Source organism: Brachyistius frenatus, unplaced genomic scaffold, assembly GCF_029030835.1.
Source record: "Brachyistius frenatus isolate BFR_SWC_R1_liver_20210118 unplaced genomic scaffold, ASM2903083v1 Contig_125, whole genome shotgun sequence".
Taxonomy (NCBI): Eukaryota; Metazoa; Chordata; class Actinopteri; family Embiotocidae; genus Brachyistius; species Brachyistius frenatus.
This window is the reverse complement of record NW_027210724.1, coordinates 1,046,800-1,171,542: the sequence shown is the minus strand read 5'-3', so window position 1 is coordinate 1,171,542 and position 124,743 is coordinate 1,046,800. Positions and strand designations below refer to the sequence as shown.

General features: G+C 41.0%; 6 protein-coding genes across 15 annotated transcripts; 1 reads left to right on the top strand and 5 right to left on the bottom strand.

The window, feature by feature from the left end:
• The first annotated feature begins 19,830 nt into the window (after positions 1-19,830).
• Positions 19,831-36,647, top strand: cplx2a (complexin 2a). The gene is made up of 4 exons (XM_069714035.1): positions 19,831-20,061; positions 21,508-21,592; positions 31,977-32,155; positions 34,916-36,647. The coding sequence occupies exons 2-4, from the start codon at positions 21,562-21,564 to the stop codon at positions 35,105-35,107; spliced, it is 402 nt and encodes a 133-aa protein (XP_069570136.1). The 5' UTR covers positions 19,831-20,061; positions 21,508-21,561; the 3' UTR covers positions 35,108-36,647.
• Positions 36,648-37,647: 1,000 nt separating this feature from the next.
• tmod1 (tropomodulin 1) lies at positions 37,648-59,791 on the bottom strand. Of its 7 annotated transcripts, XM_069714050.1 has the most exons (11): positions 59,493-59,791; positions 55,674-55,747; positions 55,170-55,306; positions 50,966-51,122; positions 48,284-48,400; positions 46,564-46,653; positions 44,657-44,793; positions 43,959-44,066; positions 43,449-43,592; positions 42,716-42,860; positions 37,648-41,725 (listed from the first exon to the last, which is right to left on the bottom strand). In XM_069714050.1, exons 3-11 carry the CDS (start codon positions 55,290-55,292, stop codon positions 41,622-41,624), a joined length of 1,125 nt encoding a protein of 374 aa, XP_069570151.1. In that variant the 5' UTR covers positions 55,293-55,306; positions 55,674-55,747; positions 59,493-59,791; the 3' UTR covers positions 37,648-41,621. The 7 variants fall into 7 exon arrangements, with proteins under 7 accessions (XP_069570151.1, XP_069570152.1, XP_069570149.1 ...); XM_069714051.1 differs by lacking the exon at positions 55,674-55,747; XM_069714048.1 differs by lacking the exons at positions 55,674-55,747; positions 59,493-59,791 and having other exon boundaries at positions 37,648-40,214; positions 41,586-41,725; positions 55,170-55,667.
• Positions 59,792-61,498: 1,707 nt separating this feature from the next.
• Positions 61,499-73,295, bottom strand: LOC138630016 (tudor domain-containing protein 7A-like). Its single transcript, XM_069714094.1, has 21 exons — positions 73,092-73,295; positions 72,471-72,615; positions 72,109-72,217; positions 71,816-71,908; positions 71,357-71,454; positions 70,548-70,588; positions 70,073-70,243; positions 68,970-69,764; positions 67,949-68,139; positions 67,225-67,417; positions 66,930-67,041; positions 66,537-66,748; positions 66,034-66,168; positions 65,552-65,635; positions 65,275-65,409; positions 64,875-64,985; positions 64,268-64,430; positions 63,886-64,043; positions 63,445-63,638; positions 62,489-62,649; positions 61,499-61,979 (listed from the first exon to the last, which is right to left on the bottom strand). The coding sequence occupies exons 1-21, from the start codon at positions 73,293-73,295 to the stop codon at positions 61,747-61,749; spliced, it is 3,738 nt and encodes a 1,245-aa protein (XP_069570195.1). The 3' UTR covers positions 61,499-61,746.
• A 2,558-nt stretch (positions 73,296-75,853) lies between these two features.
• On the bottom strand, positions 75,854-83,279 carry stra6l (STRA6-like). Its single transcript, XM_069714038.1, has 18 exons — positions 83,157-83,279; positions 82,746-82,818; positions 82,034-82,134; positions 81,665-81,795; positions 81,453-81,573; positions 81,230-81,275; positions 80,924-81,049; positions 80,495-80,568; positions 79,933-80,041; positions 79,637-79,790; positions 79,428-79,503; positions 78,941-79,022; positions 78,371-78,419; positions 77,919-78,036; positions 77,715-77,834; positions 77,117-77,280; positions 76,330-76,473; positions 75,854-76,220 (listed from the first exon to the last, which is right to left on the bottom strand). The coding sequence occupies exons 1-18, from the start codon at positions 83,180-83,182 to the stop codon at positions 75,979-75,981; spliced, it is 1,956 nt and encodes a 651-aa protein (XP_069570139.1). The 5' UTR covers positions 83,183-83,279; the 3' UTR covers positions 75,854-75,978.
• A 479-nt stretch (positions 83,280-83,758) lies between these two features.
• On the bottom strand, positions 83,759-85,639 carry spink4 (serine peptidase inhibitor, Kazal type 4). Its single transcript, XM_069714080.1, has 4 exons — positions 85,548-85,639; positions 84,914-84,945; positions 84,581-84,693; positions 83,759-83,949 (listed from the first exon to the last, which is right to left on the bottom strand). Exons 1-4 carry the CDS (start codon positions 85,597-85,599, stop codon positions 83,904-83,906), a joined length of 243 nt encoding a protein of 80 aa, XP_069570181.1. The 5' UTR covers positions 85,600-85,639; the 3' UTR covers positions 83,759-83,903.
• Positions 85,640-86,017: 378 nt separating this feature from the next.
• On the bottom strand, positions 86,018-123,300 carry LOC138629990 (phospholipid-transporting ATPase ABCA1-like). Of its 4 annotated transcripts, none has more exons than XM_069714055.1 (49): positions 123,084-123,300; positions 119,054-119,165; positions 117,953-118,046; positions 116,549-116,690; positions 116,197-116,315; positions 111,571-111,692; positions 109,199-109,390; positions 108,071-108,160; positions 102,838-103,081; positions 102,614-102,753; positions 102,411-102,527; positions 101,205-101,399; positions 99,544-99,752; positions 99,271-99,447; positions 98,965-99,187; positions 98,515-98,736; positions 98,075-98,279; positions 97,882-97,995; positions 97,567-97,741; positions 97,326-97,457; positions 97,099-97,238; positions 96,842-96,979; positions 96,471-96,700; positions 96,185-96,257; positions 95,782-95,984; positions 95,615-95,666; positions 95,416-95,529; positions 94,957-95,105; positions 94,648-94,772; positions 94,034-94,132; positions 93,718-93,907; positions 93,496-93,590; positions 93,348-93,380; positions 93,123-93,228; positions 92,844-92,918; positions 92,188-92,357; positions 91,878-92,055; positions 91,615-91,730; positions 91,375-91,519; positions 91,136-91,259; positions 90,894-91,023; positions 90,557-90,740; positions 90,317-90,423; positions 90,011-90,152; positions 89,761-89,895; positions 89,540-89,643; positions 89,356-89,448; positions 88,789-89,032; positions 86,018-88,685 (listed from the first exon to the last, which is right to left on the bottom strand). In XM_069714055.1, the coding sequence occupies exons 2-49, from the start codon at positions 119,117-119,119 to the stop codon at positions 88,542-88,544; spliced, it is 6,816 nt and encodes a 2,271-aa protein (XP_069570156.1). In that variant the 5' UTR covers positions 119,120-119,165; positions 123,084-123,300; the 3' UTR covers positions 86,018-88,541. The 4 variants fall into 4 exon arrangements, with proteins under 4 accessions (XP_069570156.1, XP_069570160.1, XP_069570159.1 ...); XM_069714059.1 differs by having other exon boundaries at positions 95,425-95,529; XM_069714058.1 differs by having other exon boundaries at positions 123,088-123,300.
• Positions 123,301-124,743: the final 1,443 nt, after the last annotated feature.

The window sequence follows — 124,743 nt, the reverse complement described above, 5'->3', positions numbered from 1 at the left end:
TGTCTTTAAAAACAAAAGTCCTAGTAACTGGCCAAAAATGCTTTTGAGTTCTCTTAACTTGAAGAACATCTACTCATTGCTCCTTTCCCCACATATTTAGTTTCTGACCTCCGCTTTAAATGAACCTTTTAAGGCTTTGAGACAACAAACAAGTGACCACTTTTTGGAAGCTAACGGGGAACCAAATAATAATAAATAAATTAAAAAAAAAAAAAAAAGCATTATAAAAAAACATGGACTTCACAGTCTTCCAATTTAAGACCAAATGGCAGGTGGAAATGAAGGTATGTCTAATTCCTACCAATGCCATACTGCCACCTAATGTCCTTCATAAGAAAGCAAACAGGTTTAGGTCATTTCTGTGACTCGGTGTCTCGAGAGTGTGGTTGAACATCTCAAGTGTTCAGATGTGATAATTGGGATTGTATCTTTTTTTATTATTATTTTTTTATGTCAGATGATAATTCATCTCCATTGCTGTGCCTGTAACCACGCCTCAGTCATTTTTAGTTGCTTGCAAACACAAAGCCATTCAAGATGATTTTTTTTTGTCGACGTCTGAACCACATCGGTTATTTGGAATTTTAAATTAAAGTTTTTGGACTCGCACATTTAAAAAAATAAAATAAAAAGTCACTTTGGTGTTTTGGCTCTTTCGCTGTTTGCGCTAACACTAACGGTCTCGCTTCAGCTGCAAAGTTATGCTAGTATCCGTTAGCTTTGTTGACGAGGGAGCAAGAGATGATATGAGACCGCAAACTACGTCTGAATGAACGCAGCGTTTCAACGACGAGTCTCTACGACAAGTTGCGTAAAATATATATATATATATATATATATATATATCACCCTCGCATACCGACCGGACGTTTTGCAGTGGCCTAAAGTTAGCTCACGATAGCCGGTGGAGAAAAGAGAAACCTTAAAAGTTCGCCGAAGTTATCTGCGTGTTTCTGGCTTATCTTTTTTTTTTTTTTTTTTTTTTTTTTTTTTTTTTTAAATACGTCGCGTCGGAATCACGCGTTAAAAGAATTACCTTGAATTCTCCAGAGACGATGTCTTCATCTCACGCTGAAAACCATCGACGGTAAACACTCGGTTCTTTTCTCTTCTGCTTTGGGTTTTCTGCGGTTACCAGCCAACCTTACGGGACATCTGTTTACCCACACGAGGGGGGGTGAACGCACGCACGCAACGCGCGCACGCAACGCACACAAGCGCGTACGAATTGGACCGCTGAGAAAGATGCCGGATGTGCGCCATTTGGACCTTCAAAATAAGAGCGCGGGAGTCATTTAGAGCAGAGGTCTTCAGGTTACTGCAAGGGGGTCCGTGAAATTTTTGGTTGATGAGACAATTTTTCTTTCTTTTAAAAAAAAAAAAAAATTCAAAATTTAAATGTCATTCAATACACATTAACATGAATCCGACATATTGTAGTGAATGGATAAATGGAGGCAGAAGATGTGATCTTTCAGTCAGAAATGCACACATTCAGCGACACACAAGGAGCTCTCTCAAGCTGGGCACCGGTTCACTCACAGCGTGAGACGAGCCTGGACCTTCTTTATTAAACTCCTCCAGTTTAATATAAAACACACTTTTATATAATATATATATATATATATATATATATATATATATATATATATAGTAGGGGGTCCCTGCTCCATCTCTCTATCAGTTTGGGGGTCCTTGGCCTGGAAAATTTTGAAGACCCCTGATTTAGAGCATTTTTCTATTTGTATAATATTTAGAAATGTCAGAATTTCACTCATAATAATGTAATAGTGTTTTTATGCTATACTCTAATCTATAATCTACATAACAGTCTCTGATATGATGTGTTGAATTTAAACTACAAATAGCTGAGGGAAAAAAAATCGAATAGAATCCTTCTTTGTTTATATAATTATGTATTACAAGTTTGACAGTTTGTCAAGCTGTTATTGTCTTGTACCTTAAACGGAAGCACTATTGGTTTATTTTGGTCAACTTTATGCCGCTGCAGGCCGCTGCCGAGCTACGTCAGGAAACCTGGCAACAACGTTGAATACAACGGGAATGCGCATGTGTGTAGACGTTACGTATGTGGTACACGTTGAGGCGTAGTCAAATGTCTGACCTGCTCAGGACCGATTTATGGGCTTTATCTTTTGAGGGAAATCGTGCTAAATTCGATCTTGTACATTTTGAGGTTTTTTTTATTTATTTTTTTTTATAGCGTGCAGCACTCGACGGGTTGTGACAACAAACAGCCCAGTTTGCAGATTACACTGACTTGACCTTGAGGATGAGCTATTAAAAACGTCCATTCCTCCTTTACGCACGAGCAGACGCTGCCATCGAGAAACACAGATTAAATGAAGGTTTTAAAACCTGTGTTTCACAGCAGTGTAACCCGCACAGCAGAGATGGAAGCTGCAGCGTTTGGTCTCAGATGCAGCCCCCCATAACGGCTGCTGCTATTTTATAACTGTGCTGCATTGCAGGGCTACTTTCCCCACAGCCTTGGCTGGGGTTGCATAAGAACTGACAGCATCATGGTGCTTTGAAGGCATCCTGAGAGGCAGCTGGGAGGAGGCAACCGGGGTAGGATTAGCCAAATTAAAAGTTAGGAAAGAATGCAAAAGAAAGAACGTTTTTAGAGGATTTGAGCGCTGAGATGGAGAGTGAAGTCAAGAAAGAGAGGAGGAAAGAGCAGACTAGATTGAGGAGCATACTGTGTGTGTGTGTGTGTGTGTGTGTGTGTGTGTGTGTGTGTGTGTGTGTGTGTGTGTGTGTGTGTGTGTGTGTGTGTGTGTGTGTGTGTGTGTGTGTGTGTGGAGGCTGAGGAAGGATGGGGTAAAAGGGGTGGATGAGTCACAGTGAAGGGGAGTATGTGTGTGTCTGTCTGTGTGTGTGACGCAGTAGGACGTGCACAGAGACAGAAATGCATTTACTTTATCTCTCCCTCGGCTCCCTCCCCCTCCCACTCAGCCCGGAGATTCCACCAAAAACACTGCCATTCAGGACGTTACAATATGTTTGTGTGTGTGTGCGCCTAAATCTGGGTGGATGCTCAGTGTGTGCAGTGCAGTGGTGTTTGACGCTAGGTTTAGAACAATAACGCTGTGCAGAGGACTGATTGCTGTCTCTGCTGACACGTTCGTTTACAGTAAGCTGCACCTCCTGACAGCTAACATGACACAGATACTTTTGTTCAGCCAAATTCTTTTTTTCTTCCAAGACAAACTGACATGAACTCTCAGAGCCGCATGCTGTCTTACAGCTTTTATTTATTCTTGTATGGGGTCTTTTTTGCCCACAAAAATGTGAGTATGACATGAAAAGTTTCTATCAATCTATTTTATCTTTATTAAGATATCTCTGAAATGTCTATATAAGGGCTCGAGATGATTTATTTATTATTTCCACTTATCTTATGATATGGGACACCATCATGGCAACATTTTTGTGCGCACACATGACCAAAGAATAATACAAAATAAAAGTAATTATATATAAAGCTCTCCATATAGAAAACCTCTCACCTTACTGTAAAAAGATTGTTATATTTCTATTGTTCACATGTTACAAATGTGATATGTGAGGACAAATGTGTCATTACTTGATTAATACCTTTACAAATGTGACCAGTTATTCATGTAACTTTATGGTAGTCATGGCCGGTATGTATACGATTTGTTTACTACTTTCTTCTATAATATGAATGATTCATTTCCCTTAATTACCCTGCATGGACATACACATTTTTTATCTTCATTGTTACTTGATGCAAAAGTATCCTTTGAAAGGTGCTCTGAAGAAATGTGAAACTGAGAAAAGTTCATGTACATGAATAAAGGTCTAACTTACAACAATCAGTTTCACAGCAGCTGTGGAAGGACAGTTAAGGAACTGAGACATTTTCATGCGTGACAACAGAACAAACTATCCAACGAGCTTGCCTGTACTGAATGAGTCTGCCCAGTCACAGTGTCTGACTTACTATCGCAGGTTTGGGAGTCGATGAGTTAAAATGCAGAAATAACGTGCAAGAAATGCTAAAAATGATACATGAGATGCTCTATTAATCTATGATATAAAATCGATGGATTCAACATGATTTAGTTTAATATCAGTGTTAATATCAATGTGTTTGTATATTTTTAGTAATTTTTCACAGCCATTCAACATTTAATAATATCGGCTGTAAGAGTGATAGGGCGAGGACAAGAGGGAGGTTTGTGTGACTTAACGTGACACGCAGAACTTGTGACTGTGTTATGTGGATTTATTTTTGTGCGTAATCAGGATGGAAGCTACAATTCAGGGCATAGTGCATTTTCTACAGGTCACTGTTTTAGTGCCTTTTCTGTTGAATGCGGGAGGAACAAAAGTCAACTGATATAAATGTATGCTCTTCGTCTGATCATGAATGTGCTTCCTCACAAGATTTATGGAGAAAAGGGAACAGCATAGCAATGAGTACGGACAGTCATGTTATTATTTCTGAGTACTACAACAGCAGCCCTCCCTTTTGTCTATTTGTTCCCATCATGTGATGCAGGACATCCACAAGGCATCTCTTTCTTCCTCATTCTCAGTTCCAACCTCTTCCTTTCAAACAGGCACACATGCAAGTGTTGCTGCAGGACTGAGAATCCCCCAGTTGAAGTTTTTTGTTTGTGTTAAAAACCAGGTGGGCTGCAGAGAGCAGCTTATCACAGCAGGTGTGTGAGATAACAACCTGGAGAGAGTGCAGGATTTTCCTTGGCCGAAGGAACGGCTAGACAACAACACCAAACCGAAACAACAGATAAACGAAGCCCATCCAGATGCACATATTATCAGTTGTTCCTGCTCAGCATCCCATTATCAGCTTTCTTTTGTCTTTACACTGCTGCAAAAAGAAGAAGAGGCTCACTGAAAGGACCTGCCAATACAGGGAAACACGGACATTCACAGGCAATTTGACTTCTTCGACAGCATCTCAGGAGGCGCAATCATGTTGCACTGGCTGCAGTGGTGGATGATGTTAGTGAAGAGTGGAGCTGGATTTTGTCAGTACCTTCTTTTTCTGCTGATCCACCATAACATCAAGAACACTAATTCATTAGCACATTTAGAGATCAAATGGGCCAAAATATAAAGTTACAAATGTTGCCAACTCAGGATCAGACTTTTTTTTTTTTTTTAATAGATGTGATAGCAGCTCAACACTGAGACCATGGCAGAGCAGCAATGACTGCCTTTTAAAAACATTTTTTTATCAGATCCCCTCAATTCATATTAGAGAAGAAACTTTAAAGATGTGGGATAGAAGGAAATATTACACATAAGAACATGGTCTTTTTTTTTTCTCCCTGTAAACTGCTAAGACATTTTGAGCAATTTGGTATTTGGGTGTTGAGCAACATCAGCAATTTTGCTAGTTTGAAAAAATATTATACAACATGATTTGTATCTGCCTATTTTGGGGGAATTCCCTCAGTCCATATGAATGAACTGCTTTCAGCATATCTTGCAAAAACCTACTGTAATCACATGCACTTCCTCATACTGTCCACAGTGGGGCAGCGCTCTAGCCGGAGCGCTGCTCTCATTGCCATCATCATGACTGCACTGCGAGCCAAGGTTTCTTTCAAGGGCACACATCATATCTGCAAAGTCACATGTAGAGCAGGGAGAGGCTGTGCGGGCGTTTTCGGCTGGAGCAAACACAATTCAGAGGGAGAGAAAATGCTGGAGATTAGTCGAGATATATATTGTTATCTCTAAAACAATAATTCATAACTTTAAATAAGAGTATAAATGAATTAAAAGCACAGAAGTGTAGCAGCTAAAGGGTGTTTATTAACATGATCGAAGAAAGAGGACTGATGCATGTTTTGCAATAAATATGGATTTCAATCAGAGCAATGACAAGATTGCCATCGTGCTGTTCATGATTAAAATCTATGTGCTTTCATGAATAATGACACATAGTTGGTTGTTATTTCGAAAGGCAGAAGTAGCTTTGTAAGAAAGGCAGGAGATCCATCATAACGCTCCCCTGTGCAGCCTTACCTTTTTATAGTCATCAAATATGCATGGTCCCTCTGAGTGTACATACTGTATAATGTATTCACAGATCTCCACTGCACTGGAAAGCTCTCCATCAGCAGTTTCCTGTGTGTGTGTGTGTGTGTGTGTGTGTGTGTGTGTGTGTGTGTGTGTGTGTGTGTGTGTGTGTGTGTGTGTGTGCTTGTCTGTGTCCAGGACAAGACAGAAAACAATCAATAAACACAGATTCATGGACAAAGGCTTCTGAAACAAGGGACTTATGAGATGCAGTAAGAGGGTTTGGGTGGCATGCTCTGTATTTGATGACAGCAGTTTATAATTTTCACAAAAATATGAAATTATATTTCCAACATGGATGATGCTAAATGCTAACATGCTTCCTGGTAACCTAATTAGCCAGTATTACTGCAAATCATTCAAAAAAAACAACAACAAAGCTTTCTCTTGAATTAAGTGGTGAAAACTGTTGACGTTACTGGTCTGAATTCGAAGTATGATTTAAGTATGTTTTATGCAACTACATTCAACCATCCTTCCACAGCTTTAACCTTTCTTCATGTTTCACCTTTTAGATCTTTTAAGATGTCCCTTTAAGAAGTGTTGTCACTGTCAGTGCACCCAAGATTACAAAGTGTTATACTGACAGCAGGCAGTCACACTTCTAAGCAAACGTGTTACTGTGAACAAAAAGAGTAGAAATGATTCCGTTTTGGTGTTTCGGAAAATTATCAGATGCCAGGATAAAAACGTTGAACATGTCTTTTCATCGTGTTTCTATCTTTCTTTGTGTGTAATTGAACATATGGGAGACGTGCACACACACACATGGAAACACCCATTCTCCTTGGACATGAGCCATGGGGTCGTTACTGCAGGACTGCCCTGTCAGCGCAGTCTTTATGACCAAAGGTATAGATGGAGAATGCGTGTGTGTGTGTGTGTGTGAAGGATTCAGGTGACTGACACATAAAATAAAAGCAGTAGGATGACTGCAGCTCATAAAGCTACTAACTGTGACCCATGGAGTATTGATCACTGCACCGAGGGCTACTTTAATCAGTGCCACAACCTCATGCACACGCACACGCACTGACACACACATCATCACCTGCAGCCATTTCCTCTGTTGCTGATGCAGTGTCCTTTAGTGTGGCTGATGTTGACCCTGCAGCTTAACTGGTTAATAAAGTAAGGGACCGACGGCTGAATGGTTAGATAGATATTTTTTTCGTCATATTTTGTAGTATTTTGTTTGGGAAATTGTTGTGCAAAAATATTTTACATATCATTATTATGACTCTGAGGAACACGTGCACTAATGTGGCGAATTTACCCTGCCAAGTTGGACAACAGTGGGCTTTCTAATTTAAGGAATACTGCTTGAAGCCAAACCCTGCCAGCTATTAATTAGGACGACTTCACAGAACAGCCAACAAACACATGCACACACACTACAAACGCACACAGTCCTCTCTCTCTGTTCTGAGCTCCTTCTCACTTGTTGGCTCTCTTTGATGCTCCCATACTCCTCAGAGTGCACAACCTTATTTATATACACATAGATGCACACACACACACACATAAGTAGGGACCCTTAAAGATCATATCTAATACATCACTCTCCCTGCTGCCTCTTCTTGTTTTCTTTTCTCACCTGAATTTGAAGTGCGTTCAGCTCCGCAGTCGGTCCAGCATTTCTACTCCCCCGTCAGTTCAAACAGCACCAGGTTGGACACTTCATGTGCAGTGCTTTTAACACGGGTACAGAAGGTTTGTGTTTTAAAACCCTGTCAGATTTGCCTCCATTGTAGAGCCATGAAAAGATTAGGTTTTGGCTTGAAAACGTGAAAGTCATATCACCTTATTCTGCCGGAAATAACAGAAGACCCCACCCTCCACAGTTCTCCTGGAAACAAAACAAAATTGCTAAACTACCAAGGAGGTCTTAACTCTACACTTGACCTCTTCTTTTTTGGGGGATATTAGGTCTGCTGTCCATCATTCCTGCTGCACTCTGAGGCCCTAAGAGACACTAAAGGAGGGAGAGGAGGAAGTGAGGGACAATAGAGAACAGACAAGCTGGATTCAACCTTTTATCTGTGCAATATTTTGCGTGAATGATTGGAGAGTGGAACGGCTGACTGCAACAGACTTCTCTCATTCACCTTAAAGGAAATTCTGTGCAGACGGGGGCGACCTGTCAGATGTGCTCTGCAGCAAACTGCCTCCAATGCAGTTCGTCTCCTCGGGCAAACATGACACTTTTTGTCCTGATTCAGGTTCTCTATTTTCTTTTTTTTCTCCTTCAGGGGCGGCTGAGAGGACACAGTCACTTTATGACAATAAGCCAAACATTCACAGCAACCTGGGATCGAAGTTAAACTCATTGCACTTTGACCACATCGTCATTTAAATTTGTGACAGATCAGCAGTTTCTGTTTGAGCTGGATTTGCTAACGGGCCAAACGATCGATTATTGTGAACCATGTACTCATCTATTTTTCACCTTGTCCCTCCATTTTAAAGTTACATCCAGGAATAATAAGAGCATCTACCAACTGCCGACACTGTGACCGTGACCGACTTCTTACAGTGTGATTTTCAGATGAGTCTAGAGTACAAGTTTACCCTAATTCTGTCACAGTAGCTCTTTTTGACCCCATGAGGGTTACTACAGCATGCCGGACCCATTTGCTTAACACTGTCAGTGCTAAAGATGTTGTTTTACTCAGAAACGGAATCGTATATCTACTCGGCCCGAATCTCTGCTCTTTCTGTCCCCTGCACTACCTGTATGCTCTTATTTGGTTGTGTGGTGGGTGTAAATCCACCTCCCTCTGCTCTGTCACTTTCCTCTCTTCCCTGCATTGCTCCGTGACAGTTCTACTGCACTAGCTTTCTAGGGCACGATGCGCTCCACTCTGGATGCTTTCCAAGTGTTTTTGTAGAGGAGAGTGGGGGGCCCAGCCTCCTGCAGTATTTTATTCCTATTACAGACAGGTGCAGGGGATGATACAGAGGAAGAGTGAAGGCTAAGAGACAGATTTGCACTGCTCCCGCTCTGCAGCTAAAAGATGTGGCGAGAGTGCAGGTAAATACTAGAGTCCAATGACTGGGCCACCAGGGCACAGTGCAGACACAAACAGGTTCTGAGTCTGGATTTTGAGAGGTCCAGTCCCGGTCATGTTATTTCATCGAGAGACGCCACAGTGTCGCTGTGCTGTGACTCAATCTCTAAGCTGCACCTCTCCTCTACTTTTGTCCCGCTTGTCAAGGACAAGTGAGGAAATCCAGGTCGGCATATACGCCAGCCTTACAGTTTTGTACCTGTTTACGTCTGTCTTTATCTTTTCAACACAAGCAACTGTCATCCCCTCGCACTGGAGGGCTTCCAGTTGTCACACTGAGCTGCTTCCTTCACCACTCCTTTGCCCTGCTGTTGGACCTCAGGGAGTGAATGATCTTTTGACACCACAATATGGCAAGGACCAAAAATGGTCATTTTCACATAAACATAAAGGGTCTGTTTCTATGCTGCAGTGTGGATTATATAACATACAGACTCTGGATAAGACACTTTAAGAATACATAAACTGAATCAAAATACTGAGATCATGGCATATTTTAAACTTTTGACTTTCCTCAGTTAATATTTCAGCATAGATAATCCAGTTGACAAAATGAGATATGTTATCAAAAATGTATGAGCAGCTGGGAGCGACCGGCAGAGGTGGGATGGAGATAAACACATTCATTTAAGTAGTGTAGGCCTAGTTTAGTACAGTTTAAGGATGCTTGTACTTCACTTTTCTACTAATTGGTACCTTAAACCCCACTGGATTTCAGAGGGAAATATTGTTTATTATTACACAAAAACATACCCAAAAATACAGTGAAATAATTATTTTAAATACATATATAACAAAAAATATAAATATAGATGTAATGGAAATATTACACCAGTGGTCACAATCCCTTTTGGTTTGTGATTATGAGATGTTTGCAAGACAATATTTCCACTAAACTCTAAACTGTTTCAAACAAATTCAAGAAAAAAAACATTTGAGAACGGTCAGAAAGAGGTCGAATTTTTTTTTTTTTTTTTAACCCAAAGCACTTAAGATGTTTAGTGATACATATTTTATAGATGAGGTGCTGCCAAGCTGATCCTGCAATATTATTCAGATTGATCATTTTGCTCCAGATTAAGGTCATTCCTTCACAGATTTATGACGGTCTCACAGTATGTAAAAGTAAAGAGTAGAACCAAAACTGGCTAAAGATTGGTTTGGACCATGATCTTTCGGTTTCTTTTTTACTTTTTTGTGAGGAGGATTTGTGGGTAATCATGTCCAATATAATTTTGCATCACTGCCCTGCACTCCTTTTTTTAGTTTACACTTTGCTCTTCCTTAGTTTGTTTATTACGGAGCTATTTGTAAGTAAAAGTCAAATCTTTTCCTGGTAACACATCAGGTAAAGACAAAACCTCGACTTCACAAACTGCAGTTTTGTTCTGGGGCACCAGTGATGCATGTGAATGTGCAGATATATGGAGGTAAAAGGAAAGAAAGTATAGGAATCATATTTTTAAAATAAAAATAGATAACTGCAGTGATGACTCGGATTGCTTTGAGCAGAAAGAATCTGGACCAATGAAGATATTGCATGAAAAGAGGGAATTAAACATTTGTCATCAATGATTCACTTGAACTCTGCTGAAGTTATCTCCACCACTGTCTCATTTAGGTGTACTGTATACCTACGCACAGCTAACTCTCCAGTGGACCCTAATATCGGCATGACCTGTGATTGTGAGATGTGTGACATCCAGAGATGCCTCTTAAGTCACCTTGGTGTTCAGTTATTCTGTCAATTATTCAGTTCATAAGGGCAGAAGCATCATACGAGGCCGTCAGTCACTCATCCAGCGTTTCGGTCAGTGTCTGTTCACTGCATGAAGCTGTGATGCCTTTACGCATTGCAGCAGTACACACCTTCAGAGGTTGATGGACACACACACACGCACGCACACACACACACACACACACACACACACACACACACACACACACACACACACACACACACACACACACACACACACACACACACACACACACACACACACACACACACACACACACACACACACACACATGCCCACACGATTACATGCAACCCCTCCACCTCCTTCCCCTCCTTCTTTCCCTCCCTCTGCCTCGTCCTCTCCCTGCCTTCAGCGTCTCTGGGGACCTCGGAGTGCAGCAGGAATGATGGACAGCAGACTAATATCCAAAGAAAACCACTCCTCCCCACTGACTTCACAGAATAGCCTGACAGAGGCCACTATGCCCTTCACATGGAGGAATACGGCCACGGCATCGAGGAAACGTTGGCAGTTATACAGCCGGAAAAGCACGAGCACCAAGAAAGGAGGGTATGCTCAGATGCCATTAATATTATAATCACTTCTTTAAAATATGAATACATTTGCATTTACATTTGCATCGGAGACAGAGATTTGTGTCACACAGTTATCACCTCACAATGAACTGATTCAATGAGGTGTTCCAGTTTGACTAATTCACACAATATATCATCTTAATTCACACTTTCAGATTATGAATCATAAAATCTGCCTCGGATTTTTTTTTTTTGGGGAGCAAAATGAATCACTGAGGCGCTTTATCACTGTGCAGATCATTATAGCTACCTTTAACAACACAGCAGGAGAAGTATGAATCCTTTGTGTTATTTTGGGACAGTAACTATGTAGAAACTTGCTTGTGTCTGCAAAGGGATAATGTGGGAGCAGGGATGTCATAAAGGTTATACTGTAGGAGGCGCCTCCAATTACACGTGTATGGTTGAATAAGACTCACAATATGCCTGCAAGGATTTCAGAATTTCTTCAACCCTTTCCTTTACAGCCCTTAATTTTCACTGTGGTTCACACATAAACAAAACAATTCAATTTCTAAATAGACTGAACTGTATTAAAAAATAGTGGGATTTATCTTATCTGGTTACTTTAACTCCGTCCGCTTCATTTCAAGGACGTCTCTGAATTTTCAGTTTCTTGCCAAGCAAAGAAGCAAAGATCAATAGCAGCCCAGCTTGCCGCTGTGTTCTCCCAGTCAGCTGGTATTATGCTATTTGGAGAACTACAATTGCCTACTATTAAAATAGTATCACAAAAAAAGCAAATAATCTGTGTGCAAAACACAACAAATATACATGAGAATTGTGCAGGAGACTTCAAACATCAGGTGGAAGACTCACATTCAATGCTGTGGTGGTAAGAAGCAAAGGTCTGTAAGTGATGAGTGGACAGACAGTCAGGTTTGATGTCATCAGCCTGTGGAGAAGGGGACACTTGGTTTGACTCCCACCTGGGTTACACTCGTCTATTTGTGTATGACTGATATTCTGTTTGCTAACATGTTTCTGTTCTCTCCCTCGTAGCTTTTGCCTGAAAAGGCTGATGGCTGTGACAACATTGTTCCTCATTACTGTAACGTGTAATTGCATGTATAAGTCAGTCTCGCTCTGTCCACTCTGTGTCTCTATTCTTCCCCTCCTATAGACTCCACAGTGGGATGCTGCTGCAGTATTTGCACCTGATCCACATGCAAAAACCCTCTGCTGCCTGTTCACACCAAACTGTTGTGCACAATTTCTACTCTGCCAAGGGTACATCTTATACTGATACTGTGTGCCATTTATCCATTACCTTTGATACAGTTTTCTGCTTCAGTAACCTTATGAGCACACTGTTTACCAACCAAGCTGTTCTGCAGTTAATACTTCGAATGCCGGCTCCATTATTGATCTTTTATGTATCATGTTATCTTGTATTTGTATATGCCGCATGCATAATAATATGTTTTATCTCGATGCCTGCCAGAATTCATCTGCTTGCCTCTGATTCTCTCTTCTCACCCCTCTCCCTCCTCCTTTCTCTTTCTCTAACCGGCCGGCCCAAAGCAGATGGGTGCCCCTTATGAGCTGAGCCGTGTTCTGCTCAAGGTTTCCTCCTGTTCGAAGGGAGTTTTTTTCTTTCCTTCCAACTGTCACCTTAGTACTTTAGCTTCAGGGCAATGATTCCCAAACTGTGGTATGTGTAACACAAGGCTTTGAAAACTGCATTCCAAAAACCTGTCATTTAACTCAATGATATAAATAGAAAACAGTTATTACATACATCACATTATAATGATGTAAAAGTTATTCATTAATCATGAACATTTTTTAGAAATAAAATCTGCTTGTGTTTAGCCATGTGGGATGGTGTGATGTCACCTCTGACAGAGCCTCACACTAATGTTAGCTTGACACAGCTCAGTTCAGTTGATTCAACTGTTCATTATAGAAAGCTGATTGAGGGCAATTTGGAATAAATTCTAAAATAGAGTCTATTGAAAAGTGGCAGTACTGGACCTGACAGGTGAGACGAACCTTTCAATGCTAAAGGTTTGTCAGAGTCGTCATTTGGCGCCACGTCTCTCGAGATGCAAATGTATTATTTCATATGGAAACATTAGCATTATGTTGTTGTTATTTAGCCACTCAGCATTATTGCATAGTTGAATCTGTGATTTTTTTTTTTTTTAGGGGTGGTCCATTGGTGCTCTTGTGGGATGAGGTTCTGTAATGTCTCTTGAGAGAATTTTAATTGTTAATGGCACTATATAGTATGAATAAAATTGAACTGAATTGTGAGGATGTGATCTAAATAATTAGTGTGTAGCTGCAGCATTTGAGCGTAAACTAATGTACAGTAATCACAGCCGTTGAAGAAGATCAGTGTTGACTGCTGACAGCAGTTGAATCAGCAGTTGTTTATTATTTTTCAAACAAGAGAATAAATTATCTTGCACTGACACACTTGACAAAAAACTGTTTAAAGTATGTTTTCTTTCATGTGGAGGACCAAAGCCAGCACATCACTACAAACAAGCTTTGCTGAAAACATTCAGTGCTTAGCATACAGTATTACTGATTTACAGTTACTGCTGTGTAATGCAGAGCATATCCTCTTACACATACAGTTACTTGACAACTTGTAAACATGCAGATATCTGTTCACAGAAACTCAGATTTCATGACAGCGAGCTTGCATACAGAGAGTATGTAGAATAATTGCATGGATCATTTATTAGTGGAAATATTTCATCTCTTTTGTTATGAACTGTTTGAACGACACCTTTAACACTTATAGTTTATTCTAAGTGAGTATTTACACAAGGTAAGTTTACTCTGACTGGGCTCCTATTCTAACAGCCTCAGTGTTAACACAGTTAATGATATCCCCTCTGCCACCATCCCAAAACATTGAATAAATGTCTCAACGTGTTAGTCAGGTTAATGATTGTACAATTAAGATGTTTGCTTTTAGCTGCCACTGCATTTATTCTAAATATGTTTTTTTCTCTCTGGGATTTTACTGTAATTCAGACAACAACCATCGCATTTAAGTGAGTGTGTCCCTATAGCATTCAGCTGACTTTCTGCTGGCTTGCATATTGTATTACAATAAATGCGATTTCAAACTGAGTCTGTATGTCCTATCGCATGCCTCTGCTGTTGATACTTCATGAATCAGAGGAGGTACAGGAGCTATGGGACAGCTGGCAAAAACGGGCCATCCTTCATGTACAGAGCAGGCTGTCACCCTCTGTTTATGGAAAATAAAAATAAAAAGACGAATATTAGCTATAGTATTATCACTGGCACACAGGTGTACCTACAGTTCAAACAAACCTACAAATGGATCTAATGTTATTCTACTAATGGCAGGTAACTGAATGAATGCCCTCAAACGAATGCTGAACGGATGAGAATACTATTCACAGAGGACCTATTGATGCAGACATCTAAATCGCTGCCTTTTCCCCACATCCTGCCTCAAGAAATGGCGCAGCGGCACTAAGCTGCTGCCCTGTGACATAATCCTGCTTTAATTTGACTGTAGCTGTGCCGAAAGGCAGAAGTTCACCATCCAATGCTGTGTTCCACTTCAGTGTCAGCGTTGCATGTCCTGGGGGGACTAACAGCTTGGGCTTGAGCAGCTGCAGGTAAGTAAAATGAGCACACTGTTTGGGGGGTCGAACACACGGGTGTTTTGAGAGAAGAATAGTTGATTATTAAATATACTCATACCTATTTTTTTCCTTTGTTTTTGCTTGGTTAAGAGCCAAATACCATTCAAATTAATGACATTCCCATTAGTTAATTAGCAAATGTTAGGATGCTAACAATAGAGTAGCTTAAAGCAGAGACAGACACGTGGCCGCTGCCATTTGTTGCAGTTGCAGCCGCCATATTGGTACGGAGAAGCTGCGCCTCATAACGCATTCATGCAGATTTTCCATCAGGATAAATGGACACATGTATTACATTGTAAAATGGCTTCTATTTACCTGGTAATAAATAAAGACGGAGAAGTAATTTGAGGATTATTATATGAGGATTTTCATCCAGAAATGTCTGTTAAGTCACTATCTATCAGAAAAACAATGGTGATTGAGAATGTCACCCACTGATGTGTTTACACAAACTGAAAGAGCTGGATGACAACGGTCACGCTCTTCAACTCACTTGTATATTAAGCAGTGTACAGTTCTTTCCAGTCTCCGCTTGCATTATAACTAAACAGTTGTTTTGCCAAACAAACAAGAAAAGATCGATGACTGGAGATGGCGTCACACAGGCGACACCATAGGTCCAAAAAAACACAGCTGCAGTTACCGCTTTACGCCATAGATATATATAAAACAATAACATTAAGTGTTACGCACCCCGTTTTGAATAAATTTGGTGATAGCAAGACAGCAGCCACTCGCCCTTCTGTATTATTTTTATAGTGCTGCTGCTCTTTTGGCTCAAAGTTTCAAAATGGGATATTTTTCATCTTTTGTGGTAGTTTTTCTTAACATTGGAATAGACGCATTTACTTAATATCCAAATAGCTTGAGGAGTCCCAGAGAAGCAGCACTGCAGCAGTTCTTTCATGCGAGAGCTTCAGTGCCATGTTAATTTTTGAATGTGATGCATTCCCAATGGAGCGCTGCCATACATAGCCTGGTATGAAATTCTAATGTGGTTTGCAAAAGTTATTCATTGTTATTGTTTGTGTGTTTCATAGCTTGCTTCAGTGCATTTAAAGTGTTCTTTGTCCCGGAGCGCAGCGATAGATTGATATCTTGTTTTAATTTGATAACATGGTTGAGGCGACTGGACACAGGCCACATATTGACATGTAGTAACACAACTCTGTAGATGTTGTGAGGGTAACAACGACTCAACAAACAATGACATACACAGATCACATTACAGAGAGGAAAACAGAGAGACAGCAGGGTACCAGGTACCTCTTGGCTGTTTTCACATTGAGCTTTTAAAAGTGCAAAGTGTCACGGTGTAAAATGATGTTAAAATATCAATAGTTTACAGTAATTCAGAATAACATTCTTCAAAAGCTGATTTTAACAGTCACTGATTTATGTGCATTGCTTGGGATGTGGTAGCCTATCTTTTTACAGCTTCTTTCAGTTTTGTGCATCTGCTTTCTGCAGGAAATAACTAAGACAACATCCCAGTATTACAGTATAAAGCTGTGAAGATACACACTAGGACATCGGTCAAGAGTAAAACGTGTGACCCAGAAACCAAGAGAACATAAATCAAGCCCTCATAATATGAAAAGAGAACGTGCTGTAGAGATGGTGGACAGTCAGAGGACAAAAACGAAGTATCTCTGTGTGAGCATGTGTGCTGCTGTTGTTTCAAAGTATTTTTAGGCTATAAACAGTGTGATGGATGCTTGTGTGAGAGTGTGCTGACTGGACACAGCCTCCTGTGTCTTGATTAATTGATGTGAGATCCAGCAGTTGGAGCTCCCCTCGGCGCTCGGTGTGCTTTCTGCCCGTCTCCCTCACCATGTGTGTAAAGGGGAGCGATGCTGCTCTGAGGGACAAAAGCACGGAAGGTATGAGCACTTACAAGGGCAGAAAAAGCTTATTTTAGAACTAAAAGTCTGACACAAGGTTAGGTTGAAGTGAAAAATACATATTTGTCCTTTATATGGGTTCTCACAGGGCCGAATGGGGAACAGTTGAGCAGGTTGAGGTAAGAGTCAGGTGGCTGGGACTGGTGAGCAAACCACTGAGAGCAACTTCTGAATGGAGAATGGCATTGTGTGAATTTATGGGTCTGGCCGCACTCCAAAGGGAATCTTTTCCAGTCGTTGCATCCTAATGGGCATAGACCTCGGGTTAATTCGGAAACTACTGGAGCAGCCTTTAGCCAATCAGCATTAACAATCATATAGCCACTCCCACTGTTTGCTGATTGGTCCGTCCTACAGAGTCGCTGAGCAAACCTTTAAACTGACAGTGTTTCCAGACTATAATCACAGAGAAGACGGAAGCTGTAAGCAGTAGTTAGGCAGAGTCAGAGGTGAAAATACCATGAGCTCTAGAGAATTGAAAGCTGGGCAGATCCAGGCTTGTGATAGCTCTATCTTTCTGTTTGTCCTGCTGGATGAATAAAATCGAGATTGGTCAAAAATAAATTGATGCATCTTTAAGTAATGCTTTAAAACTTGGTTGTGGTAGTTTTGACCACCATTTCAGTTGGTCCTGATCACATTTTACTCATCAAATGTTTGGCTTAGATCTGTAGGTCAAGCGACAAGCAATTTGATGATTCAACAAACTGTGAACAAAATGTGATTACATTATTGCGTTAGCTTTTTGAACCGATGTTATCGTTATGGTACCTGCCCACTCAATTTCTGTCACATTCTATATACATCCAGCAATTCACTGACAATAATAATATGACTTGAAGGAGCAATAAAACATGGAAGTAAAGACAACGGCTGATTTATGGGAAGGAATGAGGAAAATCGAATACTGGCTTCTGTTGATGGCTGTTACATCACATTATGTGCAGCTGCAGTGTCTCTTTCATCCTGCCAAGAAAATATTTTTATGGGAATGTTGAGACAGCTGACATCACAGCACACTGGTCTGCCAGTTGAGGATTAAATGGAAAGGTTTCAAAATGTCTTAAAGACTCGGTTTTACCTGCCAGAAACCTGAGCAGTTTCTTCTCAAGCCTCTTAATATGATAGCTATTTTAAAACTATCATTGCTGCTTCTCATTGTAGAAAAGGGATTTACAACGTAAGATTGAGTAAAATAAAAGCACAGAATTTACATTTTAGGAGCAAACAAAGAAAAACAAAGCACAACCTGTTATCTACTCTGCAAAGTGTTTTCCATTCAGTTGTAAAGCAACATTAATCCATATTTTTACATTAGAATATGAATATCAGAACTCTTTGGAAAAGAACCAACAGATCATTTTCACCCGTCTCTGCACTTCAGCTCTACAGAGCGTTGTATCCTCTTTCAGTTCATTGTTTTTGGTTCAGCCTCAACACTCTCGTCAACCTTGTGTCCAAATGCAGGAAGCTGTTTTAAGCAAAATAGTCCTGACAAACACATCAGATGTAACGTATTGTGGCCGTTGGTGTTTTTGCTGATGCTGACGTTGCACTCTTCACTAGGACAGTGCTAACGTTAGCCGGCTGCTCCCGGCCTGTGGTATTCGTGCAACCTTTAAACAGAAGTCACAAGCTCGTGGTTACGGTGTGGGAATTGGTGCACGTTGTGTGTTTGGCGTTCAAGTGGTTAAGTCGTGAGAACACCGCTGCTGGGCAACAGCAACGTGGACGACGTCTGTAAGCCACTGAGGCTAACAATTTAAGGCTGTCGGGAACATCCACTTATTTCCTGAGAGGTAATCCTGTAAAAACTGAAAAACTCTATAGCTAAAGTTATGATCTATATTAACTGAACATCCAACGAAAAAATAACTTCCATAGCCTCCGCCATTACGTGACAACTTGTGAACTCGAGGTCTGGGGTCGTGAGTGGGGCGTTCAAACGCAGTCTTCTAGGGAACAGGATGAACACGGCCCCGTCTGAGTTGCGACTGGTTGCGTGGAATATAGGTTTCAAAGTGTTGCCGCGGCGTTGTCTGACTCTTTGTGCCCTTTTGGATGCAGAATATTATTTTAAGGCCACCGACAGGAAAAAGCGGGCAGGTGAGAACAGGAACAGGTGAGCGTCACAAAGAGCCCCCTGGGTAATGTAGTTTATTTAGGGCCATTATGAATCATTCACATAACCTGATATGGAGGGGGCAGAAAACATGAGAAGTGCTGTGAGCAAGAAAAAGTCACGGTACACCAATGAGTAAAATGTAGATGTGCCAGTATGGTGAGTTCAGGCACGCTTTAGGCACGAGTTTTAATCATGTGGGCTAAATGTTTTGGGAATAGTGTTGTTCTTTCAATTTAGGACTGAAAGTTTTTATGCATTTGTTTATAATGTGTTTGTGTGACCTGTCTATTTTCTGTGTAGCAATCTTTACTCCATAACGTTTAGAAGAACCAGAAAACCAACCTTGAGTCAATGCATGGTGAGTAAAAACTACTCAGTTAGAAACAGAGGCAAAATATAGCAATGACAGCAATGTGCCATATTTCTTACAAGCTCTTTTCTTAAGATTACAACTTAGTGTGTGTGTGTGTGTGTGTGTGTGTGTGTGGGGGGGGGGGGGTAATTAAGGAACCTTCATAGTAGCCTACTTTTTAATGTTTCATTATGTTGAAATCTGGAAACTAAATAGAGCCGTCACTTGGGCTGTATTGCATTCATGTGCACCCCCTCCCATCCCCTCTCTCCCTCCGCATGTTCTCCCTTCGTCCTGCAGGACTAGACTCTCTCCCTCCGCCGCTGCAACCTGACTCTGACACAACCGGCGTATGTCTGCGATCTGAGAACCGCGCAGAGACGCAGAGGAAGCCACAATCCTCCCTGTAAGACGCACAACTTGTCTTTTCTCGCTTCCCGCTGAAGCCGAAGAAGACGGGTGGTTTTAACGCTGCGACGGGGCTGTTTTAGAAGAAGGATTTTGGAGGAGGATCCAAACAAGGTAAACCATGTCCGAACAACCGCAGATGTAGGTGTAGCTGTACTGGACGGGACAGGATGGGGAATAGGCTCATGCACCGGGTAAACGATGCTACCATTTAAAAATACAGCCATCCGCAAGTTAAGGCTTATTAAAATGGGAGCATGATTGGCGTAGAAATGTAATAGGCGATGCATTCCGTACAATGTGCTGTAATTGAGCCGAAATGGTGCACCGCACCGGGAACACGGAGTTGATATATACTCTGTAGGTTCATGTGAGGAGAAACTGTTCGGTGCTGCTGCGGATGATGATGATGAAGAGGGAAACCAGGAAATGATTTAAAGACGCTCGGCTGGTGCAGATTCGACTTTGGGCAAAAATGAAAATGACCCGGGAGGACAAAAGAGAGATATGACAGAGTTTGCAGGAGGAGGATTTTTTTTTTTTTTTTTTTTGCAAGCCTGCACTGCAATGTCAGGGGGGATGCTGTAAATGCAGCAGTACTGCATGTGAAAAAAAAAAAAAAAGAAAGTACAGAAATGTCACTGTAAACTCAAGATCAAATCCCAGAGAAATATCATAAATACTATAATGATATAGATATTTTCAAATGATTGTAAATTAGCTTAAGGCTATAAACTCAGTTTTGAGCTTCTCAGACACAAAGTCCCAACAACAATATCAAAGAAACATGAATATTTCCATCAAGGTTATTATAGATTTACTGTTGATTAGTCCTGAATTGATGGAAATCCCAAATTCAGGCATTGAAATACCATGATACCTCATAAAAATTCACAAATGAGAACAAGATGTACTATAACATAAAAAATAAAAATAAAAAAACTCTCTAAAGCTCTTGTAGACTGTGGGAGGTGATGCTAAGGCCCATGTACTGACACAAACCAAGCCTCCACTTGCTCATCGTTGACCCTGTCTTTGTTCGCCTCCTTTTTTTTTTTTTTTTTTTTTCTTCTGGGAGTTATCTCCATGACACTTCGCAGGCAGTCAGGCAGTGTCAGCATGAATCCACACAAGATGGAGAGTGGTTGTAAATCGAGGGCGCAGGTGCCTCCGCCAAAGTCAGGACACTGGGTTGTACGAGAGGGTAAAGACATCTTAACCCAGTTTAGTCGTCCTTCTCTTACTCCCAGAGTTAAACACATTTTGGGTCTGTTTATGTAAATGTGTGGCACTCGGGAAATCTAATTTAAAGGAACTAATGCATATTAAGATATCGTGATTACAGCAAATATCGAAGGGTGAGTTTTTTTGTAGTAGTTTTGGAGGTCCTTTGCCCAACAAGGAACTCCGTCTGGACGTTGTTTCTTGTTCGCATCGAGCCTCAACATCCTCCCCCATCCCATCAAACTCTTGTGTATGAAACCCCGGAGTGAAGCTGCATGTCCTAGAACAGTGGGATTCATGCAGTCACAGCTTGTGTATTCTGTCCCCTGGCTGCAGGTCTGTCCCTGATAACGTGACCACTGAAGGAAGAGAACACAGAACTGCCTCATCATGAATTTTGTAATGAAAGCTGCGATGGGAGGTGAGTAGTGTGCCTGGCACGAGGTTGATTTAACAGCACTGCAGTGTAAAGGCTTTAAAGGGATGTTCGGCAGCAGTAGCAGCGTTACACTGGCCGGCTAGATATGTGGACACTGGGCTGCGATAATCCATCCTGCACCAAATCACTGACTTCAGCTCCCCCATTCGCTCTTTCTTTCTCTCTCTCTCTGCAGGCATCTTTTAAAATCCTTTCAGAGCACAACATAACTTATTTAGAAATGGCATCCTGTTGGCCAACTCTTTGACTACCCCCGAGGGTTATAACCTGACACGAACAAGATTAGAAAAACCTGTTATACTTTTTCTTTCTACATTTCTGCTTTTGTTGAAATAGTTTCTTTGTGACCAGTGTATCACGTCTCTGTAAATGAGGTAAGGACTGCCGCAGATGAAATGGGACGGTAGCAGCAGCAAGCAGTGGCAGCAGAAGGTCTAGTCATATACGAATAATGTACCCGCCGAATGAAAACCTGGCATCTCCAAACTGTCAGCTTCTCGGGACACAGCCGCAGCCTTAAGGTAGCTCGATCTCAATACGCGAGTTATGAGGTTTTAACACGACTAAAGTAACGGAGCAGGCTGCTTTTCAAGCCAACCATTGGCACATTTTGAGGCAAGAGAGATAGAGAAAGGCTGTTATGCCAAGAACTATGACTGACTTTTTTTTTTTTTCATATGACTTTTGTCCTTTAAAGCCTTCAGGTATTATCCTTTAGAATATTATCTTAGCTATTATTTGCCCCCTAATTAGTTCTCATTATGGCTCTGTAATCCATCCTCCTCGTCAGCTATAGCTTCGAGGCGAAAGGCAGGAAACTGGCACCGGTTAGTAATGCAGCCGCTACTCATATACTGGTCAGTCGTGCGTGATGTTGAGTTGTTGTCCAGGTTACAGAGGTGATAGGTAGTTACAGTTGGGATGTTGTAAAGTTGAAGCTGAGCCCCGGCTCCTCATTGGGATGCAGAGGATGCAAGCGTTGCCTTGTTCTGCATTGCTCCTGTGCCTGCGCTATGAATTCTTAAATCAACTGCACTGCATCGAAGCCCGGTTACACTCCATTTAAGTCGGGCTGCACTCCGCCTGCAGACTTCGGGAATGGATTTGACAGTGTGGGTGTTTGTGTGTACGTTGCCTATGCAGGAGAGATGTTTTATAGATATTGTAAAGGGCAGCGATGTGTGTACGTGATCTATACCTGGAGACAAGATAAATTATGGAGGCTGCACAGGTCCATGTTGGGGTATAGATTTTTTTTATGTGTAAGAGAGAACGACAAGAGAGCAAAGATGCTAGAAAGACGACGTTTTATAATTAACTGGGATGTGTGTCTAATAATCAACATTGATGCTTTTTGAGGGTGATCATTTTGCTGTCACTGGCTTTGTCTCATTGTTACGGGAATCCTGTGGACCATGTTTACTGACTGGGACACAGTGACCTCTTTCCACAAAAATGTCTGCAAAAATACTGACAGTGCAGATCTGTAAAGCTCCCTGTGGGGGAGGGATAACCAGATAATGAAACAAACCAATTAGACAGACAATCAATCAGCCAAGCTATCAATGTGACGCTCGGCGCCTGTCAGTCAATACATCAATATTAGTGAAATATTCTTTAACTATTTACGATCGTTGGGCTGCGTGTGGTCTAGTGGTGTAAGCAACGGACCGTGTAATCATAATGTCCCTGGTTTCATTCCTACTGACCTTTGTTGTGTGACATTCTCCTGTCCCCCTTTTCCCCATTTCCTCTCAGGCTTCACGCTCAACTATACAAATAAAGCAAAAAAAACCCAAAAGATTAACATATGTTCTGCTTTTCTTTTTGTTTTACATATTTTCATTTTGGGCTGGCAGTGATGGTCATTATGCTAGTCCAGCACTTTGGTCCAGATTGAAGTCTAGTGGATGGATTGCATTAACATTGTGTGCAGGAATGAATGGTTTCCAGAGGAGGATTTCTATAGAGTTTGGCAAAGCCCTGACATTTCCTCTAGCGCTACCAAAAGGTTGACATTTCTGTTGAGAAAAATATATTGCATGTTGAATGGATTTAGCTGGCTACTGAACTTTTAATGACTACTTAATTTCCATGTCTACATCTGTTTTTGAGCTATATCGGCACCTGTTGAGTGTGTAGAATAAATGGAGAGACTGGTACCTTTTTGAGAGATTAAAAATACAATAAATCAAGTTGCATTTGTTCCATTGTTATTCTGAAACTATCAGAGGTCAGATCTTACAGCTTGTTGTTACACTCCTCGTTTCCACCCTGTGATTAGTTTTCTCTTGCATGGATGTAAATTTGCTATCCTGTCACCGAGTGTTTTGCAGAGTATGTTAGGCAATGAGTGTATGGATGAAAGTCTTCGTGAAAAAGAGGATGCTGCCAGTGCATTAAGTAATCCTCCAAGGCTTCTTTGGTTACAGATACTTGAAAGAAAACAGAGCGATATTTGACTGTGATGATTCAGCAGGACTAAAATCCGTAGCTTGGATAGTGCTGGGCTGAGTGGTGATCTGGTGCAATAGCCACAGTCGAAACTGCAGGTCACGTGATGCCCAGACCGACATTTTACCCACACAGCCATTGCAAAACCATAACAAAAGACCTTCGGTGAAAAAAAAAAGCAAGTATTAGCTGCATTGCCACATGATTTTAGTGCAGTTCATGTATGCAGGCCAGAGAAAGTTTTTAATATAAGTACATACTCTATGTGGAGGCCTTGAAAGAACATACTCAGCGTCCCTACCTGGGTGCTGTTAACTATGCTACACAATTAAATTTCTTCCTTTGAACTGAATTGAAGAACGTTTCGTACCAAATGCCAGTATTGGATTTAAGTACAACTCGGAGTGCAAAATGGATGTGTGGGTAGAAGAGCTGCTTGTTTCTCCTTTCACCGCCACTTAAAATATGTACACATAAGCTTTTCAATAGGAAAGAGCAATATAATATCAACTGACCTCCATGTAGCTCAACACAGTCCTCCCTCGAGGGTTCAAAGTAGGAGGAAGGAATTGTGTGTGTATAACTATGCTGTGGATCCAAGTCAAACCCACCAATATAAACTATTGTCTCCTAAATCAGCAATGGGACGCCCATTACGTCCAATTCAACTTGTAGACAAAAGTTTTTGACTCGCGACTGAGGAGGTCTGATTAACAGTCAAAAAATGTTTTGATACAATAAAGAGGCTGGTTTCATATGTAAAATTCTCAAGTCTGGAACCAAAACCAACTAAACTGTAAGAGAGAATTTGTTTAAAATCCACCTCATTATTCTCAGTTCATTTCTACATAAAAGAAATTATGGGCCTCACCCTCCTCATTAACAATTCAACTGTCACCTTGAACCAAAAGCGCAGTAATCAATATATATATATATTGGCCGTTGTAATAAATCCTATCCATCCAGCATTAACAGAGATCTAGACTGATTACTGCTGATGCAACAACTTTCATGAAAACACAAAACTAATATTGAACAACGTTAACTTATGTATAATGTATCGGGCTCCCTGGACAACATTTTATGAGTCCACAGGATCCTAAAAATGTTCAGCTTGGTCAGAGATGATTAAGTTAAGCTCCATTCCACAATTTGAAATCAGGATGAATCAATGCACCTTTATTGTAATTTGGGAGCCCTGGAAGCAACTCACACATTTTTTCTGCAAACCAAAAATTAATGATCCACCGTGGTTTCCTTGTCAACTGATTTCTGTTGCTCCTGACTGGTTCATTGCTGACTCAGCACTTCACGACTCTTAAAAAGTTGAAGTTAGTTTGACGGAATAAGGGTCTGTTAAGTGAGCTCATCATTTAGTCTCAAGGTGTGGAGATCATTCAAACTCAGGCCTCAGGCAGCAGTCACAGCATAACCGTATCAGCAGAAAAGTTAGTCTGCAACTCAACAGCAACATTTAATAACCAAATTAACATAAATGTAACTTTAATATAATGCTTCATTAACAAATGCGTGGTTTGCCAAAGTGAAAACCAATTAGTAGGTGTTCTGCTACTAGGGATGGGTATTTCGAGCAAATATACAATTGATATACAATCAACTCCTATTCGAAGTAACGTAACAACGGGTTTTTGTCTTGTATTCAGCTTCTACAGAAGTGATTTAACACACTTGTCCTCTGACAACCTTTAACCTGTTATGTAATCATTGTTTAGTTCTATATTTTAACATCACATACATTTGATTGTATGTCAACATATGGGCTTAACAAAGTGTCAGCAAGTACATCGCCAGTGTTTCAGTGTGACGAAGCAGTGTTATTTGAGGTGAAGTGAAAGCAGAAGACATCTTGAGATGTTCTTCCCTCACCCCATCACCTCAGTGCAGATAATCACATTTAGCAGTACTCTAAAATGATTGGCCGAGGGAACCAGGTCTTCACCGATGGATTGGTCTAAAGGGCTGCTGCAGACACGCACGCACGCATGGTTGCACACACACACACACACACACACACACACACAACTTGTGTGTTACTCCAGCAAATCAAATTTAATTCTCCAAATGGACCTTGAGCTCCTGCCAGAGAGCAAAGTGTGTGACTACATGTGTCTGATGTCCAGATTCTACACATAATGCATTCAACCATCTACTGTAAGTCACGAACAGTGAGATAGAGACAAAGAAAAGGAAATTCAGATAAAAGATGGTCTATTTGTATCCGAGCCTGGTATTGACTACCTTTTTTCTGAACGTTTTTTTAAATAAAGAAAAGTGTTGTAACTTTTGGTATCTGCTAAACACATCCTTCGATTAAACGACTCATTATTTTTACTTTCTTTTCTGGATACAAGTAAAAAAAAATGAATCTCTGTGTCATAACATTTTTTAATTACCTTTTTTTTTTTAATGGAAATCTTTGAACAGATCTTTATCACAGCAGACATTTTGACTTACAATAAGGAAAACAAAACACTGATAGTTTTCTTGAAACAAATGATTAATTGTCCCATTTTATAAGGTTGGATTATTTTGAGGTCATTAAAAAGGTGGTTGCTGCACAATTAAAATGATAAAGGTACAATGTTATAAATCTCATCTAAATGGTCAGTCATAAAAATATTAATGTGCATTTATTAATATTACAAAGATAGCATATACATAAAAACATGAATTTCTGTGCAAATATTTACAGCCCGATGAGCCTATTCTCACTCTTAGATGCAGGATTTATATTATTGATGATATGCTACTATGTTAAAACTGTTTTATAGCCTTCAGAGTGAATTAGAATTCTAATTCTAGCATAAATCTTTCAAATCAACTGGTGAAAATTACATGCACATAAACAACGTATTACTATGTATTTTAGGCGGGGGGTTAAGAGTGGTGTAATGTGGTTTGCATTGCGCTGTGAAATAAAGCTGTTCTATTTTAAGCCCTGCTCGATACGCTGTGTAAAGCTGCTCCACCTGAGGGAAATTTCAGTTTGCTCAAAGCACAACTGCCACCAATTAGCAATAATATTTATTTAAAAAGTCCTTTACTACAAATTTCCCCCCCGACACATATTTGTGAAATTATATAAGCCATATTGAGACAATGGTTTCTGTCCTGAAGGCCCAACCTAAATCTTTACAGTATCCTCATGTGCGTAGGATTTAGAGGAGGATTTGCTTGAGAACTTTGAGTGGGAAAAGAGAGATAAGCACTGTTTTATCTGATGCTGTCAAAAGTTCGAGCTCTGGGAGAGTTGGCTAAGGTTAGTCATCTTTCCCAGTTTCCCTCAAGACTTTGGATTTAACAAAGATTTAACGGGCAACTTTCAGAAGGAACAGATTAGAGAAATGACACCTTATATCTGACAGCGCAGTATTGAAGGAAATAGTATTATAATTCAAAAGACAAAGCTGCCATAAGAAAATGTCTTAAAAGGTTGAATTTGGCTGTGAATTTGATTTTGGATGGGGTCTGTATCTGGAATTTCTACAGGTTGTCTTTGATATAGTCTTGTAGTGTCTAAACCTAAACCGCAGTACATTTTATTTTCTTTAAACTGGCTTTCATTTTTCTTTACCGACACTGACTCATCTACTGTAATGTGGATTAAACAACAATAAAAGGAGGCAAAAGTCCAACCTATCAGCTATGCTTTAGAAGCTTTTATTATCTTACGTAATTCCTAACAACCATATAGATAAAGTGTAAGGACACCTAAATCAAAAGCTTGACGCAGCTTATGTGATGACTGCAAGCTTAATAGAATCACTGTGGTTTAAAGAGGACATTGCTGTATCGCTAGCAAATGGCTCACAAAGCAACAGCCGGTATCATATCTCCATATAACTCAGAGCTTTGTCTCCCAGGATCCTCTTTACATTTGAAAAAAAGATGATCTGAATGTGCTAATAAGATTTTATGAAACCAGCCCGAGTTTGTTTTGGTTTGACTTATTGTAGTTAAAATAGGCCCCGAAGGGGCTTAGCTTATTGTGAGTCATTGCTCTACTTAAAGGATTCAATAGCAGTTATTTACATGGATTGTATTGGACATATTCAGGTTCTGGGCTGATCCTGAATCCTGCTAGCGGTATTTCAGATAAGCTCTTACGTTGGCTCTGAGAAGTGTGGATACATCTGGATTATACAACAGATCGGAGCCTGATCAATTTGTCGGTTGGCTGACTTTATTTGCCGATATAGGTCTATCACAGCTAACTGTATATTATATCAGCTTATGTGTCCGATCTAAAAATATACATGTTTTTACAAAACATTATGCAAAAACCAAAGATGCGTGGTGTAAATTTGAAATTGTTGTATTTGTGTTTTTATAGTTTAAAGTTATTTCTAATTATCATTAAACTGTAAAATACCCGGCTTTCATTACATATCTTTGTCAGAAATTGATCAGAAAATATGGTATTGGCATGGGCTCCGAAAACCAAGCATCAGTCGGGCTCTGCCGTAAATGAATGTTAACATTAAGTTCAATTTTGACTTTTAAAGTATATGCAAGCTCATCGTTTTGCTGACTTAATCACTGGTCAAAGCAGAAGCGTCTATCACTGAGTAGTAAACCATTTCTCAGTTTAATAAGAAAAACCTTGACGCAACCTGTCTCCTCGTGATGCAATTAATACTTAGTGGTAACGGCACAGTAGGTATGTATGGATGAGTTATTAAATTTGTATGTAAGCAGTCCAGAGGATCACTTGAACTGGGAAATAAGCTTCATATATGTAAATGTTACCACTGATGTAAAGTAATGTGAAGCCACACATTATGAATGTTTACGTATATTTGAGCAGATAAGAGTGTCGTGCATTCAAATACACACAAAAAGAAATCGCTCAACCTTGAAAGAACTCATGGTTGCAAGCCCCGAGCTGAAACTAAGTAATTATTAATGTCCATATGTGCATATATATGGACAGTTACATTTCTCCCTCTCTGCTTCACTAAAGTTCTCTCTCTCACATACTATCTCATACTTGTGAGAGGCAAAGATAGTCTGGTCATGGTTTGGCATATATTGCCGTGTCAGCTTCACCGTGCTGCTCGTCCAATGCTGATGCAGCAATACCTCAGCTTGCATTGGATTTCTTTCTTCCTGTCTGATCTGTCTCCATTAAATCCAAGTGGCTCATTAATGCAGCTGATTCTGACTCTTTTTTTTTTTTTTTTTTTTTAAATGTAGGTGATGCTGAGGTGGAATTTTAACCTCCTTGCAGTGGTGTGCACTGCAGTTCATAGACAGCACCTGTGCTGATTACTGCAGGCGGCCATCTTTGTGACTTCAGCCATTGGACCAATTCACATTGGTCTGTGTATTACAAATCCTGGATGTACAGCTCTTACAGTTTGGAAAATACTACTTATTTGCGTTCTTGCTGAGACTAAATGAAATAAATAACCCGTTATGTCTTTATTGACCTACTGCTAGCAACGGGTTAGCTTAGTTAAGCATAAAAACTAGAAGGGTAAAACAGCTGGTTTTCCAAAAATTTGAAAATTCACTTTGTAGAAATGCCCCGAAAAGAAAAAAAAAAGAAGAAGCTTGCAACGAAGGTTTCCAGACCATAATCATAGTGAAGACTGAAGCCGTCAGCGATAGGTGGGCAGAGCCAGGCTGACTGAGCTCACCTGATTCAGATTAAACAGATGTTGTTCTCTGCTCGCCTTTCAACACTCTCATGGGAATTATGTAATCAGACTGAATGCAGCTGTTAAAAAAAAGTATTTGAGTTGTTCAACTGTATTTCTCCTGCGCTCACCCATCTCCATATTTTCTTCTCTTCTTCCTTTAATGCCTCTCTGCTTTTTGATCCAGTTTGTTTTTATTACGCTGATGATTCAAAGTACAAGCAGCACCGGGGGCAGCTGCACACTGAAAGAGTGCTCTGCCTTTCCCTTTTAGTTGCTTGTTTTCTCTCCTCACATGCTTCTTGCGTGCCTCTCATCTCCCTCCCCCCCTTCGTCCTCCTATCTCCACACTCCCTTTCATTTCCCTTTTTTTTCCCCCCTCTAGTTTTACGCAGTCCCCCCACCCCCTCCCCCCCATCTTTTGAGCAGTCCCTCTCTCTCCATCCCACAGAAACTGCTGGGTAATCCAACTAACTGGAACAGCTCATCTAATTGGACTGAATAGTTTCTGACAGATTCGCTGCCTCTCTTCCCGCTTTTCATATTTTCCTAAATATATCTTGTTTTTGTCAAAATATTCCGAATTAGACTCAATATATCCTCTATTCCTAATTCTTCTTTCATTTTTTTTTTTTTTTGCCATCTTCACTGCTCATCTACTCCAACCCAAATGTTTTAGACCACTGGCGTTTCTCTTCATCTTTTTTATGATGATTCTTGTTGACAGATTTCCTGCTTTTCTCCTCATTTTGTTTGCGACACTCAGCATTTTTCTGCCTTGGCATCATGACGCATTACTTTACACGATGCTTAATATCTAGAGGCGCCGTTAACGGATTTATGTAAGACATATTCCAGGGATCTTGCTTTTTGACATGCAAAACTCATATTTGTACTATTTACTCTCTAACACATCTTTTTCTTGTGTCATCCTGATTAAAGAGCAAGTCTCTACTCGTCAGCCTTTCTTTCCGGGCTGAAACAACACCTCTCAATGTAAGAGATGTGTTGTGCAAAGAGTACACGTTGCTATATTCGCCATTTAAAATCTTACATCAGTTTGACAAACAAACTCCGCCGGATCCATAATCCCTACTCATGATAAACACTCTGTGGGTCCCCAAATATGTGTTTGGTAACTATCGAGGCTGTAGGACACCAATATCAGATGTTCAGTGTTGTTACTGACAGTTTGAGGGTGTTAATGACTTCAGAGGGAGGTATGGGCATGTCAGTTATTCGGAGAACCTTCCGCACTGACGAACTTCTAAAGCTCTCACCTTTGCTCTGCACATCTAACGTCAAACTTACTTCATCTGGGGACAAAGCGAGCCATTGATTGTTGATCTGTTGATGGACCATCTGCTCTCAAATGACTGTTAATAGCTGTGTTAGCTTTACCTGGCAGATTTTGTACTGCACCTCTCTTACTTTAGTTTTTTTTTTTCACAGAACATTTCCACGGATGTAGTCGTCTTTGCATGTTTGTGCTGTTTGTACAGAAGCATTTAATCGGCACACACGACACAGTAACGTGTTCATCTTCTTTTCTGTTGGAAAAAAAATATTTAGGATGAACTACCGCCACCTTCTGGCTATAGTAATGCATTAGTATCGCGTGCCAGTAAAGTGAAGAGGATTGTCATATAAACAGTTCTGCTTTTTAAAGTAAACTATGACCCCTCGATATTGAGAAAGAATTAGCATTTTATAAATCAATCACAAGTGATGCTTTTTTTTAAGGTCAATTAAAGTTCTTTTAGGACAAACAACTTTGAAATAATAAATATATGAATTCTTAATTATATCCCTGATGTTGTGAAGAGGTATTTGAAATCACATTAAAAACGTCACATTGGGAGATTAAATTTGCAGTAATTATTTTTTTTACAGTGAAATCAATCGGTTCAAATGCAGGTCTGTGAGAGACAATGAAACGTTGCATTAGAATGAAAATGGACAAAGTTATTGCGCTTGACATATTACAATATTGGATTTTGGCACAATATCTTCTTTTATTCATGAAACTCTTTTCTCAGGCTTTACCTGAGGTTTGTAAATTCTTCTGTCTCTATTTCAGTCCCAGAAATCAATTTAGCTGCTTGTCATGTGTCTGACTCAGCTGGTTTCTCTCACTGCGTCTCAGACTAATTTGATAGTTTGACATCTCCATCCCGAAGGCCTGCTAGAGCCGTCAGTGTCTCCTGTCTTTCTCATTCTTTCTCCCCCTTTTTTTTTCTCTCTTGCAGGAGGCCCTCCTGATGTGGGCAAAATGCTGGGTGGGGAGGAGAAGGAGGAGGACCCCGACGCAGCGAAGAAAGAGGAGGAGCGACAGGAGGCGCTGAGGCAGCAGGAGGAGGAGAGGAAGGACAAATATGCCAAGATGGAGGCTGAGAGGGAAAGCATGAGGCAAGGCATCAGGGATAAGGTACGATGATAATGACGGACAGCGCACTGTCAAATTAACCTACTGACTGAGTGAAACATGTATTCACCCAACACGAAGAGCTACCGTCAGTAAGTCAGTCCGTCTCTCATTGTGAGGAAAACAGCCACCAAACCAAAGAAAAACAGGCAAAACATCTACGGATCATTTTCCAACAATGAATGCGACTAAACCTGAAAACCTGTCAGGAAAAAGTAAAAATCGCAATATCTCCTACAAGTTCTTGGTGTCAAATCTTGCCTTGTTCATGTGAGAGGTTTTGACGGTTTTTTGATGCCGTTGTTCACACAGCTTCTAAAGGCTTCACATCCTGGCTACAAGAGAGCTTCTTTTTTTGTTTTGGTATTTGAAGACCTGTCATTGAAATGGACTATTATGACACTATTTTCCTTGCTTTTGTGTTATTTTTAACTTTTTCTTACTGCACAAAATAGATCAGTGGCGGATCTGAGAAGGAGCTGCACAGAACTGAGAGATGCTGAAAGATCACGAAAAGGATGAGCTGTGATCAATAGAATAAATTAGAATTTTTAGATCGAAATGGGGGAGGGGGGGGTGTCAGAGACAGGTTTGAGTTAGAACTAAAACTGCAAGACAAAATGAAGACTGAGACTTTTATGTGTTATGGGTTTATACTAATTTTGCAGGCTTGCGCATTGTATTGACTTCTGCATATTGAATCAACATTAGGCTTATTTGTATCTTACTGTCAGCTGCGGGGTTTGAAACAGTTCGTCGTCAGACCGAGTTTGCCGCGAGTTTCCTTCTCCACACACGTCAGTCCGTAGAGCTGCTGCGGTTGCGATGTCTGCAGTGCAAACCACTTCACTGCAGCGACGGCGTGTAAAAGACGGGCTCTCTGTGGGTGGGGCAGGTCTGAGGGGAACGCAGTGAATCAGCGGGATGAAAAGCGGCACTCCTCCTCCGGCTCCTCACCTCCTCTCTCGCTCCGAAGAGAAACAGAGAGCGGAGGAACGACTCGCAAAGTGCTCGTTACCGAAAGGTTTCTGTCAGCTTCCTCCACAGCTTCATCCCGTTGCGCCACATAGTGTAAAAAAAAAAAAAAAAATGTCCGTATCAGTGGTGAAGGCTGTAACGACGCATGTCATACCGCAGGAAAGATGACGGAGCAGATCGAGTCATGTGCAAAACCGTTTCATCCGGTTGTCGAAGAAGTGGCATGAAGGACGTTAAAATCGTCAACCAGAAATATTATTTTGAAAATATGATGAAAATATTTGAATAACAAAGCATGTTAGTGTACAGACATTTTATGACTCCTATGATGCCCGCAGTCTCACATCAAGTCTAAAAAAATGTTGCTTGACAACACATTGTGGGGAGTGATGATTTCATACTTCCGCTTTTTGCAATAGATATTTGTATTTATTGTTTTGTTTTTTTCTTTAGATGAACTGTTATAATGTGCGAACACTGAAAAGCAGCAACGAAGAGATCTACTCCGTTTTTTTGAACATTTCAAAACTTTTGCTTTGATAAAATACAAAGAAATATATTGACGGACACACGGAGAAGCACGAGGTCAAGAAAAAGATGAGCAGTGTTGTAAAACAGGAAGAAATCTCCACAGGATTTGTCAAATAAATTCAATGTTCAGTAGGATATCTGAGTGCAGAAGAACTCCACAACAAGCTAGAAAACATCAGAGAAAGAGGACAGGTGTGTATGGATGTCTTGCTATCCAGTGATTTTGGTATCGTGGCCTCAATGATAGACTCAGAATCAGGAAGCAACCATCACAAAAAAAAAAAAAAAAATGGCTATAATGTATTCAAAACATAAATTATTCTTTGTTTTAGCTATTAGAAATTTGGAAAAACGTGCAGCTGTATTATTTTCTTGCCATTCATGTGGCAGTGAGGTGGCAATGAAGGACTAAAATGTACAAGTGCTATGGGCATTGGAAGTATTCAGATAGTGTTCAATCATACAAAGTTACTCAACTAGTATATACAATGAAAAAGCCTCTGTAGTCTTTGGGGCCATACAGCTTGGACACCAGTCCGACTGGTTAAGAGCGTTGAGAGCGTGCACGTTCAAGACCTCTGCAGGCGGAGCTGTCTGACTTCCTGTTGACGTCCTGCAACCGTGAAAGGGATAGAGATTTTAGCCGAACAGATTTCTTCAAATGTTGTTGAGAGGAGTGGATCACGTTGATTCATGTCTGGCGGTTTGTAAGAATTAGAACATGTATTTGCTGCTTCACAGTCTTTCGATTGGCCATGATTATGTATAGGAAAAATACTTTTTGTGACTATGGATGTATTGAAGAGAACTGGATATTCAATCAAATGAAAGTTGCTCAGTGTTGCATACTGGAAAAGCCCTTCAAGCTTCTTTCGTGAAATACCCAGATGGTCTCCACACTTCCGCAAACTTTGGGGTAGTTTCCAGTTGAGCCTGCAGAGAGCATGCGCGACCTAGTCTGCTAATTCACTGTTGTCTCCCCACACATGTAGACGTAAATATGTCTATGACCGCACATAAGAATGAGCCTAAATAAAATAATCCCAAATATTATTGATCCAAATTAATCAAATTCTAATACTTAAAAACAGCCATTTTGGGAGGTTTCTACCACTCAGTAAAATGAATATACCGTTTTACAGAACGTACAACGTAAATCTAAATAGTTTGAAGTGTTTTCTCACCTGCTCCATCTTTACGTCCTTAAAATGTCTTTTTTTTTTGTGTGTGTGTGTGTGTGTGTTTGACCTCCAGTACGGCTTGAAAAAACGCGAAGTGGCCGAGGCGGAGGCAGCGGCCGCGGCCGAAGAGGTCGCCGAGGGCAGCTTGACCCGACCCAAGAAGGCCGTGCCGGCCGGCTGCGGTGACGATGAGGAGGAGGAGAGCATCATGGACCAGGTGATGAAGTACCTGCCGGGTCCGCTGCAAGACATGCTGAAGAAGTAGGTCAGAGAGCAAGCGAGCAAACGCTAACATTAACTAGGTTAGTTCATGGGCTGCAGTTACAAGGTTTTCCTCTTTCACCCACGTGTCAGTGCGTAAAATGAAGTATAAATTAGGTGTTTTATTCCGGTGGGATAAATTTCAAGTTGGATGGCGGGTAAATTAATTAAAAGTGAAGCTACGGTGACTGCAGCCGGTAGACTAAACTAGGCCGGCCAGGTGGATGTTAGTTTGACTGAACGTTAGTTCTGTTGATCTCCTGAAGCGAACAGCAGCGGAGGCGCTAAAACACAAACATTAGATGGTTTCTCCTTCTAGTGGGAGAGTTTTAAACTCCTTTTTTTTTTTTTTTTTTCTTCTCCTCTGCCACAGCTGCAGAGCTCTCTCGCAGCACCGAAAAATAATACCAATGTCCACCACCACATTCACTCAATTTGTACATATATAAATGAATACAGAAGAAGCCTAGAGGTGGGCAAACAATCATAAGTATTATATAAAAATATTATTCTGTGTGTCTGTCTCCAAAACAAACAAAAAAAAAAGGTGATAACTTGATAAGCCATATTTTAAAAAGGAAATTTAAAGACTACTGTTGTGTGCTCCTAAAGCTTCTGTTTTGTGTTCAAATATGTCTGAAATTTATGTCAAACCTTTTGCACACGTTACACATTCTCTGTAAAAAAAAAAAAACCTATTGTGTATCTCCCCAACACGTGCCCACAATGCCCAACATCAGAGTGTGACTCACTCATGTAGTATAGTGTTTAAAAACGTTTCTATACTCCCCCGCTCCCTCCCTCCACTCCCCGTCCCCCCTCAGTCAGTGCGTCTCCTCCTGATGTCTTGCATGCCATTTGTCTGGACAAGTTTGTTGTGTGAATATGTAACCCCTTTTATCCTCTTCTTTATCATGCAAAAAATATTAAGGCAATAACTCCTAAGTTTGACTGTGTTTTCACTACCGTGTCGATATAGCCGTTAATATTATCAGTAATAATAATAAAGAAAAAAAGATGTGTATGCATTCAGGAAATTTTATTTACAGGTTTGCAGGGTTTTTGTTTTTTTTGTTGTTTCATTGTTTTAATGAAGAATGACTGCGTAGCTGTTCACGCAACAGCCAAAACCTTAAGCTTTCAGCCATAAATCCAGAACTTACAGTATATTAATAATATCAGGATAGAGAGGGGAAGAATATGGCACGAATAAAGAAAACTTGTATTTTTTAACAAGCAGTATTAACTGGAGAGTGGACTACAAGTCTGGATTTTGCATAATGCAAAGATTTGTGCGAAAGGGACCACCTTCCATGAATACACACACATAATAAAGTAAATACTGCAGTTTGTCGACAGATTTGGTTCCACGGAAAATAACCAGGGGTGTAAAAAGAAGATGTGAAGTGATGCTTCATATAGTTGTTGGTTTTCAGAAAGAGCCATTGAGGGTGACGCAGAATGCCATGAGCAATAAAGGATTATCTTGTATGTTTCTGCCTGAGATTCAATAAAAACTTAAAACCTTGTTCACAGACATAAAACATTTGTTATCGTCTTTTCTTTGTGACGCAGCAATTTTTTTTTAAATTTTTTTTTAACAGCCAACAAGCCTCCTCCTTTAATGTCTTGTCTTGCCTTGACATTTTTTGGGAGAAATTCTTCACCATGGAGAATACAATTTATAATTTAGGACATATAAACAAAATTACTCTTCCACTGTTCAGAAAAGGTAAAAAATTGGCTGAAAAAAGAAGAATACAAGTAAATGCTGCAAATCCTTGACATGCAACTGGTATTAAGAAACCTTCACAACATCCTGCTTTATTTATGAGACAACAGCAAGGAGCTGTAAACGGTAATGGATTGGTTAAAACAGGTATTGGATTACTGGAAAGCCTCAGACTTACATCATATTTGTTACGAAACTGTCATACAAGGTTGGACAAAGTAACTGAAAAAAAAAAAGTGTAATCCCTAACTGAATAAAATATAAGGCCACCGCAGCAAATATTTACATTTCAAAGAGAATTTGCTGTTACTGTATTATCACAAGGCAGGTAAGGACCTGAGACCGCCGTGAAACGATTGCACATTTTTCCTACGAACTCCTTAAAAGACAAACCACCACATTTAACAGCAAATTGAAACAAAAATATATCTGTCCACTACTTAAAATTATTTTAGGGAGAATGTTTATTCCTCTTGTTCAAACACCAACTGAGTCACACGTTTGGTATCTCTGCATATTTTCACAGTATTGAGCTCACACAATCTTTTTCAGAATATTGTGAGTGGGGAAGATCGGTACTTTGATTGCTGCATTTATGCAGTTTTATGAGTTATCTAATGTGTAACCAGCGATACTGTTAGTCTGAAAAGGGTCAAATACTGTCAGGAGGGACAGACGGTCCCAACAGAACTGAAATGGCTTGGTGCAATTCTTCGATTTTGCCACGTGGTGTCACTGTAGTTTTTAACTAGAGGTATGCTGCGCTCTGCGTGTCAGGGTAAAACATCCAATCAAATGCAATGACAGCCGAAGTGCAAATTTTGAAAAGGTTATTTTCAAGCTTTATTTAATTCATAAACAAAACAAAAAAAATTCAACCAAAAAATGTGACCTATCTAATAAAACACGGAGTCAAGCACTACATTATCAGAAAACACCAGACAGGACACACAAAGACTGCCGGAGAAGAAGAGGAGTCCTCTTTTACCTTTACAATTCAGTTACAAATGTTTACATCCATGATCAATTATTTCATATTTGGTGAACAACGCCCACTGCAGAGACGAGGCTGGGACAAAGCAGTGGTATGAAATAACATGATGACACTTGAACATGTTGTCAAACAGACCATTTCCTGTGACTTTTACTGGAGCTTCAACTTCCTGGTTCGGTAACAGCTAATGCTTCTTTGTCCTCATTGTGCTTTTGATTTTAAAGTAAGTGCTGCCACATATACAGCAGCATGTAGTCAGTAACAACGACAGTTAAATGTTTTACCCTGGACGATAAGAACATTTCCACCGTGAGCGCCTTAAGGATGAATCCAGGATCAAAGTGTGTAATATTTAAAATGTTCAGTGGTTAAGTTAAGATCCGTCACAGTTCAACCTGAAACATTTTGAATCTGTAAATAGTCGTTTTTTTTTTATATCAACAAAGTGGACGTGTAAAATCTGACGGCTGAGAAAACATTAGAGGTTTCCTGTTTTTAACATCTAATACTCATTACTAAAATACTGCAAACCTGGATTGAGGCGTTAATGTGAAGCCTGTCATAAACAATAAGTCGGCAGTAACAACCATTTCATATTACAGCACACATTTTAGCTCCAGTAAATACAAATAAACACAAACAATCAACAAACCAGACCTGGTTGAAAGTGCAACACAAATCCATTCAAATACTCGCAGGTTGTTTGGGGTATTAGCTTGCATAGCTGACTGCATTAACAGTGCAGTGTTTGTGGGATATTTTACAATGGATTTAAAAAAAAAAAAAAAAAGCTCGCAGTTAGAGACTGCTTATTTAATTCTGGATAATATCACAGTGTAATTCAAGACAGCAATATTTTAACACTATCCAGCACAGTCAATCCAAGTTATTTGAATGGCTCCTGACTCTCTCCCAGGTCTGTCTCAAATAAATATAATCTGTCTTTAGTGGAAAATCTCACACTGGCCAGGCTTAGAAATCTGTCTGTCAATTAATGAAGAGATACTGTTTAGACTAGGGATCTTCAACCAGTAGCTACCTGTAGCTGGCAAGCTACTGGATAAATACGTGTTGAGTATCAGTTATTCATATAAAGAAGCTGATTCAGCTGATTTGGGTGGAGCTCAGCTATGTGAATAAATGCTACTAAACATGAGTAGCTCGCAGACACTTTCATTTTGTCCAAGTAGCTCTCAGAGAAAAAAAATGTCAGAGGTCCCTGGTTTAGACTGTATCGGTGAAAGTGTCATGAGCAACTGGGAAGTAGGAAAATTCGACCTTCGGCTGGGAAAAGAACTGTGAAAATCCCATAAGGAAGGGGGGAGGTTTCTGAGAGCTAGAAGTAAGTTTGACATCCCTTGACGTCAAATGACAGTGTTTGTGTTAAAAGGAAAAAAACATGTTTGCTTCAAAAACAAGGCAAAATAGCCAGACATTGTTGGCCTAGCCTCCCTTGTTTGTTAGCTGTGTTAAACAGTGGTACATTAAAAATGTAGAAATGTAATGCACAAATAATATTGACCTCCTGAGTTCAGATTCATCCCTGTGTTGGTTTAAATGAATGACAAGGTTGTTTGTCACTTTTGTGTATTCTTACAGCAGAAACAGAACGCACTTTCTGGCGGCTGCCATGCTGCCTGTTTGTGAACTTTCCCAATCCTCAGCTGCCTGGAAGCACGATAAAATCTGATTAGTACAATTGGGTCAAAGTCTGATATTATGGTATTTCTTCTAAAAGTCTGTCGAATTTGAATGGGACTTTGGCTCGGTATGTGGACCTTGGGAGCAACACCGAGACTTCTGGAAACAACAGCAATGACACACAACTCATTTACAGCACATTATTATTAATAATAATTAGAATTCATTCATCTCAGCAGAAACAGGGATTGCTAAATTTGCCCATCACCTTTCAGATGGGTCTACATTCAAAACCAGACCTGCAGCCCCTTTATTAGGGAATCAAGACACTTGATGAGATATTAAAGGACTCAAAATGACAAAGGAGGCATATTCTGGTCAGTTTGTACAAAGAGTTGGAGGTTATTGTTGTCCAAACCAAGAATCTGTGTCAGAATGCAAACTTCAGAGCACAAAATAATGGCGCTAATCTCTTTTTGCATGCACTGAAGGCTGCCGTGATTGATCCGGTTGGATCCTTTAATATCTGCTAAACAAACAGTCTGTAAGATAAAAAAAAAAAAAAAAAAGTTCAGATGTTGTCTCTGAAACCCAGTCAACTGAACCTGATGTGGTGGAAAGCCTTCGGTGGGTGTGAGGCTGAAAGGGGGTCGTAGCTGGTAGGAGTTGAAGGTATCCCTGATTTCTACACATTCGTCCGACACTTTGGGAAGATGGGTCCTCCCTCAAGCCTTCTCTTTCTTACTGCAGATGGAGAGAAACATGCAGAGCCATGGCAATAAGAGAGAGAAAGAGAAATAAGGTAATTAAAATCATCATCCTAACGTAACGCACAGCAAAGCTACTCTGCCCTATTTCATTTACATGAAGCAGGAAGAAAAACAGCTGAAAGGAGGAAATAGCTCATAGAAAACAAGACAGGAAGATCAAAGCGACATTACTTTTTCTAAAAATATGCAGCTGCAAAACAGTTTTAACAAGACAAAGCACAAGACAAACGGCAGCGATTTACAAGGGAGCTGGATCAATCCAAAAGGGGCCTTGAAACAAAATAATCAGTAATTAGTTTGTGGAAATTTGATTACACACCATAAAACAATAAAAGGACTTAAACTCGATGTTTAGCTTTGAAGTTAAATATGAGCAAATCTACAAGAAACACAACACAGGTACTAATGCGACTGCCTTGAGTGTCTTCATTTTAGTTTATATTGCAATATCCTAGGACAGACTGTAATATATTAACCCCCCAAAAAAGCCCACAAAAAAAGCCACAAACTAATTGCCAAAAAGCAAACCCTGAGTCATTACGGCTACAGAGGGTCCGCGGCCTGCTCTGCCCTGGAGATGATCCAGCCTTGGAGCCCTGAAGAGCAGCGTTTAGAAGAGTAGAAGAGAGGCTGAGCAGCGGGAGCCAGGTTCCTCCAGGCAATGCAGGGATGGTAAAACACAACGGATCAGGAGAGGAGAGAGATCCAAAGAGTAAAACTGCCAAAGATAATGGAGCCAAAGAACAGAAAAATGCAGCACGTGTTTGCTGCAGGAGAGGATCGCAGAAAACAACAGATTTCTTCAGCTTCACAGGAAAGCCAAAAGAAGGTGAAACAGCGAGAAACTGCTACAGCGAACAAGAGTTGTAGTTTTATCGAGCTTAGAGACAGAAAAGAAAGAGACTAGATGCTGTTTTCGAGAGAGTGAGGGCATCAGTTTTACGTTTGAACTCGTATATCTCGATAGGAGCGGAGTTCAAACCTGAGCTTCCCTCTTATCTGCATGTCTATTTTGGGAACTTCTTTCTCTCTGCAACAACGTCAATAAGATTTCAGTCATGTTGAATGAAGGAATAAAGGCAGACAATTCTACTGAATGGACCCGTTTTCAGATCTTCCAGAGTTCAATAGTTCTCAAGCTTTTCTGAAAATACAGTGTGGACTGAAGAGTGGCCTCTGAAAGCCAGAGATGAGTAGTAGATAAGAAGAAGGAAAGTGACAGCAGGTGCAGTGGAGAAGCAACAGAAACTCCCAGAAAGAGTTTGACAGGAGGTGGCAGTGACTCCGCTGGTCTGGAAAAGAAGCGGGAGATGTTGGCGGCAGAAAGGCGAAGCTGAACGCTCACACTGTGCTGTGTTTGGTTTCCAGTTGTTGTTTTTTTTTACTTAGTCTTGGACTTGAATTTTTTCCCGAAGGCCCTCTGTAGCTCAGGGACAGAAAGAGTGAGGGTGAAGGAGCCGTCTGACTCTGACCGCACGACCCGGGCTTAAATGACGAGGCAGGGAGAAATAAATGATTACAAGTTATAGTTACAGTTATCAATACAAGTTACATACACTTTACATCGAGTGGTTTGGGACACAATAAAAGCAGATTAATAAAAAAAAAAAAAGATTAGAAACAACAGAAGAAAGAACAACTTAACTTTTTATGAGCGTTGCGGACGTATTAAAAGTTTTTTTGTTTAGTCTCGTAGCTGCAGGGTGGATTAACAGCAAACACTAAACAAAATGGAGCTAAAGTCACCTCTGAAATGTACCTATGTAACAAGAAAAAGAAACACTAGACGAGGCACTAATATAACTCCTAACTTTACAAAAACAACAGGAGAAAATAGATTACAAACAAAACTGCAAGGTGGAGGACCTTTTTGGGATCAATATGTGCACGGCGTGAAAAATGAAACCTTTTATTTATTTTTTTAAAGTTAAAAAATGAGCTCAGCAAATGCAAGAGTTACCTTATTAATGAATCATTGGTGCATGTTCACATCAAGAAACATTTCCTTCACTCGTTTCATGATGTTCTCTCTCATGAACACAGTCTTTTCTTAGTGCTGATGTCATAGCTCAGGAAGGTAGTGTTTTGATTGGCTGAGGCTTTCTGGCCGTACTACCGAGTTACCGGCCGATGATATCACTCTGGTTGATCTGTTAGACTCTGATTGAAGTAGAACTCAAGGAGATAAAGTGAAGATAAAGTGTCGGCACAGACGCATGTAACAACCAACACTGCCAAGTGCAATACCACTGAAAGACTGTGCAAGAGTTACATAACTAACTCCAACATGAGGTGAATTTGCCATCGAATACTGTGCGTGCTTGAGGTCCAACCCAAAGGCTTTGTGTGTGTGTGTGTGTGTGTGTGTGTGTGTGTGTGTGTGTGTGTGTGTGTGTGTGTGTGTGTGTGTGTGTGTGTGTGTGTGTGTGTGTGTGTGTGTGTGTGTGTGTGTGTGTGTGTGCGCGTCAAACCCACCCAGGTCATTGTTGTTCATCATGGCGTTGGAGCCTCGGAGGCGCGGGCCCTGCTGTGTGAAATGATATCCAAACTTCAGCAACGTGGTGTTTTTCTCCAGCATGCTGGCTATCTCCATCTCCACCTTGTTGCCTAACGGCTGGCTCTGGAGATAGAGGCGAGAGAGGGATGGGATAGAGGAGGAGAGATGAGGAAGAGAGGCATTAAAAGCAGTGGATGAAGGGTATTTGTCGCAGGATAAGGGGAATAAAAACTACAGAAAGACAAGCGGAAGGAGTAAACAAAGGGACCGCAATCCTTTCCGGTGTCTCCACAGACAATCCTCACTCACACTTCTGTCAATCAGTGGAGCCAAATGGCAAAAAAAAAAACCACAAGAGGTGAAAAATAATGAAGGACAAATGTGAATGAGTCAGCAGTGAGTGTACAACAGAGTGACACATCACAATGAAATTTAGGAGCATCAGACTGAAGTGGCAGTGGTGGCTTGATTACACTACCTGGCACACACACTTCTTAAGTGTGCACAAATCTGCATGTACTTTTTGGAATCGTGTGTGTGTGTGTGTGTGTGTGTGTGTGTGTGTGTGTGTGTGTGTGTGTGTGTGTGTGTGTGTGTGTGTGTGTGTGTGTGTGTGTGTGTGTGTGTGTGTGTGTGTGTGTGTGTGTGTGTGTGTGTGTGTGTGTGTGTGTGTGTGTGTGTGTGTGTGTGTGTGTGTGTGTGTGTGTGTACCTGATTGTCTATCTTGAGCTCCAGCAGGGTGGTGTTCTGCTGCAGTGACTCTATGAGGGCCAGGATGCCCGTCCCTGTTATAAAGTTGGACTCAACGTTGAGACTCTTCAGCGTCGTGTTCACCTTCAACATCCCTGCGAGGGCCTGAGGACACACACACACACACACACACACACACACACACACACACACACACACACACACACACACACACACACACACACACACACACACACACACACACACACACACACACACACACACACACACACACACACAGCTCTAAACCTGCTACTCCCTGTCTAATTAGGCATACAACACCATGAAGTCTGTTTGTAGGACTGCTGTGTGTATGTTCAGGGTCTTTCTAGACATTTGAAAAGTGGGATGGAGGTGTTTTGCAACGAGTTATTGAAGTAAAAAAAAAAGACCACAGAACATAAAAAAAATTGGTTTTGCATTAAAATAAGGAGATACTGAGGTTAAATGTTGAACAAGCGTCACACTTACAAATGCTACAGGGTCGCTGCTCCTGGTTCCGACGATACTGAACCTCTCAACCACGGTGTTTGTCAACAGAGCCTCAGCGTACGCCTTTAGAGTTGGGATGGGGATATTCTGGGTACAGAAAAACACGAAATTACATCTTGGTAAATGTTTTGTGTTTTGATTCAATTTTAAAAGCAATTCTAAGTTGTTTAAAATTCCAGGTTTTTTTCACTTAAGAAAGTTCTGTCTGTAGTTTCAGCCGCTCCACTCCACAAACATCCTGCAGATTAATTTCTTTTCTGAAATGTCTGCCGTGTGTTTTATTTAGCATTTGTATTTTATGAGAACATTTCCTTCTTTCTTGAAGTGAGTACCAGAAAAGATCTATGAAAATGATTAATAGAGAAACACATTCTTCATGTTTATGTGTAGAACTTGACTGTGTTTCAGTTAAAGTAAGATGATCAAATTCAAAATACAATAAAAATCGACCCATACTGGATTTTTGGGATCCATGCCAACACTCATTTTAAGTAAGAAAATTGCAATATCTATATATGGACTGAAATTTGTCTATCAAACACTTGTGACAAAGATATGTAATGACAGCAGGATATTTTACAGTTGAACGTTAAACTTTTGTTGTTTGTTGTTGTTACTGATTTATGATGATAAAATATTAAACTCGTATTCACTTTTTATGCTCAAACATCACGCACTCTCACCCGGATGTTATTGAGGTTGACCTCCACCAGGTCAGGGTCATTCCTCTTCATTCTCGACAGAGTTTCCTCTACGTCAGTGGAGTTGGGCTCCTCGTCGGGGACGGGCTTATACTGGGTGCACTGGATCACACCTGGGGTGCAACACAAGTATACAGTGAGACATCACCAGACTGCTGGGGGATGAAGCCGCTCTGCTCTGAGTAGAATCTGAGTAGATCTTACGGCAGGAACAACACATTAAAGTGAGCGTGCGGTCTTTTCACCACTTGACACATGTCCTGATTAAGAGTCTCAGAGTTGTCTGCTAGTAAATCCCCTCAACCGAACAGTAATGTAATGTAAACAGAATTATCTGGATAAATGATTGCCTGAGAGTCTGTTAACACATCTGCCTGTGTGTGTGTTTTGATGCCAAACAAAGCACAGCATTCTTTACTGTGGAAGTCCATTGGTTTCCCACAGTCGGATCAGGCTACAGCAGATATTGCTTGTGGTTTTGGGGCTCTCTGCTGGTTCACATATGTCATTTCCCTGTACTTCTACTTTTTAATGCTAAATTAAACAAACCATCTCAGTTGCTTCACGAGAATGATATCGATCTGGTCAAAAAAAGTGAATAATTGTATTTTAGGAAATGTAAAACTATTCTATCAATACAGGTAATCAATAACAGTGATGATGGTGATGGTGAAGATGGTGAATTTTGTATAGAGTGCATTACAGGCATTATAAATGGTAAAATGTCTGTACTTATATAGTGATTTATCACCTTCTCAACAGTTTACCTCCACTTCCCCCACTCACATACACATTCACACGCGCGCACACACACACACACATTCACACACCTATGAAGACAGAGCTGCCATGCAAGGTGCTCGCCTGCCATCAGGAGCAACTTGGGATGCAGTGTCTTGCCCAAGGACAACACAGGACAGAGCCTTCAACCTTATGATTAGTGGGCAACCCGCTCTGCCATCTGGGCCACAACAGAATCTGATTATTTTGTGCACCAGGGAAAAATGCGTAAACAGAACAGGATACTTTTTTCAAACATGATTTTCAGATTTGTAGATTTCCTTTGTCTTCATGTGTCCAATGCTCAAACATGAAAAACAAAAAAAGTCTGGTTTTCCAAGCATTTTTTTTAATGCACCACCATGTGTATCAATACTGAAAACAAAGTGACTTTATGGCCATTTGTGTTTATGAGTTTGTCATATTTGGAAGTCAGATGCACAGTCTCTGACTCTGTTTAGAGCTGGAGGAGAATCTAAAGGATGAGCCACAATGCAACATAAACGATGGCTCATTAATGTGTGTGTGTGTGTGTGTGTGTGTGTGTGTGTGTGTGTGTGTGTGTGTGTGTGTGTGTGTGTGTGTGTGTGTGTGTGTGTGTAAGAGAGAGAGGGAGAGAGAGTTAGAAAGAGAGAGAGAGAGAGAGATGAGGGATAAAAGCAATATCAGAATACAATAATTTACAGTGTCTTATAAGAGTAAACAGACGTCACTGGAATCCTGGAGGAGCTGCAGGAATATGAACTGTATGAGCATCTGTTTATACTTGTATCCTGTCATTTACTTAGTTTTGAAGTGTGTAACTATAATTGTGCAACCGAAGATCGAGCCGATCGCCTTTCGGTAAAATAAACTTTCATTCTGCCAACATGAGATCATTTCACTTGATTCCAGTCCCACTCGCTCCCTTCAGCATTTTTCCTGAACGAGGTGATATTTTCTCGACACTAGTTAAGTGATCTGCTTTATTTTAGGTTACCTTTACTTTTTTTCTCTTTTTTTTTTAAATGTGAAGACGGGTCCTGCAACTTGGCAGATTTCCCCAAATAAAGACTCGGTAGAATGCGTTTTGCTACACGTGTGTAAGTGTGTGTTTTACATACTGTTGAGGCCTTGCTTGTTGACTATGGTGCTGCTGGCCAGGGCTTCATAGTACTGCTGGTTACTCATCAGGGTGTGCATGCCCAGGATGGCTGGAAGGAGGAATGAAAAAATGAAGAGAATGAACTTCAGAAAGGAAAAAAAAAAAAAAAGAGAGAAAGACGGAGAGCGACTCTGAGATCTGATGATTGTCTGGTTGCAGTCAAACAGCGGACATCATGCTAATATTGACAACACAAAAACACCTGCAGCATCACAAGCAAGTTAAGCCTTACACTGTCAGTTTTAACAACCAAACATTGGTTCCTGTACGGTTTCAGCTCCGGTAGTTTAATTGGTAACATGCACTGGCTTTGATTTCTGCATCTACAGCTGAGCTTCTGTTTAAGTTGGTTGACTGCAAATCAATGTAATTCTCCACTTTACCATCATAACTATGAAAGGTGTCAAGATATTAGCCTGTGAGGCAACACAAGGAGGATCATACTCGGGCAGCAGTGAATCTGAAATGTGGCTCTGAGCATTACACTGAGGACACTGAATAAAAGAAGCAATTTATAGAGGATGATTGCTTTGTTTGTTTGTCAGAGAGAATCGGACTGTGTTTGTTCAGTGACTCAACACAAGCTTCTCTGAGTAGAAGGGGGGGAGTTACTTAAAGCAACTCCAAGGATTTCTAGATATTTGTCATTTTCAATTCATGTTCCAGGCAGCAGTGCTGTTAAATATATTTTTCCCTCAAAGCAATGCAATGACGTCCTCAGAATTACATTCTTTCAACTCAACAGAAGAACTACACTAACTCAAGTGAGCTACCAGCACAAGTTTCTGGAGATTCAAACCTTATTTTGCATATGCTGAAGGTACTAAATGGAAATTTACACAGGAAAAGTACATTTTTTTCAAGTTAAGCCATTTGTATGTTATTTGGAAGATTGAGACAACATGAAAAATAGTTCAAACAAAAGTCAGCAAATGACGAAGGTTAATGACCTGTTTGTTCCTTGGATCCATTTTCAACACTTCAATTAAAAATGTACATTTAAAAAAAAAAAAAAAAAATCCTATGGCAATGCATAGAAAATTTGGAAACAGTAGTTTGACGAAGCAGAACTCAAGAACCAAATAAACTTAGCAAACGGCACAATTTTTTTGTCAAACAGATGCAAAGTTTGTATGTGCAATGATTATACTGTATCTGCTACAGTAACTATGCGTTACCTGTTGTGCGATGCATTAATAGCAACGGGCATGTGAACCCTGCGTGGGTTCGTCTAAATGCTTGCTAAAAAAAAAAAAAATTACAACATGAACACGACAGAGGGACAAAGAAGTGCTCCATGCAAACCCAGTGCAGTCTGAAGATACCCTGGTTGGTGCTCAGCTAATGGATAAGAGAGATCCAGCAGGGATGGAGGTGAAGAAAATGGAGGTACTGATGGAGAGATGAAGGGGGAGGGTGGAGGGAAGATGGAAGGAGCGCTAGAGGAAACGAGGAGAGTTAGACTGAGGAAAAGTAGACGAAGAAGAGCGAGTTAAGGCCACGATGATGTGCTTACACTGATTAGTGAGAGTGGCGAGCATGACAAATAATTAGACACCTACTTGTTCACGAATTCAACAGTAAAAATCAGGACTATGAAGATCAGACAGTGACTTGTGAATGTGTTATTCATTGGAATAAAACCAAATAGTCTTCTGCATATACTGTAGTATTGTTACCTGCAATATCACAGAGCTCTGCATCAGTAGCACTAGACAGGGCTTCTTCTAGCTCCGGCTCCAGGGTCACACTCTCCAGGATGGGGTCCACCCTCTTTTTAGGCACCCAGGCTTTCCCTACAATACAAGCGGTAGATTTCAAACAAGAAAATACACAGTAAGTACAACAAGTGCGAGGGCATCTATCACTAGCCGTACGTCATAGCAATTTGCATAAACCGTAATGTATATTCTGCAGACAGATGGAAAGGTTCCCCTCCACACCCATACAAAGTCTTTGTACTAATCAGGTGTAATGGTGCGTTCACGAGCGACTGGGAAGTGGGAAAGTTCAGACCTCCAATTTGGAAAATACACCTGAACCTATTGGTTGTTTTTTTTAGCTATGACAAGTATGTTTGTTGTCACTTGACGTAGCAGTGTTTGTGGTGAAAGAAAGAAACGTATTTCCTGCAATAGAAAAAAAAAAAAGCCAGACTTGGTTAGCTTAGCCTACCTGGTTTGCTAACTGTGTTAAATGTTAAACACAACATCAAAACGTGTACAAATGTGTGCCTGTGTTGGTCTATGTGGATGATGACGAGGTTGTTTGTCACTTTTCTGTGTTCTGTATCTATATCCTCTGGGGGCGGCCATGCTGCCTGTTTTTGAACACTCAGCTAAGAAGTGTGACGTTCCCAAATGGGAACTTTCCCATTTTCCTGCAGCCTGAATGCACCATCAGTTGTCCTTCTCATACAGGTAAATCAAAATGGTGATCAAGCCTTCGCAGTCCAGTGCATCCTTATAATGAGACAGAAATACATATATCATATAATGATGACGTGCAAACACTTTATTCTGAAGTACTTGAGACATTTAGGGTATCTATAGCCTCTACTTGTTTTGTTTTTTTATACTTTACTGAGTATAATACATTTTTTTAGAAATGTTTTTCATGTAATAAATAAGTCTGTCATCATTAACAAATAATCTCTTGGCTATGTAAGGAGGCAATTTATTCAGTGCCAATCGATGGCTGTTCTTCTTCACAAGGTGTGTATTATTGAGCAGAAAAATTAAACTGGTAATTGCCATTATTTGTATGACGAGCAAAGTTTTGTGATCGTGACGGCCCCCGTGACAAATTCCATAGACTTGTAAACACCATTTGAAACCATAACATTAACAAGGCCTCCGCTCTATTTACTTGTCCCAGAAAGTCATGTGACAGCATGACAGCGAGCATAACGTCAGGTGAAACAGAGACTTGAATTCTGATGTGAAATTGTTTTACCAGGTGCAACCTCATAATTACAATACTAATAAACACAACATCAGTGCTGCACAGACACAAAATCATGGCAGATAAATTACTGTCATGGCCGTTCAACAGGCAGACAAACAATATTTCCTCACTCAGTATAAATTGTGGAAACAATGACGACCTTTTAACTCAGTAAATACAGTATATACAGTATTATGAGATCAAAATATCGATCTAAGGCATCTCTGAGATTTGAGAGGTCAGAGGTCAGTCCAGTTGCTCTGTTACATAACCGCTGATCCGTCTGAGGTGTGGACCCCCCCTCATGTCCCACCCGACTCCGTGTCTGACAGACTGTAAAGACCCAGAGATTTGTGTCTTCACCGACAGCTCTGTTATGTCTGCATTTGGTTGGTCTGCTCCTCGAGTCCCAGACTTTTCTGGACCTCCAGATTCCACCCAGAGTCCAGAGCAGCTTTTTTTTTTTAAAGTCACCTGTGTCCTCACTTTGTAAAACACTATTGAGGACACCGGCAGAGTTGTGGCGTGTGGAGGGGGGGATTTGTCCCTGTAGGAGTGGTTTCCCCACCTGCGGTTTTACAACTGGATACGACACTAATGTAAAAATATGACGGAAGTGACAGCAGGGAGACCTTCTCGAGTTTCACAGAGATGTGTGGTATGTCTCACCATCCATCACACACGTTTGTGTCAACACCAGACCGCTGCTGGAGGGCTGACAGGCCGATGAGGTGCAGGCTTGTGGAACTGAGGTCTCTGAGATCTTGTTTAAGTTAACGTACACTTACACTTGTAACTTTAGGCTGTTTCTCCCCTTTACAGACTTTTGCCCACTATACTTCAAAATGAGTTATTCCAGAAGATTTTCAGTTCAAGTTACCTTGAGTTATAAGTTATTTGTAGCATCGAGTGAAACTAAATAGCATTTGAGTCCACTGCTGTTATATATCTTTTTTTTTTCCTCCACCCTAAGAAAATAAACTTTTTTTTTCTTTTTTTTTTTTATCATCAGCTAGGTTTGTTATGGGGCTGCAGCGAACGTTTATTCTCATTTTCATTAAATCTGCTTATTATTTCTTCAGTTTATTAATTAATTGTCATGAAAAAAAAAAAACTGAAAAATGTCTGTTATAATTTCCAAGGTCTAAGGTGACGTCTTCATATGTCTCCTTTTGTCTGATCAATGAGTCCAAAGACATAATTTTATTAAAAAACTTGACAATGTACAGCCTCACATTCTCATATCTGAGAAGCTAAAAACCTTCTTTTTTTTGTCTTAAAAACAATTATGTACATTTTCTGATGATAAACTAGTTGAGTGGCTCTTCTGTATATTATTAATAACCTTACTGTTTCTAAACAATGTGCAGACTTTGCACTTGATAGAGACACTGTGATAAAACCCAGGTTGGTACCTCTCTTCTCTCCGGTGAAGGGCACCAGGTCTTCTTTGTCGGGATGCTCTTTGGCCTGTTTCTCCAGATGTGCCAGCAGGTTGTCTCTCTGAAACGTTCCCGTCGGTGACTTCTTGGTCTGGTCCTTCTGCCGCATCCCAGCAGGCAACAGTGCATTCTAGAAAAGGATGGGGATTTACATGGATTAAAATGATGGCGCAATATAATGGAGAAACAACATATAATCTTGAATCTAAAGGTATCGCCACTCCGTGTGTGCGATGATGTCACAGGTGTTGTGCAATGAAATGTTTCCACTTTCTGCTGGAGTTGCTCTGCACTTGCCCACTTTCAGTCCAGAATGAAATAGCTCAATATTATTTCCCTGAAGGTTCATTTAAAGTGACCCCCTACATAGAGGGTGACAATGTAAAGGGGGGGAGGGGGTTTCTTAGCGAAATGTCCTCACAGCTCTTGAATGAATTACCGTAGAATTTGGAACAATTACTTTTGAGATGCGGTGGTCCAAACTAAAATAGTGGACATGGTAAACATTACCAGAAAACTTTCAGCATGTTAGCATTCAGCTCACAGCTGTTGTGCCTTAATACAGCCTCAAAGAAGCGCTAGCACAGCTATACACTGCTTTTCTTGTTCAAACTTCTCTTGTAGGGAAATCTTTTAATACATTACAGCATAAAGAACAGTGAAGAACAAAAAAAAAAAAAAAAAACTCCTGAATAAATCATCTTTTTTTCTCCTGTGATAAAACTGCCTGAGGAGTCTGATTTCACGGCTGGATATGCCACTTAGCATGACAGTGATAGATCAGAGCTTAGGTTTCTCCTGTTATTAATGATGGCGGGAAGACAGATTTGAAGAGAAACCCTTGTTTTTTCACTCTCACGGGACGGACAGTAAGAATACTGGTGACTCAATGTGGCTAAAGGAATACTTGACATCGTGTGAGGGTTTGGCAGGAGGGGTTCAGCCATAACTTTACCAACACCATTACTGGTATTAAAAGGAAAGTGAGATACTTGTAGAGATGGTGGTACAGTATTTAGCTCCGGTTACTGAGACTCCCTCATCAGTCCTTAACTCTGATGAGTCCAACACAGGACCAGGAAATTTCCCAGACCATTACTGTAGTGTCACACCCAAGTTATTTTCAACCCACAGCAACATTTAAAACCAGCCCGGCTCTCAGAGGTGCTACTTTTAGCTCCATATCTTATCTGTCCTGTCAGCAATCACAGGCCTCTCTCTGTTCGTTCGTCCGCCTTCTGTCTCATTGCTTTAATTGAAATCTTCCAAAGAATCATATTGGTAGTTGCAGCAAACAGTTCTTAAAAACACGGCAAACAGTTTGCGCAGTCGGACCACGCTGACGCGAATAAAATAAGCCAGCAGTATGTCACACCATCACCGCTAAGCTTTTTATGACACACAGTTATATCAGCTGCAGATTACAATCCTCAATTCCAGCATTTTACATTTAACAGTATGAGAGTCTGTCTGTCGTCCTCTCAGCGGCCACAGAGGTGATCTATGAGACAGTAACATGCACAAGTACACGTCTTTCTGAGGAGTGGACTGGAAGGAGATCATTTTTTAGGTGAGTGAGCAAAATGTGACAAAATGATCTTTTAAACCATGAAATAAGAGTTGTTGTTTTTTTACATCAGGTTTATAAGGAAAAATAAATGTTAGTTAGCGGTCACTTAATTACACATCCAGCTGATGCAGAGCAACATTAGCACTGATATGAACTCATGATGAACACCTGATGAACATCCAAGAATATTTTCTTCCTTTTTGCTTTGTATTTGTTCTCCACCAACATCTCTTCAGCAGCTCAGTGCTTAGTTAACTCATTGCAAGTCACAAACTTAGGTTGGTTTTTTTTTTTAGCCTTCCAGTGCTGGACAGCCCGTGTGCTGTGAGTTTAACAGTGAATGTAGCTTTGTAACTTTTTTTCAGATTTAGCTCTCCTCCAAAACACTGTTGATGAGTCAAATTTATTGAATTCCCCCTTAAACTATGTGGGTGAGTGAAAAATATCAAAATTTTCACTTGATGGTGAACTGATTTGATTTGAGAAATGTTGCCAGTTATCTAAAGTAGCCTACTTGTGATTACAATTAAAGGTCCCATAGTTGACACTTTTCTAGTGTTTTATTTAGAAACTTAAGAATATATTTAGTGTTGTTTTAAGTAGCAAAAAAATTCATATAGTTTTATTCGCTTCAGTTTCTCTGGAGCTTTGCCAAAAACAGGCTCTTTTGTTTATGTGCCTTTAAGGCACATTGGTATCCATGACACCCTCTTCTGATTGGCTGACTGTGACAGCCATATGACATGACCATGAGTTTGTGACATCACAACTTTACAGAAACCCAAACAGCACAGATACTGAATGCAGGCTGTGTGCATGTATCTGTAAACTGAGCATTTTGACTCCTTCGTGGTATTTACTTATCACCTAAACCGGCTTTAAAATAAAAAAAATAAATGTAATTTATACAATATAGGACCTTTAACAAGTAGATTAAATCTGGATTTTTGACCTCTAATCTAAAACTGTACCAAGTCTCTGCGCTCAAGTAACAACCACGAGAGTGAGCCCCGGTGTCTTAGAAGAAGTAAACAGAGTGAACCAGGCCAAGTTGAAGTGTGTGAGGCGATGTACTGAAGCACGAAATGTTCCTGTGACGATTGTCGATAACTTTATCTTTCTACAATCAAAGTCCAGCTGGCAGATGTGTTTTTCTTTGGTTTACTGGAACTGCTGATGGAAGCCTCTCTAGGCATGTTACACTATGTTTCAAGTTAAATGGGCACTTTACTGGTGTGTGTGTGTGTGTGTGTGTGTCACGTGACCCTCATAAACAGGCACAGACAAGGTAAGCACGCACGCACGCACTGCCTCCCACAGCTACTTCTGTTAACGTCATGAGGTCCCTGCAGTCACACTGCTGGCATCACACACACACACACACACACACACACACACACACACACACACACACACACACACACACACACACACACACACACACACACACACACACACACACACACACACACAGAGTCCTCTTCATTATACCCTTCCAGTCATCCCTTTGGCATCGAGGGAAGACTCTGGTCTCTTTATGAGCAGTCAGACATTCATCTGAAAGCTATTAAAGCTGCTGTCACCACCTCGACCCATGATGCATCACTGAGTGTTCTGTCAGTGGGTGCATCAAACGCAGAAATAAACATATTATAAAAAGCAACAGAGTTAACACAAGTATCCCTGGCTGTACTCAATACAAAAAGAGAAATACTGTAGATGACATAGAGGACTAAACAGTAGCAAAGACTCAGCGTTATTATGGTATGTACTAATTCACCTCTTTTGTCTCATATACTTCATCTAATCATTACTTTCGTTATGGATTCATCTGGATCAAGTGGCACTTGGTTTGTGAACTGAATTATTTTCTAATTAATGAGGGGATTATTTTCAGATAGACGGCAAGATAATTAATAAGGAGCAGTGACTTTATCTGACAACACAATGATACCTTGAGGAGAAATGTATTGACTTCGTATTTCGTGAGAAGTTGAATGAGAGTCTATGGAGCCAACCTCTAGTGGCCCTCGGAAGTATTGCAGCTTAATCGCCCCATTTTTCAAACCCAGAAGCTTTGCCCGCTTTTATATAGTCAATGATCTTCATTTTCAATAAAAATCTACAGTTGTAAAGTAACATTTGTCCATGGACTTATTATTTTTTTTGTACACATATACAGTGTGATGTGATTTCATTAAATATACTGCACTTGCATCATGCTTACTTTGACTGCACTCAGTTTCAAGAAGCTAAACCACCCGACCTAACCGTCACTTTCTACAATAACAATAACTGCTTGTTAAGACTTCGGCTTGGCTGGCTTTACCATCACACACAGTCTGCCAGCTGCAAGTGTGCTAACATTGTGAAAACCATCACTTACATTAGAGCATTAACAATGTTTTGCCCTGGGCTCGGGTTTACCAGCTAAAAACAAATGAGCAGCCCACAGCAGTCCAAACGCAAACACAATGGAGCTGCAGTGGTGTACGGTGCGCATGTTACCGCACACGAGTGGCTCCGTTAAGCCTCCATGTAACTCTCCGCTGACACCAACGTACTGACAGGAAGTCCTCTTTATGGACTTCTATGTTATAAACTTACATCGGGATCCAGCTCCTCTAATTCATCCTCCAACCGCTGAAGCTCTTCTTCCGAGAGTTTCTTCAGCAGCTCGTCTTCGTCTATGTCCCTGTACTTGTCCATCTCCTTCTTCATCCCCGACATTATGGCCAGCACTCCTGGAGACATGGGACAACATTTCTTATGATACAGCTGACACACAAAATGCAAACATGAATGCCACTTTTCTACCAAATTATTATTTTTTTTTCCTATTAAACATCACGACCCGTTAAATATTTGCCATTTTAATTGTAAGCTGAAGTTAAAGCAGAGAAATGAAATCATCACTCAAATATTAACGAGACACGGTATCTTGGTCAAATAGCTCGTCATTTCCGGCAATACATTAACATTATCTTACACCTGCATTTATATAATTGGCAATTGCACCAAACTTTTACTTGAACCATGATTATCACTTTTATTGTATCCTATTTGCAAAATGTAAGATGTTTCTGAGAGACATTCAAAGGGTTCCCTCACCTCGATAACCCCTCCGATAAGAAAGACAAAATGTAGGCGATCAGGAGCCAAGAGAGTAGAAGAAAAACTTATATCTGTGGATGGAAACAAACCAAGAAAGCAGTAATACAAAAAAAAAATTAATGTTGGAATAACATTGTGTTTGAAGGACGAGAGAAAAGCAAAAAAAAAAAAAAAAAAAGTAAGGATTTAATGGTGGGATGACAAAGACAGAAAGACGGATATCCGAGCACCACTCTGCGGCTCAAAAACGTGACTACTCTCACCTCAAAGAAACCCGACTCAGCGGGAAAACAACAGCAAAGGCAGCCAAGTGCCTGCAGCGCTCCGGGGAAATCAAGACACTTGAAAGAGGCAAAAAAAAAAAAAAAAAAAAAAAAAAAGGGGTGAAGAGAGATAATAGTTCTTCGCGTTAGAAAACAAAAGGCTCACATCTTTTACAGCGAGAGGACTGAAGCATCTTCTTCCTCTTCCTTGTTTCACCCTTTCCATTTTTTTAATTATTTTTTTTATTAAAGAAACTGAGCGGCTGGAAAACATAATCTGGTTTTAAACTCATCCTTATTGTACCGCTGATACTGTTTTTGCTGCTAATGCACTGAAATTTCATTTTCTTTTACATTCTTCTAACATAAAAATGTTCGACACTCACACAAAAAGGTTGCCAGTACAAGTTTTCACCTCTTCACTGCCCGTGCTTTATTTCCTGTCAGTGTTGCATCCTGCTGCCGACCCCGTGCAGTGTCAGAAGAGCAGCTCCACTTTTCCTCTCAAAGTGAACCCCCGATAAACCAAATATTTTACCGGGAGAGTAGTCTTTCTCGTTTCTTTCCGAGAGTACAGTACAGATAGGACATAGTGAACATCTGTTTTTCTCTCCAACTCTGCGCGGCCAGATGACTGATGAGCTGCGATGGAACATTTGTGGGTCACGACACCAAACACTGCGAACGCAGCGTCTCTGAGCCCTGGTTCCTTACAGCTCTGGGTCTGATGTGTTGAGCTGCTCGCTGATGGATGTCCGACACATGACAACACTAACCACCAGGCAGCATCAAAACGCTGAGAGGACTCTCAAATTAGGCGGAAAACGTTCAGCTCCAGCTCAAAACCAGCCAAAGTGCAGAAAAATGCTGCGTTCAAGGAGTGCAAACTATTCTTTTTGATCTTAAATATTTCAGCAAGTGGGTTTGGGCCTCCTTCCTTAAAGGTGGGGTCAAGCATGCCGTTCTTTTGTTCTGCTTTCTCAACGCTGCATGACAAGACAAGTTTCCAAAACCAAAAGATGAAGAACTGGGCTGAACTCCAAATCAAACTGCTGGTCTGCTGGAAGACGCCGAGCTGCTCTGATGATATCAAACAGACCCCTTTCGTGTATTTATAACATTTCTACAAGCTTCTGCTTGATTAGAGGACGTTCACTGGGCAGAAATGAAAAACAACTCGGGACAACCTTAGCCAGAAAGTATGCCATAAATTCATAAATACTTGACCTCTAAACCAGGCCTGTCCAGTCTTCCAAGAATAATTACACTGATGCAGGATCATTAATCAAGTCAGATGTGTGTAAAACCCTGAAAGTGTTATAAGACAACTGGACCTTAACGAGCACAGACGCTCAGAGTGAGACATAAAAAAAAAAAAAAAAAAAACCCGCGAGTTTCAAACTCAAAATATCTTCAGAAAAGCTGCAGAACAACGTGCAGTAACGTCCAGCTTTAACATTCAGCTTCTTTTGTAAATCTTTCAGGCTGATTTTAAAACACAAACCCAAGTGAAGTTTTCAGCCATGAAGTACGCGTGTAATTCTATAAAACTGACACATGATCTCAGAACGGACGAACCCTCCAACAGCTAATAAATCAGCACATAAAACAGAGCAGGCAGCGGGACGACGGCGACTTTATGATGTCTCAGAGGACGACTTCCTGCTGAACGTCTTCAAACAGCATCTAAGTGCCATGTGAACATTTCACAAAGATCCAAAGTCATCTGCACTGCTGCTGGGCTGATCTTCCCTACAAACTTGAACAAAAGATGCAGCCATTTCATAGATTCAGATGCATAAAAAAAACAAAAACATAATTAATGCTACAACCTCTAGATCCTTCAGTGTAAAAGAAGACTGCAACCGACTAATTCAACTCCTGAAAATCTTAAAAACTCTAATTCAATAAGCCTGAGGACTCTAGTCAGATGCAAACTGCAGATTCGATGGTGGAGTTTGGACATTAGGTCAAATACAAGTTTTGTACCATGGGAGAAAGAAATATACAGCATAAAGACTCTTCGAACTTTCTGCTATGCATCTTTGTGGTGCAGGAATTAAAGTCTCATTTTGCCACTTGGTCTGTGAAACGGTCTCTGTAACATTTTGAGATTGACCTACTTTTACATGGTGTAATTGTACACACAACGGTAAACCATTAAACCACATCATCGGGGTTCACACTTACGTCTGGTGGGCGACATTTAAAATGAGATAGGACGAGTTTGATTTTGTTAATTGAATTTCTATTTTGAAAACTGTCAACACAAGAAACCAATAATACACATTTTTACACCGATTTTCATACTGTACGCTGGATTGTCGCTCTGAAAAAAAAAAAGAAAAAGAAAAAAAAAAAAAAGCAGAATATTATCACTGTGGTACAAGAATGAGACTTGATAGTCGACCGTGTCTACGATGAAAGAATGCAGTTGCACAGGTCGCTGAAATGAGCCAGTAGAAAACAGCTGAGAGACAACTGGTCCGCTTCCCTCAACCCACACGTCACAATGGAAGCAGCAGAAACAAGCTACAGCGCGGTGCGCGCGCGTGCGTGCGTGTGCGCGCGTGTGTTTGTTTTCTGCCATGACAATAATCAAAGTGTCTATTTAGTTAACAGATTTAGGTCGGCAACTACCTTAATCACCCCTTTTTCAACTTTTACTGAAAACAAAGTGAGTTTTACCGACGACACTGAACTCATCCGTGTTTGTGTTGTTTATCCTCCACTTCGGGGACCAGCCGGGGAGTCGCGTATCCTGATCTGTACGATGAGGGGCCCCCGCAGCTCGGTTGCTGCCGTGGACCCGAGGTCAGGCATTCTGCAGAGGTCATCGTGTTTTTTTGTAATCAAGTGTCACTTCACTAACCGGTGTCGGTGTGATACAGTAAACCGGGAGATTAATAACGCACCTATGAATGCATTAACGCAGGTTTTGATGACCCCCAAAAAAAGTGATGAACATGCTGCAGAGATATGCAAAACCAAACTAAAAGGAAAAACCACGACTCACTAATGAAAGTGACAAAGCTCCATTAGTTCAGTACAGACGAATGTAGGTCACAGAGGAGCTGACGACCAAACGTGTCAGCAGACAACTGCTGCATCTCACTGCACTTGTTCACTGAAATCCTGGATACGTAAGGTGGTGATACTTAAATCTAAGTTTAATTACGACTGGTTCAAACTCACAAATTCACACACTTCTGGCAAGTAAAGCAACTTTATGATTTTTTTTTTTTTTTAATTTTTTTTTTAACTGTATCAGTCCTCCCATCTATGCAGGACTTCGGAGTTAAAATGTCTTTGCTTTGAGAGGAAACAGCCACGAAAACGCTCTCCAACGGAACAACCAAAAAGTAACGGTACAATCAAAAATGCTGCTCCCCAGTATATTCAAAGAAGCTCTCTACATTTCCACAGCCTCGTTATATTCTCTTAAGTAGATTTTAAACCTATAATAGGTTTTTTTTTTTTTTTTTTTTTTTAAATCTTCCCTAATTTGACCGCTTTTCTGGCCGCGGTAGTATTTTTGCATGGATTTCCGTACCTCCTCCGGCGCTATTTATAGCCGCCCGGTCCCGCAGGGTGACAGCAACGAATACTTTGACCAGATATGGTTTCCTTCGGAGCCGCCTGGAGTCGCCGTGCGCGGTCCGCTCCGCTGCGAGCGCACAACCCGGGAATCCGCCACAAAACCACTCCGCTCAGACCGAACCGTCCATGACTCGCAGATGAAGCCCGAACCCTGGAAGATTTCTGCGTGCTCGCCGGCTCCCCCCTGTCCCCTGGTCGTCTCTCGGCGGGTTTGCTGAGGATGAATCTCCCGCAAAGGGCAAAGTAAACTTTTGGTTGAAGAGATCCTCCTCCTCCTCCTCCTCCTCCCCCACACACGGCTGCCCTGTCACTCCGGTGATGTCACGGGAGGGGGGGGGGGGAGGTGCGTCCATTATCGGACACACTGATTCTGTCTGTCATTTACATGATAAACATTAGCAGAAGAATATATATATTTAGTTTTTGTTGTTTTGAATCGTACATTTGATTTGAGAGTTTGCCATGGAAGTCACGCGCTGCAGTATTCTGGTGCACAGTGCTTAGTACAACAAAGGAAAATACTCCCTTAAAAGTAAATAGCTTCACATCCCTACTAGCACAAGCAGTAAAATATGAAATGTCAATTGGTATTTGATCTAGAAAAAAAAAAAAAAAATACCCCTCCAGAACACATTATAATAAATTAAAGCGCAAGTATTTGTGACACTGATCGAGGAGGAGCTACTTGTATAAAGTTGGGTAACAGTCCACAGTCACGAGATAAATCTGGGAAACTGAGAGATGATTAAGTGGGAGTAGGACAGAAGAAAGCACTGCTACACTTCGTTACGCGTTCTTGGAGCTCTCCGATCTTTGCTTTTCATTTAAATGAAGCCATGTGGGGAATTTAGAGGGGAGATTTCACTTTGGTTTCACTGCTAACAACTCAAGCATGACAAATGAACCCTAAAAGGGTTGGAAACCACTGGTTTAGTCCTTAAACAATGTATTTTATTTTCTATTAGCTTGCACATTTTTTTTGGTCAAATTTGTATATGAAAGTAGCATTTAAATGTAGTGACACAAAAAAGTAAAACATCACCCGGTGAAGTGTAGTGAAGGAAAAGTATAAAGTAATAAACCGGAAATCCTTCTGAACTCATGTAGGATATTAATGTGAAGCAACGTTGACCACCTCCGTGTGTCCAGTGATGAATACGTTGCCAGTGTTGTTTTCACGTTTACACCTTTGACCAGTTTGAGCTGCTGTATCGGGAAGAGCTAGCAGTAAAAGCAAGTGTTTAAGGTGCCGTAGTCATCCTGATAAATGTGAAATAGCTATCAAAAAGAAATAAATGTGCTTAAAATAAACACTCGGATTGCACTCGGCATTTCATATCTGACAAAATGAGATGTTATTGTGCTGATTGTTTGTCCCGACGTCTCGCAGCTCAAACTGCCAGAACGCCGGCTCGCCTCAGCGGTTTCAAACTTAAACAGCAATCCACTTAGTCGAAGAGCGTCCTCCTTAAGCAACATGTTTTAATGGAACAAATCAGTGTGTACAGCTTTTTATGTTCTAATAATATATGTATAATATATAAGCAACTTGTTGTTTTACAGTAACACAGGATAATATTAAACAAGGTGCTTCCATCGAAAAAGCTTAAAAGACTCTGCTCATTGACGTAGTTATTTAAGGTGTACAACTGAAAAAACATATGTACATACACACAAAAGTAAGTGAAGAGTGACCCACACCGCAGCATGCACGAGACGCAGCAAGCAAACAACCATCTGGTTAGGAAAATAATCAAAAAAAAACATGCACCGTACATTCGACTGAACTTGAAGGAACAAATGTTGATGAATTAAATCCGATCGAGTTTGTTTCTTAATGGTTTGTTCTCCAGTTGGAAATATGACCATTGATGTGATATTTTCAATCTATTTCCACCAAATGTTTGAGTAAAACTGCTTTCAAAAATTCAGATCTCCAGTCCTTAAATTCTGAAAAAAAAAAACATTTTCCTCCTGACGGGCCACGACACTCAACTTCGACCCCGATATTAAAAGGGTTCCTTTCAAGTCATTGATTGGGAGAAAGATCAGGAACACTGAAACTGAACCAAGCGCAGAGGAAGTGACTTTTGGCTTCCAAAGTTCACAGACGACTTTCCTGTTATAATAAAATGAAAAGAGCCATGAACATGAAAAACCAGTTGTCTGGCTGCTGGTTAGTTTCGCACCGTGCTGCTGGACACGTTCTAGGGAGCTGAAGAGAGCTCACCACCGATGTCAGCCATGATGCTGTGAATCCAGAGGTCCTTTTCCTCCAACGTGGTGTCCACCAGGTAAACTGTCAACCTACGCTCCCACAGCTCACCTTTGACCTCCGGCAACTCCTGCACGCCCTCCACCTGAGCAACCAGCGCTCGCTTCTCCACGTGATTTCTGAACAACATGGAGGCCTCCTCGGACCACTGGTGCTGCGTCATACCTGTAATAATGAACACGGGGATAAACCAGCGGTTTGTGGGCACATACGAAGCCGAGTGTCGAGCAGGGCTGGCAGATGTATCGACTTTTCAAGCTACATCGACATATTTTCAAACGAGATTTAGAATGAGACGATACCGTTTCTACCAATATAGTCTAATGTTGCGTTAACATAACCCGATTTTTTTTTTCTTTCTGTAAAGCCAATGTCTGAATCTTTCCTCTCTCCGTGCAACCCTGCAGAGCTGGTTGGTGGTAAATCATGGGCTCCTGGTTTGGGTTGTTACTAAAAAGGAAGCAGAGGAATAACTAAACAGAAGACGCGCTGCTTAAGAGACAGAACGGGACAGTGAGAGGGAGACAAAGCATCGCCAACTGCTAAACTAACGTTACCAGCTCATCTGAACAGCTTGTAAACAAACCGCGGGATCGGTCAAAAGAGTCCATTGAAAGCAGAGAGAGAGCGAGATGCGAGTGCTCGAACGATGCGGCAGGAAGAGAGTAACTCACCTGGCAGTTGTGCAGCAATGGCCTGAAACGGCAGCTGTCTGAACTCCTCTATCAGGGGCCGGATCAGAGTGCTGCGGAGCAGCTCGTGCTTGCCGTGGTCCAACTCGTAGACAGAAACCAGCCCGTTGGTCAGAATCCCCTTCACCTGCACGCGGTACCAGCTGGGCAGAGGCGGACAGCCGTTAAGTCGTCAAGACGATAGTAGCCTCTTGTTTTTACATTTTGTTCATCACGGCGACAGCATTAAGCAGACAGCTGATGTCACATAACCCCCCCCCACGTTACCCTGACACAACCCGACAGGAGTTCCAGGTGACGAATCACATCAATGCATTCATATACAAATCCTCATGGTTGAGGTGTTTACTTAGAGAACACATCGGTGCAATTGATGGGAACTCCGTATCATAACGATTAATAGTAGTTAATACCGTTTTGAAAAAAAAAAAAAAAAAAAACATTCCAGTTAATTAATGTATGTTTTTAAGGGCAAAAAAGCTTTAAGATCTGAACAAAAATCTAAAAGCAATAATTTTTTTTTTTTTTTCCTCAACCATTTTACAGAATAAAATATTACAACTAAACATTTGAGAGTGTCTTTTTAAATCGAGACTAGTTCATGGCTCACCAGTACAATAGTGATGTTGTTTAAATATCACCTGTCAAACTTGGAGAGAAATACATTTCTTGTGTGCATAAAAGAAGTCTCAGAGCGTTTGCTTCAATTCATAAAAAAATATGGCAGCAAAAACAAAAGTGTTGCGTTTCTATTTTTTGTTGAGTGGAGATTATGTTCCGTTTGAGGAGCGCGGACCCGTTACCATGGCAACATAATCTGTCTTGGAAGAACATCAATCTGATGTGGCCGATCCGCACTTGAGGGATCAGTGCACCTCGAGCAGAATCCATGTCGACTGACTACAAACCAGGTTCGGTTTTAATCCTTCATCACCTACTTTTTGTCTATCTTTGCAGCGTAGACGTGTCCTTTCTCGATCCGTGTGGTTGCGTCCGTCTTCCCTGTCTGGTTGTAATAAAGAATCATCTCCCCCATCAGCACCACCAGCTTGTGCAGGTCCTGCCATGGCTGCAGCACAAAGTAACCGGGGTGGCAAGCCACTGGCACAAACACATCCATATTCTGACCGGCCTGAAAAGGGGAGGAGCGCCACAAGCAGGTGTTTATTATCACAAGCGGTTGCTGAATATTTGATCACACTAACTGCTCCCGGGTTCACTTTGTACACACACACACACACACCAGTGGAAACAGGCTAACCAGCTAGCAGACAGCTTGCTTTCACACAAGCTCAGTGTAAATAATGAATTCAGTGTATCACTTTAAATACAGTAAAAATGAAGAATCTGGAGAATACATGTCCCACTCCTTCACACACCTGGGGGAGCTCCAGCGGAGGAGGCAGTGGCAGCGGCTCCATCCCAGTTTGGGTGGTTGTGTCTTCCTCTGCTCTTTGAAGTGACAGGGTTGATGTCCTGATAGTGGGCTTTGAGATCGGGCCCCTCAGAGGCAAACTCTCCACGATGGGAGCGAGACCTAGAAATTTGGAAAACACTTAAAAATCTCAGCGGTTTCACCCCCCCTTTTCACCGTTTCCTTTCAAAATCGATGCGCTTCAATACAAATTTAAAAAAAATTAAAATAAAAAAAAACAACATTTCCCTGTGCTCAGTTTGGAGAACAAAGCACCACCGATGCCGACAGTCGGTGGGAACCGTCTCAGACCGAGAATACATTGAGGTTTTGATGAGCAGTATTACCTGCGTCTACGCCGCTGCTGCTGTTTTGTGTGGTCAGTTTCTGCCACAACTCTGACTGGGCCAGCTGATGGTTGATGCTGTTGTGCAGCTCCAGACTGTCGACATCGATGAACAGGTACATGTAGACGAGCTTGTCCCCTTTGTGTTGGTCTAATTTCAAGATCTACGTTGAGGGAGTAAAACAGAAGACGTATACAATGTATTCAAAGTCGGAGACCTTGAGGTCAACGTGACGGTTTTTCAGTCGCATCGACTAGTTAATTGATAACCTGAGTCATTAAAGGGACAGCGTGTATATCGATAAGCCTAAATATTACAACCACATGCCTAATCTTTTTTTCTTTTTTTTGTGTGTGTGTGTGTGTGCCAAAACACAAAGACATTAACACTAATAAATCCTTTAAATCCTGTACGTTGTGAGTTGGAGCGGCCACAGGTCGCACGCGTTCCAGCGCCCACTTCATGGTTTGTCCTTCTTTGGACGACTGTCAGCTGGTACTCTGGACAATATACATGTTTTCAAATGACCAGTCAACCATACACCACACTGTGTCTCCAAGTCAAATCAACATCTTTTCTTCGCTGTAATTGTCGTTACAGATGTTACCTTGATTTTACAGTCTTCGGAGCTGCCGACGGCCTCCTTCACCCACATGAGGGCCTCTGGACTCCAGTCTCCCTCTGGAACGGTGACGTCAGCCAGGCGACATTTAACAGCCTGAGGAGAACACAATAATGCACTTTGGTGTGTTTTGTCAAATAACCAGTTTTAGACAAGAGTCACTAAATTAGTTGATGTGCAACAAAGTTATAGTTTCACAAAACAGCCACATTTACAGCGATTTAAAAATCCCAAAAAGATTCCAAAGTGACTGATAAAACCTCTAAATACTATAGACAGGAACTTAACGACACTTTAAAAGAGGACAGGATGTCCCTGGGTTGGTTTGAGATTAGGATGTACAGTACACTAATCCCGCACTCAGCCACCCACCCACATATCTGACCTGTGGTGGAATGATAGCAAAGTCTTTGAGAAAAAGAGGCGGGATCTCTCGCAGATCAGTGACCTCTAAAGTTGCAGACACACCCAAATCGATGAAGAGAATGTCCATCACTCGGCTGCCGTACATGCTGGTGATCTGAAAACGAAAGCAAGTGATTGGCCAAAAAAAATATGTAATAAACCGTCTCGCGCCAGTACTTTCTACATCCAAGTTAATTAAAAAAAAAAATTATTTTCACGCCACTTAGGTGAACACATTTTTAGGATTCTGTTCTTACCTCCGCTCTGGCCCACTTTCTTTTGTAGCGGGCGAGACAGAACTTTCTGGGGAAGGGTCTGGACACCAGGCACTCAGACGTCATCTGTGAGGAACAATTACATCAACATAATTATTAAAAGCTTCTCCAATTCCAGAGAGGGAAAGCCGAGTTCTGTACGACAACACGCAGAGCAGCTGTAGGAAACACTCCACCTGTGAAAAGACTGATGAGTAGAATTGTGATGCCGCTTCTGTATTACACAGAGAACACTTTAGGTGAGACTTCAGTCGGAAGGTTCAGAAAGGTAAGATCAAGTCTAAGTTATCCGACAAAGGGAAAGTAATTACTTACAATCTTAGTTGGCGGTTGCTAGCTTAGCTTTCGCACTAATTGGTGAAGACCAAGAGTCGTAATCCATCTCAAAGGTCTTGTTTTCCTCTCTTGCAGCATTTTAAATGCTACAGTAAATGACATATAACGCACTCTGAAGTCTTGTGTACCTGAGAGACGAAGAAGGCCTCCGTTTCTTCCAGTAACTTGCTCAGTCTTGCCGTTCCTCGGGAGGGCAGCTGGCAGTACATGATGCCATCTGCACACACATTGGTGACACATGCATCCTGGTAGGCATTATTTACCTACAGGCAGCAGATAGATTCATGTTAATGTTTGGGGGGGAAAAGACAAAACACAACTGTGTGCCACTGAGACCTGACGAAGTGCTGCTTGGACTCCATGTGGATGGAAACCTGCACAGTTCAAACACACCGACAAGACAGAACGGTACAATAGCACCACTCGGTGGTAGTGCTGAATAAAACAAATTCAAATGATAGAAATAGCACCACTCGGTGGTAGTGCTGAATAAAACAAATTCACATGATAGAAATAGCACCACTCGGTGGTAGTGCTGAATAAAACAAATTCAAATGATAGAAATTATAGAAAACAAACTCCCCACCCGTTGACTGCTATTTGAATGCTGAGCACAAAAATGTGAACATACAGTCAGTGGGTTGTTCATGGTCTTGTCCTGCGCAGCCTTCAGGCAGGTGGAGTTGACGTTGACGTCATCATCCTGTGAAGTATCATACAGTATCGCCACAGGCATTTCATTCTGTTGACACGGCTCTAGTGTTTCCATCAGCAGGATCTTTCCAACAGCCAACTTGTCCAGGATGGACAGCACCGATGGATGGGAGCTGAACGCCTCCAGGCCTGACAGGAGGAAGACAAAGGGAGGAGAAATATAGTGGGGAAGAGTCAGGGCCATGAGTGACTCCTTATTTATAATGTACTGCATAATGTTTCATCACTTGTCTACAGATGGGAGTTTGTTCTGCTCCGTTTACCTCCATCAGGTGCATAAAAACAAGTCATTTACTAATCTTCTACGTACCTGCAAGCCTGACATTAGTGGCTTGAAAGGGCAGAGAGAGGAAGTCCGGGTGCAGCTCCAGCAGATTATTCTCACTGGTCTCCACAGAGAAGCCATGATCCATGTAGTATACCTGACCGACACACAAAAGGTCTTTATTTGCAAAAGTACTGACCCATGCAGCATTTGTTCCTCCAACAAAATGAAAAGTCAATTCGACCCAGTCGACATTTCCGAATCAAATAAATCACGAAGAGCTAAAAAACAACAACAAAAACATCCATAGAAATTGAAAACAACCAGACAACGAGGTTACCTTGACCTTGTCGGGGCCCATGACCTCCATGACCTGAGCTCTGGCCAGCTCATCTCTGTCCTCCCCTCTGACTGCTGCCAGCTGACCAACAGTGGGGTTGGACAAAAGGCGCTGCCTGGAGCTTTGGTTGTACAGCAAATGCATGGCGTCCTCCATGGTTTCCTGGGCGTTGGAGTAGTTCTCACCAACATACCTGAACAGAGACTTTTTCAAACTGTGCCTGGCAAGCCTCTAAAATAGTAACCCTAGTATTGCATTTACCAAATGAAGAGGAAAATGTTACAGCACAGAGAACAAAAGGTGAAGCAGGAGCTCATCTATTTGTCATCTTGTGTTTGCATCAAAGTTGGAGTTTAAGATATTAAAATGATTCTTTGCACATCCGAGTGAATGTGAACGTGTTACTAATTGTGTAGAAATATGTAAAAAGGTTACGTTCATGTGACTTGATATTATTTGGAATAATTCTAATGATAAGTGACAATGTGGGACACTCCAGGAAGCCATTCAGTCTAACAGATGATTAAAAGTCACCTACATGACTCACAAGAGTATCAAGAGCCGGAAATATTAGGTAATGAAAGTTTTTCTTTAAACTATTCTTCAAATCTTCTCTTTGGCCCCGTCTTTTGTGAGTACCCATATTAAAAAGAAAAGTGATAGATTTTACAGAGAGAGACAACTGAAAGTACACTCATGTCTGCACGAATGAGGCGTATCCTACCTTACAGTAACAGCATTACTGCTCTTGACCTCAGTAACCAGCACTGAGGAGTACTGCTGTGAGGGGAGAACCAGACAGGGAGGAACCTCAGAGCCCAGAACCTCCAGACCAGAAGGGAGCGGATGGTTTCTGCACTGCTGGCCTTCTTCACCGTCCGTGGGCTCCACGTCTGCTCTCCTCGACAAGATGGCCTGACCGCAGTACAGTGCATCACCAACAAACACATTAATATCTACATGTAAAAATTTAAAGCCAAATGGGTAAGCAGGAAGAACTGAGAGAGGAAATCATTATTACAACAGTTGAAAACTATTCCGTTTTTTTTTTTTCTTTCTAACAGCAATCATCATTGGGACCTGTTACTTGTCTTGGAGCCAGATTTACTTATTACCCACAACAGAGAGAGTGATACGTGCGAGTAGAACCAAAAGGATCCTCCAAAGTGGTTTCAGACCACTTCAGTGTTTTTTTCTTAGCCATAAAGTCCCGAGACAATTTTCAGCAATTTTTGTGCCACTCAAATACATTTTACAAAAAAATAGCACAGTGATCCACAATACCTTCATGCGCTGTAAAAAAAACACAAAATAAAACCTGAAACAAAAGTGCAAATAGGGCTAAAAACCCAATGAAATAAAAAAGCAAACTTACCTCGCCTCCTGGCATATATCCTTTTCAAATACTTTTAAACCTGTGATGCTCATCATTTTTAAAGAATCTTAACTGAATTGTGTGAAATATAAAATAAACAGTCAGACTTGTCTAATCCTAAGCTTTTACTGTCACGACAAGCTGGCAGCAAACGGCTAATGGAAAACGCATGTCCTTCAAAATAAAAGTACAGCAGCACAAGTTGTGTAAACTTCAAAATAAATGTTTGACTTTTTTCTTCGCGCACACACACACACACACACACACACACACACACACGGCGTCCCAACAGTTAAGAAACACTGGTTTAAGACGTACTCAGCTCGTATATGTTGACGTGATTACACACCGTGCCGTCCCATTCTCTTACCTTCTTCTTGTTGTGGGGTAAAGGGTACTCCACGTGGCATATATCAAGCAAATTGGACAAATTGCCCAGCAGATCCTCTGGAAAAGGTATTTTGTAAGTCTCGATAAAAAGTTGGGGCAAAGCGTGGGCCCACAGACCGTGACTGTACTTGGACAGGAGCTCCTTCATTCTGTGGCGCACCTCAGCCGACACGACGACAGCAGGCGGTTTTGAGGGAGGACAGGCGGCCGGCTTGGACAGCGAGGAGAATTTGGCCTTCAAAAGGGGTAAAATGTCACAGTCGGCTTGGAGGGAGGAAGCTCCAGCTGAAGTGTTTGATGCCAGGCAATTCCAGGTAGGGGCCAGCGGCCGAGCGGTTTGGTGCCGACTAATGTTGGCTGAAGGCAATTTGTCAGCTTCTTTACAATCCCCTTTGGCATATGCTGCATGATCGCCACACGGGGACAGTCGGGGAGCGAGAGCCGGGTTGTGCCCGGGGCTTCGTAATGTGACGGAGGACAACGTCTTGCCTGAAGACAAGGCAGCAGCCGGTTGAGGAGGAAAAATAAAAGTGGGCTTAGCCAGCGGGCTTTGTGGAGAAACTTTCGGTCTGGAGACAGGAGAAGGGGGGCGAGGTGTCGAAAGCTCTTCCGGTGCTGAGGGGCATGAAGGAGAAGGTGCAGCGTTAGAGCTGGAGTTGATGTTTGATGACCGAGAGGACTCGGTGGAGCTACTCGAAGGGACCGCAGAGGGTTTGGGAGGCAGAGGAGGAAAAATCAGCCGGTCAGCTCGGTTGGTGCTGGAAGGTTGTTCCACCTGTCGAGGTCAGACGAGCAGGAAACAAAACGGAAGATTTGAAATTGGGTATGAAATTCTTAAACAAGATACTACACTCCCTTAACTACTGGGAAATAACAACAACACAGATTTATCAAAACACATTTCCAAACAATAATACCGTTTCCAGAATTGCCACATACTGAATTTAGACTGCAGTACAACAAAGTCAATAGAAAACCCCCAGAGACACAGAGTCCCCTTATGAAATGTGACTGATGTAGTTGGGATATTGCTCTTAAAAGTACGTGGAGGCATGTTTTCACACACAAAAGCCGCTGACTCACCATACAGACGTGCGTCCACTTCTCCAGGTCTATGAGCACCTGAGGGTGGAGCTTCTGACCGAACATGTCACTGTAGACCTCCGGCAGCTTTGACATCCACAGTCCACTGCAGAACTTCTGCAGGAGCCGACTTATTTTGTTCTGCGTCACGACCTCGTCGTACAGACATAACTGCGAGGAGAGATTTAAGACATTTGATCACTTGTGCCGCAATGCCATGGACGGATTGAACGTTTTCGAGGACGTTACACCTCATCGTCATGTCTCAGTTGGTCCAGTTAGTTATTACGAAGACAGTTCGTATGTTTTACAATGTAGACTCCATTTTTTTTTTTTTTTCTTCAGACAGCAACTGTCCACGCCACCAGAGACCTTGAAGGCATTGCTCCGCCGATAAGGTTGGAAAATGTCCAATGTGATAGAAATGTATGGTGGACACAATGCAGAGTAAGCAGAGAGAGCAGTTCTTCTGTACCTGGGATGCGCTGCGTCTGGACACTTGTTCAGGCGGCACCTCTGGAAGAAGACGCAAACATGACATCAGTGGTCAGTCTGAAGCAGCTTCATTTCCATAATTCCACCGAGTTATTTGTTTCGGCGGTGTTGTCACATTTTGATATTACACACTGTAATAGTTTCCTGCAGTGACCAGTGGAAACACCTCTCAGTGTGCCTTTTGCTCCTCTTCAGAAAACACTTCTGACAGTGACAGACTGAGAACCATATGGGTCTTTACTGGGGCCAAGAACAACTCCTTTTTTTTTTTAATTTTTTTTTTTTATCCGTTTTGACTTGCCTTTGATTGTGAATTCATTTGAGCATTTTCATGCTTTATTTGATCAGGACATTGGAGACTGACAGGAAATGACACAGTAAATGATTTAAACCAGAGACTCCTCGCTGTTTACGGAAGACACGTTTGTGTTTGATGCCTCCTTCAAATTGCCTGTCAGGTCACTCCACCACTGATTAATTTATACCCATCATTTTATCTGTATTATTGCAATATTGTCTCTCTATTTATAATTTCTTTGGTTTGTTTGTTTGTTTGTTTTTGTACTGCATCAACTAGAGAGCTCATATTTGAATACATTTTACTTACTGAATCAATCTTTATTGGCTACATAAAGCTGGATTCATCTTTGATTATTGTGATATTTTGTCTTTTTAAGCCAGTCATTTCATAAAAAGTCACATTTCAATTAGACACTGGTTCAACTTAATTAATTCAGACCGAAAGGAAATACTTCAAAAAGAGACACAAACCACGAAGTTCTCACTTACCTCTGGAACTGTTGCAGTTCGCTGAACTCTTCTCTCTCCTGTTGACAACAAAGCAGTCTTTAAACACAATGTGCATTTCACACTCCGTGCAGCAGTTTCTGACACAATAATAAGCTGAAAAACAGATTCAACAAAATGGTTCAGACAGGCTTGAACGAATGTCTGAACCATTTTGTTCTGGTTTTATATCACATTTCCATAAAATTGTTTAATGCTGTCTTAATGTTGGTATTTTGAGACTCTACTGGAAAAACTGTTTGGAGCAGAGGGCTGGAGTCTGAGATGTCTGCAGCACTGCTAATACTTTAAAAAAAATAAATAATCAAAAATGCTGTTTGCTCATTTTTATATGTATGTAGTTATGATTCACACACTTAAAATTTACAAATGACATATTATCAGAAAAGAAGGTTGTTTGTTAAGATGATTTTAGCTGCATTTGTCCACGTGTCCGTTCACCTGCTGGATAGGACGTTCTGTTTCACAGCTGGTTGAGGAGCCGGTTGTCTTCGTTCAACAGGAGTGATGGAGCTGAACTTCTGGTCAAACTGCCTGACGTTTGGGAAGCAAGCAAACATTTTGATTGATATGTTTTAGAATCCTTTTTTTTTTTTGTGGAAACGTTGATTCCAGAAAGCCATCACTTCTTCTTGAGCTATTTTTTTTTTTCCCCCTTGTAGAATCACCAGCCTCCAGGTGTAGCGGCTGCAAATCATTTCTTGACATTATTCTACGACGCTTCCATTGTGTACCTGTAGTCTCCTGAAGCACTGAAGCCTCTGTGGCCACCACGGGACTGAGAGCGGGTTGCTGGTAGGGCACTACCAGCGCAGGGTTGGCGGAGGGAGGACCTTGGCCTCACTAAAAGCATCGACAGAGGGATAATAAATCAGATTAAAGTCATAGAAAAAAAAAAAAAAAAAAAAGGCTGGATGAATGATGAGGGATCACCAAGAAGGATTTTGGAGGTTTATGTTCCCACCTCTCATTTCTATCAGAGACCCTTATATACTGTTTGGAGAGAGACTCCTTCTAACGTATCCGTTTATTTAAAAAGGTGTTTGCTCGTAGAGCCGTGATTTAGGAGACAAAAGCTGTGACAAGTGTCCCCTACCGTTGAGCATGAACGGGTTGGATGGCTTGAATCTCATCTTGCAGTTGACGAATTGGGAGCGACCGGATTTCTTGGAGCTCCTCTGCCTGGCAACCAGCTCAGCAATGTGGGCCGTCTCCCGACACACTGCAGCGAAGCATTTCAACTGCGGAACAGATTCATCGATACGTTTACAGACACGCGACTTTTTAGTCAAGTTAGCGGATTTTTCTGTTTTGTTTGCAGACGGACGTGCAGAGCGAACAACGTCCCCATCTCGAAGGTTGCAGCTTTAGACCCGCTCTGCTGAACGCGAGAGCTTTAGAAGTTTGATGGCATTTCTTCGGCCGCGAGCTTGCGGTCCTATCAAGAAAAACCATCACCGCTAAACTTTGAGAAATTCTGCGTTGATACTGCCAGCGAGTTGCACACTGCAAGAGTTTAATTCGATAATGTTGTGGTTTCTACCTCGCTCACGAGCAAATCAAGACAAAAACACAGTTGGAAAAGGCATCCGTGGGTCTCTCCTTCAGGCTCTTGTGTTTGTATGTGTGTGCTTCTTGCTTTTCTATTTCTATCACTTCTATTCACAGTGATGGAGATGTTCTTAAACCTCGGTCAACTCCCGGCAGCAGTACTGACCTCGCCCGTGCGGTACTCCAGGCGCACCACGGAGGGGATGCTCCTGAGGTAGTCCTCCAGCTTCGAGAAGCCCAGCTTCTTCAGCGGGATGGTCTCGCCGCACAGAGATCGATACTCTGACTGGAGGCTGGAAATCGACACGCCGGTCTTGCTGGACTGGAGCACCGACCGCAACATTTTCTTGATGGACTCGCTGTCTGACATCTCGGCGTCCGGGGACTGAAACAGAAACATGACCGTATTATTTATTTATTTATTATTATTTTTATTTTTTTCTGAACTATGCCCAGTATATTAAAAAAAAAAAAAAAAAAAAAGCTCCATTTCTCCTGCTTTTAACTTTGTTAGGCACCAACAGGTCAAATCGACACGATGAAAAGTATAAAGTACTTCCACTTTCTACGAAGGTGTTCTGCTTGTAAATTTACAGTTTGAAGAAAGGAGCGCGTGAAAATGAGACTTGAACCGAGCGAGTTCAAAGAAATCTTAGCAAATATGCACGACGCGATGCGAGCTGCCATTGACGTACCGGATGTGATGGGGAAGAAAAAAAAAAAAAAAAGGGGTGTTTCCTGTACTGATCGAAAAAAAAAAAAAAGATCCAACAACACTGTGTTTAACTAGAAACACGAAGAGTGGGCATTTAGTTAACAACAGACGAGAACAGTTCGTCTTCGAGCTAAGTTAGCGGAACTGAATCTGCAAGGTGGGGGGGGGGAAGAACTAGTCGAGACTAGACTGGGCTTTCTTAAACGCACGACGGGACGAGGAGGTCAGCAGCTAAACTACACGTGTCGATAAAGAACACTTAATTTGGTGCGTTTATTTTTCCGCGTCGCTCCAAAACGGTTAAAACCACGGCGATTTTAAGCCCCGAGCTTTCGGGTCGAAAACTCCCGCAGAGAAAATGGCCAACGGTCCGCCGTCGCCTGTTGGGACATCGCGGACGTTGACTTAACGGCTGAACTGATTTTGTTTGCAAGCACATGTCGAAAATTAAAAAAAAAAAAAAAAAAAGTTTATAAATTTTGGGTCCGCGGTTGACCTTTCGTCAACGAGACGAACTTATTTACCTTGCGCAGAGACGGCAGCTTGCGATTTAACGAGCAGCTGAGGTGTTCGGATGTTACCTGAGGGGTTGTTGTTTTTTTTACGTAGATGACCGAACTGCCGACGATCTTCTTCTCGACTCGTTCAAAGTCACGTTCACGCCGAGAAGTTCACAGGGACGCCGCCTGTTAACGAGGGATGTTTACTGTATATTTAGCACTTTTATACTATTAAAAAAATATATATATATTTATTATTTTATCTAATAAACACTGAGCTAACTAATTAATATCTTCTTCGGTGACCAACCAGTGGATCTTGTAAAGAAAAAAAAACAGACTGAGGTTGTTTTTTTTTGTTTGTTTGTTTTAATATGTTGCTTTTACGTGTTGTCGGAAATTATAGCTTTTAAAAATTTGTCACATCACGTTACAGCAGGGGTGTCAAACATACGGCCCGCGGGCCGGATCCGGCCCGCCAACGGGTCCAGCTCGGCCCGCCGGATGACTTTGCTAAGTGTGAAAATTACAGAAAGACATAAATTGCATTTCTATGAGAAAATGGAGGTTTATGAGTACAAACGTTTTATTATTTATTTTTTTTTTAATCGATCCAGTAATTGCTTCAAAAACAGCGTAAATGGGCTGATGTCTGAGTTTTTGGTCTTTATGTTTCTAGTTTATTGTAGAAAGACCTTAAAATAGGGTTTATCATCCAAAAACCTTCACCAATGATTTAAACAAAGAGAAATATTGTCGTTATGTATGCGTTATTATGCTATGATTTTACTGGTCTGGCCCACTTGAGATCAAAGTGGGCAGTATGTGGCCCCTTAACTAAAGTGAGTTTGACACCCCTGCGTTACAGGGTAAGCCACTATGCAATTCCCCCGGTTGATTGCTTGTATTCAGACAATTTTTTTTTTTTTTTTTTGTATGACAAGCTTTCTGTAGAACAGAAGAGAAATTTGAACAAAGAATAAAGTCAGGCTCAAAAACAATTCACTTTTTTTTTTTGCATATTAAAGTCAAAGTTTTTTTTTTACTGATACATTTTGGATATCTCTTTTCATTGCTCCATATGTGAGAAAATACTGCCATCAGCCATACAAAAAAGAGAGAATTTTCACCATGTTTTTAGGAATAAAATGTTATAGCTTTATGTCAGGCTTTGAATTTTACAATACATAAAGAGACCATTTTCTCAAACTGAGAAATCTCTACTTATGTTATACAAACACCAAACCTTCCAGTTATATTCCCAACTATATTGTGATATAGATTTTACAGAGGGGTTTATTCAAATATTGTTAATCGTTTGATTTTATAACATTTTATAGATGCCACCTTTTGGTAAGTTTAGGGAAAATCCACAAAGACATATAGAGAAGAAGCTACAATAGTACAATAGAAATGTAGTAGTTTAAACTTCACTTAAATTACTTTTACAGCAGATGCTTTCGATCTGGCTATTCAGTGAGCGAAGGGGCACGAACTGACATTTGACCAAGAGTGAAAAGAAGTTACATTTTCAGGACAACCTATTAAACCCCTCAAACTGCCACCCTGAGTTGATAACACGTGTCCTGGGAAGTGATCACAGCTACATTACATTTTGTCTGTCAGATGTAAGTGTTTCCCCCCCCCCCCCCCCGGAGATGTTGAAGTAGATTACAGTGAAAAATAACATCACACGCAAAGCAGAATAATTTAAAACAATCCAGCTTTCCTTCTGCAACACGGAGAGATGCATTTTAACACCTCATCATTCAGTTTGGATTCCAGTTCATATTTTTTGATAAAACAGTGGATGTGCTTTTTTTTTTTTTCTTTTTTTTTTAACAGTCTTCTGCTGGTGTGACGGTGATCTCTGGTAGTGACTGTGACACTGTTTGATGGAGCTGCATTTGAGATGCCATGACCCACGCCCGCACCACTGTGTCTGACTGGGGAGCTGGGCATGTTGACAAAGATGAAGATGAGGAGAGGTGGTGCTTTCTGAGCAGGATCAAATGAGGGTTTCTCACTAAGGTGTAAAGCATCGCCCAGCGCCTTTTGGCCCGGCTGTTCACAGGGAATTCTGGAAAAAATTAAAATGATGAGGAAACAAAAGCAGGAGAAAGATTAGATAGAGGACAGGTGAAAGCAGTACTTGTAGATGACAGAGGTACAAACACACACACACTGACCTGATGGAGTGTTGTTGAATGTGGAGTACGCAGATGTATCGCGTTTCTCCAGCGTGTTGGAGACCAGCATCTGGCAGAAACACACCATGACTGGGTTGTTGTGATAATGGTCGGCAAAGATCATCCCAATCCATGTGTTGTAGCCTGGAACATGCAGGAAATACTATTAGATCCACAGATGAGCAGGAGTGCTGCTTTACAATATTGATGTAATTCCAATTAATAATAATAATACAAACTTTATTTGTATAGCACCTTTTATACTAGAAATGCAATTCAAATGGCTTTACAGCAAGAAAATGTCATGCAGTGATTCACATAAAACAGAAATAAAGGAAAATATTTACGTTAAAATTCAATTTAAAAATAAAAAAATTGCATAATAACAGATCAAATTGCCTAACAAATCAGATTTATACACTGTTCACATGCCACTATAAACATGACAATAAAGCTACTACCTGCTGGCTTATATAAATTGTCTCTGGCAGGTCTCTATAAGAAAATATTACTTAATTTAAATAATGTAACCTTTTTTTTTAATTGTTTAGATATTATTGCTGAGGAGGACATGATGACAAAGCAAGTGAAATGCTGCCGCCTCCTGGTAGCCCTGGATAATTGACTATGACTCAAACAAACAGGAAGGAAAAAGTTGTTTACGACCACTAAAGAATATAATTTTAAAAAAAGAAGAAGAAATATAGTTTTGGCTTTGATCTTTTGTGGTTTTTAAATTTCATTAAAAAAAAAAAAACATTTTATTTTATTTTTCGGTTGAATTTACCGGCATCCATGGTTTCATATCCCCTCTGCATAATGGTTCGGTCGATGCGGGACACCAGCCATGTGCCTACCATGATGCTTAAAAGCAGCCGCACTATGCAGTTGCTGATCCCCATCACCACGTTGTAGAAGAAGAAGAAGTAGTTGAAGCAGTGGAACGCCTTCCTGAAGAGGACCAGGAGAGGACATTGTGATTATAAGTTACTGTTCTTTGAATCACTTACTCTATTTACATCTGACAAAAGGGCATTAGGGGGATTGTCACGAATACCCGTTCTTTTGGGGTTTAGGATTGATCAGATGTCTCGTCGATGGTAATGGATAAGAAAAGTGCAGACATTTTTTTTTTTAGCACAGTTCTACTTTATATTGTACATCTGCCGGTTCCACAAAGTCACTGAAGCACCTTTAAACTACTGAGCATGTGAGGAAGTTCCTGTTTTATGGCCTCAGAAATGATGACTTTACAACAAATGATGAAATGATATATGTGTTTTGACTTTTTACAACCACCATTTCCCGTTTCGACAGTTAAAGTTCACCGATATACAGGATGTTGGTTTTCATTGTGACATTTCACAATGCTGAGATAACCTCACCTGTTGTTGAGAGCCAGAGGTTTCTGTTTATCTGTGGGAGACATTTTGTCCTGAAGGAAGAAGACCTGAACCAGAATCACCTGCACAATAACCAGGCTGATCACCAGACCGATGGTCAGGCTGAGACACAAGAGCAAAGTGAAAATCACTATTTATCCATCCCTTCATGTAGTAGCCACAATCACACATAAAAAGCAGCCTTACACTATGATTCCCAGGTTGGCAAGCATGCTCAGTACCTTTCCATGCTGTACAGGAAGAACAAACAAATAGACCAACAGCATAGCAAACAGAAAGTGGACAAAATGGACAATCAGGTAACCTAAAAAAGAAACAACAACAAAAAAACATTTACATGATATAAATAAGGATCCTGAAACAATATAGTGCTGCAGGGGTTGATTCTAATAAACTACCTGTTTCATATGTCAGGTCAATTTGTTGCATATTTTTCATTATTTTCATGGCAAAGCAGTCAAATAAATGAATAACCCTTTAAATGTACTTGGTCAGGGGTAATTAATACTGCTAAGAAAAATACATTTTAGGCCTGTTAGGAATGTAAGATGTCCTTATAAGGTCAACTGTTGTTTCTGTTTTAACATTTACACAGTACATATCAGCTGTTCATGTGTTCAGAGGAGGATAATGTTTACCCCACAGTGTAAAAGCAATCTGCCATCCAGAGTATCTTGCAATAGAAGCCTGCAAAAATGAGTGAGAAAAGGTGTTTGGTCATTTTTAAAGTTTCTTGGTTGAAAGTGTGCGTGAACAGCAGAGCAATAAGTAGCAACGACAGGCACTCAGAAACACACTCTAACACAGCAGCAATATATTGTACATATCTGAAACATTGAAATCACGCGTCAAATCACGCATCAAATCACACATTGTTGACACTTGCACATGTCGGCGTTTGGCGGAGACTGTTTCAGCTTTGCGTATGTTGTATTTTCGCGTAACTAGTCACCATATGGTTTAGAATATGTGTCCCATATTTTCAAGCATTTCACACACTGACACGCGTCATGAACACGAGCCGGTGGCATGAGGATTATCAGCCTTCAGCGCCAAATTACCCTGAAACATCTGCTATGTTTTATGTGTGTATGTTTGTGTGTGTGTGTGTGTGTGTGTGTGTGTGTGTGTGTGTGTGTGTGTGTGTGTGTGTGTGTGTGTGTGTGTGTGTGTGTGTGTGTGTGTGTGTGTGTGTGTGTTTCACTTACTACACTGGTAGCAGAGTTGGGGTTGTGGAACTTCTCAGGAAGAAAGCCTTTCTGTCCTTTCCACAGTCTCTTCAAGTGTTTCCTGAGGTGACAGTATGATATCTGACTGGTTACAGTGCAGCCAAATGTGAGTCAAGTCAGTTTATCTACTGTATATGACAACATTCAACCAAAACATACGTTGACCAAAGTGCCGCACAAAGTCTGACAAGTTAAAACACAGCAATAATAACAAAATAACAACAAATTAGAGGCAAAAATGAAAAGAAATTCAAAACAGCATGAAGCCAAAATCACAACCGAAGGTACATACGACTCGTTATTCATGTAAAAAGTCTAGAAATCTAGAAATAGCAGCAAAAATAGATATGCAAAATGCACATTTGCTTCTGTGCTCACTGGTAGGAAAACTCCATCTTTACTTCCCATAAACTAAATCAAAATTATTTGTATTTTAGTATTCTTATTTTTGTTTTAGGTCTCTTACCTGTAACATGCCAGGATGTGGAAGATGTAGGTGACAGAGTTCAGACTGGCAAAGATGGTGGTGGCTAACCAAGACTCTGTCATGAAGAAAAAAACCAATCAAAGCTAATCTTTACTTTATATCGGTATAAATATCGGGCCTAATTCAGATCCACCTTTCTCATAAAAAGAAACATTGACCACACAGATAATAAAGTCTGGTAGACTCACTCCTGGCCACGTCGATGAATTCCTCCAGCTGTGGTATCATGGCTCCCATAGCTTCAGTCTGGTTACAAGAGGTAACCAGATATTTCAGAGTATTCTTCCACTTCTCTACTTCATCGAAAGCAACATTACTGAGACTGTAGTCGGCCAGTGTCATCTAGACAAATGGTACAAAGACAAATAAATACAGCAGCACCAAAAAGAGTAACACTTACGAAACAAAGTGAAGGGATTACTTTTTTTTTTTGTAAATGTGTGTGTGTGTGTGTGTGTGTGTGTGTGTGTGTGTGTGTGTGTACCGTATATAGGCCTATAAGGGATATGATGGCAGTGCCGATTATCCTGCTAGGAAACTTGAAGTAGGGGTCCCACTCGTACAGTCGGCTCTGGAGCCAGCTGAGCTGCTTCCTGCACCACAGACAGGCAGGTCAATGCTTCCATGAGTATGTGTTGTTCTCTTTTTAATGCCGGTATAATACTGCAGCTGCAAGACATTTCTCTTTGAGGGTCAGGAGCAGCTGCAGTGTCATTGTTAAGACAAATTTAGAACATGAAACTCTGAAGCTCAGGACGTCGAATCATTTCGAAGGCCGACTCTCAAACACTCAAAACGACACGACTGGTGTGTTCAAGTGCTGCTGGTCTTGAACACACCAGACCGTTTTACAATCAGTCTGCACTGAACTTCATCAACACACAACTGTATTGGTAAATAGATATGATGTCACTTTGATGGATTATCACTGTCAAATCTTATAAATAAAAAATTGAGGAAATGAATTGAGTATTACGTTATCTGGTCGTACAAGAATAAGCTTTTGATAGCCGCACAGGTGCATGTGTACCAGCGTGTGTCTCTACCCGTGTTCAGGTGTTTTCCTCAGCAGTCTCTGAACGTGCTGCAGCTGGTGGTACTCAATCAGCTCCTCAAGGTCCTGCCAGCAGATTCAACATGTTTATTCTCATACAAAGGCTATTATTTATAAAACACTTTCATATAATCACTTTAAATCCAGCGGTGAGTTTCCAATCTATCATTGAAAAATCTAGGATTTCTTTGTTAGGATAACATCCAACATCACATAACTTGGTGTGCAGGATGTTCACAGCAAAAAGACAATACAAAAATATATTGAGAATAAATTGAAGCAAAAAAAAAAAAGAAGAAAAAAGTAGAATAAAAGCAACAAACAACATACGTCATATACATTCATCTATATGTGTGATGTAAAGTGTTTTGTGTAGCTTTTCTCTCCCCGATATCGCCAAATTTTAAGCAGGTATTCTGACCTCTCGTTCCATTTGCAGATGTATTCGAACAGCTTTAACCAGAATGTAAATGAATCGTCCCAAGAGGAAGATGAGGGAGAGGATGCAGGGCCACTGGATGATTACCTTCTGGTATTTACCCAAAACCTTTCAAATCATAAACACAGAGTCGGTCGTTACTTTGTTCTTCACAATATCTAAACAGTCAGAGACAACTTCACAACTCAATGTCCTTCAGTCTGATTTATTTCGGTGAAGGATGCTGGGTGCTCGGGAGGAAAGCACATGGCAACAGGCACGTTACGATGGGTTTCAATACTCACCTACCTTACCATTGGGACAGGTGAACGTATCCCAGACTGTAACGACGATCCTGCAAACAAGCACAGAGATGCGTCATGTAGGTTCATTCACATTTCCTATCAGCATTTTGGAAGTAAAGTCACCATGATATCAGTGTTGTTATAGTTGTTTTTTTTTGTGTGCATGTTTTTACAAACACGCACAGGTGTAAATAAATAAATAGATAAATAGATAAGTAAATGTTTACCAGGCCACAGAGTAAAGTATTCCCAGCGAGGCCCCTGCCATCCTGAACGGTGTGGACAGACAGGCGAAGAACGGGAAGTACACCAGGCCCACTTCTAAAGCTCCAACCAGGTACACTATAGCTGAGGATCACAGTCAGAGAACACGGCGTCAGACAACTCATTAATGTGTTGCTTGTGTGTGGGGAAAAGATGTTACCGGATAATAAGGTACCTGTGGCCCAGGGCGGGACACTGAAGAGGAGGTAACGCTCAGAGAAGAGCAGCAGGACGCTGCTCGACACGGCACCAAACGCAAAGCCATAGGACCAACGATTACTGAGGGTGCCCATCGTATCCAACGGCCTGCAATGATAATGAAAAATTGATAGACTCGGAAAAATCCGTGTGGATGATTTAGTAGCGTGGTGAATATCACAGAGAAGGAACCTCGGAGGGATCTTAAAAAGAGGAAGCCGATTGTTGCACATTCTTACTGATTTAACATTTTTATAGGAGAGAGTTAAAGTTATGATATCAGCACTGGTAATATTGTCAAGATGTTCTCTTTTTATTGACAGCGTTCTTGCTGCTGTTGACTTACACCACAATAGCAAAACGCCCCCTCAGGAAGGGCAGTCTGTGGTCGATACCCAGCTTCTGGGCTCTTTTCTGGAGGAATGACAGCACGCCTGCAATCAACACCTGGACCACAAGATGACAGCACATGAACAAATGAAACAACAACAACAAAAAACCCTGATGATTTGTTTGGATTTTGGCAAGTGTGTGCAATCAACTGACATACTTTATGTTTACATGTTGGAGAGCGGTCTAATATTTTATCCCCACATGTTGCTGTATCTGCTCATTCACTGTTGCTGTAGCAGTGAATGTACTTCACGCATATAGTTTATAGTAATAGCGCCCCAAATTACAGTTTTCAAAATGACCAATAAAATAACTGAAGACTTCTCTCAATCAGACTGAATATCATCTGAACATGATGATCCTCCCGGTGATGAATTGTTGTTTCAGACTTATTGCTTCACTCGTCGGTGTCTTTAATGTTACGGCTGATCGGTATATTTAGTAAATGCAGTAATTTGTCATTCTCGGACGCAAATTTGTGAATTGTGGGTGCTAAAAAAGCTCTTGACTGGTGAACATTAAACACGCAGTTCTTACAGTTTTAAAACAAACGCATGTGGTGTTGCCAGCTACTACAGACATATTTTCTGGAAATCATAGTGGATCTAATTATTGTTATCTTTTCCTTTGTTCATAGAGCAGGGTTGAATGAATAGAGAACTCACTGCTGGTATGAGTGACAGATGCAGAAAGAAGTCCATAGAGACTCCATTTTGACAGTCCTGAACTGTGGAGTCGCTGGAGAAGGTGTGGGAAGAAAAACATTATGTAACATGATGCAGTCTAATTGATATGAAGTGAAAGGACACGCAGCAGAACAGCATGGGGGGGGGGGGGACAACCTGAGGACAAATGAAAGAGGTGGACTGTATGGAGAACATGATAGCAAAGACAGTGACCTGAGACAGCACAGATTAATGTATTAATTAATTAATTAATTAATTAATTAATTAATTAATTAATAACCTGCACAGCATGAAGCAGGAGTCCTAAACTGTACATGACATGAGCAAGAGTAAAGAGCGGCACAGTGACGCTTTAAACAGTCACACAAAGTATTTCAAGTCTGTACTCACTTATATTCCACCTGGTTTCTTATCATCGTTCGTCAGTCAGTTCATCAAAGCGGAGAAAAGCTCGGTTTCTGCTCCACTACAGACAAAGGAAACGACTGGAGGTTGGTTCCACTTCACTGTTTCCTGGTTCAAAACATGTGACTCACAAATCTGACCTTTGACCTCAGGTATCAACACTCTATCGCCACTGTTTTTTTTTTTATGTCCCCTGTGTGTGTGTGTGTGTGTGTGTGTGTGTGTGTGTGTGTGTGTGTGTGTGTGTCTTCTCTCTCTCTCTGTGTTCACACACTCTTTCTCTCTGAAATCATATTGACCGCTGTGTTACTCAGTAGAAGAAGAGTAAACAGTGAGCTCAGTCGCTGAGATAACCGGACGATCGTTCACCTTCTGCCTTCACTTTACAAAGGGAGGTCACTCCAGATCCCATTACCTAAATGATTAAATCACACTTTCCTTCATCTTATTTTCCCCTCAGATATCAGATTCAGTGCAAATTTTTTTTATATAATCCTCAATGTGCATGATCCAGATAATTATTCATTTTGATTATTCATTCGGTGCAATCTTGACTTCTTGGATAATAAAAGAAAATATCACAAGGATTCTGCTGCTTTAAATTTATTACTCATGACAATGACAAACACTCAGGGCAGGCGATAGTCCAGAAGTCATTTGAGAGATTTTTTTTTTTCATGATGATCGGATCCTGATTGGCCTCCTTGCCGGTGACATCAGCAGCTGTGCCGGTCAGCAGCTCTCCTCCTTGACAATCAAGATGTCCGTCCTGGTTTCTCTAAAGAGAGAATGATGACACGACGTGGCTGTGATTCATCCTGTCAGCAGTGATTCAGCTCAACTTTGCATCAGTAGGTGAAAATGAGGCCAGTCACAAGATTCTTCTGGGTAATCAGACCTCATAGTGACGTTCATTCATCATCTCTGAATGTCTGGAAGTGTGAGTGGGCTGGAGATGAAGTGATAGAAGCCATGAATTCACTCCGTATAAGGCCTAAAATAAACTAGGAATGACAGGGATAGATCAACAGCACAGAGACAAAGCTCTCTTTTAAAAGAGCAGTTTCACTCTTCAAAAAAGTTTCAGGAAGAGCGACCCACCCGACAGAAGAAATGCTTAGTCGACTAAAAGCCGTCCATCATTAGATTTAATGGACAAACCTGTCAAGTTTTCATGACTGCTAAAAAGTAATAATTCACCAGCCACCAGAACAATCATTTTCTAGCGCTGACAAATTTGATTATTTCCTGTGAAGATGAATGAAAGGCTTCCCAGTCGATTGAATCAGATGCCAGAGTGTTTAAATCCTTTCACCAGCAGAGGGCAGCTCCAGCACTTCATCCTCCCTGAAGTCAATTTAGGTGATGTTGAACTAAAGTGTGAGTGTGGAGCAGCTGTGTGTACTCACTGGCTCTGGACGCACAAGGTGCACTCGTTGGCATATGTGTTTCCGTCGCTGCCGCACACAGGAGCAAGGTTCAAGGGGCACGCCACAATCTCCCCCATGTCAGGACAGGAAGCCTGCCGGAAAATTAAACAGCAGAATATTATATTCTACTGTAATACAAGCTTCAATTAAAAAGTCTTCTAAATATAGAAGTACGATTTGTAAATTAGAGGTCATTCTACATGAATTGTATTATTATTATTATTATTATTCCCTCTTACACCTGCAAACAGCACTGCACTAAAACCCTTTCCTAGACAGGCTCAAACGTTTCTATTAAAAGATCCATGTCACCTTTCTCATGAGTCCAGACTTCTCCTCGGCAGCTTTACAAGAAGCAGACAACAATTAAAATCAGGAGTAAGTACATACGCAACCCAAATCATAAAGACAAATATCACCGCTTTACGAAACTAACTGCACTAATTCAAATGACATGAAGTCATGCTGGGAATTATTCCCCCGATATTTATTATCTACTATTGCTCACAGATAGAAATATAGGTGGATGAGTGTCTATTATGTATAGTCTCATGACAATTTTTTTTTACACGTTTATGTCAGAATATATTACACTGAAAAGTGCCTTTAAAATATGCATCAAAGGTTTTTTTCAAAAATGTTATTTCTAAAATGAATTCCAATCATTTAATTTAGATCACCGCTGAGATCTGTTTTCACTTTGACATTTGATTTTTTTTTCTCGTGTTCATTTTAAAAGATAAGAATCTGCATTAAATCACTTTTTAATTCAAAGTTTTAAAACGATGAAAAACGTTCAATATGTCGTTTCAAACTAAGCCCTCGACACAGCAGTCACTCCATCGACTTAAAAGTTTATTCCATAACAAACCTCAGATGACAGCAGCTGAAAATACTTTTAAAAAAAAAGTGATATTTTATAAAAGAACATTTTGTCTTTTGTTACCTGCGGCCACACAGATGAGCAGAAGTCCCAGAAAAACAACTCTCCCCGTCATGATGTCGGTGGATGAATAACCCTGAGCCTGTTTGCATGGGCAGTGTAATTGTGTGTGAGTGTGTGTGTGAGTGTGTGTGTGGGTGTGTGTGTGTGTGTGTGTGTGAGCATGGGAACACAGCAGATGAAAATGGACACACAAACGCATGCAAAGTCTAGAAACTTATAGTCATCAGCACACATTTTAACACACACACACACACACACACACACACACACACACACACACACACACACACACACACACACACACACACACACACACACACACACACACACACACACACACACACAGAATAAACACATCTTTTGTTTAGTCAGAAGCTACAAACTTCCATGTGACGCGCCCACATTATTATTATTATTTTTTTTTTTATATGTCGCACACAACTAATTCAAAAATAATTCAATCTGGAGTCTTTTCTTTCAAAACGTATGAATTTTTTATTAATGTAAAGAGTAACTATACACAATGAATAACAGACTGAAACAGCTGTAATACTTAAAAATGTAAACAAATGATAATATTGAGCACGAGAGGAGAAAAATCACCACCTTGGTCCTGCATTTCTCTCTTCACCTCACTGCCGTCGTAATCAAACAAGCCTTCGTTCTCCACTTTGAGTTTTGAACAAAGTTTTTCTGATTCGTGTCTGTTTCCAGTGCAGACATTTTGTTTTGACATGTTTCCTTTGCCCAAACCAAATCCCTCCCTCTATGTAGTTGAAACCAGAGATTACAAAGTTGCTCAATTTTTTCTTTAACTGAGAAGTTTGGTGGGACAAGGATCAGAGCCTCGGTGGTGGTGGCAGAGAACCTTAAGTTCCCGGGCAGTTGTTAGAGATAACAGAAACCACTTCCAATATTATTATCACTTGTAATGACGGTCTGTCCTCAATTTAAACCCTCAATATGATCATTTTTGGACTATAAAGTGTTACAAGCACAAATCTAATTGCAACAATCCTTCGCGTTGAGTCTGGCTTTAAAACAATTCTGGGCGAATATCTCAACCTCGCATCTGAAACTCGAGTCTCCGGCAGCACACGTAGCTTCAACGTGACAGTTTACGGATGTGAGCGAACACAAAGATTAGAATTTGGCAACATCACGAGAGGATAGAAAGAACTTTCAGTCGAAAGTAAGACTGAATGAAAGAGCTCACATCGGACATGTGTGCTTTTCTTGTTTCAAGCTGCTGACAATGAGAAGAGGAGGACATCTGTGACTGAGCAGATGGATAAAGAACTGAAATCGAACTGAAACGTTTGCCTCCTCCAGATTATGCTGGTTGATCGAAGACAACATGGTCAGCTCCATTTGGCACAGATACTGGTTGTTCACTCCACTGGTAACATTTTTTTTTTTTTGTGTAGTTTTTTTTTTTTTTTTTTTTAAATCACTCGACGTCACAAATTTGCTACTGTACATAATATCCACATCGGTACGGGCTCAGGTCTGGAACGCTGCCCTCGCACGTCGATAAAAGCTTTTCCGTCCGATTCGTTCGATCATATTTTGATTTCTTTTGTACAACATATTTCGACTCCACCCAACAGTAAAGAATTCCGTCCTCTTCAGTCTTCACGCACATCCGGCGGCATGCTTTGCACACACACACACACACACACACGCGCACGTCAAAGTGCTGGTAGTCCAGGTGTGTGGCCCATTTGAGAAGCATGCAGTAAATACATAAACCAGTCCAAATTCCCCACCAACCTGGAGCCCTCCTGTGTCCGCTCCGATTCACCTTCAGTTCCACTTCCAGAGGGCAGGTTGAGTAAAAAAAAAACAAGCCAGTATAGCCGACTGCACATCTCGTACAGACATCAAGGAACCACAATATTTTTTGTCTTTATGTTTTTGACAGTAAAGGACACCATTTAAACAGTCAAGTTTCTTCACACACACACAAAAAAAAACATGTTTTTTTGTTGTTGTTGTTGTTGTGCTTTGATGAATGTTGGGTTTCTGTCTTTTACATTCCTTGGCAGCCTACATACATTGTTGTTTTGAGTTTTAATGGAGTGCTGAAATTTCTCTCCACCAGTATAGGCACTGTGCTGGACAATGTCAAAAACACCAATAGCAACAAATAGAAAAGACGACTTGGTTAGCAGTCTTGATTGTTATCCAAACAAAGAAAACAAAACTCTGTAGAGATTATGTTTGTCCAGAAGAATTAAATTATCTTTAGAAATCTCATTAGTATAAATTGTGATGATTTGTGACTGAAACTGGATTGGAAATGTTTCTTTTAAACCATCGTTTGCTTTACAAAATAACTGCGCTTGGTAACGAAGAGAAATTGAGAGAGAAATTGACCCTGAATAAAAAAAGTAGTCAGTCGGTTGTTAAATAGCTGGCAGTGAATGATCCCAATTGGTTGTTTTGTTTGATTCCTTCGACAGAGTAGCATTTACACAGTCCCACTGACTACTGGTAACTACTTTGAGGAACGGGGATGTAAAAACCAGAGACTTTTCGTCCCGTCATCCCCTTTGTGTCGTCGTTGAGTGTGTAGCCGGGCTACCTGCTTTCCAGTCAAACACAGCATTTAAATCCCGGTGTCGCGTCGCTTCAAGTGTTCTGAGTCTTTTCTCCACCTAGTGAAGGAGAAGCACCAGTCTCCAACCCTCACGGAACTATCTGTCTTAAATATATTTATATATGTTTCTTGCATTGATTTGCATTGAGTTTTCATTGTTTCAGTGTCTGTCACGATACCTGCAGTCTCTGCCTTTTCACGAGGCTGTGCGCTGAAGTGCAGGTCCACTGAGAAATGATAATTAAAAAAGACTAAAAAAATAGAAATAATAAAAATAAAAAAAAGTCTCCCCCCCGCCTCCCCGACGAATTAGTGGTCCATGTTGTCGGGGTTGTTTGGGAGGGTGGTTGAAGCACATAATATGCAACGGCCACTGATGGTATGTTGTAGAATCAGACACAGCTCTCCCTGCTCTTGCTGTCTGTGAGGAAAGAGTTTAGCTGGGTAATGTCCACCACAATGGCGTCCCGCTTGCTCAGATGGATATCTTTCAAATGGTCCTCGTCACTTTGGTCCTTGGCGAAATTTACAAACACCTGCAGGGCGGAGAGGAAGGGGAAAAACAACAAGTTACGGCTTTTCCTGCGTTGGAGTCGCGGGCTAGTTCTGATCGGCTCACTGTGGCGCGCGGCTTCTTACTTGGTCTAACGTGGTCTGAGAGACAGAGTAGTCCTCTATGCTCAGCGTCTCCTTGTTCTTGGAGAGCAGGGAGAAGATGCGGGCGAGGGAGGTGAGGGACGAGGAGAGCTGGTACTGCAGCATGTTGCGGTGCTTCTCCTTCAGCGTGCTCCCCGGCAGCTCCCGCTCAATGAACTCCATCACCGGCCGGAGGTCTGGGTCCGGCCCCGCCACCCGCAGGATGATGGTGTAGCCGTCACCAAACCTGAGAGAAATGTGCAAAAATAGGAGTGTATTCATGTATAAAGATAACTTTTACCTTCTTGTTTTTGTTCAGATCCTGATTTTCTTCACTACAATCTTTGTTGCAGCTGCCAGAAATACTTCAACCGCTGCATGTCAGAGTACAAATCTGGTGTTTATTACTGGAAATATTGATATGCATGCAATTATCGCTGCTTCACATGGAAGTGTTTCAGATTATTGTTACTGTGAGACAATAAGCCAACGCTGAAATCCAGTCTCATCATTTGAAAATAAAGAGGTCTTGGTTTGCGCGTTGCCAGGTGTTGTGCTGTGTGTGTTTACCTGTTTTTGAGGTGTTGCACGCTGCCCAGGCAGCGGAACCTGCCGTTAACCATGATGGCCATCCGCGTGCAAAGTGCTTCACACTCCTCCATGCTGTAAAAATGATGAGGTAAATGTAAACGATTAACGGGGATGTGAACATGTCCAAATCTGTATCTGTTATGTCCATGATCTCCCGTCTCACCTGTGAGAGGTCAGGACTACGGATCGTCCCTCCTTGATGATGCTCAGGATGGTGTTCCACAGGGCCCGACGTGCTTTAGGGTCCATGCCTGTTGTAGGTTCATCCTGTAAACGGGTAACAACAGACACTCAGCTGCTGCTTAATACCATTAAGATACACACCACTGTGTACAGGAACTCGAACCTTCTGCCATGTTCCATGCAATAGTTTTTCTTACTGACCAGAAACACGACAGGCGGTCCTCCTATGAGAGCAATGGCCGTAGACAGCTTCCTCATGTTCCCTCCGCTGTAGCTGCCCGCTGACTTGTCCACATATTTGACCAAACCCAGTTTCCGGATGCCCCACTCTGCCACCTAGTGGACGTGATAAGAGTTTTCACGAGTGTTAACCATCTGTTTTTTTCTTTTCTCTTTTAGACATAACGATTAAAGGATTAAGGAGTTTGTTTAAAAGACTAATGCTGCTGACCTCACAGACTTCCTTCTCAGGGACTCCTCTCAGGATGGCGTAAAACTCGAGGTGCTCTCTGCCGGTCAGGAGGTCGTTGATGGCATCGAACTGAGGACAGTAGCCCATGTTCTGATGCACCTCATCGATCTCTGTAGTTACGCTGGAGTGAGAGAAAACACATAAAGAAGACCTTATTAGTTTTATAGAAAGAAAAACGATATATCCTAAACATAATTTATTGTTACATGTTTTCTTACAAATCAAATTTCCATTGCAAATTAAATAGATTAGAATAAATGAATGTGTTGCGATATGATCTCTTACCTCTTGCCGGCTAAGTAGGCTTCCCCACTGGTGACCACAGAGTCTCCCGTCAGCATTTTGAAGGTGCTGGTTTTTCCTGCTCCGTTCACCCCCAGCAAACCAAAACACTGCAGGAAAAAAGAAGGAAACGTTCACATCTTGTAATAAAAACAATTCAAACAACACACATATTCCACTGTGTATCTGCATTCTTTATGAATGGAGTTGTGTGGCGGGTGTTAGCAGGCAGTCTGTCTGTACCTCTCCAGGAGGGATGCCAACACACAGCCGGTCCACTGCCGGCTTCTGTTTCCGCTTGTAAATCTTGGTGAGCTGCCGGAGCTCCAGGATGTCTGACTGTCCTCCTCCGTTCAGGATCCTTTGACGCTCTCTGGCCACGTCCTCGTCTTCCTCTCCGATAGGCTTCAGGTGACTGGAGGATGACCTGGAAGATCACAGCGAGGAGACGTTACATTTAGGACAGACTTGAAGGAGGTTTAAAATTGAATCCAAGAGGGAATTCGAATCTCATTTGAGTGAAGAAGTCCTATTCGATAACGAGGCCTTATCGCACGTGTACGTAACCAGTTTCACCCACCTGGCCTTCAAGCAGAAGCGGTACTGAATGAGGACGGTGATACAGAAGAAGACAACACCCTCTACGGCCATGGCAAACAGGTTCTTTCCCACCATGTCCCAGGCCAGAGGAGAGCGGAAACGGTTTTCACCTACAACGGAAAAGACATTTCAGCACTTTGACAAAGCTTCTTCTGTCTGCCTGGTCAAAAACCAATAAAAATACATCTATGGCAGGTGACACCAAAAGTTTACTGGACTCACCGAATCTCTCCAAAGCGTCAGCCATGGCCTGATTCTTCACCATGTCAATCAGTCCTCGGCCCAGGCAGAAGTGAGGGAAGATGAGGAAGACGTTCTTCAAGATGTCGTTGATGCCACCGATCTCCTGAAAGAGGGTCGAACATTCAGTCACGAAAGGTGTTAAATGTCCATCATTTCTTAATTTACAAACAAAAACCCATTTTCAAACCATCAATCTACTGCTGCTAATAAATACTTACATTGCTTCCAAACAACTCCAGGACAAACGTGGACACGCTGCCATTGATTCCTATCAGTATGTTGACACTGGTTAGAACCACATAGGCTGTGCTGGGGATCTTAAAGAAGAAGGAGGCTGGGTACATCAGCGGGGTGATCGACCACCTGGAAGAAGACACAAACAGGATTTTAGAGAGAGATTCAAGTTAGATAAAAACAAAACATGAAGACTGGAGGGGCCCAACAAAGCGAGTGTTTACCCGTAGAGCAGCAGCAGCAGGGCCAGCACCGGCAGATTGGTGGAGGAGACATAGGCGTCTTGTTGGAAACACACAAAGATAATGATCACCAGCGTGGCCGGAACGATGTAATTACACTGCAAGAGAGGGAGAGAAACAGGCTTCTGTAAGTTTCTATCGCGCCACATTTTCAATCGATATTACAATTTGGAATATTTTGACCTTTTCTTGCACTGGAGCGGAGCCAGCTGTGCAGAAGGTCCAGCAAAAGTCCAATGTCTTACCATATCCCAGACAAAGTTGGCCAGCCAGTAGAGTAAGGGCTGCACTCCACTGATGAACTGCAAGTGTTTGGCCTTGTTCACTCTCTCCTGGATGAGGAAAACCACAAAACTGGCAGGGACGAAGGACATGGCGAAGATTACGCAAATAGACACCAGAACGTCCACCGATGTCGTCATCCTGGGAAAAAGAGAGGACAGCGAAGGAGACAATGAGAGTGAGTCGGGGGTATCTGTGAGTAAACTAAAAAGCAGAGATATACTGAGACTTCGCCGCTTGTGAATTCACCCTCATATTCACTGCTATACTCACAATGCGACCTGCGACAGCTGCTCCTTGGTGAGGTTGAGAGGATGGTTGTGGGCGGTGATGCCAAACCTTGCGGGGTCTTTGCCAGCTGGCAGATTTGCCCGCAGGATACCATTGTTCATAATGTTGAGGAATGAACCGATGCTGTGCCAGCCCTTGTTGTTGAACCAGATCTGTAGGTAACAAGAGGCAGATGTGAGATTTCAGTTTATTTAACATCAGCGGACAAACAGAGCAACCTGGACTAGCAGCTGCCTCGTGACCACTTCATTTTTTTTCCTGAATTCACGGGAGCATTTCAAAAGCACTTCGGTTTTATTATTCTCCTGCAATTTTCATTATTTTTGTGACGGAATTGCTCATCAGTCAACGCCTACATATTTAAAATTAAGTTTCGTCATCAACATTGTCCTCAACAAGAACAAGTTGTTTACAAATGAAGAGCAATATACAGTCTGCGCATGTAATCAATAACAATACGAATATGCCGTAAGAGGTTTGTTATCTGAATGAATTATTATGTGAGCCAGTAACACAGTATGAAGTATGTTGTGTGCATATTGTGGGTTTAACAGTGGCCTTGTTGTGGGAACTTGTGACGTTAACCTCCACAGCCATGTGCCGTTACATAACCGGCGCCTGCACGCGCACTCACTGACCTTGACGTTATTCTTGGTGTCCAATCCTTGAATAAAACTGGAGAGACTGCGAAAGAAACGATCTGCTGACGTTCCCTGGAGGACGGGCGAGGCAGAGAGAAGGAGAGAGAAAGAGTCGGAGAGGGAGAGAGTCTTGTTCAGCTGGGATTATTTACAACACAGAGGTCCTCATGTGTCTTTTTACCCCGACTAACTTTAACCACAGCAGGGTCCTTGAGTAAAAGGCTATGAACCAGTACAGTGCAGTTTATTTGATAACAATGTAATAAAATCTCGTACTCTTTCAAGACGAAAGCGTCTCCTCAGCTGCTCGATTGCATCATCAACATCATCTATTTGGGACAGAAGCTGCGAACTACTGGCACCCAATGAGAATCCACCGTATCTGTTCCAGGAAACAAACATTTGAATGTCAGTGAAGGACTCAGCAGAGCAGAAGAAACACTCGGATCAATAATATTGATACACAAATCAACTAAAGATGCATCCTGACTGATAACGTACCTGAACTCATTGACCCAAATCTTGTTTTTTAGGCTGTAAGAGAGGAAAAATAAATGATTTAGTGCTTAATGCTTCCATGAATGAAAAATAATTCACATTATAGATATAAAGTCGGGGTAATGACAATAAAATGTCAGGTGGGTGTTACCTCTTGCCGATGATCTGAGCGTAGGTTTTAACCAGGTAGTCTGACACATTTCTGCCGGTCAAGTTCTGCAGAGTGTCTTTGTCGCTGATCATCATCTGGAAATAAAACCAGAAAAAATTGTTAATTCATGTATGGTTTTTTTTGCGTTGCTGATTAATATTCAGTATATTGACTTTATTAAAATATTGGATTTATGTTTAGATAGTGTTTGCTGTCCCTAACCTGCGCTGGTGGAAGTCCTCCGGCCCCGGCTGGGCACTCGGGCAGCATTCTCTTGCGTCCTTCGCAGCTGCACTCACAAAGAGGTGAAGGATTCTCCATGGTCCAGTTGCCTTCGTTGAAAATGTCTGCCACACTTTGAGAGACTTCAGGGACCGACCACTCATCCTCAACTGCGTTACAGGAAGTGTCCCTGGAGCATAGAGAGTTTAGATTAAAATCAAAATCTCCATTTTATTCATAAGCCCGGTGCTTTTACTCCACTGTAAATGTATATAGTTTTTATTTTCCAAAATTAACTTTTTTCCTCAAAACTCACATTACGGTGTGTCCTTTCATGCAGTGTGTTCCAAAGCCCGGTTTTTCTGTCAGAGCTCCCAGCAGTCTGTTGATGTGAGGGTCCTCAGGTATGTCGTTACTACAAACAGACACGGAGAAGCCACGGTCATTAACTGTCTTGAAAGGGAGGCTACACGTAAACAAATCATCACAAACAAATACAGTTTGAACACTCACAATTAACCGTTATAAAAATGTAACATTATTATATTCTATTAACATGTTACAAAATTCCTTTAACAGCTGTGCTCAATTCGCTCGTCAGCTTTCGTTCACCACCGAGTTCAAAAATAGGTAGTCAGCATGCAAACTTCAGTGCAGTTAAGTATCTTTTCCATCTTTAATGTGTTGTGGACTTTGTGGATGGAAATAGCATGCTATTTCAAACATGTGCTTTTCTTGACAGGAAAACAGAACGATTCGAGTTCAACTGAAGATTCAAAACTGCTTTGACAGATGGTTACGCTAAGAAGGTAGACAAATCTCTCTCTCTCTCTCTCTCTTTTTTAAAATTTTTTTTTTACAAGAACTAGAGATAAAGGGATGAAAAGGAGGAAAATACTATTTTTGCAGACAGAGGGAAAGATATCTCACCTGATGAAGGTGAACTGTTCTCCATACATTTTGGGATCCAGAGCCAGACTGGGGTATTTTCCAAATGGAGGAACAATCAGGCTGAACACCAGGGCGATGCACACAAACACCGCCGGAAGAACAATCTGAAAAATACCATCATGACAATTCAGTACAACTGACATTCATAAAAACAGACACGCCTCTGAGTTATTACTTTATTGTGAGAAGATTGCATTTGATAGGATAATCTTGAATGATTGATGCAAGGCAAACAGACTTCAATGGCTACCACTGAAGTCTCTGCATTTGAAGTTAACATCTGTGTACCTGAGCAAAGAAGCCTTTCCTGGATCGGCGAGCGTAGAGGAATCGTTTCCAGAGAAGTGCAACAAACTGCTGTCTCTTCAGACTCCAGCCTTTGACCTGGTACGAACCTTTGCCATCTGTTCCACTGAGCCAGTCTGTCTCACGGGATTCTGGATCAGACACCATGATGCACATGAGCAAACTTGCAACACAGTAAATGAGTGTCCTTATTATGTAAAGGTTCTCAGAAACTGTTAGCAATAACTGAATTCATGCAATTGCACAAAGCAACAGATTTCTATGTTTTGTAACACAGGTCTGTTTTCTTGCACTTTTTACTCCCATGAAAATAACTGAGATACGTCTCCTAATTTTCTATGTGATATTTTTGATGAAATAAAACGTTTAGGTGCAAATACAGAGTATAAGCTCCTAGACTGTTTATCTCATTGCACTGCAAGCTGGACAGTGCTGTTCTACCTGGGTCACCTTCGGAGTCGTTGAAGTCAAAGTCGTCCTCGGTGAAGGGTCTCAGGCAGCTCTGGTGGTCTCCAAACGCATGATGACGACGAGTCCTGGTTGGTACGACTCCATCTGAAGCCACGGGAGAAATGTATTAAATCAACTGTGTTTCAAGTCTGCTGTTTTCTTTCACTAGAAAATACATGATAAATCTCACCGGAAAGCTCAACAGAATCCACTCCGCTGTCTTCAGCCACTTTCAGGAAAATCTGCAGAGTTGGAAGACATCAGATTAAAACATTGGCTAAACTGAAAACAGATGGTTACCCAAAGGCCAAATTAGACCAGACATTATCGGTCAGTCAGCTCTTTAGTGCTCCTTACCTCTTCCAGGGTGGTATCAGATATTCCATAACTCGATATTCCCAAGTCAGTGAGTCGGTCATCAAGCTCATGGAAAAGCTCCACAAAGGCTCCATCTTTAGCTGACTGGTAGGGCAAGACATACGTGAGTTCATGGCCGAGATCCTCGACCATGCGAGCCTCTGGGACATGTTTGAAAATCACATTGGAGATGAGGGAGACGTCTGCAGGAAAGAAGGAGCAGATTGAGTGAAAGGTTGGTCGGAAAGGAAGGTAATTATAATTATTTCACGAGCCTCACATGTCTAATTTTACATTTCAGCAGAGATTATGTGACACTGTTTCTCTGTTGCACCGAGCTCTGCTGGTAATGTGGGTTTAATTTAATAAGAAAGCTAGCCAGTTTATCATTGTCAGTTCTTACCAATAGTGGTGGTTTCACTTTCAGGTTCGCTGCCCAGGCCGGCATCCGAGCTGCTTTCTGACACATTGTCCTCCTGAACAAAAGACAAAAGGGTAAACAGCTAAGAAGAAGAACAAATGAAGGAATCATCTATCACTACAAAAAAGGTTTTTCATGGTTGTTCTGCCCTACTTTGAAGAACAAAGGGAATAAAAAAAACGTTAATGTTCTTTTAATAAGAGAACAAAAGAGCTTCTTTATTTGAACTTTTACTTCTCTTTATAACACGTTTAATATTCCTGTTTACCTTCTCTGCTTTCTTGATGTAGGAGACTGTGCTGGCGGAGTTCCTGCAGGACTGAAGTGTCAGGTCATAGTCTCTCTTAACCAGGGTCAGGTAGTAGCCTGTCCCCAGGTGGGTCTTCAGGAAGAGCGAGGAGCCGACGCAGCACAGCTTTCCGTGGGAAATGATGGCGATTCGGTCACCCAGGATGTCGGCCTCATCCATGTGATGAGTGGACAGGATGATGGTGCGGCCTGGAAGAGGGACAAATAACGTCAACTTTAATTTGCTATAAGACTTAATTTGCTTCTACAAAAAACTACAAAAGTGAAATGTATCAAACATAAAAAACAATGAATAAATATCACTTCGAAACTAATAACAGACTTAGTTACCTTGTCTGTATTTGAGCAGCAGGTCCCAGATGCCCCTGCGTGCGTAAGGATCGACACCAGCAGTGGGTTCATCCAGGATCACAACCTTTGAGCCACCAACAAAAGCCAGGGCCACTGACAGCTTCCTCTGCATCCCACCTGAAAAAAACAACAGGAAGAAAAATCAAAAAGATTCACAATGAAAATAAATGCATACAATCCCTATGCATTGTGTGCCTAATATTAACTGTGGAATGAGTGAAAGGTGAAAAACTGACCGGACAGGGTGCTGGTGCGAGACTGTCGTTTGTGAGGCAGTCCGACATCATTCACAATTTGCTCCATTTCGGCCTTCACCTTCTCCTCTGTCAGCCCCTTCAGGCGGGCGTAGAACCAGATGTGTTCTTCCACTGTCAGCCTGGAGCAAACCAACAAATCACAGTTACCACAGCACAGGAGGCTAAAAGTGTGCAAAAGAAATCAGCCCCTGATATCGTATACGTACATGCTGAAAAGTACGTTGTGCTGCGGGCAGACGCCCAGATTCTGGCGGATGGTGCTGAGTTCCTTGCGGATGTCTTTGCCGAGGATGTAGGCGGTACCAGAGGTGGGCGGGAACAGCCCTGTCAGGATTGACCTATCAGAAACACAACATCACAGTCAATCATCAGATCTCAAAATTCCTCACCTAGTCTTTTAGCTCGGTTAAACTGAAGATGATGGTAAATGTGTGTTCACTGTCTTACATAGTTGTGGTCTTGCCAGCTCCGTTGTGGCCGAGGAAGGAGGTGATCTGTCCTTCATAGAATCTCAGCGACAGTCCGTCCACAGCCAGCTTGTTTCCATGACTGTAGACCTTCACCAGATTCTCGATGTAAACACCTGGATCGATGTGGCTCGGCTCCTCCTCGATGCACACAGCTGTGGATAAAATAAAAACAGCAGCATTTTAGCAATAAGCTTTGGTATACAAAAAATATATCCACTTCTTAGAAATGTTCAACATTAGTTTAAATCTGGAAAGACAAACAAGTAATGGTAATGATGATTATAATTTGTACCGTCAGCGTTGCCTTTCTTTGACATAGGGGTGGAGATGTTCTTGTTCTCCTTCTCTCCACACCAGTACGTCTTTGTGAAAGGGAAATACCAAGACCTGGGGATCCCATACTGACCTGTAATACAACAACATTTATTGTAAAATAACTCGTGTTGTCCGTGCGATAACTGACAAATACCACAATTTAAACTCACCGGGGAACACGGCTTCAATGTACCACGTCATTATTCCGTACAAGAAGGCATCAAACAGCATGAGGCAGATAGAGGTGGTCAGGTTGTAACTGTCTCCCTCCAGAGGGCTGGCAAGCAAGTTCGACCACTGGATTCCCACGCCTTGCTCCTCGAACAGGGCAAAGTACTCACAGCCGAAGCCAAAAGCCACGGGAGACAGGAGACTCTGAGAGAGGAAGAAAGGATCCGTAGTTCAGTGGAGAGAAAAGGGAACTCTGGAAACAAAATGTACGAGCACGCATGTGTTTTTTCTCCGTAATTGAACAAATACCAGGGACCTTTTTATATCACTCTTTGACAGTGTAGAGATGAGATTTCTATACAAAGATGTGAGGAACAGTCAACGCAAAATATATTCATGCAAGTATCGATATGATGATTAGTAAGTTTCTTCCACACACCACAACAACTTTTGCTCCGAAGCCCACGTAGTCTTGCCAGGCGACACACAGCACGTAGGGCAGGTAGAGGGTGAAGTATATAATGCCCCCGCAGGCCGCTGCCAAGTTGGCACGCGAGAACAGGGTGCTGATGAGAAAGCACTGCATGATGGTTACGACGCCAAAGGATCCCAGGAAGAGAAACACAACGCCCGGGTCACTGTAAGGCAGGAGGTTGCCCATCTGAGAAAGAGGAAGAAAACGAACAGGATGATATCACTTGTTTTCCCACAACTTAATTACATTTCCAGACATCGTGGAAAAACAGATTCACTATTAAGTTAAATGTTGAGTATAAACATCGGCACTGATCCGTGTGAGTAAGATCACTTGTTTTCTAGAATGTGCAGACATTCCTGCACGATGACTCACTATACACATGTGCGAGTGCGTGTCCGCGGCAACACCGACCTTTAATAACATCACCAGCAGGCTTGCGCTGATCAGCAGCGGGATTAAACTGCTGATGAACCAGCTCAGCCACAGGGTGCCGTTGTTCAGTCCCATGATCCTCATTGTCTCCTTGAGCCGTGCCTCCTTCTCGTAAACGACGCCCTTGATGATGATGGCTACCGAGTACATCCACGCCAAGGTCATGAAAAGAGGCATCGACCGACTCATCACTCGCAGGAAACTGTGATAAATGACATGAAAAGTTAGACACAAATCATCTGCGGTGTCTGTACATGGAAATATTTGTATATTCTTTTCACTTACATATCATCAACATAGCAGGGGTAGGGCATTTGCTGAATGTAGATTCCCGTCCTCTCCTTGGTGCCAGTGACGGCTCTGATGATTCCTTGCTCGATGACGTCCTGGAGGTAAGAAAATCCACCCCAGATGTACCGCAGGTCCTCGAAGGGGTCTGCTCTGGGACCAGGGTCCCAATAACTGCAAAGCAAGATGAAAATCATTAAACATAAAAAAAGAAGACCGTGTGTGTGTGTGTGAACCAATAAAAATTGCTTGGTGGACACAGCAACTTACCCGTCTTTAATCTTGTTCGTCCTCTCCACATTATCAATGTCCATGCGGATTTTGTAGTTCACATTGGATGGCAGGTCGGTACTGTTGCTATGGGTGATGTCGGGAAACACGATTCCGGCCCAGAACTTCTGGTTATCCAGGAGACCCATGGACTTGTTGACCAGTCGTTCCTCATTGGCTACCGGCTCCAGCTTGTCCAGGTTCACACACTGAAGGAGAGGGAGTGGGTTAATTGCAAGTTTTTTTTTATAAGAGTTTGACTGGAAACAAAGGTGCTTTTGCGCAAGTTGTTTTAAGAGTGTCACCCAGTAAAAGAAGGAGATGGAAAAAGAAAACAGGCAAGTCGTGGAGTTTTTAGAGAGAAACATGACATTTTTCCACAAGAGTTGAAAGTCTGTGATCAAACCTTTACTGGCTTAATGGTAGTACAAATTGTTCTGTTAAAGGGCTGATTAAAATGTTAATGGGGTGACTGCAATTGTTTATTTTGAATCTGCCAGGGTTTACAGAGTCATTGGACTGCAGCCCATTTTGAGTGATAGCTCCCCAACAGCTCCATATATGAAAACTAATGAACTCTTGGCCACAGAGAAATTCCTGCTCAAACCATTACATGGTTTTTCACAATTATTGTTATTCAGAATTGGATAACAACTGTGCCCTATGTAGACACTGAGTAACTGCACAAGGCTTGTTTAGCTGAGTTGTTGGGACCTTCTACAGATTAGCCTCTCACATATTTAGATGACATAAACGGACTTGTACCTCATCCCCTCATACCAAGTCCGTGATACTCCACTCAGAAGGCATAAAAAAACCACCGCATCAGCAGTCTTAAGACCACATGCCTGACAGATTTTATGGTGGCGTAAGGCCTTCGCATACCTTTTGGTGTGAAAGAAAATCAGTTTACACAGATTATATGATCCTCTTAAAGTCAGTAGGTCAGTGGATTGTTAAACATCAAAGAAATGTCCCTGTCTTAATATTTGTGTGACATGGAATTGTAATTGAGCAAAACCTTTAACGTTAGAAGATATCACTTCATAACCAACTTTCATTTCTGAACCATGATCTTTATTTTATGCAGAAATTCCCTGACGGAGATACGTAAAACAACAATTTCAGAGGTCAAAAACATTAATAAACATTTGGCAGCGAGTTCAGGGGTGTGTGCTTGTGGCTGAGGTTTGGTTCTGGCATACTGACCAAGTTAGCAGGATTCAATTTGATAAAGGAAGGAAGAGGAAAGAACATTTGATTTCAAGGGTTTTAATAGCTGCACCGATGCATTTCAAAATGCATTAAGAAACACCAGAAGAAAGGCTACGGCAACATTTTATAATCCAGTGACCTAAATGGGCAATTAGCATTTAACCTACTACCCCACTTGTTTTGTTCTGGATCTCCTCTTGAGATAGAAGCCAAAAGCTCTTCTACAGACAACTTAAGAACTGTATGATTACGAGTCTATTGGCTATGTCCTTGACAACATGACTACACGGTAATATAATTTGTCTGCATATACAGCTTGAGACTCCTGTGAAAATATCCCAACATGCTACACATTCCTCGTTGTTCCAAACACTTCATTGATTTTTACTGCTTTGTTTATGATGTCTTTTTAGTGATGCACCTACATATTTTATGAACACACTAACCTCCATGAAGCGGGAGATGGTCTGTATGGCCTGGTCGGTTTCGTTGAAGACTTCTCTCCACGTGTACGCTGACCCGGCGGGTCTTTGGTCCTTGGAGACCTTGGATAGGAAGTTTGCGACGTCTCCCACGCGCCACTCAGTCCCACTGAGCTGGGTGTGGAGGAAGGCAGCGCTGGCATTATTCTGCAACAGGGTCTGAAAAAAAGGTGGTTTACAATGTTTATTACAAAAAAAAAAAAAATCAATGTAGCACAGCCTGTGATGACAAAGATAACCTAAAATATTAAAGAGGCTTCAAATAAACAAAACATCCAGCCTTTACAAATGGGTCCGAGATCATTTCTGACTTGAAAATCCTTATTAACCTTTTCACTCTTGTGCACTGAAATGTAAGTCAGCCAACAGCAAAAAAAAAACCAACAACAACTGTTGAATAATCCCTATGCCTTTAGGCTTGATTGATTTATGACCTTTTTTCGTGTTGTGGTCTGCATGTGTGTTTGTTTATATCTCTTAGTGTGGCTTGTGACCTATTCTAATATTAGAATTCTACAGCCCTACTTTTCACCACTAGGTGGAGGTGGTGCTTATGCAGTTTACATCAGAAAGGAGAAGTTGGAGCAAATAGTCTGAAAAAAAAAAAAGAAGTCTAACCAAGATCAGCCATGTTAGGAAATAGATGCCTTCTGCTGGGGACGTTTTTTTTAAGATCATGACAAAAAATGTCTGATTCCAGCTGAGCAAGGAGTCCTGTGTGCAAGATAACCAACACTTTGTATGCTCGTCCCAGCTTCAGTCAGAACCACCCATGGGTTTAATGAGGCCATGTCTTGTTTTGCTTTATGTTTTCAGATGGCTGCCAGGTCCACATTGTAATACCCATAACCCAAATTATCTGTCTGTATATTAGTCTGTGATTTTTGTCCCTCTCATGTTTAGCTGAAAAAACACAAAGTTGTATAAAAAAAACAAACTCGTTTTTCTTTGCCTTCATGGTCTTTCTCCACAGCTACAAGTACTTTCATCAACCTGAGAAACACTACCGAAGGGAATAAACTCTCTTTGTAACAGTCGGGGTTACATCAGTTATATAATCACACTTCAGTTGCAGAGATCTCCTCATGTAAACCTCTCATGTAAACAGGAAGAAGACTGTGGACACAGATCTGATGTCTGTACAAGAATAATATCAGTGCACCTACTCACCCTGACCATGTCCATTTCCTCGCTATTGTCCATGAAGTTCCAAAGTTTGGGCCTCATTTCCTCCCACATGCCTCCGAGATCCCTCAACACACCCAGCTCCTGGAAGGTCTTATTAACCTGGAAAACACACAAACGATCGGTGTCATTCAACGCTTCATTCATGATTCTGATGGGGATTTTAGACAAAAGGGAGCCTATTGCACCTCATGGATGATCCTCTGTGTTGCCGGAGTATCAGGGGTGTACAGGATCTTCCCCATGAGAAGAGGTTTCAGAGCTCGCCAGATCATCCTGGAGATGGGGCTGGACTCCAGGCTCTTCATCATGTTGTTACAATAGGGAGCTACAAAACAAACACAGAGACATTTTGAGTCTTGAGCCTTGTCTGTCTCCTCAAGAGAATGAATGCTGTTGTTGTGTCACTTACTGGAAGAGTTGTCGTAAGTAGAATGAGGTTCATTGTCGCTATCGTTGCCGTGGTTTCCAAACAGCGCCTTATAGTTATTGTCTTCGTACCAGTTGAGAGACTTGATTTTGAGGCCGCCTCCCTCGGGGTGCCCGCAGACGATACGTGACACGGCCTGATACATCTGGTTTGGAGACCCTGTGGCATTCACAGTTAGATACAGGATTTCCTTTCGCATATCCTTCCAACTCTTCATATTGGCAAGCTGTAGGGAGAGACATACATGGAGATGTTACCACGGTGATGATTGGCAGTGAGTTGACAGTTATGGGATCCAAATCAACCCAACTTCCAGACCTCAAAGCTGGGGTTGTTTTTTAACAAAACAAAACAAACAAAAAAACAACAGGATTGGTCACACACACATACAGATGTGGATGTTATTGTCGCTTTAGAAAGCACATTTTAGATGATTAAAGATTACACAATTACACGTTCAGATCATTGACACTCTCGAACCTGGATATGTGGCTGGAGACAACTTTTACTGTCATGCTCTAAGCTGATTTAAAGTACAATAAGTAGATGTATTTGTTAACGAAGAAGAACTCTGAATGAAAAAAAAAAGGATTTTAGTTTGGTAATTACATAGATCCACTCCTGTGAAATCCATCCTAAATTACATCAGCTTCCAGCAACAGAACGAGGTCTCTCTGTACTGTTCATGAGTTTGACTTTAATGTACTGTATTTCTTATCTGCTCCAAGTATCACCATGTATGTGCTCAAACTTGCTGTTCCTCCCCCGGGGAATCTCATGTGTCTCATTTATTGTAACTCAGAACTGAAAATGATATGTCTACATCCACATTTGAAAGGCTATCATTTGTCAAAACAGAAGCAGCTTCTATAAACCCTGTTTATGTGTGTGTGTGTGTGTGTGTGTGTGTGTGTGTGTGTGTGTGTGTGTGTGTGTGTGTGTGTGTGTGTGTGTGTGTGTGTGTGTGTGTGTGTGTGTGTGTGTGTGTGTGTGTGTGTGTGTGTGTGTGTGTGTGTGTGTGTGTGTGTGACGCAGTGGGTTTGAAGATATTAAAGGTTACCATCTGCACTATGAGAAGTACTTTAAACATGGAAGTCTGGAGTGTTGCACTGAAGGGTGGAGACACTTAGCACTTTGCCTTCTGCCTGACAAAGATAAATTTAACTGCTGTTCCCAGTCCTCTCATTCTTCCTCTGTGTGTGTGTGCTGGCATCAGTGTGGAGAGGAGGGGGGAGGAGTGTGTGTGTGTGTGTGGGGGGGGGGTGGCATTTCAATCTAGAGGAAAGGTCATATCACATAAAATATGTAATTTGGGGTGTTTTCTTACATACAAATATCACCATGATGATCTCTGTTCATTAAAGTTCTGTATTCATTGGTGTTAATTAGTTTACATTTCCACCAAATGCGTCTGTTTCCTTTTCAAACAATAGGAAAATAATTTGTCAGTTACAACAACACCCAATACATATGTACAGTCTTTTTTTGATGATTTTTTTTTTTTTTTATGAAATTTGACATTTCCTTGACTTTGGCACAAATTGCAAAATTCTGTGGCTGTTGTCATCACGATGACAAAAAGCTTATCGTTTTTGTAACATTCTTGAGATGTTGTGATATCTTTTTCACAGTCATGTGCACTGTTACATCAGGCTGAAGTAAGCAGAGTTCATTGTGGTTCACACAGAGGTTACTATCAGTCAAGACACAAGTCTGCACAAGTTCCCATGTTAATGTATCAGAACTGGTCAACTACACATGCAATTATGTCACCAACTCGTGACAGGGAAAGAATGAGAAGAGGGGTTTATGCTTGACGTGCAAGTAAAACAAAAAAAGCGTCTGAGAAGTCTGAAGCAGAGGGAGGTACTTAAGCTTAGAGGAAGCTGTGGCTCTGTGCATATGAAGGATAAAGTCCTCTTGAGGAAGTCACACTTTTATCCTGATAAAATGAGGTGTAAATGGAGGTCAGATGACTAAAATGAGAAAGAAAGAAAGAAAGAAAGAAAGAAAGAAAGAAAGAAAGAAAGAAAGAAAGAAAGAAAGAAAGAAAGAAAGAAAGAAAGAAAGAAAGAAAGAAAGAAAAAGAGGAAGGAAGAAAACTGCAGTGAAGCAGGAGCTGGAAATTAGCACAAAAGCAGTGAGCAGTGCGAGAACAAAGAGAGGTTACTATCGGTCGTTCTCCTCACAGGCAAACCTCTGCAGGCTCCACAAGTAGAGCCCTATTATAACTCACTGACATAAAAACACGCATGCTTACACACAGACAGATACAGGCGAGATGAAGCGCGAACACGCAGAAGATCCTGACGCTCCATGCAGGGCTCTTTCGGAACAAATAACATTGCTTTCTTTGTCGTCTGTGTAATTTCAAATCAAGTTGTCTCGTTCACAGTACGTAACTCTTGTTCTGCCCTTATTTTACCTGTCCAAAAACAAATATATCACGCTGTTTTCAAACAAAGAGAAAGTGAGACTGAGAGAGCTGTCTCAGTTCACAGATGCTCCCAGAGATCACTCTGTATGCGATTACTTTGCAGCTGAGCCTGTAGCCACATCAAACTCTCACATGTTTCCAGCTCTTGGTGTGATAATCTGTGTGTGCCTGTGTTGTATGGATCTAGGTCTTAGTGTAGGTGTTTTTTTTGTCTGGCTGTCAGTGTGCATTTAAAGGTCTCAGGCTGGATGTGTGTGTGTGTGTGTGTGTGTGTGTGTGTGTGTGTGTGTGTGTGTGTGTGTGTGTGTGTGTGTGTGTGTGTGTGTGTGTGTGTGTGTGTGTGTGTGTGTGTGTGTAAATGTCTGTCTTCTCCTCTTTATTGCCAGAGGCTACAGTAGCTGCACAAACAGAGCAATGACTGGCAGAACTCTCAAGCTCCAATTTTCCCTGTACTGGTGTCAAATGTTTAAACACACAAAATCTAATGTCCTGTAGAGTATTTTCTTTTGTACCCCTGTGTGTGTGTGCCTGTTTGCATGCAACTCTGCCAGCCAAAAACTTGTATGTAGGTCTGTGAGTATTTGCCTGTGCTGAAAAAGCTTTTTTGTGATCGAGAAAATGTGTTATTTCCCAAGTGGGATAATGTCCATGTTAACTTGGGTGACTGGGTGAGTAATACAAATGCACATATGAGTGTAGGCACACAGACAGAGACACATGCACACAAACGCACACACACACACACACACACACACACACACACACACACACACACACACACACACACACACACACACACACACACACACACACACACACACAGCAGAGGAGGATCGTCCCAGAGTAACCTCACAGCCGAGCCTGTGTGAGGTTACTAAAGTTCAAGTTTATGCTCAAGCAGACAGCCTTTGAAAACCAGGACAGCTCAGAGGCAAATCATAAATTAATTAAAGACGAAATTACGCACATACCTACATTTACATAAGTTTGTGACCTGAATATTCCAAAACTTAAGAGTAGAAGTAGTTTCAGGGCAAACAATACAAAAAAAGGACGTATAAATGTCACTAATGTTTCCAGGAAGCATATTGATTAAATTAAAGATGATTTTTTTTTTCAAAACAGTAAGCATTTGTCAGGCTTGTCAGGTAGAGAAATTGATTACCTCTTTTTTCATATTTACCACCCATCATAATGAGGGCTTCAGTATACGTTGAAATATTTTAAGAGCGACTTGGATTCCAGATTATTAGCGTTCAAATCCCTTGAGCTAAAAAAATAATCAATTTAGAAACAGAGAAAATTGTTTAAATTGGTGAAAGATATTCTATTGGTACTACCTGCCATATTCTGACAATATTATATTTATATTCTGACAGTATTTAGGTTTTTGCAAGGACCATGTTTTTCATAATTTTCCATTTAGCTATGAGATGCTGGTTGATAATCATTCTGAAAACACATTAAGGCCGCAGTTCTTTTTGCCTTCCAAAAGTGATAAACCCTGGATTGAAACACAGGCTGCAGACGATTACTGGTTAGGAAACAGAGGTTACATGAGTGCACTTCTCCATTCTGTCAGCCGCATTCTTCATTCATCCGCCACTTGAGCAAAACCAATTTAATCTGCTTCAAACAAAATAACACAAACCGAAGAAGAATGATTTTTGTTAGCAACAAAATAAGTGAATATGCCGCTGTGTGTTAGCATGGCACACCTGAAGAATCAGTAGCCTAAATTAAACAAAATCTCCAGACATGTATTAAAGATCAACAAAGACAGGAAACCCTGGAGGAAGTTGGGCAAGAATGATTCAGGCCAACGGACTTCTGTTTTTTTTATATTCTACATGAGTTCATGTTTGGTAATCATTTCCCTCTCACACAGTACCAGGCAGAAAAAAATAACTTGATATGGTGGAGAGGGGATACAATGATTGCTGAGGGTTGCAACATTCGTGGTTGGGAACAAAAAGAAAGACCAGTTCACTGATGTACTTACAGCTGCTTAGATGGTAAACATGCACACACACACACACACACAAGCACATGCACACGCACAGCTGGGTTTTTATGTTTTGCTAACTCAGCAGAGCAGGAACCTGAGAGAAAGGGGCTGTGCTGTGTGTTGTGTGTGTGTGTGTGTGTGTGTGTGTGTGTGTGTGTGTGTGTGTGTGTGTGTGTGTGTGTGTGTGTGTGTGTGTGTGTGTGTGTGTGTGTGTGTGTGTGTGTGTGTGAGATCCTATACTGTTTAAAACTTGTTTACGTTTATGTGAGACAGTGAAGACAGTGCAGATGGTTGCTATGCTACAACCTACAAGACCATTTCACACACCCTGTTTATTTTTATAGAAGTTCCAGAAAGTTAGATTTATTGCAGATTTAGCCTGTAATTTTGTATCTGTCATCTTTCCACAGAAACCTAATCTGACCTTTAAGCTACGGAACAAAGATAAAAAGCTTCAGTTAAAGTTACTGAATGTTAGGAAACACACACATAAACATATATCAGCTGGGCTCAGAGCCGGTGTGCACATACAAGTGTTAATATTGTCAACATGTGTCTGACCCTAACTGAACCAACTTACATGATGACTGCATGTGAGCTCTAAATACAGTAAATGCAATCGCTTCAGCGAGACCTGATTCTCGGTAAGAATTGATTTTATTCACAAACAGGATGACTGAGGACTGAACTTTGAAAACAAACATTTCAGAAGTCCTGTTTGTACATGTGTGTGGGCTGTGTTCTCTGTATATGTGCGTTGGTTTATTTACCTCCACGGCCAGCGCTCCCAGGCTCTCCAGAAGATTGTCGGTTGCAGCTGAGACTTCTTGAACGACTTTGGGGTCCGACCTCACATCCCTCTGTTGGACAGAAGAGGCCATCATTAAAATGTTGTAGAGATTTTGAAGTTTGTGTGAACCATTTCTGAGACGTTTCTTCCTCTTATGCTGCATGATGTGAATATAAAGGCCAGGAAAAGTCTCTTTACACAGGCAGAGAAGGATTGAAGGAAAAGAAAAATGTGGTGGGGAGAGAAAAAAGGGGAGTTCAAAGGTGCGGGGAGCCGAGAAGGTACGACAGGTCAGGGTGACTCTGACTCTCTATGTTCCTGTCTGTCAAACTGCTGTGTGGGTACGTGTGTTCATATCTATCACATTGAGTTATCAGCTGCTGGAATGTCTGTCGTTTGATAAAGTGCAGGAGTTGGTGAAGACAGAAGAGCCGTCTGGGAAGAAGAGAAAGATCCAGCTTTCTAGTATATTCTCTCTCTCTCTCGACTTTATGTATTTCTAAAACGGTGATCATTTTAGAGACATTCTTTATCTCTCTTCCTTTGTCTGTTCCTTGCTTACAGACAGACGAAAGTTTAGTGATGTTTTGTTCACCTCTTGCTACCTTTACCATCGTAACTCACATTAAGGTCACGGATTTTATGGGAAAGGGCAGAAAGGGTTGTTTGGGAACACACAGGCAGAGGAGAGGTAACGCTGAGCGGGGAAGGAGGAGGGGGAGGAAAGAAAACAAGGAAGAACAGAAAACATGTTGTCGTAAGCAGAAAAGTTGAGGAATCAAGAGATTTACTTGAACTGGATAAATATTTGGTCTAACGTTGATTGTAATTCCCTGCTAGAGCAACAAAAAAGTTATTTGTTCAACAGCTAAATGCACACACCATATTTTCACAACAGTTTTAATCATGTTGCTTTGGTCATTATTCATGTCGATACTGAGAACAGTTTACATTTTAGTTGTCTAGTTGCTCATGTCTCTGTAGTGAAGCTCTATCTAGCAGTGAAGTGTGCCAAAACTATACAAATAAATATGAATTTTTAATTTGGTGATGTTAAAACTGAGGTCCACCATAAAACTACAGCTGGAGGAGCCATCGGTAAACTCACCCGAATGGGTTTTAGGAAGTCCAAGTTGGACAGGAAGTGGTTCTGGGCATTGTTCAGCCAATCACTGGAGGACTTGCAGATGATTTCTTGAGTCATATGTGACACATTGCGGTCAGCAATGTGGACAAACTCCTCCAGGGGTGTCGTGTTGCAGAGGTCTCTGAGATGGAAGCCAAAACCTTTTGTCAGCACCTAAACAGAGGAAAAAAAAAAAAAAAAAAAAAAACCAGGATTCAGGTAGTGTACAGAAAATATCAAAAGCACTCATGTGTTAGATATTTTAAGAGGTCAGAGGAGAGAGAAAACGTTTGTCTTGTTTAGTTTGATTCAAATGTTAATGTTACAATATACAAAATATTTTCAACTTAAACATTTTATTTTGAAACATAAGAGGCAAGAGTGCTTCCAGTAAATATTTAAAACCAATACAGTAAGTCATTTTTATTTCATAAAGACAAGTCAACAAAGTAGGTCCAAATTACAGAGGATTACTTTGATACAGTGTTTGGAATGGAAAATGCATCAATATGTGGTGAGTAACAAGACTTTGTGTTTGAACACAGTCCCTACTTGTTCTTGACTCTTTTGAGATTGCTAAATCTGAGACCAAAAAAAGATACATTCCTAGAAGATGACAATGAGAACACAACAACGATATTCTGCGAAGGACATCTCGAGACAGGACGAGCATTGTATTGCAACTGAAACTATTCCAAGACACTTTATTTTTTTAAGAACAAAACTCATCTTTGTCATTTCCAAAAATCTCCTTTTCCCGCCTTTTAAAAAGAAATGGTGTAAAATATGTTTTGGAAAAGGAAGCACAGCTGCGTCTGCGAAGGCCGAGTAACAAGATGTCCTTTTCTGGTACATCAGGGTGTTCAAGGACTGGACTGGGGCTGTTTTTCTCTCAGAGACAAGATGTGTGTGTGTGTGTGTGTGTGTGTGTGTGTGTGTGTGTGTGTGTGTGTGTGTGTGTGTGTGTGTGTGTGTGTGTGTGTGTGTGTGTGTGTGTGTGTGTGTGTGTGTGTGTGTGTGTGAGGGGAGCTCACTGACTTGGTCTTCTAAATGTCCTTGACCATCCTGTGTTATGCCATCATGTCATACATAGTGTATAAACACACACTCACACACCCACACACACACACACACACACACACACACACAGTCCCAACTGATAATCTTTTCATTGGAAAAACAAAACATCAGAGCTTACAGCAGTCAGTTTGGAGGATTGGGAATCAGACTAATCATCAGATGGAAATTTCAAAACGCTATTCTCCTACGAGAGATTTTTCAATATTATGTCATTCTATGTGCGTTTGCTCTCGTGCTTCTCTGCGCTGTAAAATGATACTTCATTAGTCTTATTCTACACAACAAAGGGCACAGCAATATTAATCTTCCCTTAAATTTCCCTCTCCTCCGGAAATAATGTTCCTCATCACCTTCCTGGCCTAATGGACGTCGCCCTCTCTGATCAATATATACCTGGGATGAGAGAGGGATGAGCTGAACAGAATCAGATGGTGTAGCGTGAATTTGACTTTGAGCCTCTGCCTCTGCACGCCAGAAGAAATGTGGGGAAAGGGGGGAAGTGAGGAGGAGGCGTCATGTGACTCCAGCGCTCCAACTGAGAAGCAGGGATGTTTGTGACGGACTGGGCTGGGAGCTGTTGTTGTGCTGGTAGCCCAATCAGTCAGTGGATTTGATATGCGGATATACAAATACACCTCATTTGAATGGGAGAGGGGAAGTTGTCTGTGGGTTCGTGTGGTGATGTGCATTGGGTTGCTGTGAAATAAATCATGTCAGCTAACGAAAAAAAAAATGATGCACAGGAAGAGAAGAATGAAATTAAAAGCAAGAGAGAGTACAATGACACGAAATGGAGACTTAAGGAAAAAATAAGTTATTAAGGGGAAATTAATAAAACATATTCACCTATCACTTCAAATGATCCCAGTTATAATGGGACAATAGGAAACAAATATAACTAAAAGACAGATGGGAGAGGGGCCACTGCCAAACAGCTTCTACCCCCCCCACCCCACACACACACACACACTCCACCAGCCCACCCACCACGGGGGTTTTTCTCCCGGGAATTAAGGGCTTAGAATCCTGTGGCCCAACGGGCCCTGTGAAGCCAAGGTCACTGGATTTATGCACAAGCATTGTGGGCAGGGGAGTATGATTATCTGATATGCGAAAAGGACAAAACAAAGACTCTGTACACATTTAGAATCCGGCATTAGCACTGAGGCCATATGAGCAGTTGTCCATTATCATTTACTGAAGAAGAGAAGTTTAAGGATGTAATTATTTATAATGGCGATATTAAAGAAATTTAGGCAACTGTCCTGTTTTACCTTTTCCAGATTGACATCAGCCTCCACTATTTGCTTCAGCGCGTGATGAGGAAGTGATGCGTTGTGGTGCAGAAAGTGGGAAAGGGTCTCATTGTCTCGCAAGAAGTCCTTCAGCTTGAAACCTAGAAAAAAGAGAAGAGACAAATTAAGTCAACTACACGACACAAAAACTCTCCTTTATAAAAAAAATAAACATCTTTTTTTTTTAGTGGTTGATTTTGATACAAAGACGATGTACAGTGACATTGATCATGCAAACTACTTTCTGCCATGATTATGTAAAACAAGTTATAAAATATATCCGGGCACATACCTGTAAAGGAGACAATTTATAAAACTGAGCCCATCTAGTTCTGACCAGAGGAAACCCAATGAAAAATGCATGATTCAATAATAAATGATCACCACAGTGAGTGATACATAAATAATCAACGGACTCAAACTGAGGACATTAAAAATAAATAAAAAAGCTGAAATAAATGACTGAAAGCTAATCAAATCATGAATACTGATGACTTTACAAACACAGGCACATACTGTCTTCTCTGAAAGCTCGTTGTACTTTGTACAGCATTCCAAAGAAGTCAAACCATTTCTGAAACTGGCCTGAGTCAGCTGTGTGGTTACAGGCGCGCGCGCGCACACACACACACACACAGAGTTCTCTCTTCCGCTTCAGCTGGTTTTGAACTCAGCCGGGGTTACTGCAGGTCATTCCACTTTGGTCCAAATACTGCTTCCTCTCGCTTCCGCAAACCTCTCTTCATCTATAGTTTTTGTACCATAAGGCCCCTTTTACACATTTTCTCTCCAACTATTTACCAGTGAAGTGAAAGCCCTTGACTGAGGGTGAAACTTGTTGAGATCACAGTCAGCAGGCGGCCAGCGTGCAGCACACAGCTGGTATAACTGCAGCCTTTTTTTTTAATCAGCATGGCCCGATGCAGCAAATTTAACAGATTATTTCTTACTCCAAAAAAGTTTACACATACTTTTACCGAACTTGGCTATTAAAATGAATACATTTTTACAAAGAATGAATGACTACTTCTCTTATTACTGTCTTCTATTCTGTTCTACTCTGCTCTCCTCGAGGCTGTTCACATCTTGATGAATTACATGTTGATTGTTGGTTTTAAAATTGTCCGTTCCTTTTCCCTCCATCTTCACTAAATCTTTTTCTTCTCAGTTTTGTGACTATTAAATGGCAACCAAAGAGAGACACACACACGCACGCACGCACGCACGCACGCACGCACACACACACACAGAGGAAACACTTTGCACTAAACATCCCCTGGGAGGAAGTGAAAGAGAACAGTGTGTTTCTGTGTGGTTAAGGGGCACATGTGCAGTGTCTGTTGTGCATCATAGTGTGTGTGCAAAGGTATGTCTAATTTGGAGGTGACAGTGTGTCTACAGATACAGTATATCCTCACCATTCCTGCTGCCTTTATTGACCTCTGTGCATGTGTGTTTAATTGTACACCTCTGCATGTATGTGTATGTATGCGACCTCAACTCTCAGAGGTCAACGACCAGGGAGTACTAATAAGGTCTAATCATAATCCCAGTAGGAAGCCATAGCTCCCGTGGTGCATTGAATCCAAAGGCCCTTGAGGACATACCAGATTAGATAGTGCAACCTTGTTAAAATGGAAACTCAAGCAGTGCTTAGTCGTCAGCAAAGGTTCTCTCATGAGTGTATATATGCATTTCATTTCCTTCTTTTACCTTATCTTTGCATGTTGTCTAAGTGGCCTAAATCCCCTGAGTTATCGGATATATTTTTTTGAAGTAAGACAACATAAGAGGCCTTATCTGTTTTTGTTTGTTTTCTGCTATTTTGAAACTATCAGGATATCAGGGCAAGTCCTTTATTAACATTTACAAGTTTTGACATGCTCTTGGCACCGCCTGTCCTGTTTGTAATTTAACAACATTGACTTCACACACCTTAGTAACTAGTGTCATCACTGGTCCAACTCGTCCACAAACGGGCTATCATCTCTGTGGAAGCACTAATTACCAAATCTACCACAACACGGGTAACAAACAAAACATTCTTGAATACTCAGTGCAATTACAGTCAGATGGACTAAAGATGGCCACGGCACCAATTTGTAGAGCAGTGAAATCAAGTCACAAAATGGCTGGGGCGTCTATCTGAGTATGTTTGACTGTGTGTGAGCCGTTTGTGTTGCAGATGTTTCTAATCAGGGCATTTCTTAAAACGTGATGGCGCTCTGATTGGTCCTCTCTACCAAAAAGTTGAAGGAGAGATCTGAGAGCTGAAGTTAGGTGATAAGAAATAATTGTCGTCATTGAGATTCCTCATATTCGTCTATCTCTATGCAAAACTCATGTGGTCTCCTCTATAAAAGGTCAGACTCAAACACACTAAAGCCTTTAAACCAAATGGAGTCTTTCAAATGAGCCAGATGGATAAAATATTAAAGTGTTGAAAGGTTCAAGATCTGAGATTTTCTCCTTTACAATGCAATTCCACTTTCAGCTTCACTCGAGGTCAAAAAAAAGAAAAGAAAAAGCTGTGGCATATAAAAGGCTTGACGAGTATCAAAGCACATTTATCTCTCATCTATTCAAGTCGGGTATAAAGAAAACCCTTTTTCACCTCAAAAATATGACCTACTGTTAAAAAGTTTACTCTCGTCTATCTGCCATGTCACGTTCATGACATGTACTATCTCATACAGCAGAAATCCATTAGAACTGAAAAGGAGAACCACAGTGATTTATCTGGTTATCTACAGGCAACAAGCTTGTCTCTCTCTGCATCCCCTTACGACCCCCCTTCCCTATCAGTGTAAATCTTGTTTGCTGAACCCATCCATTTCTGAATTATCTCAGTTCTTTGATCCTTGCTGTTATTCTTATAGCGTCACTCTACAGCTGCTGCAGCAGCAGCTCTGTCTGCCTTCTCCTGCATCATACACGACTGTCTCTGCACTCCACCAGTGCGTTCTCTTTTGTGGATTAAAGACAAACAGAATGGAAAATGGGATTGAGAACTATCATGCATTTAGAAATGAATTATGATAAAGTGCAGAGATGCACAGCAGCTGTGTTGGGACAACAAAAAAGCCTATATATATATATATATATATATATAAAGCATAACCATGGCTCTGTTCATTCCAATTCAAATGTAAAGGCCCGCAGACAGAAGATAAATCAGAGCTCAAATTCATACTGAAGACAGGAAAGACACAGAAGAAAGGAGGACATCCGACACCACTCAATGAAATTGCAACATGTGCAAACTAAGAGATTTGTCAAAATAAACCAATCATATTTTCTTTTCATTGACTCTGATCTGTAATCTCACTCTTCGCCGTGTTTTGAAGGATCCCTTGTGTGACGGACTGTAGCTCTGGGCGAACACAGCAGACGGAAGCCAAAACAAGAAGAACCTTGATTGTTCTGCTTTGTTGCATGATTTCTCAGCTCAATATACTCTTACATTGGGTATTGATGTGAAATCATGGTAATACCCTTCTATCTATAGAAACTAAAAGGCCTGATTATCACATGAGTATGAAAAACATATTGTTGTAGCAAGGCAAAACTAATGGAACAAACAGAAGAACAGCCACTCTTATTAGACTCTCTCATTGCACAGCAATTAACAGAGGTCGGTCATTACGTCACTGCTGTTTACTGTTCCTGCACTCTCTCCTCTAGTGCTGTTCTTTGTATGATTTCTAATACAGTATTAATGTGGTTGTTTTTTATAACATAATAACATGTTTTTCTTTTTCTTTTTGACCCGGTTTTCCATGTACACTTGATTAGTGCAAAGCTGGAGAGGGCTTCCATCATGCCTCACATGAGTAATAGGTACTGAAAGGAAATAAAAACATTTTTAATTTACGTTAATGTGCGTGTGTGACTTCTGTTTGAGTGAAGTAAAGTAAGTGCAGAGTTCAACACAGCCCTCTCAACTTTTTCCAGGTTGTTTTTAGCGTGTCAGCAAATTGGAGACATCAACAAGATGTTATTTTAGAAAGACGACCTTTCTCTGCAACACAACAACCAAATTCACAATCATAAATCTATTACTCTTTTCTTTTTTTTTTTCTTTTTTTTTAAATGTTGCTCCACAAATCTTAACAGAAGTATTTTAGATGAGTTTAAATGTATTGGTAGAACTGAGAGAGAAGTTTATCAAACATCCTGCACTTTATCTGTGACAGATTATATGTGCTGGTCCTCATACACAGGAAGCAGCCACATTCCATTCAAGACAAATCACCAAATCTAAGCTGTGATCATGCAATGATTGTCAGGGTGGTGCCCAATTTCCTTTTTTTTTTTTCTTTTCTGTCCAACAGCACGTAATAGCAGAAAAGTGCAACACCCTGCATCCTGCCCCAGGGAGGAGGGCACGCCACAGCTCTGAGGACTCGGGGGTAACATCAGCTGCTTCATGTGATACCAGTCCACTTTATCTCAATTTAACATATCACTCACTAAACTATAAAGGGAGAAAATTGAATGGTTGATCAGTGGGACTGAGAGGGGAGTTAAACTAATCAATCAGCCAGTCATTTGAAACCCTTGATAAAACACAAAACAAGGAGATAATGAAAAGCATGTCCTTACGAGCGGTGTTCTTCTGCAGTTTCCTGAGGGCCTTCAGAAGTCCCTTGTAGCCTTCATAACTCTTATCGTTCTGAGAGTACAGCAGGATCTTCTTGGCATCAGTGAACAGACGGGAGATTCTGGTGATGTTTGCAGACAGACAAGAAAGACACAATTAGACACACTGTGTCACATTCCTTGAGAAGACTGAGAATATCTCCTCTCAGTTTTGTAAAAGAATATTTTTTTGTGAAAGAATCAGAATCCTTTTATTGATAAAACATTTCAATAAGATTATAGCAAAATTACACAAAAGAACATTTTCTCAGAATAAATGAAGCAGCATATTGAAAATTATAGGAATGTTACTCACATGGAATTATTGAAATTTACGACCACCCCGGGAGTCTCTCCAGGAGTAGGATTACGGAAGCAGGGGTTGTTGGCGTTACAGATGATACCTTGTACCCAGGGCAGGGTACCCGCTGAGGGCATGGCCTTGTTAGGGAAATGGCCTAAAAACAAGCATACAATACAAATTTTACAAGCAGTTTTAAGTTTGGCATCAAATATCAGTATAACAGAAGAGACATCAAAATGTCTATATGAATATATATCAGTATTATACTATCTGTCATTCTAGCAAATCAGGTGAATGTTTTCTCAATAACAAGTTTTTCCACTTTACACTCTTGCAAACAAACTAAATCCCCCTAACCAGAGTCCACTGAAGTCCGATGTTGTGCAATCGTATCTGTGCAAAAACAGACACGAGACACGACAGGATTAAATGTTTCGACAGATCTGGTCACCCTTTGCAACTCCTAATATTAACAGTCCAGGTCAACCGTAACATGTGGACCCTGGCCATCACTGTCTTTAAAATCTGCTTTGAAAAATGCTGACTTTATCTTCTCAGATAACTTTACTGCTACATTTTACTGAGCATAACAGGCAATAAGCTAGTTAAGAAGATAAGCACAGAGGGCGAGAAGAGGGTCAAGAAGTTGACACACTTTAAGTTCACTGGCTTAACTTGGCCGGACTCACTTGGGATACACAATCATTTGGTATCAATAATTCTTTGGTGGTTAACAAAACTATCATGTATGCTTGTTACAATTGCTAACTAAACTAAACTTGTTCTAAAGCAAATGCTTGAAAGTGTCCGTATGTCAACAAGCACAAACCTTCACCTACCACTCTATTTTTCCAAAATCGAATACTCCTCCACAAAACTGACTCACATTAACTTCCAAAATGACAAAATAAAAGCAAACAATAGTGGCTACTTTCCTCTCCAAAAGTGAACAAACACATTTCGAATTAGGCTTTCAAAGTGAAAATCTTATTGTGCTGAAACGTGGTCAAAGTTGTGAAACCATCTGTGCCGACAACTATGACTGTAATTCCCTTTTCCTGGGCCTGAAGGTCCTATGACATGTTAACCCCCTGCAAACAAATATTGACAAATCCAAGAAATCCTTATGTGACAATAATGTGAAAACGTTGGATGACTGACATGTTGATCTTACCAAGAACCAGGACACCGTCAAAATGCTTTGACATAGAACAATAGAACATCAGACAATCATCAGTCAAATTAAAATTAGGAAAAACTAAATCTAAACAAAACGGAGTTTCTTGTAAATGTAACAAGAAAATGGCTCCAAATGACAATTGTCGGATTGTGGCTATAAAAACATCCGAACCGTGTATTACTTAATAATGTTAATAATAACATTATTATAATAATGTTGCCTTTAACAACACTTACATTCATGTTGCTCGTAGGGCGGATAATGCATTCGGACTGAAATCAGGATGAAGAAGATGAACAGGGGCCAGATGATCTCAATCAGCAGCTGGATCTAAAACATGAGGGATGATGACAGGAGTGACAGAAGGCTTTACACTCTTAGAACATAAAACACATCAAACAGATGAGTTAATCAGCCCAAAACAGTGATAACTTCCCTTTTGCTTTAAGGTTTTTGCGTATTTCCAGTTCACCTAAGGTTGTTTCTGGTTGTTTAGAAGAAAAAATATCATTGTGTATATATGTAAGTATGTGTGGGCCACGACCAACTGTTATCCTTTGTAAACAGTAATCCAACAATGAGTCTGGGTAAAGTACATGGGTTAATAAGAGGAGACAGAGTTAGACAGAGAGCAAGGTCTGCTGGGTTTAAGGACTATGTCTTTGTCCATCTGCTCCATATGGCCTCCGTGCTTCAGCTGGCTCCATTTCAGCTTTAACCAGCATGACAGACATACAGTGTGAGGATAAAGAATAAAGCCATTGTCTTAGAAAATGTGCCATATTCCTTTGTTGGGAACAATTGGACTGAAAGTCAACCAGATGCCGCCGTCACTTTGAGAAGCAGTTTGTGCTTGATGGACAAATGGCTTAATTGTACGCACGCGAGCCTCCCCTCATATAAAGAAGTACTATGCTACCCGTTCAAAACTGAATTTCATTTACATAAGTTGGAGTGCGTGGGCAACAACCAACACGAGGTAGTAGCTGGATAATGACATGAAAATGTGTCACCATTACATCTTCGACTGACTCAGAAATCTGTAAACTGGAACCGTTTTCAGTCCAAGTGGCTTACAGGACAATTACTTCATTGCCATTGTTGTGGGCTGCACTGGAACAATGCATATTAATAAGCCTTTGTAATGCCTTTTTGACTAGGCAGGTGGCATTGGATACAGCTTCTCTGATTCAGAGTCGACCTACTGAGAATATTAGTAAGACTGTAGTCTTTGGAAATCAGTAGAACAGATACTTCAGCGAAAAGTAGTGTTCTGAGAAACAATCGTAAGAAATGGAAATGAAAACCAACTAAATAATTTATTGTCTTCTACTTACAGTCTGTCTCCGTCGGTAGGTGAAGTTCTTCCATAGCAGTAAACCCAGTTGAGTGGAGACTGCCATGTTGTTGCCGTCTTCCCAACCTCAATGAGCACGCTCTGGCTCCTCACTGTGAACCGAACAAGACAAGAAAGAGGGTCAACCACTGCAGCAACTGAACACGTATGAAGCAAAAACAAGCACACAAAACCACCAAGTAACACTTTTGACCACCGTGAAAGACATTCAGCTAACTAGGCCTCAACCAAGCAGCTGTGTTCCTGTGGAAAAAAAAAAGTAATTCTCACATACATTGACGCACAAACTATGTGAAAGGAGAACAGAAAGCTGTTACATCTCCAAATCATAACTGTGGACACGCAGCTGTAGCACATGTGGCTGAAATATCCTGCTGACTATGGGAAGTAGTTAAGAAGTGAATATAAAAGAATTGAAATCACAGTAAAGACCCGTTAAAAGCAAGGAATTACTGCCGACTAAAAAAAACAAAAACATAAAGACAACACATTCACCTATTGAACAAAACTGTTTCACTCTGATACGCAGGTCAGCCAAAAGTACAGCAACACTCAGCCGACCAAGTCCACTGCTGACTGGAGAAGGGTGCTGACCTCCGTAAATTCAACCCCTCTTCATGTAGACTCATCTGTCCAAAGGTCAAGCTATGCTTCATCTGAATGAGGGGGTGGGTGGCCAGGTGTCATGGGGGTGAACTTCAGCCTCTTAACACCTCAGTATTGCACACAATACTGCATTTGATGTAAATGTTCAAATAAAACATCACTTTAGCACCATTCAGTCACACTGTTCAATCTAAACTAAAGTACCCGTTGATTAAACAGCATTAGTCAACAGGTTCATGTCAGGAATTTAATGCCATTCATTTGTACGAAAAGCACTTTTTCCTGCCAATGTGTTTATTCTATTTGTGGATTCGAAAGTCCCTGGATCTGTTTTCACACTTGTTTTAAACCACATGCTCGGATCAGTTCAACAACCCGATTCTTTAGCTAACACACTCCACAATACACAAAATATTTACATTAACATTTACATAATTTTTTTTTTTTTCCATTTTCTGTTTCAGAAAGTTATCTGAAAACTGAGTAAACAAATTAGAAGTATGAAGAGAAATATAGAAAAATGCATCTGATTTCAGCTTCTCACATTGACATTTCTTTGGGTTTCCTCAGTCCTTCACAATAATAAACTGAATATCTTTTGGTTGCTGACTGTTCATCGGGACAAAACAGGACATTTTAGGTTTCTCCACTAGTGTCGGTTAACATTTTTTAATCATTTTCTAACATTTTACCAAACAAGTAATGGTTTGTTTCCTTATTTTTAGGGCTGCTATTTCAAGTTTGTTGTTTAACTTGGAAATTATTTAGAATTTTCCAGAGTGGAAGAATCAAGGTCATCCTGTTTGTTAAGCTGAATGTCCTTTATACAGAATAAAGATGATTGGATGTTGTAGAGAGTGGAATGACAGCAAAACGATGTCAAGGACAGAGTGATGTTCAAACATGACAATCTCCACTGATCATTGGCTCGAGGGCTAAAAAAACAACCCGACCCTAATCAAGCTGATAATGCAGTTCTCTATGGTTTTATACCAAATTTCGATTAAGCAGTCAAATACCACTGTAGTCCCATTTAGTATTTTTTCAGTTGTCTATGAACTTGCTGGTTGAAGCAAATTTCTAAGATCACTGCAAAATCAGTTCTTCTGGCATGAAATAATTCTCCCCTCTGATGGGAATACCATTTTTGTTTTTCAATAGACCCGGTAAGTATCAAGAAATAATAAAATGAAACAGATGTTAGGTTTTGCTAAACCAAAGATCCTAAAAAAAACAGGATTAATATGTACCCTGCAAACATTTTTTTTCTCTTTTAATACCAGTAAGCCAGTTCTACACCACCAGTTTTCCACATCATGCAACAGGCTGGATCAAGTGAATCCACTGGAATGTATGAAATGGAGCAATAAAAACTAACAGGAACTTTGGGATGAACAAACAACACATTGACCCGCGCACAACGTCTGCTCTGCCGGTACATCTGTTTTCTCTCTGAGTCACTCGATATCATGGCGGCAAATATTTAACCGTTTCATTGAGAAACAGTGTTAAGGTAGCTGCTGGAGAGAGAGCGAAACACATCAGTAAAACAAACAGATATTCACTGCAGATGACCATTTCACTCAGCAGCATACAGTTGCAACAGCAGATAAGGTAATTTAACAGGGACATGAGAAGTTCCTTAAAATCCCATCAGCTTGTGTTTGGTCACAATCTTTGGTCAACATCTTAGGTGTTGATTTGTTTTTGTTTTCACTGAATATATTCCACAACACTACTGCATGAATCCTAGGAAATGAATAAGGGGGGTGGGGGGGGGGGCACCACCTACATTACAGACTGCGATGTCTATGTGAGGTTAGACAATGCACAATTAACACCTTCACATTCAACATTCATGGTATGGATTTTGTTCTGATTGCTGGCAGTGCGTATTTCTGTCACGTTCGTTTGGTGTAAACAAAACACCGCGTTGACGTGTTGATCGCCCATTAAACGACCTGCTGTTCATCTAACTTTCATCCTACTGTTTTCTAGAACAATACACTCAGTATAAGACGACAGATTGCGTCTTTATCGTCGTGTTTACCCTCCACATGATGTAATATTTTCTATAAACGCAGCATCAGAGACAAGAGGGCTTCTCTGTTCAGTGATGAGCAGCCGGAATGGTGCAGAGCGAGTGCGCCTCCAGTGGCGCACACACACAAAAATCACAATTTTGATACTTGTTTACCATCAAACCTCGCTCACGTGTTATATCACACTCACAAGAGGATTTGTTTTCCCCACTCAACTTCATTGTCCCAATTGTTTTTGGAAAACACTTGACAGATCATTTGATATGGAAATATGATCCATTAAAAGGCAGTTGACTCTTGCCATTGAGAAAAAGATGATGTAAAACCGTCGATGATTTGCATGAAAGAGACATTTTTTTTTATGCTTCTTCAAACACGAATGAAAAAGACAGCATATGTCTGTACTCGACGTTGCACCATAATTGCAGAAAAGCACAAGAATACACATTTAAAAAAAAACAATTATTGCCCTAACCATCGTGAAAAAAACACTAAAGAATAAAAGGAAGAAAAAAAATCCAGCTGCACTTAATTGTCATGAAGGGAAATCTTTAGCACTGCGACCAAATGTCGAGATAAAAACAGACTGTCAAAATTCATCGTCTGACTGACTGACTTTTGCGCTTCTGTTTCATTGTTCTGTTGAACTGAGGTTATTGACGGTCATTCAGTTTCGCGATGCTAAGTTAAGCCATCCAAAAATCAAACTACTAGAAAGGTGAAGGAACCTTCGGTATTAAACTATAACACATGCAACTTGAAAATAGCAGGTACTGTTATACCACAAAATTATTGTACAATAACTGTGAATTGAAGAACAATTGGAAATATTGTTTACAATAATTATATTTTCTTCTATAAAGGTTTGTATTTTGTAAAACATATAAACGTTGCAATAACAAGGCTTTTATTTATGAAATGCCTCACCGGAAGTCTTGTGATTGACTGTAGATACATGGACTGATGCTCAATCCGTACAAAAGAAGATACAGCAGATGATACAAGACCAAAAATCTGCAAAATGTATCTTTTTTTTTTAACCAAAACTATTCTTAGCTTCAACATATAACATCCATTCAACACATTTTATTTCTCGTTTGACTTTGCCACTTATAGATTAAAGGAAGAAAAAAAAAATCGGCAGACAACTGGATAACAGCCTAATTAAAGAGCAGCAATTGGCATGAAAGACCAAAATAATAAAAAAACTAATTCACTCAAAGCCAAAATGAGAACATGAAGCTGACAATGTGGACACATAGTGATACGACAATATTTTTTAACGGTAATGTGTTGACATCTCTGTTGAACAAAGAAACTCACAAATTGCCACAAAACTTCAAAACAAAGCTTCTAACTCACCGACCTTGGTCCTGAACGGTGAGTATGTCCTGTCTTTCGCTTCTCATCAATGTATATCCCAATTCTAAAACAAGTTGTAAATGGTGATTAAAACTGGGCTCCACAGCCGTCCTCCGCTGCTCCGTGTCTCAATGTCTGGCAAAACTGTTTTTTTTTTTTGGTTTTTTTTTTTGATCCCCCGCTAGGCTTTTATAGCGCAGCTCAATGCGGAGCCGAGAAGAGCAGCAGCAAAGGTAACTAACGGTCACGGTTTGTTGCTGCTCCTATATAAGGCAAGCACGTGCGGAGTCAAAACATCTCTTAAAGGGCCAACGACACCTTAAGAGCCTCCTCTGTGCGCTGTGCTGCTTTTCAATTACTGGCGAGCTCAGGAGGGCTGTTGGAAAAATATTACAGCGTTAGGAATACTACTTTAAGACTAAAACTGATTATAATAATAGAGGGATAATAATGATTATCATTATTACCCGAATTCTATAACAACTTAAAGATAGCCTACCCTCCAGACGTGTTTTAAGATGTATACATTTTTTTGTTATTTTTTTATTTTTTAAATGACTGGAATAATCACAATTTGTGCCTGATGTGTTTTTTTCACACTTACAGACACATTTTTTTTTTATTATCCTGTAAAAATCCTAAAAATTTCATTTTCTCCCTCTCACCCATGAGAGACTCCAAAATCTATGCAAATTTAAATGCAACTATACTTTATTTATAAAGTTTAACTGTTGAACACAAAATGCTCTTTACTTTCGCTGTACAGTTAATTCTTAGTGTAAATGCATTGGAGGCCTCAAGTATCCACATCACACTTGTGTAAATTGAATTGGGCCAGGACTGACTTCCAAACTATTTGTGATGTCACAAATAATGCTAGCGGGCCCATCCGTAAATCAGATTATTAGTGAGCTCAGAGAAACTTTCCTAGTTCAGCAGATTGTGAAAAAGAGAACTATGTACATATATATCAATGCTTTTTAGTTAGATTTAGTAATAGAAAAGAATACTTTAATGGACCACCATAAAATTGCACTATTGTTACAGCAGTCACATACAAATAAAAACCAAATCATTAAACAATAGACAAAAATAGATAAAAGTCAAAAGTAGCATCTGAAATAATTGATCATACGCTTTGATACATACTGGATGCACACACTGTGCAATGTTAGTGCCAGCTCAAATATGTGGACTACACTATATTAGTCTGTTATTTATGGGTATAGATTTAAAGGTATTACATTATGTAGAACAGCAAAATGTAAAAAAAAAAAGGCCTATATGACTACACAACAACAAAAAAAGGATCCTACAGAAACAGACTTCAGACTGGATTACTCCCTCCGTCTTATCTCTTTAAGTCTACATTCAAACATCTCTGCTATTAAATGTCCCCTCCTCCTCTTTCTTCCTTCCAAAAAAGCATAATTGTAGGTGAGTGTGAATGTGGTTGTCTGTCTGGATATGTGTTAGCTCTGCAACAGACTGGGTATACCCTCCCTCCTGCCCAATGTGAGCTCTGCTAGGCTTCAGCCCTCCGTGACCCTGAACGGGATAAGCGGCTTTGAAAATGGATGGATGTTAACTTGTCATTGCTTCATTTGCACTTGCTGCTTTCATCTATCAAACCCAGACTCAGACCGCAGCAGGGCAACGA

What these genes read in the sequence shown, in the direction of transcription:
- cplx2a (XM_069714035.1), top strand. Translation starts at nt 21,562, where the DNA reads ATGAATTTTGTAATGAAAGCTGCGATGGGAG. An exon ending in AATGAAAGCTGCGATGGGAG is followed by an intron (nt 21,593 to 31,976) that starts GTGAGTAGTGTG and finishes TCTCTCTTGCAG; the next exon opens with GAGGCCCTCCTGATGTGGGC. An exon ending in GGCAAGGCATCAGGGATAAG is followed by an intron (nt 32,156 to 34,915) that starts GTACGATGATAA and finishes TTTGACCTCCAG; the next exon opens with TACGGCTTGAAAAAACGCGA.
- tmod1 (XM_069714047.1), bottom strand. Translation starts at nt 55,316, where the DNA reads ATGTCTCCAGGAGTGCTGGCCATAATGTCGGGGATGAAGAAGGAGATG. An exon ending in CTTCACCGGAGAGAAGAGAG is followed by an intron (nt 48,401 to 50,965) that starts GTACCAACCTGG and finishes CTTGTATTGTAG; the next exon opens with GGAAAGCCTGGGTGCCTAAA. An exon ending in CAACAAGCAAGGCCTCAACA is followed by an intron (nt 44,794 to 46,563) that starts GTATGTAAAACA and finishes GTTGCACCCCAG; the next exon opens with GTGTGATCCAGTGCACCCAG.
- LOC138630016 (XM_069714094.1), bottom strand. Translation starts at nt 73,295, where the DNA reads ATGTCAGACAGCGAGTCCATCAAGAAAATGTTGCGGTCGGTGCTCCAG. An exon ending in AGTGGACGCACGTCTGTATG is followed by an intron (nt 69,765 to 70,072) that starts GTGAGTCAGCGG and finishes TGACCTCGACAG; the next exon opens with GTGGAACAACCTTCCAGCAC. An exon ending in CTCCGCTGGAGCTCCCCCAG is followed by an intron (nt 63,639 to 63,885) that starts GTGTGTGAAGGA and finishes TCCCCTTTTCAG; the next exon opens with GCCGGTCAGAATATGGATGT.
- stra6l (XM_069714038.1), bottom strand. Translation starts at nt 83,182, where the DNA reads ATGATAAGAAACCAGGTGGAATATAA. An exon ending in ATCTGCAAATGGAACGAGAG is followed by an intron (nt 80,569 to 80,923) that starts GTCAGAATACCT and finishes ATCTGCTGGCAG; the next exon opens with GACCTTGAGGAGCTGATTGA. An exon ending in GATTGCTTTTACACTGTGGG is followed by an intron (nt 78,037 to 78,370) that starts GTAAACATTATC and finishes TTTCTTTTTTAG; the next exon opens with GTTACCTGATTGTCCATTTT.
- spink4 (XM_069714080.1), bottom strand. Translation starts at nt 85,599, where the DNA reads ATGACGGGGAGAGTTGTTTTTCTGGGACTTCTGCTCATCTGTGTGGCC. An exon ending in GCTCATCTGTGTGGCCGCAG is followed by an intron (nt 84,946 to 85,547) that starts GTAACAAAAGAC and finishes CTTCTTGTAAAG; the next exon opens with CTGCCGAGGAGAAGTCTGGA. An exon ending in ACCTTGTGCGTCCAGAGCCA is followed by an intron (nt 83,950 to 84,580) that starts GTGAGTACACAC and finishes TTCTCTCTTTAG; the next exon opens with AGAAACCAGGACGGACATCT.
- LOC138629990 (XM_069714055.1), bottom strand. Translation starts at nt 119,119, where the DNA reads ATGGCAGTCTCCACTCAACTGGGTTTACTGCTATGGAAGAACTTCACC. An exon ending in ACTTCCTAAAACCCATTCGG is followed by an intron (nt 108,161 to 109,198) that starts GTGAGTTTACCG and finishes TCTGTCCAACAG; the next exon opens with AGGGATGTGAGGTCGGACCC. An exon ending in TACTTACGACAACTCTTCCA is followed by an intron (nt 102,754 to 102,837) that starts GTAAGTGACACA and finishes TTTGTTTTGTAG; the next exon opens with CTCCCTATTGTAACAACATG.